This window comes from Oncorhynchus mykiss, chromosome 10, assembly GCF_013265735.2.
Source record: "Oncorhynchus mykiss isolate Arlee chromosome 10, USDA_OmykA_1.1, whole genome shotgun sequence".
Lineage (NCBI taxonomy): Eukaryota > Metazoa > Chordata > Actinopteri > Salmoniformes > Salmonidae > Oncorhynchus > Oncorhynchus mykiss.
In genome coordinates, this window is record NC_048574.1 from 54,331,718 (window position 1) to 54,475,896 (window position 144,179).

At 41.3% G+C, this 144,179-nt stretch overlaps 5 protein-coding genes and 1 long non-coding RNA gene across 11 annotated transcripts; 2 read left to right on the forward strand and 4 right to left on the reverse strand.

Annotated features, from left to right (window-relative positions):
• Positions 1 to 3,578: 3,578 nt before the first annotated feature.
• On the forward strand, positions 3,579 to 5,568 carry fabp2 (fatty acid binding protein 2, intestinal). Its single transcript, XM_021619074.2, has 4 exons — positions 3,579 to 3,729; positions 4,134 to 4,306; positions 4,843 to 4,950; positions 5,286 to 5,568. Exons 1-4 carry the CDS (start codon positions 3,663 to 3,665, stop codon positions 5,334 to 5,336), a joined length of 399 nt encoding a protein of 132 aa, XP_021474749.1. The 5' UTR covers positions 3,579 to 3,662; the 3' UTR covers positions 5,337 to 5,568.
• Positions 5,569 to 12,446: 6,878 nt separating this feature from the next.
• On the forward strand, positions 12,447 to 13,723 carry LOC118936708. The gene is made up of 3 exons (XR_005034180.1): positions 12,447 to 12,461; positions 12,998 to 13,105; positions 13,441 to 13,723. It is a non-coding gene; the product is annotated as an uncharacterized LOC118936708 (long non-coding RNA).
• Positions 13,548 to 69,360, reverse strand: usp53b (ubiquitin specific peptidase 53b). 2 transcript variants are annotated; one of them, XM_021619073.2, is made up of 19 exons: positions 68,824 to 69,360; positions 64,809 to 64,999; positions 64,372 to 64,547; positions 64,044 to 64,136; positions 63,489 to 63,623; positions 61,176 to 61,289; positions 60,496 to 60,578; positions 55,426 to 55,531; positions 49,038 to 49,184; positions 46,907 to 47,056; positions 43,691 to 43,859; positions 41,019 to 41,129; positions 40,190 to 40,312; positions 37,879 to 38,692; positions 37,461 to 37,525; positions 27,225 to 27,303; positions 26,211 to 27,094; positions 25,844 to 25,932; positions 13,548 to 17,926 (listed from the first exon to the last, which is right to left on the reverse strand). In XM_021619073.2, the coding sequence occupies exons 2-18, from the start codon at positions 64,873 to 64,875 to the stop codon at positions 25,856 to 25,858; spliced, it is 3,393 nt and encodes a 1,130-aa protein (XP_021474748.2). In that variant the 5' UTR covers positions 64,876 to 64,999; positions 68,824 to 69,360; the 3' UTR covers positions 13,548 to 17,926; positions 25,844 to 25,855. The 2 variants fall into 2 exon arrangements, with proteins under 2 accessions (XP_021474748.2, XP_021474746.2); XM_021619071.2 differs by having other exon boundaries at positions 37,461 to 37,528.
• A 1,788-nt stretch (positions 69,361 to 71,148) lies between these two features.
• On the reverse strand, positions 71,149 to 86,235 carry myoz2b (myozenin 2b). Of its 4 annotated transcripts, none has more exons than XM_021619075.2 (6): positions 86,071 to 86,235; positions 84,662 to 84,784; positions 82,649 to 82,815; positions 73,826 to 73,928; positions 72,267 to 72,450; positions 71,149 to 71,865 (listed from the first exon to the last, which is right to left on the reverse strand). In XM_021619075.2, the coding sequence occupies exons 2-6, from the start codon at positions 84,741 to 84,743 to the stop codon at positions 71,634 to 71,636; spliced, it is 768 nt and encodes a 255-aa protein (XP_021474750.1). In that variant the 5' UTR covers positions 84,744 to 84,784; positions 86,071 to 86,235; the 3' UTR covers positions 71,149 to 71,633. The 4 variants fall into 4 exon arrangements, with proteins under 4 accessions (XP_021474750.1, XP_021474751.1, XP_021474753.1 ...); XM_021619076.2 differs by having other exon boundaries at positions 86,029 to 86,211; XM_021619078.2 differs by lacking the exon at positions 84,662 to 84,784 and having other exon boundaries at positions 86,071 to 86,226.
• Positions 86,236 to 90,024: 3,789 nt separating this feature from the next.
• synpo2b (synaptopodin 2b) lies at positions 90,025 to 102,301 on the reverse strand. 2 transcript variants are annotated; one of them, XM_021619079.2, is made up of 4 exons: positions 101,541 to 102,301; positions 95,262 to 97,462; positions 92,219 to 92,263; positions 90,025 to 91,991 (listed from the first exon to the last, which is right to left on the reverse strand). In XM_021619079.2, the coding sequence occupies exons 1-4, from the start codon at positions 102,280 to 102,282 to the stop codon at positions 91,452 to 91,454; spliced, it is 3,528 nt and encodes a 1,175-aa protein (XP_021474754.2). In that variant the 5' UTR covers positions 102,283 to 102,301; the 3' UTR covers positions 90,025 to 91,451. The 2 variants fall into 2 exon arrangements, with proteins under 2 accessions (XP_021474754.2, XP_021474755.2); XM_021619080.2 differs by lacking the exon at positions 92,219 to 92,263.
• A 30,610-nt stretch (positions 102,302 to 132,911) lies between these two features.
• enam (enamelin) lies at positions 132,912 to 135,372 on the reverse strand. The gene is made up of 7 exons (XM_021619082.2): positions 135,294 to 135,372; positions 134,644 to 134,704; positions 134,468 to 134,491; positions 134,250 to 134,321; positions 134,066 to 134,089; positions 133,768 to 133,863; positions 132,912 to 133,582 (listed from the first exon to the last, which is right to left on the reverse strand). The coding sequence occupies exons 2-7, from the start codon at positions 134,695 to 134,697 to the stop codon at positions 133,214 to 133,216; spliced, it is 639 nt and encodes a 212-aa protein (XP_021474757.2). The 5' UTR covers positions 134,698 to 134,704; positions 135,294 to 135,372; the 3' UTR covers positions 132,912 to 133,213.
• Positions 135,373 to 144,179: the final 8,807 nt, after the last annotated feature.

The window sequence follows — 144,179 nt, forward strand, 5'->3', positions numbered from 1 at the left end:
CCGTCCAATAAGGAGAGATATGACGTAGGCGACACGAGCAGTGCTCCTGGAGTAAGTGTTGGGCTGGAGAGAAAACACAATATCACACTGGGTGAGGAACGAGCGGCATTCAGTGGGCTCCCCAGAGTAACACGGCGGGTTATTGATTCTGGGCTCCGGAGATTCGAAAGCCCTGGAAGTGGCCGGTGGATCGAGGCGGAGATGGTGAACCTGTTCTGTGAGGTTGGAGACTTGGGTGGCCAGGGTCTCAACGGCATGTCGAGCAGCAGACACTTCCTGCTCGTGTCTGCCTAGCATCGCTCCCTGGATCCCGACGGCTGAGTGGAGAGGATCCGAAGTCGCTGGGTCCATTCTTGGTCGGATTCTTCTGTTACGGTGCGTGAATGAGGACCCAAAAGCGAATTAACTTAAACAGAGCTTCTTTAATTACCAAACATAGGTAGGCTCAGACGGACCGGCAGATTCCGACAGGACAAGACAAGGTTACAGCAAACATGACGACAGTCTGGTTCAGGCATGAAACACAACAAACAAGAATCCGACAAGGACAGGAACAAAAACAGAGAGAGATATAGGGGACTAATCAGAGGGAAAAGGGGAACAGGTGGGAGAAGGGGTGACGAGGTAGTCAAGAGGAGACAAGGAACAGCTGGGGGAAAGCGGGGGAGAAAAGGTAACCTAACAACGACCAGCAGAGGGAGACAGGGTGAATGGAAAGGACAGAGACAAGACACAACATGACAGTACATGACAGCCGCGGTCATCCCCCTCTTCAAAGGGGGTGACACTTTAGACCCAAACTGCTATAGACCTATATCTATCCTACCCTGCCTTTCTAAGGTCTTCGAAAGCCAAGTTAACAAACAAATTACCAATCATTTAGAATCCCATCGTACCTTCTCCGCTATGCAATCTGGTTTCAGAGCTGGTCATGGGTGCACCTCAGCCACGCTCAAGGTCCTAAACGATATCATAATCGATAAGAGACATTACTGTGCAGCCGTATTCATTGACCTGGCCAAGGCTTTCGACTCTGTCAATCACCACATTCTTATCGGCAGACTCAACAGCCTTGGTTTTTCAAATGATTGCTACTCCTCCTGGTTCACCAACTACTTCTCTGATAGAGTTCAGTGTTGTCCAGACATCTGGCAGTCTCTATGGGGACAGCCAGACTGCTACTAATACATCAATGATGTCGCTCTTGCTGCTGGTGATTCTCTGTTCCACCTCTACGCAGACGACACCATTCTGTATACTTCTGGCTCTTCTTTGAACACTGTGTTAACTAACCTCCAGACGAGCCATTCCATGCCAAACAACTTTCCTTCCGTGGCCTCCAACTGCTCTTAAATGCAAGTAAAACTAAATGCATGCTATTCAACCGATCACTGCCCACACCTGCCCGCCCATCCAGCATCACTACTCTGGATGGTTCTGACTTAGAATATGTGGACTACAAATACTACAAATACCTAGGTGTCTGGTTAGACTGTAAACTCTCCTTCCAGACTCACATTAAGCATCTCCAATCCAAAATTAAATCTAGAATCGGCTTCCTATTTCGCAACAAAGCATCCTTCACTCATGCTGCCAAACATACCCTCATAAAACGGACCATCCTACCGATCCTCGACTTTGGCAATGTCATTTACAAAATAGCCTTCAACAAATTGGATGCAGTCTATCACAGTGCCATCCGTTTTGTCACCAAAGCCCCATATATTACCCACCACTGCGACCTGTACGCTCTCGTTGGCTGGCCCTCTCTTCATACTCGTTGCTAAACCCACTGGCTCCAGGTCATCTACAAGTCTCTGCTAGGTAAAGCCCCACCTTATCTCAGCTCACTGGTCACCATAACGGCACCCATCCGTAGCACGCGCTCCAGCAGGTATATCTCACTGGTCACCCCCAAAGCCAATTCTTCTTTTGGCCGCCTTTCCTTACAGTTCTGTTGCTGCCAATGACTGGAACAAACTGCAAAATTCACTGAAGCTGGTGATATCTCCCTCACTAGCTATACGCACCAGCTGTCAGAGCAACTGTACATAGCCCATCTGTAAATAGCCAATCCAACTACCACATCCCCATGCTGTATTTATTTATTTATCTTGCTCCTTTGCACCCCAGTATCTCTACTTGCACATTCATCTTCTGCACATCTACCACTTCAGTGTTTAATTGCTATATTGTAATTATTTTGCCACCATGGCCTATTTATTACCTTAACTCCCTCATCCTACCTCATTTGAACACACTCTATATATACTTTTTCTACTGTATTATTGACTCTATGTTTGTTTATTCCATGTGTAACTCTGTGTTGTTGTATGTGTCGAACTGCTTTTCTTTATCTTGGCCAGGTCGCAGTTGTAAATGAGAACTTGTTCTCAACTAGCCTACCTGGTTAAATAAAGGTTAACTAAAAAATGAAATACTACTACTGTACTACTACTACTACTACTTGTGGCCAGCAGCATACCACCCTGTATACCACTGCTGGCTTGAAGCTTAAGCAGGGTTGGTCCTGGTCAGTTCCTGGATGGGAGACCAGATGCTGCTGGAAGTGGTGTTGGAGGGCCAGTAGGAGGCACTCTTTCCTCTGGTCTAAAAACATATCCCAATGCCCCAGGGCATTGCCCTGTGTAGAGTGCGTCTTTCGGAGGGGACGTTAAACGGGTGTCCTGACTCTCTGAGGTCATTAAAAGATCCCATGGCACTTATCGTAAGAGTAGGGGTGTTAACCCCGGTGTCCTGGCTAAATTCCCAATCTGGCCCTCAAACCATCACGGTCACCTAATAATCCCCAGTTTACAATTGGCTCATTCATCCCCCTCCTCTCCCCTGTAACTATTCCCCAGGTCGTTGCTGTAAATGAGAATGTGTTCTCAGTCAACTTACCTGGTAAAATAATGGATAAATAAAATACTACTACTAATGTACTAGTACTATTACTAATACTACTACTGCTATTACTACAACTACTACTACTATTAATGCACTACTACTACTACTGCTACTACCACTGCTATTACTACTACTAACTGCTACTATCTACTACTACTACTACTACTATTACTACTACTACTTGTTTACTACTACTACTACTACAGCAACTTCTACTACTACTACTATTTACTACTACTACTACTACTATTTACTACTACTACGACTATTTACTACTACTACTACTACTACTACTACTACTACTACTACTACTTGTCTACTACTACTACAACTTGTAGTAGGAGTAGGAGCAGCAGCAATACTGCTCTACTAAATAGATGGAAAACAGTGACTCATTGTTTATAACAAAGGAACCATCCTGCACATCCGAAGCACAGCACAGATTATATGCGGCCACAAATAACTATGTGATAGTAAAGGGCAAAGGATGTCGAAACAATAACCTTGCATATTGTATGATCATTAAAGGGACAATTACCATTGTCCCAAAACACAGCTATTGGCACTACACAGTGGAAGATAATGACTTGTGTAGCCTTGAGGAAATATGAGCTTTACACACCACATCAGCATATGAGATAGGGGAGAGCGATAAGAGAGTGAGCTAACACAGGCAGTGGTTTAAAAGGCCAAGTGGTAGGCTAAGGCAGGTCACTCCTTAGAGTAGAGCCAGTCCAACCCTTCCAGCAACCATGACCTACAACGGCACTTGGAAAGTAGACCGCAGCGAGAACTATGAGAAATTCATGGAGCAGATGGGTAAGAGATCAATAGTTTTTGGAAAATTAGTTTTGGGGGAAAGACACTTCGGCACAAATGGCCTTTTGGTGGATGTTGAAAGCAAAGACAAGTAGGCCTACAAAATGTTTACAGAAACAGGCATACAAAGTGCATTTAATGCAAATAAAGTCAATTCACTTTTTGTACCACAGGCAATTCAGTGGTGTGTTTGTATAAAATCGATTTTTAATGCATTAAATGCCTTTAGATTAGAGGACTATGTATGTTTTCTGACATTTGACATAAGGCACTGTAAAATGATTGCATAATATCTAGCCAGGTGCTGCACTGTAGTACATACAAATGAAATATCTTGTATAGTCGTTTACGCATGGTTCAATTCGATTTGGAGTTGGACACATGGATTGTGTCTCTGTTCACAGGTGTCAACATGGTCAAGAGGAAGCTGGCCGCTCACGATAACCTCAAGATTACCCTTGAACAAACTGGAGACAAATTTGTCGTGAAGGAGGCCAGTTCTTTCCGCACGCTGGATATGGAATTTACCCTGGGAGTCACCTTTGAATATGCTCTTGCAGATGGGACAATGCTATCAGTAAGCAATGCATTTATACAGTATTATATAGTATTATATTCTTGCAGCCATACATACAATGGCTGTGGTAGAGCCTAGGCATAGTTTTTATGTTGATGCGTAGTGTATTCCCAGGAGAAGAAATTAGTAACAACATAATTGAATGGGTGCATACCACAATTCCAAAGATTTTATTCCTATCTGTTATTTCCAATAACAAACGTTTATTGCATTATTGTTCTGCGCTCGAAGCTATTCAATACTTGATAATGAGTTGCAAAGTACAGGGCACAGTCACATTGGCACTGTTCCAACATGTCCACACTAGGATACCAGTTAAAACACATTCACAATACATGTCTTCATTATGTACAGTTTGCTACTGTGCATTTAGGAACACAGGCCTGATGAAGTATAAAACCTTTCAGCAACTAGATGAATATGATAAGGAAATCTTTTTCGATGTGCAGCATGACTGCAAAAAAGATTACCTGGCGTGTTGCCACTTGATTCTTGGACCAGTATCATGATGAATTATTTGACCTTTCACCCCCCAGGGTACATGGGGCATGGAAGGAGACATGATGAAAGGTACATTCACCAGAAAGGACAATGGAAAGGTGCTGACAACTACCAGAGCCATTGTTGGAGAGGAACTTGTACAGGTTAGTTACCCTCTAAGGAAAATGTTATTTGCATGTGAAAAAAGTGTATATGCACCCTGTTTTACACACCCTAAATGAAAACATATTTACACTTCTGAAGAAGAAAACAGGCAGCAGACCTTGGCCAAAGTACAAATCAAATGCTTGAAAGTACCTAGCTTGATTTACCTTGGAGTTTGCAATGTTGGGACAATTCCATTGGTTTAATTATACAGGGCAAACCAAATCAAGTGCAGCATTTGACAGAAGTATTTGTCATGGATATGGATTTGAACCAGGTCTGGTTGTAGGATATTTTTGTTGTCATAATAAAATATATACTCTTCCTCCAACAGAGCTACAGCTATGATGGAGTCGAAGCCAAGAGAATTTTCAAGAGGGGTTAGAGGAAACCGATCAAACAATCCAACCACTAAGATCAAGAAGAGCTACGTTCAAAACCAGAATGATACCATTTTACAACCTTTCTGAAGCCACTGGACCACTTTAGGTCTTTGTAACGCCAACATCATTTTTAGCTGTACAAGATGCACTGTTTGTAATAGAAATGTGTAAAGCAGGTTTTATTTGCACTTCAAGTTTTGATATTTTAAGAAGTAAACACATTTTTGAATTATTTATGGACTGATTTTCTCATTTTCTCAATGTCCACAAAATGTATACAGATATTTGTGAATATTCAAGATTAGATGAGTGCAAGCACACTAGCGCAATACACTATTGCCAATGACTGTGACTCACTGTTGTCAATCATCAATGGAAATCAAGTGACTGCAAAAACCAGAGGCATACAAAAAACGTTTAGTGATTGCATAATTTTAAGTTTATTAAACAATGAATAAAAATAAATGCATAGGCATCTCCAAAAATATAAAGTGTACACAGTCAGCTATACTGTACATGTTTCTTTTCAAATGGAACATGTTAAACCTTCTCATGGAAAAAATGCAAAGGCACTCCAGATATAACAGCAGAGCAATATATACAAAATCCATACTCCCAAAAATACCCAGTGAGAAAAACAATTAAAACCTTTCCGCTGAAGCAAGACTTACATAAATAAATAATAAACTGTATATTACATGAATATATTAATGTAAAGCATTGAAATAACCAACTTTACAACAAGCGAATAAAAACACTACTAGTGAGAACTGGGAACACAGTTAGTTTCATGTTGAGCTCAAAAAGATTAAAGAGGATTCATATATCAACAGCCTAGGAACCTTAGTGGGCAAATACTATGACATCCATTGTTATTACTGTCCCGGTTTGTTGAGTCTTTATTTATTATTATTATTTGAATGTCAAAATGTCATAACAAAAAATGAAATTTACCAGACATAATGGCAAAACCATTAATTTTGAAGCAGCATGGATTTAAATAAATTACAAAAATCAAATGACGGATCACAATTGGATTACATTTTGTTTTGATAACTGAAAAAGGACAGCCAAGATGCTAAGTTTTCAATAGCTTTTTTCTCTTAAAGATTTGTGCACATAGACGCAGCACTACATTTTATGCTGATGAATGTAAAAGATTCTAATATCGGGGATATTGACTTGCATTGAATTTGTGCCATTAGATGGTAAAACGTTTGCATTTGGAGACAGTGGCCAGGTAAACAAAACCAAAGCACGGATTGCTGTCTCACCTTGTCCATAGACTGCATAGACCAACATGTAATTTTGTAATTTGGGTGAACTATCCCTTTAAATAATTTGTGTTCTTCTGAAAGTAGCAGGGTTTTGTTTTTGGTTCTGCCCAACCATGTAATTGCTTTACCTGTTCTTTGCACACATTGCAAATGGATAGAGGAACATTGCAATTAAAATAAATCATTACGTTAATGAATCTACATACGTATCCCCAGTTAGCCGCAATGAAGTTTTGCCTATTGATGACTTAAATACCATAAAACTACAATGTAGCTCTGTTGTAATTTTTTATAACAGGCAATGGAGTTGAGATATCTGGAAAGTTTTCAAGAGACATTTTCCTCTCACCAAGAAGCACTTTGCATGAGCAAACTAACCATAACATTTTAAATATGTAATGACACATGATCCAAGGCAATTTCCAAATGCTGCAAAATTGCAACATAAATCATGAGCTGCAGTGTTCAGAAATCCCCATGGATAAAGTACCATCCCACCTATATAAAATATTACGGATAGTTTCCTCAAGCAAACTGTCACCAACACAAGTGTTATACTGTGAAGTGTTAAAGGTTAAATGCAGCTGTTTTTATCTCAATATCAAATCATTTCTAGGTAACAATGAAATGCCTTACTTTGATTGTTTTCAATTAAAATTTTCAAAAATAAACAAAAATATCTTATTAGGAATAGCAAATTCTCGAGCAAGAATTTTGCTAGGACTGCCTGGGAGTGATTTGAGCAGGGGAAAACTACAAAAAAAGATTTTTTTTTGCTTTTGCTGTTAATGGTGGAGAGGTTTGGAAATCTCGTATCTTCGACCCATCTCTCAGTCTATTAACTAATTTACTGCATGTTGATGTCACCATGGAAGGCCAATATTACCTCCCACCAAAACAGGCAGAAATTTCAGACGCTCTTTTCAAACAGCTTACACTAAAATGGTTTTCATCATTATCACAATGTCACAGTATTATTCCAACCTCATAGTGTGGAAATATATATAGAACAAGATTTTGACTGCACTGGGCCTTTAAAGTTTACACATTAGCATGATCTGAATGGTTTTATGGATCACCAAAACTGAAGCCATCTCCCATTGGGTTATTTACCTAATACTTTTCTTCCTTTAACAATGTGAAATGTGAAAATGTTGTATGTAAAAAAGTTATGGTAAAAGTTATGGTTCCTGGTTTTTGACAGGGAAATTACCCCTGACCTATCCAATGAAAACAGCATGAAATTAATTTTAATGTGAATTATATTTGTTTGGCTTCATTCAGAAACATCTAGAGGGCAACTTGCTATCGGATTTACCAACATTTAAATCAATTGCACCTTAAATTGTGATACTATGGGTGTCATTGCCAAAAACGTATTGACACAATCATGCTTACATAGTGTCCAACACTTTGGCCCGGATTCAATCCGATCGTAGGTTATAGACATTGATGAAAACATATTGACACAATCATGCTAGCATAGTATCCCACACCTTGGAACACTATGCTTTTTTCAGACTTACGCTATTTTCCGATTGAGACAACATTAGCATTTACCGTAAATAGGATCTCCGTGAATGTGGAAACATTGGCTTTAAAAGCTGCAATAGCTATAACTCGCGATCATATTGAATCCCTGCCGTTATCTTCTCTCTAAATAAATACAATAAATAATAACAACTTAAAGGATTTTTTTTTGCTGTTTTCAAACATACCTCTATTTTTTCCACTTACTCTGAAAGTAGTCTATGGGGCCAAAGAAACTGTCATCCACAGGTTTGATTTGTTTAAATAGCCACTATTAACAATTGGGAGTGATAGGGGCAAGCTCACCATGTTCAAAATTGCACGACCAAATCAACTCAAATACCTTCAAATCACTGGTGCGAAGGTGTCTGGCCGGCTCTGTCTGGCCGGCTCCCCTCTCTACACTGGCTTGCTAGTGCTCTCCCATTCCGTCCCTAAGAGAGGTGCATCACGTCGTGCAAGGCTTTTTTCGCTATACTCAACGTTATCTTCCTGTCCGGTTTTGGGCTTGTGTGGTGGGGGAGATCTTTGTGGGCTATACGCCGCCTTGTCTCTGGGTAGTAAGTCGGTGGTCTGTTGATATCCTTCTAGTGGTGTGGGGGCTGTGCTTTGTCAAAGTGGGTGAGATTACATCGTGCCTGGTTTGCCCCGCCTGGGGGTATCGTCGGGCAGGGCCACAGTGTCCCCGACCCCCCGTCTCAGTCTCCAGTATCTATGCTGCAATATGGAGTTTTTCCTAGCCACCTTGCTTCTACACCTGCATTGCTTGTTTTGGGGTTTTAGGCTGGGTTTCTGTATACACACTTTGTGACATCTGCTGATGTAAAAAGGTATTTATAAAGATATTTGATTGATTGAAGTCACTTCTAATTCTAATTCTGAACATAGTGAGCTTTACCCTATCATTCCTTTCACTTTTTGGTTAGCAGTGGCTAAAGTTGGTCAAGTTAGCAGTGGTTGAAATAAATCTGATGTCTCTCCTGCCCTATAAAGTACTTGCATGGTACTGTATGTGGAAAAATTGAGGCAGGTCAAAAAAGTGTAGATATCATTTAAGTAGACCCAATAACATAAACCAATTGGAATTTGGATGTCAGTTGGATACAAATGTAAAGTATGCCATGCGCATGCTCATACTGTACACATCACTATTGTTACCTCTTTATAAGTCCTCATGCAGGTTGGCTAACATTATTACAGTTGTCTATTCAGCAGGATAACAAGTATACAAACACAATGATAGTGTTTGTATTATGAGATTGCTGAATTTGCCGCTTATATTCGGAAACAGAATTTGTGTTGGCTACACAATCAGAGATGCACATTACCTTAAACCAAAAGGTATAGAGTGTATACTCAACAGGTAATCCTTATATTTTACTGTATTATGACTTGGACTGCCCTTTCCAACTTCCAACTCATCTATCAACATAGATACATTTTTTCTCTGACAGTGGACTATCAAACTGTATCTTACTTTAAAATACATAGAAGTACTTCAGTAACCCACAGTGCATCAGTGATTTGACATTTGACACTGATTACAGTTGAAGTTCTGGGAGCAACACTTTTCCAGCCAGCAGACTCTTTGGCATCCAGTTCAATAGCTTATTTTATATGGACATCAGACCTATGAGTAAGAAGAGGACAGTAGATTATTATGACAGTAGATTATTATGATATGGATTATATGTGTACGCCATGAATACATTTTCACTGTTTACATTAAGAAATAAATGCCATTTAGCATACATACATTGTTTATGTATGGGTGGACGTGGGAATTGAAACCACTGTCCTGGTGTTGCAAGTGCCATGCTCTACCAAATGAGCAACAGAGGACCGCATTACTAATGTGTGTTATAGAGCTTGTTGCTAAAAACCTTTCTTGTCCTTACACACTTCTTGTATTGCAGACCTGGGTACAATATCTGTCAAATATTTTCAAATACATGGAGTTTCATTTCATTTGGTTGAGTACAATGAAACCAATGCAATATTACTAGAAGTGCACCACACAAACTATATATTTTTGATTAACAGATATTTTAAAGTATTTAAACTACTCAACCTATGTATTTGATCTAAGTCTTGTTTATTGGTTGTGCATTTTTCAGCTCTTGTTTTTGCTTGTTTAAGTTGACATTTTAGTAATTTAGTAGACACTTGTATTCAGAGCAGCTTAGTTAGTGCATTTGTCTTAAAGGCCCAATGCAGCTGTATATACAGTGCCTTGCGAAAGTATTCGGCCCCCTTGAACTTTGCAACCTTTTGCCACATTTCAGGCTTCAAGCATAAAGATATAAAACTGTATTTTTTTGTGAAGAATCAACAACAAGTGGGACACAATCATGAAGTGGAACGACATTTCTTGGATATTTCAAACTTTTTTAACAAATCAAAAACTGAAAAATTGGGCGTGCAAAATTATTCAGCCCCCTTAAGTTAATACTTTGTAGCGCCACCTTTTGCTGTGATTACAGCTGTAAGTCGCTTGGGGTATGTCTCTATCAGTTTTGCACATCGAGAGACTGAAATTTTTTCCCATTCCTCCTTGCAAAACAGCTCGAGCTCAGTGAGGTTGTATGGAGAGCATTTGTGAACAGCAGTTTTCAGTTCTTTCCATAGATTCTCGATTGGATTCAGGTCTGGACTTTGACTTGGCCATTCTAACACCTGGATATGTTTATTTTTGAACCATTCCATTATGTTTTGGATCATTGTCTTGTTGGAAGACTAATCTCCGTCCCAGTCTCAGATCTTTTGCAGACTCCATCAGGTTTTTTTCCAGAATGGTCCTGTATTTGGCTCCATCCATCCATCTTCCCATCAATTTTAACCATCTTCCCTGTCCCTGCTGAAGAAAAGCAGACCCAAACCATGATGCTGCCACCACCATGTTTGACAGTGGGGATGGTGTGTTCAGCTGTGTTGCTTTTACGCCAAACATAACGTTTTGCATTGTTGCCAAAAAGTTCAATTTTGGTTTCATCTGACCAGAGCACCTTCTTCCACATGTTTGGTGTGTCTCCCAGGTGGCTTGTGGCAAACTTTAAACAACACTTTTTATGGATATCTTTAAGAAATGGCTTTCTTCTTGCCACTCTTCCATAAAGGCCAGATTTGTGCAATATACGACTGATTGTTGTCCTATGGACAGAGTCTCCCACCTCAGCCGACAGAGATGGCCGCCTCGCTTCGCGTTCCTAGGAAACTATGCAGTTTTTTGTTTTTTTACGTGTTATTTCTTACATTAGTTCCCCAGGTTATCTTAGGTTTCATTACATACAGTCGAGAAGAACTACTGAATATAAGATCAGCGTCAACTCACCATCAGTACGACCAAGAATATGTTTTTCGCGACGCAGATCCTGTGTTCTGCCTTACAAACAGGACAACGGAGTGGATCCTATGCAGCGACCCAAAAAAATGACTCCGAAAGAGAGGGAAACGAGGCGGTCTTCTGGTCAGACTCCGGAGACGGGCACACCGTGCACCACTCCCTAGCATTCTTCTTGCCAACGTCCAGTCTCTTGACAACAAGGTTGATGAAATCCGAGCAAGGGTAGCATTCCAGAGGGACATCAGAGACTGTAACGTCCTTTGCTTCACTGAAACATGGCTCACTGGAGAGACTCTATCCGAAGCGGTGCAGCCAACGGGTTTCTCCACGCATCGCGCTGACAGAAACAAACATCTTTCTGGTAAGAAGAGGGGCGGGGGCGTATGCCTCATGGCCAACGTGACATGGTGTGATGAAAGAAACATACAGGAACTCAAATCCTTCTGTTCACCTGATTTAGAATTCCTCACAATCAAATGTAGACCGCATTATCTACCAAGAGAATTCTCTTCGATTATAATCACAGCCGTATATATCCCCCCCCAAGCAGACACATCGATGGCTCTGAACGAACTTTATTTAACTCTCTGCAAACTGGAAACGATTTATCCGGAGGCTGCATTCATTGTAGCTGGGGATTTTAACAAGGCTAATCTGAAAACAAGACTCCCTAAATTTGATCAGCATATCGATTGCGCAACCAGGGTTGGAAAGACCTTGGATCATTGTTACTCTAACTTCCGCGACGCATATAAGGCCCTGCCCCGCCCCCCTTTCGGAAAAGCTGACCACGACTCCATTTTGTTGATCCCTGCCTACAGACAGAAACTAAAACAAGAGGCTCCCACGCTGAGGTCTGTCCAACGCTGGTCCGACCAAGCTGACTCCACACTCCAAGACTGCTTCCATCACGTGGACTGGGAGATGTTTCGTATTGCGTCAGATAACAACATTGACGAACATTGACAATGCTATCAGTAAGCAATGCATTTATACAGTATTATATAGTATTATATTCTTGCAGCCATACATACAATGGCTGTGGTAGAGCCTAGGCATAGTTTTTATGTTGATGCGTAGTGTATTCCCAGGAGAAGAAATTAGTAACAACATAATTGAATGGGTGCATACCACAATTCCAAAGATTTTATTCCTATCTGTTATTTCCAATAACAAACGTTTATTGCATTATTGTTCTGCGCTCGAAGCTATTCAATACTTGATAATGAGTTGCAAAGTACAGGGCACAGTCACATTGGCACTGTTCCAACATGTCCACACTAGGATACCAGTTAAAACACATTCACAATACATGTCTTCATTATGTACAGTTTGCTACTGTGCATTTAGGAACACAGGCCTGATGAAGTATAAAACCTTTCAGCAACTAGATGAATATGATAAGGAAATCTTTTTCGATGTGCAGCATGACTGCAAAAAAGATTACCTGGCGTGTTGCCACTTGATTCTTGGACCAGTATCATGATGAATTATTTGACCTTTCACCCCCCAGGGTACATGGGGCATGGAAGGAGACATGATGAAAGGTACATTCACCAGAAAGGACAATGGAAAGGTGCTGACAACTACCAGAGCCATTGTTGGAGAGGAACTTGTACAGGTTAGTTACCCTCTAAGGAAAATGTTATTTGCATGTGAAAAAAGTGTATATGCACCCTGTTTTACACACCCTAAATGAAAACATATTTACACTTCTGAAGAAGAAAACAGGCAGCAGACCTTGGCCAAAGTACAAATCAAATGCTTGAAAGTACCTAGCTTGATTTACCTTGGAGTTTGCAATGTTGGGACAATTCCATTGGTTTAATTATACAGGGCAAACCAAATCAAGTGCAGCATTTGACAGAAGTATTTGTCATGGATATGGATTTGAACCAGGTCTGGTTGTAGGATATTTTTGTTGTCATAATAAAATATATACTCTTCCTCCAACAGAGCTACAGCTATGATGGAGTCGAAGCCAAGAGAATTTTCAAGAGGGGTTAGAGGAAACCGATCAAACAATCCAACCACTAAGATCAAGAAGAGCTACGTTCAAAACCAGAATGATACCATTTTACAACCTTTCTGAAGCCACTGGACCACTTTAGGTCTTTGTAACGCCAACATCATTTTTAGCTGTACAAGATGCACTGTTTGTAATAGAAATGTGTAAAGCAGGTTTTATTTGCACTTCAAGTTTTGATATTTTAAGAAGTAAACACATTTTTGAATTATTTATGGACTGATTTTCTCATTTTCTCAATGTCCACAAAATGTATACAGATATTTGTGAATATTCAAGATTAGATGAGTGCAAGCACACTAGCGCAATACACTATTGCCAATGACTGTGACTCACTGTTGTCAATCATCAATGGAAATCAAGTGACTGCAAAAACCAGAGGCATACAAAAAACGTTTAGTGATTGCATAATTTTAAGTTTATTAAACAATGAATAAAAATAAATGCATAGGCATCTCCAAAAATATAAAGTGTACACAGTCAGCTATACTGTACATGTTTCTTTTCAAATGGAACATGTTAAACCTTCTCATGGAAAAAATGCAAAGGCACTCCAGATATAACAGCAGAGCAATATATACAAAATCCATACTCCCAAAAATACCCAGTGAGAAAAACAATTAAAACCTTTCCGCTGAAGCAAGACTTACATAAATAAATAATAAACTGTATATTACATGAATATATTAATGTAAAGCATTGAAATAACCAACTTTACAACAAGCGAATAAAAACACTACTAGTGAGAACTGGGAACACAGTTAGTTTCATGTTGAGCTCAAAAAGATTAAAGAGGATTCATATATCAACAGCCTAGGAACCTTAGTGGGCAAATACTATGACATCCATTGTTATTACTGTCCCGGTTTGTTGAGTCTTTATTTATTATTATTATTTGAATGTCAAAATGTCATAACAAAAAATGAAATTTACCAGACATAATGGCAAAACCATTAATTTTGAAGCAGCATGGATTTAAATAAATTACAAAAATCAAATGACGGATCACAATTGGATTACATTTTGTTTTGATAACTGAAAAAGGACAGCCAAGATGCTAAGTTTTCAATAGCTTTTTTCTCTTAAAGATTTGTGCACATAGACGCAGCACTACATTTTATGCTGATGAATGTAAAAGATTCTAATATCGGGGATATTGACTTGCATTGAATTTGTGCCATTAGATGGTAAAACGTTTGCATTTGGAGACAGTGGCCAGGTAAACAAAACCAAAGCACGGATTGCTGTCTCACCTTGTCCATAGACTGCATAGACCAACATGTAATTTTGTAATTTGGGTGAACTATCCCTTTAAATAATTTGTGTTCTTCTGAAAGTAGCAGGGTTTTGTTTTTGGTTCTGCCCAACCATGTAATTGCTTTACCTGTTCTTTGCACACATTGCAAATGGATAGAGGAACATTGCAATTAAAATAAATCATTACGTTAATGAATCTACATACGTATCCCCAGTTAGCCGCAATGAAGTTTTGCCTATTGATGACTTAAATACCATAAAACTACAATGTAGCTCTGTTGTAATTTTTTATAACAGGCAATGGAGTTGAGATATCTGGAAAGTTTTCAAGAGACATTTTCCTCTCACCAAGAAGCACTTTGCATGAGCAAACTAACCATAACATTTTAAATATGTAATGACACATGATCCAAGGCAATTTCCAAATGCTGCAAAATTGCAACATAAATCATGAGCTGCAGTGTTCAGAAATCCCCATGGATAAAGTACCATCCCACCTATATAAAATATTACGGATAGTTTCCTCAAGCAAACTGTCACCAACACAAGTGTTATACTGTGAAGTGTTAAAGGTTAAATGCAGCTGTTTTTATCTCAATATCAAATCATTTCTAGGTAACAATGAAATGCCTTACTTTGATTGTTTTCAATTAAAATTTTCAAAAATAAACAAAAATATCTTATTAGGAATAGCAAATTCTCGAGCAAGAATTTTGCTAGGACTGCCTGGGAGTGATTTGAGCAGGGGAAAACTACAAAAAAAGATTTTTTTTTGCTTTTGCTGTTAATGGTGGAGAGGTTTGGAAATCTCGTATCTTCGACCCATCTCTCAGTCTATTAACTAATTTACTGCATGTTGATGTCACCATGGAAGGCCAATATTACCTCCCACCAAAACAGGCAGAAATTTCAGACGCTCTTTTCAAACAGCTTACACTAAAATGGTTTTCATCATTATCACAATGTCACAGTATTATTCCAACCTCATAGTGTGGAAATATATATAGAACAAGATTTTGACTGCACTGGGCCTTTAAAGTTTACACATTAGCATGATCTGAATGGTTTTATGGATCACCAAAACTGAAGCCATCTCCCATTGGGTTATTTACCTAATACTTTTCTTCCTTTAACAATGTGAAATGTGAAAATGTTGTATGTAAAAAAGTTATGGTAAAAGTTATGGTTCCTGGTTTTTGACAGGGAAATTACCCCTGACCTATCCAATGAAAACAGCATGAAATTAATTTTAATGTGAATTATATTTGTTTGGCTTCATTCAGAAACATCTAGAGGGCAACTTGCTATCGGATTTACCAACATTTAAATCAATTGCACCTTAAATTGTGATACTATGGGTGTCATTGCCAAAAACGTATTGACACAATCATGCTTACATAGTGTCCAACACTTTGGCCCGGATTCAATCCGATCGTAGGTTATAGACATTGATGAAAACATATTGACACAATCATGCTAGCATAGTATCCCACACCTTGGAACACTATGCTTTTTTCAGACTTACGCTATTTTCCGATTGAGACAACATTAGCATTTACCGTAAATAGGATCTCCGTGAATGTGGAAACATTGGCTTTAAAAGCTGCAATAGCTATAACTCGCGATCATATTGAATCCCTGCCGTTATCTTCTCTCTAAATAAATACAATAAATAATAACAACTTAAAGGATTTTTTTTTGCTGTTTTCAAACATACCTCTATTTTTTCCACTTACTCTGAAAGTAGTCTATGGGGCCAAAGAAACTGTCATCCACAGGTTTGATTTGTTTAAATAGCCACTATTAACAATTGGGAGTGATAGGGGCAAGCTCACCATGTTCAAAATTGCACGACCAAATCAACTCAAATACCTTCAAATCACTGGTGCGAAGGTGTCTGGCCGGCTCTGTCTGGCCGGCTCCCCTCTCTACACTGGCTTGCTAGTGCTCTCCCATTCCGTCCCTAAGAGAGGTGCATCACGTCGTGCAAGGCTTTTTTCGCTATACTCAACGTTATCTTCCTGTCCGGTTTTGGGCTTGTGTGGTGGGGGAGATCTTTGTGGGCTATACGCCGCCTTGTCTCTGGGTAGTAAGTCGGTGGTCTGTTGATATCCTTCTAGTGGTGTGGGGGCTGTGCTTTGTCAAAGTGGGTGAGATTACATCGTGCCTGGTTTGCCCCGCCTGGGGGTATCGTCGGGCAGGGCCACAGTGTCCCCGACCCCCCGTCTCAGTCTCCAGTATCTATGCTGCAATATGGAGTTTTTCCTAGCCACCTTGCTTCTACACCTGCATTGCTTGTTTTGGGGTTTTAGGCTGGGTTTCTGTATACACACTTTGTGACATCTGCTGATGTAAAAAGGTATTTATAAAGATATTTGATTGATTGAAGTCACTTCTAATTCTAATTCTGAACATAGTGAGCTTTACCCTATCATTCCTTTCACTTTTTGGTTAGCAGTGGCTAAAGTTGGTCAAGTTAGCAGTGGTTGAAATAAATCTGATGTCTCTCCTGCCCTATAAAGTACTTGCATGGTACTGTATGTGGAAAAATTGAGGCAGGTCAAAAAAGTGTAGATATCATTTAAGTAGACCCAATAACATAAACCAATTGGAATTTGGATGTCAGTTGGATACAAATGTAAAGTATGCCATGCGCATGCTCATACTGTACACATCACTATTGTTACCTCTTTATAAGTCCTCATGCAGGTTGGCTAACATTATTACAGTTGTCTATTCAGCAGGATAACAAGTATACAAACACAATGATAGTGTTTGTATTATGAGATTGCTGAATTTGCCGCTTATATTCGGAAACAGAATTTGTGTTGGCTACACAATCAGAGATGCACATTACCTTAAACCAAAAGGTATAGAGTGTATACTCAACAGGTAATCATTATATTTTACTGTATTATGACTTGGACTGCCCTTTCCAACTTCCAACTCATCTATCAACATAGATACATTTTTTCTCTGACAGTGGACTATCAAACTGTATCTTACTTTAAAATACATAGAAGTACTTCAGTAACCCACAGTGCATCAGTGATTTGACATTTGACACTGATTACAGTTGAAGTTCTGGGAGCAACACTTTTCCAGCCAGCAGACTCTTTGGCATCCAGTTCAATAGCTTATTTTATATGGACATCAGACCTATGAGTAAGAAGAGGACAGTAGATTATTATGACAGTAGATTATTATGATATGGATTATATGTGTACGCCATGAATACATTTTCACTGTTTACATTAAGAAATAAATGCCATTTAGCATACATACATTGTTTATGTATGGGTGGACGTGGGAATTGAAACCACTGTCCTGGTGTTGCAAGTGCCATGCTCTACCAAATGAGCAACAGAGGACCGCATTACTAATGTGTGTTATAGAGCTTGTTGCTAAAAACCTTTCTTGTCCTTACACACTTCTTGTATTGCAGACCTGGGTACAATATCTGTCAAATATTTTCAAATACATGGAGTTTCATTTCATTTGGTTGAGTACAATGAAACCAATGCAATATTACTAGAAGTGCACCACACAAACTATATATTTTTGATTAACAGATATTTTAAAGTATTTAAACTACTCAACCTATGTATTTGATCTAAGTCTTGTTTATTGGTTGTGCATTTTTCAGCTCTTGTTTTTGCTTGTTTAAGTTGACATTTTAGTAATTTAGTAGACACTTGTATTCAGAGCAGCTTAGTTAGTGCATTTGTCTTAAAGGCCCAATGCAGCTGTATATACAGTGCCTTGCGAAAGTATTCGGCCCCCTTGAACTTTGCAACCTTTTGCCACATTTCAGGCTTCAAGCATAAAGATATAAAACTGTATTTTTTTGTGAAGAATCAACAACAAGTGGGACACAATCATGAAGTGGAACGACATTTCTTGGATATTTCAAACTTTTTTAACAAATCAAAAACTGAAAAATTGGGCGTGCAAAATTATTCAGCCCCCTTAAGTTAATACTTTGTAGCGCCACCTTTTGCTGTGATTACAGCTGTAAGTCGCTTGGGGTATGTCTCTATCAGTTTTGCACATCGAGAGACTGAAATTTTTTCCCATTCCTCCTTGCAAAACAGCTCGAGCTCAGTGAGGTTGTATGGAGAGCATTTGTGAACAGCAGTTTTCAGTTCTTTCCATAGATTCTCGATTGGATTCAGGTCTGGACTTTGACTTGGCCATTCTAACACCTGGATATGTTTATTTTTGAACCATTCCATTATGTTTTGGATCATTGTCTTGTTGGAAGACTAATCTCCGTCCCAGTCTCAGATCTTTTGCAGACTCCATCAGGTTTTTTTCCAGAATGGTCCTGTATTTGGCTCCATCCATCCATCTTCCCATCAATTTTAACCATCTTCCCTGTCCCTGCTGAAGAAAAGCAGACCCAAACCATGATGCTGCCACCACCATGTTTGACAGTGGGGATGGTGTGTTCAGCTGTGTTGCTTTTACGCCAAACATAACGTTTTGCATTGTTGCCAAAAAGTTCAATTTTGGTTTCATCTGACCAGAGCACCTTCTTCCACATGTTTGGTGTGTCTCCCAGGTGGCTTGTGGCAAACTTTAAACAACACTTTTTATGGATATCTTTAAGAAATGGCTTTCTTCTTGCCACTCTTCCATAAAGGCCAGATTTGTGCAATATACGACTGATTGTTGTCCTATGGACAGAGTCTCCCACCTCAGCCGACAGAGATGGCCGCCTCGCTTCGCGTTCCTAGGAAACTATGCAGTTTTTTGTTTTTTTACGTGTTATTTCTTACATTAGTTCCCCAGGTTATCTTAGGTTTCATTACATACAGTCGAGAAGAACTACTGAATATAAGATCAGCGTCAACTCACCATCAGTACGACCAAGAATATGTTTTTCGCGACGCAGATCCTGTGTTCTGCCTTACAAACAGGACAACGGAGTGGATCCTATGCAGCGACCCAAAAAAATGACTCCGAAAGAGAGGGAAACGAGGCGGTCTTCTGGTCAGACTCCGGAGACGGGCACACCGTGCACCACTCCCTAGCATTCTTCTTGCCAACGTCCAGTCTCTTGACAACAAGGTTGATGAAATCCGAGCAAGGGTAGCATTCCAGAGGGACATCAGAGACTGTAACGTCCTTTGCTTCACTGAAACATGGCTCACTGGAGAGACTCTATCCGAAGCGGTGCAGCCAACGGGTTTCTCCACGCATCGCGCTGACAGAAACAAACATCTTTCTGGTAAGAAGAGGGGCGGGGGCGTATGCCTCATGGCCAACGTGACATGGTGTGATGAAAGAAACATACAGGAACTCAAATCCTTCTGTTCACCTGATTTAGAATTCCTCACAATCAAATGTAGACCGCATTATCTACCAAGAGAATTCTCTTCGATTATAATCACAGCCGTATATATCCCCCCCCAAGCAGACACATCGATGGCTCTGAACGAACTTTATTTAACTCTCTGCAAACTGGAAACGATTTATCCGGAGGCTGCATTCATTGTAGCTGGGGATTTTAACAAGGCTAATCTGAAAACAAGACTCCCTAAATTTGATCAGCATATCGATTGCGCAACCAGGGTTGGAAAGACCTTGGATCATTGTTACTCTAACTTCCGCGACGCATATAAGGCCCTGCCCCGCCCCCCTTTCGGAAAAGCTGACCACGACTCCATTTTGTTGATCCCTGCCTACAGACAGAAACTAAAACAAGAGGCTCCCACGCTGAGGTCTGTCCAACGCTGGTCCGACCAAGCTGACTCCACACTCCAAGACTGCTTCCATCACGTGGACTGGGAGATGTTTCGTATTGCGTCAGATAACAACATTGACGAATACGCTGATTCGGTGTGCGAGTTCATTAGAACGTGCGTTGAAGATGTCGTTCCCATAGCAACGATTAAAACATTCCCTAACCAGAAACCGTGGATTGATGGCAGCATTCGTGTGAAACTGAGAGCGCGAACCACTGCTTTTAATCAGGGCAAGGTGTCTGGTAACATGACCGAATACAAACAGTGCAGCTATTCCCTCCGCAAGGCTATCAAACAAGCTAAGCGCCAGTACAGAGACAAAGTAGAATCTCAATTCAACGGCTCAGACACAAGAGGCATGTGGCTGGGTCTACAGTCAATCACGGACTACAGGAAGAAATCCAGCCCAGTCACGGACCAGGATGTCTTGCTCCCAGGCAGACTAAATAACTTTTTTGCCCGCTTTGAGGACAATACAGTGCCACTGACACGGCCTGCAACGAAAACATGCGGTCTCTCCTTCACTGCAGCCGAGGTGAGTAAGACATTTAAACGTGTTAACCCTCGCAAGGCTGCAGGCCCAGACGGCATCCCCAGCCGCGCCCTCAGAGCATGCGCAGACCAGCTGGCCGGTGTGTTTACGGACATATTCAATCAATCCCTATACCAGTCTGCTGTTCCCACATGCTTCAAGAGGGCCACCATTGTTCCTGTTCCCAAGAAAGCTAAGGTAACTGAGCTAAACGACTACCGCCCCGTAGCACTCACATCCGTCATCATGAAGTGCTTTGAGAGACTAGTCAAGGACCATATCACCTCCACCCTACCTGACACCCTAGACCCACTCCAATTTGCTTACCGCCCAAATAGGTCCACAGACGATGCAATCTCAACCACACTGCACACTGCCCTAACCCATCTGGAATACCTATGTGAGAATGCTGTTCATCGACTACAGCTCGGCATTCAACACCATAGTACCCTCCAAGCTCGTCATCAAGCTCGAGACCCTGGGTCTCGACCCCGCCCTGTGCAACTGGGTACTGGACTTCCTGACGGGCCGCCCCCAGGTGGTGAGGGTAGGCAACAACATCTCCCCCCCGCTGATCCTCAACATTGGGGCCCCACAAGGGTGCGTTCTGAGCCCTCTCCTGTACTCCCTGTTCACCCACGACTGCGTGGCCACGCACGCCTCCAACTCAATCATCAAGTTTGCGGACGACACAACAGTGGTAGGCTTGATTACCAACAACGACGAGACGGCCTACAGGGAGGAGGTGAGGGCCCTCGGAGTGTGGTGTCAGGAAAATAACCTCACACTCAACGTCAACAAAACTAAGGACATGATTGTGGACTTCAGGAAACAGCAGAGGGAACACCCCCCTATCCACATCGATGGAACAGTAGTGGAGAGGGTAGCAAGTTTTAAGTTCCTCGGCATACACATCACAGACAAACTGAATTGGTCCACTCACACAGACAGCATCGTGAAGAAGGCGCAGCAGCGCCTCTTCAACCTCAGGAGGCTGAAGAAATTTGGCTTGTCACCAAAAGCACTCACAAACTTCTACAGATGCACAATCGAGAGCATCCTGGCGGGCTGTATCACCGCCTGGTATGGCAACTGCACCGCCCTCAACCGTAAGGCTCTCCAGAGGGTAGTGAGGTCTGCACAACGCATCACCGGGGGCAAACTACCTGCCCTCCAGGACACCTACACCACCCGATGTCACAGGAAGGCCATAAAGATCATCAAGGACATCAACCACCCGAGCCACTGCCTGTTCACCCCGCTATCATCCAGAAGGCGAGGTCAGTACAGGTGCATCAAAGCTGGGACCGAGAGACTGAAAAACAGCTTCTATCTCAAGGCCATCAGACTGTTAAACAGCCACCACTAACACTGAGTGGCTGCTGCCAACACACTGACACTGACTCAACTCCAGCCACTTTAATAATGGGAATTGATGGGAAATGATGTAAATATATCACTAGCCACTTTAAACAATGCTACCTTATATAATGTTACTTACCCTACATTATTCATCTCATATGCATACGTATATACTGTACTCTATATCATCGACTGTATCCTTATGTAATACATGTATCACTAGCCACTTTAAACTATGCCACTTTGTTTACATACTCATCTCATTTGTACATACTGTACTCGATACCATCTACTGTATCTTGCCTTTGCTGCTCTGTACCATCACTCATTCATATATCCTTATGTACATATTCCTTATCCCCTTACACTGTGTACAAGACAGTAGTTTTGGAATTGTTAGTTAGATTACTTGTTATTACTGCATTGTCGGAACTAGAAGCACAAGCATTTCGCTACACTCGCATTAACATCTGCTAACCATGTGTATGTGACAAATAAAATTTGATTTGATTTGATTTGATCTCTGCAGTTCATCCAGAGTGATCATGGGCCTCTTGGCTGCATCTCTGATCAGTCTTCTCCTTGTATGAGCTGAAAGTTTAGAGGGACGGCCAGGTCTTGGTAGATTTGCAGGGGTCTGATACTCCTTCCATTTCAATATTATCGCTTGCACAGTGCTCCTTGGGATGTTTAAAGCTTGGGAAATCTTTTTGTATCCAAATCCGACTTTAAACTTCTTCACAACAGTATCTCGGACCTGCCTGGTGTGTTCGTTGTTCTTCATGGTGCTCTCTGCGCTTTTAACGGACCTCTGAGACTATCACAGTGCAGGTGCATTTATACGGAGACTTGATTACACACAGGTGGATTGTATTTATCATCATTAGTCATTTAGGTCAACATTGGATCATTCAGAGATCCTCACTGAACTTCTGGAGAGAGTTTGCTGCACTGAAAGTAAAGGGGCTGAATAATTTTGCGCGCCCAATTTTTCAGTTTTTGATTTGTTAAAAAAGTTTGAAATATCCAATAAATATTGTTCCACTTCATGATTGTGTCCCACTTGTTGTTGATTCTTCACAAAAAAATACAGTTTTCTATCTTTATGTTTGAAGCCTGAAATGTGGCAAAAGGTCGCAAAGTTCAAGGGGGCCGAATACTTTCGCAAGGCACTGTATATAAATATTTACTCGTTTCTGGGTAACAATTAAGTACCTTACAGTAATAGATTTCCATTAAAATGGGCAAAATTAACTTTTCTCAAACTAAAATTTAGCTAGAATATTTTATTTGTCAAATGTCAATCATCATGTCACCAGAATAAGACCTTCGATATTTATTGTAAAGGAGCATCAAGAAGTTCATCATAACTTATTATATATAGCCTAAACTCTTTTGGTTTACCGAGTCGTAGTGGGAGGACCACACAGCATGTCATCGCGTGACTCCAAGTTTACTTCGATACGATGGTTATTATATCAATATATGTGTATAAAGGCTTTTCCACCGACATTTTACAGACACAAAAATTCACACTTCGAACAAACACATTATCGGTCGGCATTTATAGAATTGTATCGAAACTGCTCCCATCACAGCTGTGGATGGAAACATTGTTACTGTCAGCAAACATTTCCTCAATAAGTAGCAAAGTCAGTGCTTGTCCTGAGTAGTGGTATTAAACAGCTTCAATTCTAGTATACAGATTAATATATTTATTTATTGTATTTAACTAGGCAAGTCTTATTTACAATGATGGCCTACCAAAAGGCAAAAGGCCTCCTGCGGGAACGGGGGCCTGGGAATAAAATCAATACAATATAAATATAGGACAAAACACACATCACAACAAGATAGACCTAAGACAACAACATAGCAAGGCAGCAACACATGACACCACAGCATGGTAGCAACACAACATAACAACAACATGGTAGCAGCACAAAAGATTGTACAAACATTATTGGGCACAGTCAACAGCACAATGGTCAAGAAGGTAGAGACAACAATACATCACACAAAGCAGCCACAACTGTCATTAAGAGTGTCCATGATTGAGTCTTTGAATGAAGCGATTGAGATAAAACTGTCCAGTTTGAGTGTTTGTTGCAGTTCGTTCCAGTCGTTAGCTGCAGCGAACTCAGGGATGTGTGTGCTTTGGGGACCTTTAACAGAATGTGACTGGCAGAACGGGTGTTGTATGTGGAGGATGAGGGCTGCAGAAGATATCTCAGATAGGAGGGAGTGAGACCTAAGGGGGTTTTATAAATAATCATCAACCAGTGGGTCTTGCGACAGGTATACAGAAATGACCAGTTTACAGAGGAGTATAGACTGCAGTGATGTGTCCTATAAGGAGCTTTGGTGGCAAATCTGATGGCCGAATGGTAAAGAACATCTAGCCGCTCGAGAGCACCCTTACCTGCCGATCTATAAATTATGTCTCCGTAATCTAGCATGGGAAGGATAGTCATCTGAATCAGGGTTAGTTTGGCAGTTAGGGTGAAAGAGGAGCGATTTCGATAGAAGAAACCAAGTCTAGATTTAACTTTAGCCTTTGATATGTGCTGAGAAGGACAGTGCACCGTCTAGCCATTCTCCCAAGTACTAGTATGAGGTGACTACCTCAAGCTCTAAACCCTCAGAGGTAGTAATAACACCTGTGGGAAGAGGGGCATTCTTCTTACCAAACCACATGACCTTTGTTTTGGAGGTGTTCAGAACAAGGTTAAGGGTAGAGAAAGCTTGTTGGACACTAAGAAAGCTTTGTTGTAGAGCATTTAGCACAAAATCCGGGGAGGGGCTAGCTGAGTATAAGACTGTATCATCTGCATATAAATGGATGAGAGAGCTTCCTACTGCCTGAGCTATGTTATTGATGTAAGTTGAGAAAAGCGTGGGGCCTGGGATTGAGCCTTGGAGTACTCACTTGGTGACAGGCAGTGGCTGAGACAGCAGATCTTCTCACTTTATACACTGCACTCTTTGAGAGAGGTAGTTAGCAAACCAGGCCAAAGACCCCTCAGAGACATCAATACTCCTTCGCCAATAAAGTCAATAAAAATAGCAGCACAATGTTGCTTCGACTCAAGGGCAATGGTGACATCATTGAGGACCTTTAAGGTTGCAGTGACACATCCATAACCATATATACATTTATATATGTATACATATATGTAAATATATAGAGAGAGATTTTTTACTGCATTAAATGAATGTGTCCTCATCATCACCAGTGAAATGAAATTAATTTGTGCCTGCCCTTCTCTCACTGATTTTGACCCAGGCGAGTGCAGCATGTCATGCTGTAATGCACAAAATAAACTGCATCTGTATGCATAAAAGGATCTGGTCGCGGAGCCATCAAAAAGGTGCTGATAAGAGGAACTGTGACGCATGGCAATTCCTGAAAGGTCACAGTGTATCACTTACCAGGTAATATCGTCACAAATAGCCACGCTCATCCAGTCCTTTGGCTGTCACTGGGTTCCATTTTGCAGTGGGCTTATTGCTGTTATGGCCTGTTTTTGTGGAAAAAATAAAACAATATAGATATAGATGAACTCAATGCAAAAACACACATGAAAAAAAAATATATATATATATATATATTTTTTTTTACAGATAAACGTCAAAGCTAATTTTGGGCAGATGCCAGCATTTAAAATATTTGGATGCTTTATATTTCTAATTAGAGTTGTAAGTTTACTGTTGCGATCACTCGTTTTGGAACAGTGTACTTACTGTACATGACTGCCCGTAGGTGTTTTTACAAGCTGCTGTGACTGTCCAAGCTTACCTGCATCAGGCCGGGTTTTGGGTGGGTCTAGCATGGAGTGTGTGTTTGCGGGGTGCAGGTGGTGGCTGGGGTGTTCTCCGGGCTCCGTTGGTGCTTTGGGCATGATAGCTGAGAGTAGGAGGGGTCGCTGGTGATGGTACTTAAGTCTGTATGTGTCTGTCATGCAATTGTCCACGCTGAAGTACGTGGTGAGGGAAACCCCTTGGGCTACCGCTGACTCGGCTCCAGGTGGCCTGCAGATGGGGAGCCTCTCCTCGCTTTCGCCCGACGACGGGTTGCTCCTCTCTGGGTCCGAGCCCGACTTGGAGCTGGCACTCGACGAGGGCCTCTGCAGAGGGCCATTGGATTCCGACCTCTGGTTGGGGCTGGGGGTATGTGAGGCCGGGGTGGGCCGGACGCTGGGCCGGGGGCTGGTCTGGGAGGGCTCTTGGAGTAGCCTGGGACGGAAGCAATGGCGGCCAACATCCCCCTGGTGAGGGGAAGCTCGCTGGGCGGCTTTAGGGTGAGGCAGTGACGGCATGGAAGGCTGATGTTGAGATGAGGGTTCTTCCAGTTCGATATGGGGGGGTTGGTGGAAGGCCAGGTGGTGGGGGGGACAGGGGCAGGGAGACTCGGACAGAGGGGGCTTGATGTTGCTGGAGCGGTAGGCACTGTCCTCTGGTTCCGAGAGATTTCCAGCCAGGTCGTCAGAGCTGTTCCACTCCGAGCTACTGGTTTTACCCAAGCGCCGCACGGCGGGGCTGTCGCCATGGTGACCACCTCTGTTGTTGTTACTCATCTCTGGCGATCCCATCATGTGACTACTCCTGTTGTCTGAGGAGCTAGCGTCCCTCTCTAGACCTGCTCCTTTCTTAGAACTGCCAGAGCTGTATCTACATTTTCGCCTGTAGAATAGAATACAATAGAATAGAACACAATAGACTTTTTAAGTGCACAAAATATGGATGTACGCATTGACAATTAACAACATTAAACATATCAATAACAATAACAATATCCAAGTTGGTACATTACCTTGAACTTGGACTACTTTTCAGGAGATGTGAAACTTGATGGTCGCAGTTCTTTCCCTGAGTTGTCAGTTGATGTTTGCCTAGAAAACAAATAGACAAAGCTGACTCACTGCTTAGGACAAAATTCAAATGAAACCCCAAAATCATGCAACCACCAACATTTAATGGAGTTCTTTATTTACATTATTTATAAAGTATGGATAGTTTTCCCCCCACAATAAATCTTGATATTTTGTCCAAAAGGGAAAAGTAATACAACTTGGGGGTGATTATATTGAATAAATTCAATCAACAGTTAATCAGGTCTATTTATTCATGATTTCTAAATTAGGAATAAGTATTTGACATTTTCATTTAAACCTCCATTTTCTAGAGACAGATAGAAACTGACACCTAATCGCAGAGAAGAGAAATAACAAACAGAGAAACACACAGGAGAGACATTAGAGCGAGGGAGAAAGCGAGAGAAAGAGAGAAAAGGATGGACAGGCAGATGGACAGACAGAAACAGAGAGAGAAAGAGAGAAAGGGATGGACAGGCAGGTAGACAGACAGAAACAGAGAAAGAAAGAGAGAAAGGGATGGACAGGCAGGTAGACAGACAGAAACAGAGAGAGAAAGAGAGAAAGGGATGGACAGGCAGGTAGACAGACAGAAACAGAGAGAGAAAGAGAGAAAGGGATGGACAGGCAGGTAGACAGACAGAAACAGAGAAAGAAAGAGAGAAAGGGATGGACAGGCAGGTAGACAGACAGAAACAGAGAGAGAAAGAGAGAAAGGGATGGACAGGCAGGTAGACAGACAGAAACAGAGAAAGAAAGAGAGAAAGGGATGGACAGGCAAGTAGACAGACAGAAACAGAGAGAGAAAGAAAGAAAGGGATGGACAGGCAGGTAGACAGACAGAAACAGAGAGAGAAAGAAAGAAAGGGATGGACAGGCAGGTAGACAGACAGAAACAGAGAGAGAAAGAAAGAAAGGGATGGACAGGCAGGTAGACAGACAGAAACAGAGAGAGAAAGAGAGAAAGGGATGGACAGGCAGGTAGACAGACAGAAACAGAGAGAGAAGGAAAGAAAGGGATGGACAGGCAGGTAGACAGACAGAAACAGAGAAAGAAAGAGAGAAAGGGATGGACAGGCAGGTAGACAGACAGAAACAGAGAGAGAAAGAGAGAAAGAGCGAGAGAGAGAGAGAGAGAGAGAGAGAGAGAGAGAGAGAGAGAGAGAGAGAGAGAGAGAGAGAGAAATAGGGAATGGCCTATTTTCAGGGAGATAGCCTATTTCTCTCACAGTGCCGGTGAGTTGGGAGAGTAAAAGCATTTCTGTTTTTCTGAAGCACGGTGGCAGCACAGTGTTGATCTCCACCGCCATTGTCCCTGCCACCGGATCGACCAATCGGCAGACGGGCCAGCACAGCAGGAGGCAGTATGCATGCTAAATTCATCCACTTTAAAAATAGAAGCGTCTTTTTTCCCCCCACTAACCTAGAGGTCCATGCAAGGATAAAAGCTGTGGGAGACGGTTTGGCTCTAGATTCACACAGGCTTGACTGTAAGAAGGAAGCATTGCTATAAGCTAACCCATTCATGTAAAGGGATAAAACATGTTCAACTCTATGCTCTTGCATAAAACAATGAAAGAGTGCTTGCAGTCAACACTCGATCACATGAAAATTGAAAAAGGGGCCAGCACTCACTTGATTCAGTTACAATAAAAGCTTTCAATAGCTTAGCTTTTATATATTTTATGGGGAGCATATCCTACTAGAGCACACAGTGCTCTACACACAAGCTAACATATGACTAAAATGGAAACAGTCAAGTCCAGCTGCGGCATCTGAACAAGCATTTGGGGATTACTGTCAGATTAATGAATGTGGAGGGGCTTTGTGGGTGAACAGGTTAAATCAACAGGTGGACATTCTAGAGACATACAGACAACCAGCGCACAATCCAAAATGACATTCTGTTTTACATTTATTCACCCCATACTGTGTTTTCATTTTTTTTTTCTGTGACTAAAATGTCCTCTTTAGCCTCTGAACACACACAGGATAAAACGTAACTAAAATGCCATACTCTGGCCCCTCAATAATAAGATCAAGCTCTCAACATGACAACAACAAATTATAGTCAGGATGTTACTGCATTTTTATATTTTGCCTAGCCTCATTCTCCGTGTGGAAAATAGTTAGAAACCTACAGTACTACACAACACATATCCTACTGTACACTACACATGTCTGATATATTTTGATGTGACACTTACAGTATTGCTATTTACAGTAGCAACAGTTGGCCATTTGTTAGCTCGGCTCAAAATCTATTTCCACGCTAGGTTTATTTAGTGTTTTCTTCTCGGAAATCGTCTTGTTTTTTAAATAGCTAGTGCAGATTAGAACGTAAGAGATTTGAAGGGCATGGTCTTGCATGACTCACCAGGGCTGTGCAATCATGACAAAAATCCTTTGCGTTTAGGGCCTATGGCCCCATATTCAGTTGGCCATAATCTAGCGCCATTAAATCAGGGGATCAAAATGAAAAGTCCCTTAATCTGCTTTTCCTTCTTTTTTAAAGCCTATGTTTCCCTGAAACATTGGTATGGGGGAGGGGAAGATAATACTGATATATCTCTTTTCAAAACACTGAGGATTTTGTCTTTGCTCGGATGTAAATACAAAGTCATCTTATAATACAGTTTGAACATTTTATCAAGGGTTGAACTATGATAGTGTGATGGAAATGAAGTAAAACATTTCCATCACAATAGATAGAAGATACATTATGTATTGTATTGTCTTAGAACTATTACTATGATTTTGCAGTTATAATGCTAGATCTTTGCAAGAATAAACCTTGTTTTAAGTGTTCTGAGAGATTTGTTATGAATGCAACTCTTTAGGGACAGTTTGAAATACGAAAAAAATATTTTCACATGACCCTCCCCTTGCACTGTAAAATGTTCTGCACACAATCCACCTCATAAAATTAAATACAAAATAATTATTACCAACATAAACAACAATAACTGTAGCAACCTTGTGTTTATAAAACGTGGATATCGTCTTTAGAAGGTTGAGGGTTCGCCGACCACCACAGATAAGCTCACTCTCCCTGCCTGTATCTTAACACTACGACAAGAGCCAACTGCAGACAATGATCAGCTACTGTAGGGGGAATCATATTTTCAAAATGTTATTTATAATGATATAAAATATATGAAATGAATTTTCCACCAACAGGTTTCTATGCCAATGCACCACACAACCAATAAGCAAGAAATAACTGCATACCGATTACCAACTTCAAGCACTCATCATCATGGTTTGTGTCTTCAACACCACAACCAAGTAGAGTATGTCAGTCTCGAAAAAACAGAAAATACATCCCTCCCTAATCAATATCGAAGGCTTGGTTTGACAATCTCCAAATGTCATGACATTTTGTGTGTGTTTTGTAACAGTTGTCTCTTTACATTAATCGAATAGCAGTTAAGCAGTTTGGATAATGGAATTATATTCAAGTGGAGTGTATGAACGTGATAAGATAGCCGACGGGAGACTTTTGAAGTGGCCTAATCAGATTAAAACACTGTGACTAGTTGTGTTTATGCCACACATAAAAGGTAATACATTTAAAAAGTGAAATTACAAATATTTAGGCTATATTGAAGCGTTAGGTTCTAGGTCAAAGAATATCCGCTCGGATCGGAGGCAGAACACTTGTTATATTTTTGTGAGGACAGACACTGGGAGATGAGAAGCAAGTACAGGAAGTGATTTAATAGATACACGGACAAAAAACAAAACAAGAACAGCGTCTGGACAGGGGGGAAAAAACAACATTAATGCAGACAATGAGAATGAGGAAGTGACAGATATAGGGGAGGCAATCAATAAAGCAATAGAGTCCAGGTGATTCCCATGAAGCGCTGATGCGCGTAACGATGGTGACAGGTGTGCGTAATGGTGGGCCGAGCGCCAGAAAGGGGGAGCGTGAGCAGGCGTGACAACTTTCCTGAATAATGGGCCTGCTGGGAGCATAGGCCTATGTGGACACTATATAGGACGACTTCAGAGAATGATGATCGGCAACAGACAGCGCATTAGTATCAGAAGTAAATATACAGCCAGACTGTCCCGCTACTGTGCCTTTCTATAATCTGTCCTGAGTAGACCCACAACTGATCCTAATGGAATGAATGGAATGAAACATTCAAATAACAGGGCTTTTGCACCATTACAATTTACAGCCCAGAGTAGAATTTTACTCAATTGAATATATTTTTGTGTGGTGTGATTGATAGTTAACCTATTGCAGATCTTGACAAAATATTCACCTACCACGATTGTCACTATGGATAGAAGGCAGTATAGACAGTTGACTGGTAGACTACCCAGCTAGCACATAATGTTCTGAGAACCATATGTTTCTTAGAGCTTGGTGAGTGCGTGGTTGTCCTATGGTTATTTTGCATACAACCTTCCCAAAACATTCTGGGAATGGTGCAGGATACCCAGCTACTGTAGCACATACACTATATATAGAAAAGTATTTGGACACCCCTTCAAATGAGTGGATTTGGCTATTTCAGCAACACCCGTTACTGACAGGTGAATAAAACTGAGCACACAATCTCCATTGACAAACATTGGAAGTAGAATGGCCTTACTGAAGAACTCAGTGACTTTCAATGTGGCACTGTCATAGGCTACCACCTTTCCACCAAGTCATTTCATGACATTTCTGTCCTGCAAGAGCTTCCCCAGTCAACTGTAAGTGCTATTATTGTGAAGTGGAAATGTCTAGGAGCAACAAAGGCTCAGCCACTAAGTGGTAGGCCACACAAGCTCACAGAACGAGACCACTGAGCGCTGAAGCTGGTAGATGTCCTCGGTTGTAACACTCACTACCGAGTTCTAAACTCTACAAAAGCTGCCAGGAGCTTCATGAAATGGGTTTCCATGGCCGAGCAGCCGAACACAAGCCTAAGATCACCATGCGCAATGCCAAGCGTAGGCTGGAGTGGTGTAAAGCTTGCCGCTATTGGACTATTGGAATCTGACCCAATGCATAGTGCCAATTGTAAAGTTTGGTGGAGGTGGAATAACGGTCTGGTTCAAGCTAGACCCCTTGGTTCCAGTGAAGGGAAATCTTAACACTACCGCATACAATGACATTCTAGACGTGCCAACAGTTTGAGGAAGGCCCTTTCCAATTTTACCATGACAATGCCCCCGTGCACAAAGCGAGGTCCATACAGAAATGGTTTGTCGAGATCATGTAGAAGAACTTCACTGGCCTGCACAGAGCCCTGACCTCAACCCCATCAAACACCTTTGGGATGAATTGGGACGCCGACTGCAAGCCAGGCCTAATCGACCAACATCAGTGCTTGACCTCACTAATTCTCTTATGGGTGAATGGAAGCAAGTCCCGTAGCAATTTTTCAACATCTAGTGGAAAGCCTTACCAGAAGAGTGGAGGCTGTTATAGCAGAAAAAGGGGGACCAATTCCATATTAATGCCCATGATTTTGCAATGAGATGTTCGATGAGCAAGTGTCCACATACCTTTGGTCATGTGGTGTAACATTCTGAGAACCATATGTTTCTTAGGTGGGAATTCAGTACTTCAGCATAACGTTTCCTACAGGTTTCCCCATTGTTCTATTTATAGTAATGTTCTCAAATTGTTCCGAGACCATTAAGAAACAATGTCATTCTGTTGGAATTTCAGTACTTCAGCAGAACATTTTCTACAGGTTTCCTCATGGTCCTATTTAAAGTCATGTTCTCAGAACATTAAGAAACAACATTCCTCTGTGGGAATTTCAGTACTCCAGGATATTATTTTCTGCAGGTTTCCTGATGGTGATATATATTAAGTCACAATAAGAACACTTTCCATAAAAAACACAAAAAAACATTACTAACGTTCAAAGAACATTCTAAGAATGTCATTTAAAAATAGACAGTTCCTAGAGAAAGTATTCACACCCCTTGACTTTTTCAAAATGTTGTAGTAATTACAGCCTGAATTTAAAAATGATTAAATTGAGACTTTGTGTCACTGGCCTACACACAATAACCCAAATGTCAAAGTGGAATTATGTTTGTAAAAATGAAAAGCTTTTGTAAAAATTAAAAGCTGAAATGTCTTGACTCAATAAGTATTCAACCCCTTTATTATGGCAAGCCTAAATATGTTCAGGAGTAAACATTTTCTTAACAAGTCATAGTGTTTAACATGATTTTTGAATGACTACCTCATTTCTGTACCCCACACATACAAATATCTGTAAGGTCCTTCAGTTGAGCAGTGAATTTCTTACACAGATTCAACCACAAAGACGAGGGAGGTTTTCCAATGCCTTGGAAAGAAGGGCACCTATTGGTAGATGGGTAAAACAAAAAAAAGCAGATATCGAAAATCCCTTTGAAGATGGTGAAGTTACTAATTACACTTTGGATGGTGTATAAATATACCCAGTCACCACAATTTTCACCTAAAATGACATACCCAAATCTAACTGCCTGTAGCTCAGGACCTGAAGCAAAGATATGCATATTATTGATACCATTTGAAAGGAAACACTTTGAAGTTTGTGGAAATGGGAAATTAATGTAGGAGAATATAACACATTTGATCTGGTAAAAGATAATACAAACAAAAAAACATGTCTTCAATTTTTTTTCCATCATCTTTGAAATGCAAGAGAAAGGCCATAATATAATATTGCAGGTTAGATGATATTTCGATTTTGGCCACTAGTTAGCAGCAGTGCGTGTGTGCAAAGTTTCAGATTCAACCAGTGAAGCATTGCAATACTGCACAGTATATTGTATCAAGTCTGCCCAAATGTGCCGAATTGGTCAATTGATACATTTTCAAGTACATAACTATAGAGAACATACAAAAATGTTATGGTAATACAACATTTAAGTTTACACACTCCCAGGAATGTCATACATGACGGATCATTAGCTTATAAATCTAGATGGCCGGGCAGGGTGGGTGTGGAGCAAGAGACAGCAGGGGTTGAAACTGTAGAACCCAGTTCCTACATTTGAATATAAAAAATAATTTTATCAAACAAAACTATGCTACATTTTATCTCTGGGACCCTGAGGATGACAAATCAGAGCAAGATTACTGAACGTAAGTACACTGTTTACCTTCAGAGGTGAATGTAATCAAACCAGTTGCAGTGATAAAAGTGTTTTGTTGTTGTGCACTCTCCTCAGACAATAGCATGGTATTTTTTCACTGTAATAGCTATTGTAAATTGGACAGTGCAGTTACATTAACAAGCATTCAAGCTTTCGGCCCATATAAGACATGTCTACAGTATCTCCTGGAAAGTTTGCTCTTACTAACAACGTCATTAGCACACGTTAGCGCATGTTAGCATCAACCGTCCCGGTATAGGGACACCGATCCCGTAAAGGTTTCCTAACTCAGTTGCTGGAGAGGAAGGAAACTTCTCAGAGATTTCACCATGAGGGCAATGGTAACTTTAAAACAGTTACAGAGCTTAATGGCTGTGATCAGAGAAAACTGAGGATGGAACAACATTGTAGTTACTCCACAATAATAACCTACATGACAGAATAAAAATATTCAAAATGCATCCTGTTTAAAACAATGCACTAAAGTGAAACTGTAAAAAATGTGGCAAAGAAATTAACTTCCTGTCCTGAATTCAAAGCGTTATGTTTGGGGTAACTCCAACAGAACACATTACTGACTCTTCATATATTCTATATATGGCTGCATCATGTTATGGGTATGCTTGTCATGGGAAAGGACTAAGGAGGTTTGTAGGAAAAAAAGTAACGGAATAGAGCTAAGCATAGGCAAAAGTGGGAGACAAATGCACCTTTCTGTAGGACAATAAATTAAAACAAAAGGCCAAATATACACTGGAGTTGCTTACCAAGACTACATTGAATGTTCCTGAGTGGCCTAGTTACAGTTTTGACTTAAATTGACTTGAAAATCTATGACAAGACCTGAAAATGGCTGTCTAGCAATGATCAACAAACAACTTGACAGAGCTTGAAGATATTTAAAAATAATTATACAAATATTGTACAATCCAGGTGTGCAAAGCTCTTAAAGACTTACTCAGAAAGACTCACAGTTGTCATCATTGCCAAAGGTGATTCTAATATTGCAGGCGAAACCCTGAGGAAAATCAAACCAGAAAGTGGCTTCTATTTTGAAAACTCCATGTTCCATAGCCTGCCTTTGCTCCATTTAAAGGGATATCAACCAGATTCCTTTTCCTATCGCTTCCTCAAGGTGTCAACAGTCGTTAGACATAGTTTTGGGCTTTTATTTTGAAAAATGAGCGAGAACGATAACATCGTGTCATTGTATGGCTGGGTGCCAACAGCGTTTTGTAAGCGCAACAGAGTTTGGGCAGCCATTGTCTCTCCCTCTCCTACTGAAAAATACAGTTGCGGTTGATATATTATCGATTATATATTTTAAAAACAACCTAAGGATTGATTATATGTTACGGATACTATTTGGAATTTTCATCTGCGTTGTCGTGACCGCTCTTTCCTGTGGATTTATGAACATAACGTGCCAAACAAACTAAGGTATTTTGGATATAAAAATAATCTTTATGGAACAAAAGGAACATTTATTGTGTAACTGGGAGTCTCGTGAGTGAAAACATCCGAAGATCATCAAAGGTAAATTATTAATTTGATTGCTTTTCTGATTTTCGTGACCAAGCTACTTGATGCTAGGTGTTCATAATGTTTTGTCGAGCGATCGATAAACTTACACAAACGCTTGGATTGCTTTCGCTGTAAAGCATATTTTCAAAATCTGACACGACAGGTGGATTAACAAAAGGCTAAGCTGTGTTTTGCAATATTGCACTTGTGATTTCATGAATATAAATATTTTTTGAAATATTATTTGAATGTGGCGGAAACAGGTACAAAAGTATCTATATCCACAGTAAAACGAGTCCTACATCGATATAACCCGAAAGGCCGCTCAGCAAGGAAGAAGCCACTACTCCAAAACCACCATATAAAAGCCAGACTACGGTTTGCAACTGCACATGGCGACAAAGATCATACTTTTTGGAGAAATGTCCTCTGGTCTGATGAAACAAAAATAGAACTGTTTGGCCATAATGACCATTGATATGTTTGGAGGATAAGGGGGGAGGCTTGCAAAGCTGAAGAACAACATCCCAATCGTGAAGCATGGGGGTGGCAGCATCATGTTGTGGGGGTGCTTTGCTGCAAGAGGGACTGGTGCACTTCACAAAATAGATGGCATCATGGGGGAGGGAAATTATGTGGATATATTGAAGCAACATCTCACGACATCAGTCTGGAAGTTAAAGCTTGGTCGCAAATGGGTCTTCCAAATGGACAATGACCCCAAACATACTTCTAAAGTTGTGGCAAAATGGACAACAAAGTCAAGGTATTGGAGTGGGCATCACAAATCCCTAACCTCAATCCTATAGAAAATGTGTGGGCAGAACTGAAAAAGCGTGTGCGAGCAAGGAGGCCTACAAACATGACTCAGTTACACCAGCTCTGTCAGGAGGAATGGGCCAAAATTCACCCAACTTATTGTGGGAAGCTTGTGGAAGGCTACCTGAAACGTTTGATCCAAGTTAAACAATTTAAAGGCAATGCTACCAAATACTAATTGAATGTATGCAAACCTCTGACCCACTGGGAATGTGATGAAAGAAATAAAGGCTGAAATAAATCATGAAAACCTGCAAAATGGTGACTGTAAATCAGGGAAAAAACGTACTCCCCTGTTTTGGAGCAGCCCTCCCACCCCAGTACATTTTTTAACTGTCCCTTAGAGAGAACATGACAGTTTTTCAGTTTAAACTACAATTGATGAACCTTCACTACATACAGTACTACAGCTGTAGGATCTTAATTGGAACAGTAAAAATAATCCTGCAGCATGTTGCTTGATCGGTGGTTAGGCTATATTAGTGGTTAGGCTATTAGCCGGCCAAAATTGGGCAACATGAAAAGTGCAATACGGTTAATATAACCATGTTTTCATGTTTGCATGTTTTCAGTGAATTTATGTAAATCATGAAGCCCATCTGCCTTTCCTGCTTTGCAGAAAAATTCTCAGAAACAAAAGAGTGATAAAAATAAGATCATACATCTGTACAACAACTTCTATATTAAAAACACACTCTTGAAAGCTCAGAACATCCACTTACCTTGATGCAAAGAGGAGTGTACAGCGTCAGGTTTTGAATCACATCTGTTTGGGTGAAGTTGACCCCTGCTGAAAAAAATAAGAAGATTTCAACTCTTGAGAGTAAGATCGTTGTGATGCCCCAAGAGATGAAGCTTATGATGGACATTGTGGTGCAACTATCATTGTGTGATATTTAAAGTGTCAAATGCATTGTATTAGCGTATGGGTCCCCTGGAAAGACAAAAAATCTATGTAAACAAATATAAGGAAAGTTTATTCGGTGTCAAACTACGAACTCGATTAAACGAGACTTGCATGTAAACAAAGTCCACCTTTGTGACTGCACACCTGGCACTAACCTATGCTCCTAGGCTTTAGCTCAGCAGGCTAAAGCCCGGTCTCTAGATCTGGGTTCAAACCTAGTCTGTCACACATACCTCTGAGACTGCACCTCTGGTGTCAACCGCTGCTCCTTCCCGGCAAAGCTGTCTACCCCGGGCGAGTCAGGGTTGGTGGAGCCGCTGCTCAGCCGGTCGCTGCTCTCGTATCCCGACTCAGTCCTCTGGATTGTCCAGGTGTCGCTGCGCAACAGGGCTTTGGGCCCGCCCTTGGCCCTCCCCCCACCTCTGCTCCCACCCCCTCCACCGCCCTGGTCTCCGTGCCCACTTGCCCTGCCCTCCGATTCGAGGGAGCTGTGGCTCTCTGTCTCCTGCCGCTGCTCGTCCTCGTAAATCGTCATCAAGCACTTCTGCTGCTTGCGCTCTTCCCTTATCCTGAGACGCTCCCGTTCCCGCTCTTTATCCCTTTCCCGCTCTTTTTCCCAGTCCCGGTTGTCCCGATCGCTGCCGTGAGGCCTCTCCTGACAGGAGGGTTTAGAGAGCCGGGGGCTACCACCACCGCCGCCGTGCTGCTGCTGTTGTTGCCGTCGTTCAAGGTCATTCAAGACGCTGTCCACGTTCAGAACTTCCCGGATGGGCCTCCAGGAGGGCTTGACTTTGTTGCGGCCCGCTCCCGACCCGCCATCCTTCTCCCACGCATCCTGGCTGCCGTCCTGTTCTTGGCGACCAGGGGAGGTTTCCTGTCTCCAACTGTGTCCACCAGGGGCACCGGATTGAGAGCGTGGGTCCTGGGAAGCTCTGTTCTGGTGGGAGGATGACAACTTGTCAGCCCGGGCGCCACTCCCGCCTCGCAACCTCTGGTCGGCGTGCTGCCTCAGCCCGCCCTCAGAAGGGGATCTGGCATAGGCCATATCTAAACAGGAAGTGACATACAGATATAGGATCTTCATTTGTGCCAGTTTGCTACAGCAGGACAATAATCCTGCAGCAGCAGGAAATGTGAATAATTATAATTAATGGACATTTTTGTAGGGGTACATTAAGACAGATCAAGTCTGAAATTTCAAAGTGGAAATTACAAACTTTAGAAATTCTAAACCTCAAATACACTTCACATTTTTATTTTCCCAGATTGCAGGAAAGTTCTACTGCAACAGGGTGATCAAATTAAGATCCTACATACAGTGGGACAAAAAAGTATTTAGTCAGCCACCAATTGTGCAAGTTCTCCCACTTAAAGAGCTGAGAGAGGCCTGAGGTAAACCTCAACTATGACAGACAAAATGAGGAAAAAAAATCCAGTAAATCACATTGTAGGATTTTTAATTAATTTATTTGCAAATTATGGTGGAAAATAAGTATTTGGTCAATAACAAAAGTTTATCTAAATACTTTGTTATATACCATTTGTTGGCAATGACAGAGGTCAAACATTTTCTGTAAGTCTTCACAAGGTTTTCACATACTGTTGCTGGTATTTTGGCCCATTCCTCCATGCAGATCTCCTGTGCTGGCTGACTAAATACTTTTTTGCCCCACTGTATGTAAGAAACAGCATTTTTGTTTTAGTGTGTCAAGCGTGCATATGTAAAATGTAAAAATGCATTGTAAAATGTATTTAGGCCAACAATCTACATATAAGCTTGCACTTTTGGGACACATGTCACATGGTCTTCTGGGAAACACTGGCAAAATGCAACGCACATTGTTTAGCTTTATCAGAAAACATACCTCTGAACTGAAAATGTAAGAATAAAAGCTAGGATTAGAACTAAACAAAAAAAATGAAAGAGGTGAAGCACTCTGGAACCAATTATTTCCATCTTGCATGGTTCTGTTTGCCCTGAGCCAACTTTATCTGTGTAGGACAGATGTTATGCTCTTTTCTTGGAGATTGGCCATTGCTGCCCTTAGTTTGCCCTTTTCTTCAGGGCCACATCTAAAATCAAATGCACCAAAACATTATCCAAGTGACCCATCAGGCAATCTATTGGAGGTGCACCGCATCATCATATCACATTATAGTAAATACAATTTGTGGCTATAAACAGTGTGAAAAATCATACAACCACACATGAGGAGAAAACCGTTGCATCTTAATAATCTACATTCAGGTTAACACAGTCAAGTTTACATTGACTTTGGTTGTAGCACTGTTTGGTTGTATAGTTCACTCATCACACGCAACATTAAGTTTGTGGTAGTCAGTGACAAGTAACTGCCTCTGATTCAGTGAATAGTCATTTCTAACTGCCACTGTAAGCTAAAACTGTTTCGACAAAGAGACTATGGACACAATATACGGGTTCTTATGCATGTCATCAGCGCTCGTCATTGTTTTTCAAGGTACCCCTCAAAGTACAGTAAAACGTTACCTTGTTAGTAGAATAATCACTGTACTGCATGTTACCTTTGTGTGGATCTAGTTTTCGATGCCCTCTTTCGGCCTCTTTCTTTATCCCTTCTACCACCCTCTGGGAAGTCTCCTTGGAAGGATCCCGGAATGTGTTGGGACTAGCAGGTGGGCCTTTCACTAGGGATATTGGGATTGGGATAACACATGAGTTACAACACATGCTCTTTGGATTTGATTTGATTTATTGTACAATTTAAAAACACAATTCAACCACACAATGTGGATACAAAACATTTAAAATCATTAAGTATACCACAAAAAAGGTTTAAAAACACTGCTGTTATTTTTATTTTTTTATATATTTTTTGAAATCTTAGTTGTCTTCCTCTGCCAATTTGCCTTGGGGCCCTGACATACAGTGGGGAGAACAAGTATTTGACACACTGCCGATTTTGCAGGTTTTCCTACTTACAATGCATGTAGAGGTCTGTAATTTTTATCATAGGTACACTTCAACTGTGAGAGACGGAATCTAAAACAAAAATCTAGAAAATCACATTGTATGATTTTTAAGTAATTAATTAGCATTTTATTGCATGACATAAGTATTTGATACATCAGAAAAGCTCCCTCCAAAGATTTCCCATTGGGTTCAGGTCTGGAGACTGGCTAGTAAGTAGGAAACCCTGCAAAATTCGCAGTGTATCAAATACTTGTTCTCCCCACTGTATTTCATCTAAGGCCAAAGGGGCCTGGGTCATGTTCTTCAGGGCACCCGGAAGTACAACGATTTTAAAAGTTTTGAAATGTAATCGAAAATTAGGTTCAATACGCTTCAAAGCCTTTACTGTTCTGTGCCTACTGGCCTTGACCCGGATCTTACCTCTTTTGTAGCCTGAGGTGGAGGGTGGAGGTAGCATCTGCTTATAGGGCCCCTGGTTGGAGCGGAGTGGGCCTGCTTTCTCCCGGACGGCATCCAGCTTCTTCATCCCTGCTGCAGAAGCAGAACATCAGACAAGCATTCTGTGAGATGAGGTGAGAGCTATTGGCCATGTTCCAGGCTGACTACATTTCAGATGCATGCCAGATCTCAGAACGCTTGGATGGGTGTTTAACATGTCAGCTATCCACATCATATGATATAGAAATCTGATGCTTAACTGCGCAGTCAGTGACGTGGCACACAACCAATGCAACATCTGCAATGCAGTTGGTCTGGAAAGCAACCTATGTGTATGAAGGCCTTTGCTCTAGCCTGACACTAACCCAGCTGATTGAGTTTCCCAACGGTTAGCAGAATAAACTTGTTAAAGAAGGGCTAGAATAACATCCTGCAGTGGTGGCCAACTGCACAGGAGGAGAGTTGGCCACCGCTGCTGTAAGCTAAAATGCAACATTGGACAATGCATTTTAAAAAACGTTATAATAATGTTGCACATTTTCCACAAATGATGTCTGCTCCATTGGTGTTTTTTACGACACATGACATGACCTAGCCCCAGTAGTTTGCCTGTCACAAACCTGTGTGTCTATCCTTGCCAAGGTGTTCCGCCTCACGAAAACAGCAACTGGCCCAGTCTGGCATTCGTTCACTCCATTTTTGGTAGCATCTAGCCAGCCCATGTTGCGTCCCAATTCTCTACCCTGCTGCCTTGTGTTCAGTTGCCTTCACGGATTTAAAAGGAAAAGACTGTGGCAAAGAATACGGTGGAAACTCCCTTTAACCCAGGGGTCTCAAACCCATGGGAGCTATATCAGGCCCATAAAATGCTTTCTTGTGGGGTCCAGACTGATATCTGATTCCGATTGGAATTAGGCCCTCAAAGGATTTTCTTGCTTTTGGAATCAACCCACATGCGCAATTAGGTAAATGATTTAATATACTTTTTCGATCATGCTTTTAAATGCATTAGGGAAGAGCATCCAATTTGGCAGTGCACACTTTGGAAGAAAGGTAGAGAATTTGGACGTCTAACTAGTGTTACAGCATACCAGCTACTCTTCATCCAAATCAGTAGTCATGTGTATACAGTATATAGAACAACCAGTGAGGAGTATTTGCCAGTTAACCAGGCTTCAATTAGATAATGGAAAGGCATGCAAAGTCCAAAATAAAGTACTTTTATCTGTCGGCACGTTGATTAGTAGTCCACTGTTTGATTGTCCCCCCGAATTTGTTTTCGCTTTACAGGTGTATCGATATCAAATAAAAAATGCACTCTTTGTTTACTTTATATAATTAGCCCAATATTGTATGGTCACAGTGTATTTATATTTGATTGGATTTCAACATAAAATAAGTATTTATGCTCTGAGTAGTCTGTGGCGAGCCCACGAGTTACACAATCTCCAATTCGGGAAAAGGTTATTCTCAGACAAGAGCACTGCTAAGGCAGGTTAACAATGCCTAAAAAAACCTATCAACAGCATTGATAATCCAGCCAATACTGCCCAAAAGCAGTATAACAAATATACGTCCTTATATAAACCAATAATCTAACTCAAACAATAACGAAACACAACACTTTAATTACTTACTCTTATCCACATAATAATGCAAATCAAATCCCATTCCAAAAGAGGTGACCGGATACGACGCCCAGGCTAAACGGTCCATTTCAAAGAGCAGGACACCATTTCCGAAAGCAAGTGCATATTAGAATGGGAACAAACGCGGCATGGGAGATCACTGGAGGGAGTGAAAGCTACCAAGCGCACTTGACCCGGGGAGCAGGGATTGCAGGGAAAGCAGGGATTAGGCAGGGAGGCAGGCGTGGGCAGTAATCTGCACGCCAGAGACATCCTCATATCAAGTTCAACTCTGCACACGACAAGGGAGGACAATCCCAATCCCCAACTGGGGAGCGGTTTTAAAAACAATGCCAGGCGCCATCACATTGAAAGGATGTTTTTTTCTCAAAGCGACGGCAGAGTTAGTTGTGTACTGTAGGACTCTGTATTACGCATGTAGTGGAAGCAGGATAGTACATATTCTCTTTCCACAGCTACGTTATTTGAGGGGAAATGTATTGTTGCTGGGTTGTGGGTGGTGGATATGTGATTAATTTTCTTGTGTATGGGCAAGAAAATTGTGGAAAGACAGTGAGGACGACTGTGAAACAAAGTCTACTTAAGGCATTTAGGTAAAATGCATTCCACTTAAATGCCTTAAGTAAAGTGTTACCAACATTTTTGCACCAGGTAGGTGGTAGTGACCGAAAAAGTTAAGTAAACGTTTAACGAGCATAACCTAACCTGCCCCACACCTCCCATTAAAGGTCTGCTACACTGGACACTTAATTTTTGCTGAGCGTGAGACGCTCTCATTCATTTCAATATAACCAAGAACCTACAAAACTTTGCATAAAATTATGCTCTGGTTCTATTTTCAAGAATTTGAAGTGTAGCACACGGCCAAAAACTCTTCATAAAGTGGCTCCCGCTCTGCTCACGATGGCAAAAGTAACGAATCCAGTGTAGCAGGTAAAAACCAACTGTTTTTGTGACGACTCATTGTGACACACATGTAAACCCACCGTTAATGTTTCGTCTTACCTGGCACTTCCCCGTTGATGTTGGCTTTAAAGCGGGGACACATGGTTGTTTGTCTGGGTGCGTCCTCGCTGGAGACTGGGGTTCCCTCCAGGTTAGTGTAGAACAGGAGCAGTGGCTGGAAATGTCCCCGGATGCATTTAGAGGCCACGTCTTTCCACTTGGATCCGATCTAAGAAGAACATAAAAATAATGGAAAAGTGAAAATTATGTTTTGATGTGTAACTGACATGTTTGAGACTAAACGCTAAAGAATAGCAACTACTATGTTGACATACATGACGTTTTTATTTTCTTCATATAATGTGAAGTACAGAGAATTTTCAGTGTATTTCTACAGTACCAACCAGTCAAAAGTTTGGACACACCTATTCAAAAGTTTTTCTTTATTTCTACTATTTTCTACATTGTAGAATAACAGTGAACACATCAAAACTATGAAATAACACATATGGGATCATGTAGTAACCAAAAAAGTGTTAAACACATCAAAAGATATTTAATATTCTTCAAAGCAGCCCCCCCAGCCTTGATGACAACTTTGCACCCTCTTGGCATTCTCTCAACCAGCTTCATGAGAAATGCTTTTCCAACAGTCTTGAAGGAGTTCCCACATATGCTGAGCACTTATTAGCTGCTTTTCCTTCACTCTGCGGTCCAACTTATACCAAACCATCTGAATTTTGTAGTGGTCAGATGATTGTGGAGGCCAGGTCATCTGATGCAGAACTCCATCACTCTCCTTCTTGGTCAAATAGCTTTTACACAGCCTGGAGGTGTGTTGGGTCATTGTCCTGTTAAAAAACAAATGATAGTCCCACTAAGCGCAAACCAGATGGAATGGCGTATCGCTGCAGAATGCTGTGGTAGCCATGCTGATTAAGTGTGCCTTGAATTCTAAAAAAATCGCTGACAGTGTCACCAGCAAAGCACCCCCACACCATCACACCTCCTCCTCCATGGTAACCACACATGTGGAGATCATCCGTTCACCTACACTGCATCTCACAAAGACACGGCAGTTGGAACCAAAAATCGCAAATTTGGACTCATCAGACCAAAGGACAGATTTCCACCGGTCTAATGTCCATTGCTGCTGTTTCTTGGCCCAAGCCAGTCTCTTCTTCTTATTGGTGTCCTTCAGTAGTGGCTTCTTTGCATCAATTCGATCATGAAGGCCTGATTCACGCAGTCTCCTCTGAACAGTTGATGTTGAGATGTGTCTGTTACCTGAACTCTGTGATGCATTTATTTGGGCCACAATCTGAGGTGCAGTTAACTCTAATGAACTTATCCTCTGCAGCAGAGGTAACTCTGGGTCTGTCACGCCCTGGCCTTAGTTACCTTTGTTTTCTTTATTATTTTGGTTAAGCCAGGGTGTGATATGGGTGATTTATGTGTTTTGTCTTGTCTAGGTTTTTTTTTTGTAGATTTATGGGGTTGTGTTCAGTTTAGGTGTCTAGGTAAGCCTATGGTTGCCTAGATTGGTTCTCAATCAGAGGCAGGTGTTTATTGTTGTCTCTGATTGGGAACCATATTTAGGCAGCCATATTTTTGGGGTATTTTGTGGGTGATTGTTTCCTGTCTTTGTGTTTTATGCACCAGTTAGGACTGTTACGGTTTTCATGTTTATTGTTTTGTAGTTTGTTCATGTTTGAGTTTTCTTATTAAAGAACCATGAACTATAACCACGCTGCGTTTTGGTCCGCCTCTCCTTCCCAGGAAGAAAGCCGTGACAGGGTCCTCCTTTCCTGTGAGAGGTAGTTTTGTGACTGCACTTGAAGAAACTTTCAAAGTTCTTGAAATGTTCCAGGCTGACTGACCTTCATATCTTAAAGTAATGATGGACTGTCATTTCTCTTTGCTTATTTGAGCTGTTCTTGCAATAATATGGACTTAGCCCTATTTGGTAAAAGACCATCTTCTGTATGCCACCCCTACCTTGTCACAACACAACTGATTGTCTCAAAGGCATTAAGAAGGAAATTCCACAAATTAACAAGGAACACCTGTTAATTGAAATGCATTCCAGGTGACTACCTCATGAAGCTGCTTGAGAGAATGCCAAGAATGTGGAAAGCTGTCATCAAGGCAAAGGGTGGCTACTTTGAAGAATCTCAAATATAAAATATATTTTGATTTGTTTAACACTTTTTTGGTTACAACATGATTCCATGTGTGTTATTTCATAGTTTTGATGTCTTTCACTATTATTCTACAATGTAGAAAACAGTAAAAATAAAGAAAAACCCTTGAATGAGTAGGTGTCCAAACTTTTGACTGGTACTGTACGTGTGTGGTGATTCCAAATGAAACAAGGTCTAGTGTCGTGTTTTTGTTGGTGAGTCATAGACCTTGTATAACTATCAGCTTAACGATGGATAGTTTGAGTAAGATGTTAAAATGGCTTCCATCTTTTGTGAACCTGTCCATTTTGCCTTCACATTTCATCATTACAATTTGGCAGAGCTCTTGTGAGAGCCTTTAGTTGATTGCTAAGCTTTTTTAAATTTTTAAATTAAAAAAATGTTTAACTAGGCAAGTCAGTTAAGAACAAATTCTTATTTACAATGACAGCCTACCCTCCCTAACCCAGACAATGCTGGGCCAATTGTGCGCCACCCTATGGGACTGCGATACAGCCCGGGATGGAACCTGGGTCTGTAGTGACACCTCTAGCATTGCCGCTGCGCGACTAAGGATCACAAGGATACCTCAAAGGATAGCCCAGCTGTTAAAAGGAAAGCATTGCTTTTATGGCTCTTGTCAAAAAAATATATTTAGTATCAATAACCTACTTTCTTTCATTCATTAAACACAGATGATGTTTGCCGTTGGCTATGTTAAAGTGACATTACACTCCAAAATCAACATTTGCAAGATGTTTTTAGACCTCAAATGTAGTCTTAACATCAAGATGAATCCACATTGGATTGTGTCAATGTAACTGTATGCCAACACCAAATGAATGGAAAAGATAAGCACCTAATAAGATCTGGAAATGATTTGGTCCTTAACGTTCTGATTTATTTGATGTAGCTGGATCGGCTGAATTGATGGCCTGGGACTTATCTCAACATAAGAGCACTTTTGAGGTTGTTTTCAATGTTTTGACATGACTTCTGCAACATCTGCACAAATAGATCATCTATGAGATATTAGAAGCATTTTTCTCAATTCATTTGAAACAGACCCCAACACATTCATTTAAACACTCACCTCTTTCACGGTGGCGTCATCAAAGAAGACCCATTTTGAGGACTTGGTGTGATAAGCGAACGCAGAGTAATGTTTGCTGGAGAAACAAATCATTCCCACGAGACGTAACTCACTCCTTTTGGCGTTCTCATCAGTGACCCGGTTGAACAGCTGAAATAAGACATACATGAAAGATGGCATACACGAACAATGGATACATATTATCAATTAGGATAGGAATCTTCAACCAACTTTGACACTTAGTTAACACTCAAGCAAACCCTAATACAGCTATCCATTCTGGCTACTTTACAGACGCCCTCCAGATCTCACAGCACCTGGATAGGATTTAGTCAGACTGGAATGTGAACTTAAACAGTGGACAATCATGTCTCTTTGTGTGTGAGCTATTTCACATTTGGAGCGTGTTCATACTTTTGTTCTTGGATCATACTTCACAATATGTGCCCCTAATAACTTTGCATTTAAATGGTAGGCTACAAAGGCAGATACAGTGTAATTACAATGACATATTTCTACATACTACTAACAATTGTTATACCTGATTGTGGCATGAATAAATTCTACCTACATACTGTAGGCAGGTGCAGTCAGTGTAATTATAGTGTAGGCACACATTGTAACATATAACCTACATCTGTTATACCTGTTATAGCACTACATCTAAAGTTCCCCTATACATGTAGTTACACAGTAATAACTGTAGTAACACCATTGTAATGATGTCAGCTTTTCCTGATTTGTTTATCTGTTGTTATTATATTTTGAAAACAAGCAATTGAGTAATATCTCACATATTTGCAAATATTTGATTTAGTGTTTCTTGTTTTCTTTCATGAAAAGATCTTCATTTTTAAGTTGTATTCTTAAAAATGGAGGCGTAGTTACTTTATTTTAGCAGATACAATGAGACCACTGGAAATTGTACAGATTGAACTTTTAAGGATAATACTGTATGCTGAAGATTTTCCTCTGGGGGTGCTTTTGAAACCAAAAGGGCCCACGAAATGGAATAAAATATTGTGCAGAAATTACATAATTAGACACCCATGTAGGAGTTAAAAATATTCAAAAATTAAGGACTATGTTGTTGAATGGGATTGGGGTGCAGTGTGGGTCAGTTGGTAGATCATGGTGCTTGCAATGCCCAGGATTGTGGGTTCGAATGGCACTGGGGCCACCCAAACAAAAATTACTAAGTTGCTTTGGATAAAAGTCTGCTAAATGTATACACTAACGTTCAAAAGTGCGGGGTCACATTTAGAAATTTCCTTGGATCCTAATAACATATCAAAACACCAAATACTTAGAAATTTCCTTGTTTTTGAAAGAAAGTCATTTTTTTTGTCCACTAAAATAACATCAAATTGATCAGAAATACAGTGTAGACATTGTTAATGTTGTAAATGACTATTGTAGCTGGAAAGGGCAGGTTTTTTATGGAATATCTACATAGGAGTACAGAGGCCCATTACCTGCAACCATCACTCCTGTGTTCCAATGGCACGTTGTGTTAGCTAATCCAAGTTTATCATTTGAAAATCTTTTTGCAATTATGTTAGCACAGATGAAAACTGTTGTCCTGATTAAAGAAGCAATGAAACTGGCCTTCTTTAGACTAGCTGAGTATTTGTGGGTTCGATTACAGGCTCAAAACGGCCAGAAACAAAGACCTTTCTTCTGAAACTCATCCGTCTATTCTTGTTCTGAGAAATGAAGGCTATTCCATGCGTGAAATTGCCAAGAAACTGAAGATTTCGTACAACGCTGTGTAGTTCTCCCTTCACAGAACAGCGCAAACTGGCACTAACCAGAATATAAAGAGGAGTGGGAGGCCCCGGTGCACAACTGAGCAAGAGGACAAGTACATTAGAGTGTCTAGTTTGAGAAACAGACGCCTAACAATATGCTTTTCTGACATTTCTAAGTGACCCCAAACTTTTGAACGGTCGTGTATATTGTTTTATGAATTATTATTGTCATCTTATTCTGTATTATTATCATTGCTATTATTAAAATTAATTTATTAATATTCAATAATCTTGTATATGAACCATTCAGTCAACCGTCAAGCCAAATTTGATGTAAACAAGTAGCGACTAAACTTCCATTGTGTATTTTTAACTCTTACCCCCGAGAGGTTGAGATGTGGACCCAGTGACCTAATCACATCCTCTGTAAGGTCAGACTGCTCTGCGTCCCACACAAAGCCAATGGTGACGATCTCTGGGCAGTTCAGGAGAACCCGACGGATCTTGATGCTCTGGCCACAGTTGCTCTGCAAAGAAGATGAGAAACTATGATCCATGAGAGGTAATTAAAAGCAGAAATCTATTTATAAATCTATGTATTTTATTCCAGAAACCTTGTCAACTTTGCCATGAAACATGTTGCATCATATTGGAATCATAAACTATAATATATACAGAACTATGGTAGCACTTTATAATAACTCCACGTAAATAAAGCATTCATAAGGGATTAGTAAATACGTTTCATAATTTATTATTCACAACTCCCACATTTGTAAATGTTAGTAACCTAGTAACCATTTATAAACAACTTCTAAATGATTTAATAATGATGTATGAGATGTTTAATAAACCATTTCCTAATCGTTAGTTAAGTCTTTTTGTGTGGCCTCATCTAAAGTGTGGGCTATATATACTTTATAAATGCTTTGAGCGACCAGTGTCACAAGATATGCTATTGGTAGATATTCCAGCAGTCTCAAAATGGCCCCTAGAATTTATCAATGGTTAAACAATAAGCACACAACACAGAGGATCTTTAAGAAAATATATTGAAAATGATATTCCAAAACAGTCACACTGCTGTAATAGTGTGATGTGTACCTTTATACAAATGCTGAGGAAAATAACGAAAATGCTAATATATGCACACACAGTGTTTTCGGAAAGTATTCATACCCCTTGACTTTTTCCACATTTTGTTACGTTACAGCCTTACTCTAAAATGGATTAAATAACAAAAAAATCCTCAGCAATCTATACACAATACCTCACAATGATAAAGCAAAAACAGTTTCTTAGTAATGTTTGCAAATGTATTTAAAAAAAACGTATATACCTTATTTACACAAGCATATATTAATGAGATTCGAAATTGAGCTCAGGTGCATCCTGTTTCCATTGATCATCCTTGAGATGATTCCACAACTTAATTGTCCACCTGTGGTAAATTCAATTGATTGGAAATAATTTTTAAAGGCACACACCTGTCTATATAAGGTCCAACAGTTGACAGTGCATGTCTGAGCGAAAACCAAGCCATGAAGTTGAAGGAAAGATCTGAGACAGGATTGTGTCAATTCATAGGTCTGGGGAAGGGTACCAAAAAATGTATGCAGGATTGAAGGTCCCCAAGAACACTGTGGCATCCATCATTCTTCAATGGAATAAGTTTGGAACCACCTAGGCTCTTCCTCTTCCAGGCCAAACTGAGCAATCTGGGGAGAAGGGCCTTGGTCAGGGAGGTGACGAAGAACCCAATTGTCACTCTGACAAAACTCTAGAGTTCCTCTGTGGAGATTGAAGAACCTTCCAGAAGGACAACCATCTCTGCAGCACTCCACCAATCAGTCCTTTATGGTAGACTGGGCAGATGAAAACACCTACTCAGTAAAAGGCACATGACAGCCCACTTGGAGTTTGCCAAAAGGCACCTAAATGACTCTCAGACCATGGGAAACAAAATTCTCTGGTCTGATGAAACCAAGACTGAACTCTTTAGGCTGAATGCCAAGTGTCATATCTGGAGGAAACCTGGCACCATCCCTACAGTGAAGCATTGTGGTGGCAGCATCATGCTGTGGGGCTGTTTTTCAGCGGCAGGGACTGGGGGCAAAGTACAGAGAGATCCTTGATGAAAACCTGCTCCAGATGGCTCAGGAATTCAGACTGGGGCGAAGGTTCACCTTCCAACAGGACAACAACCCTAAGCACACAGCCAAGACCATGCAGGAGTGGCCTCGAGACAAGTCTCTGAATGTCCTTGAGTGGCCCAGCCAGAGCCCGGCTTGAACCCGATTGAACTTCTCTGGAGAGACCTTGAAAATAGCTGTGCAGCAACATCTGATCTGCAGAGAAGAATGGGAGAAACTCCCCAAATACAGGTGTGCCAAGTTTGTAATGTCATACCCAAGAAGACTTGATGCTGTAGTCGGTGCCAAAGGTGCTTAAACAAAGTACTGAGTAAAGGGGTCTGAATACTTATGTAAATGTAATATTTCTGTTTTTACTTTTTATGAAATTAGCAAAAATGTCTAAAAACCTGTTTTTGCTTTGTCATTATGCGGTATTGTGTGTAAATTGATGATAAGAACAAAACAATTTAATACATTTTAGAATAAAGCTGTAACGTAAGAAAATGTGAAAAAAGTCAAGAGGTCTGAATACTTCCCGAAGGCACTGTCCGTGTTTTTTTTGGCAGTGACTTTTCTACCAAACCAAAGTGTGGATTGCAGTCACTCCTTTAGACAGTCGAATCTCAGTTAACCCAGAACTAAAACCTTGCGTGTTTGTGTTTGCGAAGTCTATCCTCGCAAAAGGAAACTCTCCGCCAAAGCAAAAGGAAACTCTCCGCCAAAGCAAAAGGAAACTCTCCGCCAAAGCAAAAGGAAACTCTCCGCCAAAGCAAAAGGAAACTCCGCCAAAGCAAAAGGAAACTATCCACCAAAGCAAAAGGAAACTATCCACCAAAGCAAAAGGAAACTCTCCACCAAAGCAAAAGGAAACTCTCCGCCAAAGCAAAAGGAAACTCTCCGCCAAAGGAAACTCTCCGCCAAAGCCCCTGGCCTCCTTCCGGTAATTTCGCCACACGCACGAAGCGGTCAACGTTTAAGCACTACATTCACCCATTCCTGGTACATCCAAATAATCAGTGACGAAAACCCAAACACTGAAACTACTCCTGCGAACAGATTATTTGGTTTACGCACAGAATTTATCCTCATGAAAAGGTCTACTTAGTGAAATGTCTCTGCCGCATTTAATCAAACCCCTCTGAATCAGAGAGATGGGGAGGGTTGCATTAATGAATCAACATCCTCGGCGCCCAGGGAACAATGGGTTAACGGTGTTGCTCAGGGGCAGAATGACAGATTTTTACCTTGTCAGCTCGGGGATTCGATCCAGCAACCTTCGGTAACTGGCCGAATGCTCCAACCCGCCAGGCTATCTACTGCCCAGAACAGTCCATATACTGCTTACGAGGTAAGGAAGCACATATCTGAATACATTATTCCGCTGAACTATCCCATTACGTTTAAAACCTTACTGCCTTTAAAAGACATGTAAAGTTGCTGCCAAACAAAGCCATGTGTGAATTTAGTCAGCGGTTAAAAGACTGAGGCACTGCAGGCATTTGAAGTTTATACATGTAACATTTCTAACTGCAAATCATACATGTAACATTTATACCTCAATCATATATCAGTAGTATTGAATAAATAAAAATCCACTAGTGAAAAATTGCTGTTGTGTGTAGGCTACATCTCCCTGTTTTATTTTTTTATTTTTTTTTTATTTTACCTTTATTTAACCAGGCAAGTCAGTTAAGAACAAATTCTTATTTTCAATGACGGCCTGGGAACAGTGGGTTAACTGCCTGTTCAGGGGCAGAACGACAGATTTGTACCTTGTCAGCTCGGGGGTTTGAACTCGCAACCTTCCGGTTACTAGTCCAACGCTCTAACCACTAGGCTACCCTGCCGCCCCATGATGATTATGATTATGATTATTTTGCGTTGGCGAGGTTGACAACATAAGCAGAACATTCCATTACAACGCTTCCTCAAGTCCTGACATCAGATGTTTGACTATATACACTGCTCAAAAAAAATAAAGGGAACACTTAAACAACACAATGTAACTCCAAGTCAATCACACTTCTGTGAAATCAAACTGTCCACTTAGGAAGCAACACTGATTGACAATAAATTTCACATGCTGTTGTGCAAATGGAATAGACAACAGGTGGAAATTATAGGCAATTAGCAAGACACCCCCAATAAAGGAGTGGTTCTGCAGGTGGGGACCACAGACCACTTCTCAGTTCCTATGCTTCCTGGCTGATGTTTTGGTCACTTTTGAATGCTGGCGGTGCTTTCACTCTAGTGGTAGCATGAGACGGAGTCTACAACCCACACAAGTGGCTCAGGTAGTGCAACTCATCCAGGATGGCACATCAATGCGAGCTGTGGCAAGAAGGTTTGCTGTGTCTGTCAGCGTAGTGTCCAGAGCATGGAGGCGCTACCAGGAGACGGGCCAGTACATCAGGAGACGTGGAGGAGGCCGTAGGATGGCAATAACCCAGCAGCAGGACCGCTACCTCCGCCTTTGTGCAAGGAGGAGCACTGCCAGAGCCATGCAAAATGACCTCCAGCAGGCCACAAATGTGCATGTGTCTGCTCAAACGGTCAGAAACAGACTCCATGAGGGTGGTATGAGGGCCCGATGTCCACAGGTGGGGTTTGTGCTTACAGCCCAACACCGTGCAGGACGTTTGGCATTTGCCAGAGAACACCAAGATTGGCAAATTCGCCACTGGCGCCCTGTGCTCTTCACAGATGAAAGCAGGTTCACACTGAGCACGTGACAGACTTGAGTCTGGAGACGCCGTGGAGAACGTTCTGCTGCCTGCAACATCCTACAGCATGACCGGTTTGGCGGTGGGTCAGTCATGGTGTGGGGTGGCATTTCTTTGTGGGGCCGCACAGCCCTCCATGTGCTCGCCAGAGGTAGCCTGACTGCCATTAGGTACCGAGATGAGATCCTCAGACCCCTTGTGAGACCATATGCTGGTGCGGTTGGCCCTGGGTTCCTCCTAATGAAAGACAATGCTAGACCTCATGTGGCTGGAGTGTGTCAGCAGTTCCTGCAAGAGGAAGGCATTGATGCTATGGACTGGCCCGCCCGTTCCCCAGACCTGAATCCAATTGAGCACATCTGGGACATCATGTCTCGCTCCATCCACCAACGCCACGTTGCACCACAGACTGTCCAGGAGTTGGCGGATGCTTTAGTCCAGGTCTGGGAGGAGATCCCTCAGGAGACCATCCGCCACCTCATCAGGAGCATGCCCAGGCGTTGTAGGGAGGCCACACACACTACTGAGCCTCATTTTGACTTGTTTTAAGGACATTACATCAAAGTTGGATCAGCCTGTAGTGTGGTTTTCCACTTAAATTTTGAGTGTGACTCCAAATCCAGACCTCCATGGGTTGATACATTTCATTTCCATTGATAATTTTTGTGTGATTTTGCTGTCAGCACATTCAACTATGTAAAGAAACATTTATTTAATAAGAATATTTCATTCATTCAGATCTAGGATGTGTTATTTTAGTGTTCCCTTTACTTTTTTGAGCAGTGTATTTTCTTAAAGACCCTCTGTATTGTGTGCTTATTGTTTAACCATTGATATGTTCTAGGGGCCATTTTGAGACCTTCAGGAGCATCAGGTACTGCTGGAATGTCTACCAATGGCCAACTTTTTGTGAGAAATTACACTGGTATCTCAAAATATTTATTAAGTATTTTTAAGATATAAATAGCTCACACTACTAGACGAGGCCATGCAAAAATACTTAACTAAGGAATAGAAATACATTAAACATATTTTAAACGGAGTAATGATTAATAAATGATGAATAAACTATTTACTAATCCTTTATAATTATTATTTACATGTTGTTAATTATTCTTAATGTTGTTAATATGAAAAATGTAAAACAACTTTCATTACAGAAAATACAAAAATAGCTTTAATATCTAACTTTAAGAATCCTGTGTGATATGATTTTATTTTTCCCAGGCACAGTAGAAAGGGTTAATGGAACATAGCACTTTCACCAGGGCTGACGCACATTGAAGTGGTAGACCAGTGCTAGCCAATCGAGATGAGAGAGCAACAGTGGATAAGCCTTAACTGCTATTTATATCCCTAGCACTAGTCTGGCAGCCTTTCCTTCAGGCCTGTTCCCATCATAATGTCACACAGCAGAATACAGACAGTAGAAATCAGCTCGATGCGGGTTTGAATGAAATAATGTCTGGATCTGCATTCACTTGCTTTGGGATACTGCAGGTACAGTAGCTATAATATATTGTTCTGATGGTCATACTTTAAGGGTTCAGTTCAATAAAACAGTATTGTAGTATTTAAAGAGTAGCGTTGACTGTGAAGAAGTTTCCCATTGTATTTTATATCACAGAATGTTTTTGATACTGATAGAATAGCTGGTAGAATCCATTCATACTGAACATTGCTTCAGTAAGGGACTCACACAGTTCAGAAAGCATAAAAAAATCCATTGGAGTCATGTACTGCTCGAAGCTGGGATGACTTCCTCTAAATGACACATTGCAGTCACATTGTTCAGCACCAACTTTATGGCTGCATAGATAACAACATGGCCACATGTCAAAAACAAATATATCACATTGGATATTCGACTTCAAACTATGTTTCACAATGAAAATGAGCTAGCAACATACTGGACAGTTCCGTAGGTCACCGATGGTGTTTGCCGCCTGCAGCAATTCCCCGAACATGTCCGACCGAAGCCTGTCGTTCTTCCCCAGGACGTGGCCCACCTGTTGGCTGGGACACAGAGGAGGCGGGATAATAGGGGTGTCTTTCTGCACTGTAAATCACATAAGCCTTATCCAAAACTAACAGCAAGTGGAAGAGGAACAATGTATGCAGTGACCCTTAGCAGGCTAGTACGGTCACACTTTACATTAGTGCCTTACAGCCCTTATTACTGTGTAATTATTTCTGTAAGTACAGTACAGTCACTGTGTAGTTACTACACTGTACTGACACACTGTACTTACCACACACAAGTTAAACAGTTATAATAACATTGTAGTGTAAAGTCTTACCTACCACTAGCACATTATGCAGTTGGAGTACTTTGGAACTAATAGTTTAGTTGGACGACCAACTAGAGCAGTAGGTCTATTCTATAACTAGCTGTGCTTACACACCTAGTACAAGGCATTCGCATAGGTTATTGCCTTAATAGTTATCGTAGAATGATGCCTATGCACTGTCAAATCAAATGTTGTCAAATCAAATGTTATTTGTCGCATGCTTCATAAAACAACAGGTGAAATGCTTACGTACAGGTTTTTCCCAACAATGCAGAGAGAAAAATATAGAAAAAATAATAACACAAGGAATACATACACAATGAGTAATGATAACTTGCTTAGACACTAAGTGTACACAACATTAGGAACACCTGCTCTTTTCATGACATAGACTGACCAGGTGAACCCAGGTGAAAGCTATGATCCCTTATTGCTATCACCTGTTAAATCCACTTCAATCAGTATAGATGAAGGGGGGAGACAGGTTAAATAATTATTTTAAGCCATAAGACAATTGAGACATGGATTGTATATGTGTGCCATTCAGAGGGTGAATGGGCAAGACAATATATTTAAGTGCCTTTGAAAGTGGTATGGTAGTAGTTGCCAGGCATATCCGTTTGAGTGTGTCAAGAACTGCAACGTTGCTGGGTTTTTCACACTCAATAGTTTCCCTTCTGTATCAAGAATGGTTCACCACCCAAAGGATATCCAGGCCAGCATCCCTGTGGAACGCATTCGGCACCTTGTAGTCCATGCCCTGACAAATTGAGGTTATCGATGTGCAGGGGTACGAGGTAATTGAAGTAGATACATTATTTATACAAAAGTATGTGAACACCCCTTCAAATTACTGTATTCTGCTATTTCAGTCACACCTGTGCACACAGCCATGCAATCTCCATAGACAAACATTGGCAGTAGAATGGCCTTACAGAAGAGCTCAGTGACTTTCAACATGGCACCGTCATAGGATGTCACCTTTCCAACAAGTCAATTTGTCAAATTTCTGCCCTGCTAGAGATGCCGCGGTCAACTGTAGGTGCTGTTATTGTGAAGTAAAAACGTCTAGGAGCAACAACAGCTCAGCAGCAAATTGTTAGGTCACAAGCTCAAAGAACGGGAATGCCCCCGAATGCTGAAGTGCCCAGCGCGTAAAAATCGTCTGTCCTCGGTTGCAACACTCACTACATACAATAACTGTTCGTAGGGAGCTTCATGAAATAGGTTTCCATGGCCGAGCAGCCGCACACAAGCCTAAGATCACCATGCACAATGTCAAGCGTCAGCTGGAATGGTGTAAGCGCGCCGTCATTGGACTCTGGAGCATTGGAAATGTGTTCTTTGGAGTGATGAATCATGCTTCACCATCTGGAAGTCCGAATGACAAATTTGGGTTTGGCGGACGCCAGGAGAATGCGACCTGCCCCAATGCATGGTGCCGATTGTAAAGTTTGGTAGAGGAGGAATAATGGGGCTGTTTTTATGATTTGGGCTAGGCCCCTTTGTTACAGTGAAGGGAAATCTTAATGCTACAGCATACAATGACATTAATCTAGACGATTCTGTGCTTCCAACTTTTTGGCAAGAGTTTGGGGAAGGCCCTTTCCTGTTTCAGCATGACAATACCCCCGTGCAAAAGTGAGGTCCATACAGAAATGGTTTGTCGAGGTCGGTGAGGAAGAACTTGACAGGCCTGCACTGACCCTGACCTCAACTCCATCAAACACATTTGGGATGAATTGGAATGCAGACTGCGAGTAAGGCCTAATCGCCCAACATCAGTGCCCGCAGCAGTACCCGCAGCAATGTTCCAACATCTAGTGGAAAGCCTTCACAGAAGAGTGGAGGCTGTTATAGCAGCAAAGGGACCAACTCCATATTAATGCCCATGATTATGGAATGAGATGTTCGACGAGCAGGTGTCCACATACTTTTGGCCATGTATTGTATGTACATATAGGTAGGGGTAAAGTGACTAGGCATCAGGATATATTATAAACAGTAGCAGCAGTGTATGTGATGAGTCAAAATAGTTAGAAGAGCTAGTGCAAAGAGGGTCAATGCAGATAGTCCGGGTAGCTATTTGTTGAACTATTTAGTAGTCTTATGGCTTGTGGGTAGTTTACGGTCCTGTTGGTTACAGACTGGGTGCATCGGGACCACTTGCCGTGCGGTAGCAGAGAGTAAAGTCTATGACTTGGGTGGTTGGAATTTTTGTTAATTTATAAGGCCTTCTTCTGACATCGCCTGGTATAGGCGTCCTGGATGGCAATGCCATGCGTAGCACCTTGCGGTCGGATGCCAAGCAGTTGCCATACAAAGTGGTGATGCAGCCAGTCAAGATGCTCTCAATGGTGCAGCTGTAGAACTTTTTGAGGATCTGAAGGCCCCTGCCAAATCTTTTCAGCCTCCTGAGGGGGAGGACTGTGTTGGTGTGTAACTTGAAGCTCTTGAAGCTCTCAAACGAGCTGATCATGTAGTTCATGATCAGCTCGTTTGTCTTGCTGATGTTGAGGGAGAGGTTGTTTTCCTGGCACCACACTACCAGGTCACAGACCTCCTCTCTATAGGCGGCAGGGTAGCCTAGTGGTTAGAGCCGGAAGGTTGCAAGTTCAAACCCCCGAGCTAACAAGGTACAAATCTGTCGTTCTGCCCCTGAACAGGCAGTTAACCTACTGTTCCTAGGCCGTCATTGAAAACTCGGGGGTTTGAACTTGCAACCTTCTGGTTACTAGTCCAACGCTCTAACCACTAGGTCCAGAGTGCCTGGGATGATGGTGTTGATGTGAGCCATGACCAGACTTTCAAAGCATTTCATGGCTACAGATGTGTGAGTGCTACGTGCTACGGCGGGATAGCCATTTAGACAAGTTACCTTGGCATTCTTGGGCACAGGGAATATGGGGGTCTGCTTGAAACATGCATTTATTACAGACTGGGTCAGGGAGAGGTTGATATCAGTGAAAACACCAGACAGCTGGTCAGAACATGCTCTGACTAAGCATCCTCTGACTAAGCATCCTGGTAATCCATCTGGCCCCGCGGCCTTGTAAATGTTAACCTGTTTAAAGGTTTGACTCACATTGGCTGCGGAGAGCGAGATCACACAGTTGTCCAGAACTACTTCTGCACTCATGCATGGTTCAGTGTTGCTTGCCTCGAAGCATGCATAGACGGCATTTAGCTTGTCTGCTAGGCTTGTGTCACTGGGCAGCTCGAGGCTGGGTTTCACTTTGTAATCTGTGATAATGTGCAAGCATTGCTACATCCGACGAGTGTCAGAGCCGGCGTAGTAGGATTCGATACTAGTCTTGTATTGACGTTTTGCCTTTTTGATGGCTCCTAGAAGGTCTGTGGGATTTCTTATAAGCGTCCGGATCAGTATCTTGGTCCCTGAAAGCAGCAGCTCTTGCCTTTAGCTCAGTGAGGATGTTGCCCTTAATCCATGGCTTCTGGTTGGGATATGTACACTGTGGGGACGATGTCTTCGAGGCAATAATTAATAAAGCCAGTGACTGATGTGGCAAACTCCTCAACATTATCAGATGAATCCCGGAACATATTCCAGTCTGTGCTAGCAAAACAGTTCTGTAGCTTAGCATTCACTTCATCAGACCACTTCCGTATTGAGTGCATCACTGGTACTTCCTGTTTGAGTTTTTCTTGTAAGCAGGAATCAGGAGGATAGAGTTATGGTCAGATTTGCCAAAGGGAAGGTGAGGGAAACGCCTTGTACGGATTTCTGTGTGTGGAGTAAAGGTGATCTAGAGTTGTGTTGCCTCTAGTTGCACAGGTGACATGATGGTAAAATTAGTTAAAACAAAAAGTGCCCCCCCTGGAAAAACACCCCCTCTGGATGAGAATTTTCTTGTTTGCTTATGGCCCTATACACCTTGTTGAGTGTGGTCATAGTGCCAGCATCAGTTTGTGGTGGTAAATAGACAGCTATCAAAAATCTAGATGATAACACTCTTGGTAAATAGTATGGTGTGCAGCTTATTATGAGGTATTCTAACTCAGGTGAGCAAAAATCTGCCACTTTCTTAACATTAGAGATTGATCACCAGCCGTTGTTAATAAAGAGACACACCCCTCCCCCCCTCTCATCTTACCCGAAGCTGCTGTCTGATCTTGATTGTGCATGGAAAAGCCAGTGAGGTGTATATTATCCAAGTTTGTTCAGTCACGACTTCGAGAAACATAGGATATTATGGTTCTTCAGGTTCCATTGATAGGATAGTCTCGAACGGAGCTCGTCCAGTTTGTTATGTAGTGATTGTACATTCGCCTACAAAACAGAGGGCAATGACGTTCTAGATGCTCGCTGACATAGCTTAATCATGACTCTGCCTCGCTTGCCTCTCTTTCTCCGCCTGTTCCTCTTTCGAATCCCGGCGATCCGGGCCTGGTCCGGGGTAAGCATAATGTCCAGAGTTGCCGACTCATTGTAGTAGAAATGTTTTTCCAAATCGAGGTTAGTGATCGCTGTTCTGATGTCCAGAAGCTGTTTTCGGTCACAGGAAATGATGGTGGAAATAAGTTAAGATCAGCGTAAAAAAACACAAAATATTAGGAGCCCGTAAGACGGCAGCTATCCACTGCAGCGCCATCTCACCAGAGAATCCAATTTTGGCTTAGGGCAAAGATTCAGTTCAGTTTGACAAGTTTCTTAGAGGAAGTACTTACCACAGGGCTGTGGTGGAAACATAATGCACTAGCTCTGTGAAAGGAAGGGGGTCCGAGGAGGCGCCACAACTACGACATACAAACTGTAGGTGGAGAAAAACAAGGTTCATGTCAAATTAAAATAACAGAATAACTATAGAGAAAGTTGAAATTGGAAATCCGACGATATGTGTATAGGCCTAATCAGATTGGCCTTCGGGTCATCTATATACAGTATATTTGACAAAATCTCATTTATGCTTTAAAAAAAAAAACATCTTCCCTTAGCTGTGTATGTTTGCTGTGTGTATGCTTTTATTTATGCATGTATATGTCTTTCTTAAGTGGTGTAAGAATTCCCCATCGGGGACAATAAAGATCTATTGAATTGACTTGGTTTAATAATATTTTTGTTGTTAGTGAGTATCTCACTATTGGGTAACACTTTACTTAAGGCATACAGTATTATTACTTGTTACAAGAATGTATAAGTCCTTATAACTGTTTTATAAAGGAACTTATTAAATGCTACATCTTTTTATGTGGAAATGTATCAACTGAAAATGGCTGAAAATAGCAGTTTCATTATAAGATGAAAACACATTATAAACACTTCATAAATACTGATTGTTATCCAATAGTCTGTATGTCTCTCCTTTTCCCTCTTCCCAATCAACAGTGGAATAAATACATCACATTACCTGTTCATAAAGTGTCATGGCAAACTTCTGGTGGGTAATGCAGGACTTGGATGTGCAGGTCTCAGTCGCTGTGTCAGAAACTATGTGCAGGTGAATCCTCTCCAGAATGTTCTCCTTGTGCACCAAGAATGAAACAAAATGAGGTCAGACATCTGAAGTCAGTTACTGTTAAGAGTTTTCCATTACATCCTTAGCATATGAAGTCCAAACTATCCTGATACACATATTTGTGAGTAAAAACATAACAGTGTACACTGAGTGTACAAAACATTAAGAACACCTTCCTAATATTGAGTTGCACTTGTAGTCCATGCCTCAATTCGTCAGACCATGGACTATAAGGTGTCGAAAGCATTCCACAGGGATGATGGTCCATGTTGACTCCAATTCTTCCCACAGTTATGTGGCTTTAAGTTAAGTTTGCTGGATGTCCTTTGGGTGGTGGACAATTCTCGATACACACGGCAAACTGTTGAGCGTGAAAAACCTAGCAGTGATGCAGTTATTGACACACTCAAACCGGTGCGCCTGGCACCTACTACCACACACCGTTCAAAGGCACTTCAATCTTTTGTCTTGGCCATTCACCCTCTGAATGGGACACATCTGTCCATAATGAAGCGAGGCTCTGCCTTCTTAACAATACTATCCACAAGACAGGTCCTACAGGCCATAGTTTTGTCGCACCTGGACTACTGTTCAGTCGTGTGGTCAGGTGCCACAAAGAGGGACTTAGGAAAATTACAATTGGCTCAGAACAGGGCAGCACGGCTGGCCCTTAAATGTACACGGGCAGCTAACATTAATGATATGCATGTCAATCTCTCATGGTTCAAAGTGGAGGAGAGATTGACTTCATCACTACTTGTTTTTGTAAGAGGTGTTGACAAGCTGAATGCACCGAGCTGTTTAAACTACTCCAGTAGTACAAAGCTCGGAGACCCATGCATACCTCGCAAGAGATGTCTTCACAATCCCCAAGTCCAGAACAGACTATGGGAGGTGCACAGTACTACATAGAGCCATGACTACATTGAACTATATTCCACATCAGGTAACTGATGCAAGCAGTAGAATCAGATTTTTTTTTAAGATAAAAAAACATCTTATGGAACAGCGGGGAGTGTAAAGAGACACACACACACACACACAGGTACAGACACACGCATACGCACACAGGCACTAGCACACGCACTCCCCACACACGTACATTGTAATATTGTTGTATGGTGGTATTATACATTTTGTATTGTAGATATGTAGTGGTGGTACAGTATAATGTTATAGGATGTACTGTTTTATCTATGTGTAATGTAAGTGCCGTAATGTGCTTGGACCCCAGGAAGACCCCTTTGCAGCAGATAATGGGGATCCCTAATAAATACAAATACATACACAATCCATGTCCCAATTGTCTCAAAGCTTCTTTAACCTGTCTCCTCCCCTTTATCTACACTGATTGAAGTGGTGACATCAATAAGGGATCATAGATTCCATCTGTTCAGTCTATGTCATGGAAAGAGCAGGTTTTCCTAATGTTTGGTACACTCAGTGTATATTAAATCATTTATCTCGCACTATCCGTTTAAAATGACTGTTCACTGATATATTATGTTGAATTTTAATGACTATCAATGGCCATGCTAATGTTAGCCGAAAATGCTAACATGCAAAGTAAGCATACAGAAATATTAAACAAGTACTTCAATCCTGATTCAGTGGTGAACTATTAATATACTGTGCAAAAATTCACATTTCAACTATGTAATCAATGAAACAATGTTAACAGAGTTGACCAAAAAGAAACTCAACTGCTCAAAATTTGAAATGTATTTTTTTTGCAGCATAGGAGAAATGTCATCTTGTCTTACCCCTGGCGTCTTCCTGGGTTGTTATGGTCTTCAGCTAAGATGGTACCATTGGACAGCTCTGGGAGAATCCCCAAATATCTCAGTTGGAGCTATAACCTTGTCTGTGCTAAGCAGAAAATACCCTCTGACCTCCTAGCTTCTGTTCTTTTAGCTCAGTGTTTCCCAAACCTCTCCTTAAAGTACCCCTAGCCGTTTGCCCTTATTTGATTTATTCCAGAACTATCACAGCTGACTTAACTGGTTAAGTGACTAGTTGAATCAGGTGTATTTGTACTGGAATACATAGAGTAGGCTGGGTTAGGGTTGCAAAATTACTTTTGGGAAAGTTACTGGAATTTAGCTAATTTAAGGGGTACCAAAGAAGAGTTTTGGGAAACTACTTTAGTTCAATAAAAAAGGCATTGCGACCGCTAAAAAAGAAAGCGCTACAGTTCTGACTTACAAAGCACTCTGCAGCGTCATCCATGTGGCCTAGTTGGAAGCGTTGCTCGTCCTTAAAGGTTTCGGCAAGGGCGTGGCGCAGGCTATCTGAAGGCAACGCTCGCTCTCGGCTCTCCTGGAACTGGCTGAAAATACTCTGCAGGGGGAAAATGCATCGTAGAGAATTACTTAGTACTGTAAGTTGCCTTACTTATCAAGTCACTAAGGGCCGGTTTCCTGGACCCAGAAAGAATGTTCAATGCAGTCCAGGATTAGTCTTAATTCTAGATGTGGAACACTGCCGACTAGGCACAGACGTCAATTTTACATCTATTTCATGTTGGATCAACGTTATTTTATTGAAATGAAGTGGAAAAAATATTGATTCAACCAGTGTGTTCCCAGTGGGTGGGTTTAAAATATCTATAATATCAATGGCTATTTTTGTTTAAATAGAAACATAATAACTATTCTACATTTAATGAGTGGTATGGTGAACTTGGACATCTTGTGATCTCTTGAATAAGTCATCAAACTAGGTGGAAGATGTATTGTGATGATGATATTATATACAAACCTTTAAAGCGCAGAAAATGCAGGCATCCCCTAGACAAAAATGACCAGGAAGCTGTCTCAAACTCCTCCTGAAAATGTCCAACTGCCATAGCACCTGTTCCGGTGAAATGACAGACAGGTCACATTTATATGTGTATTAATCGAACAAAATCTGTAACATAAAATGTTATTACTGTTTTAGTCCTACATGAAGTTATACATGAAACGTAGACCTAGGTCCTACTTAGAACATGGATACATCTTAATTCAGTAGTAATCTTGCCCCTTAGCCTTCCATAGGAAATAAGCTATGTTTAAACTATTGCATATTGACAAGGTTTAGCACTCACCTGTACGGCACTGTTGAGGAAGCAGCTATTCTGGCCTGGTTCGTTCAGCAGGCCTTTGGTGAGAGCCAGAGACAACATGCTCCCAGGCTGATAGGACTTCCCCAGACCCCCACCACCACCAACACCTCCAGGCTTTTTGAAGAGTTTGACCCATGCCAGAGAGTTAGAGCCTGACCCTGGAGGGAGAGTAGTCACCAGTTGTTTTTATGTTCTAATAGCAATGGGATATACAAATGTGGCTCTTGGACCAGGAGTTTAAGACCCCTGTTATGAGATATATCCATAGAAAACACTTTAATCATACAATACATCCTGAGGGGTAAGTCCTTATGTGTCCATGTAAATCTTAGAGAGGAAATAGCACTTGGCCACTGGTTATGATCATACATTGGGTTTGGTAGGATTTAGTGACTTGTGTGATGGGAGCTGTTGTTTACCTTCTCCGGAGAGTGGGGGAGGTTTGCCACAGCTGGACATACTGGGAAGAGGGAGCTGGCAGGCCATGGGACCAATCCATTACATCCCTGCCTCGCACTTCCAAAGAGATCCATTGAAGTCATTCCCAGGCTCATCCATAGGGAAGCTTTGGAATAGCACTATTGTACATTGAATGACAATGGGACCAAGTCTAAAGAGAGATGGGACAAATCGTTGGCTTTAAAAAAAAAACGTTGGGCAATGACGGCACAAACAGCACAAAGCATCATTCTGTTACCAAACTTTGCATCTGCTCTGTTCTACAAGTAAATGTGCTTTTGTAAAAAAAAAAATGCAGGAATTGTTAAAAGTAGTAGCCATTGGTTTTTGTTTGAAATACATTTTAAAGTGAAAAATCTGGTTCTCAATGTCACTCTGTTACCGTTGCATTGCCCTAATATTTAATAGCAGTGAGTTACCACTTAAGTTCTCATGTATCTAACTTGAATATTTTCCCTGTGTTCATTTTCAAATAGATTTTTTGAACAGATTAGGGAGATACAAATTAACAGTTGAAACAGTTTTTCAGTAAAATGCATCATAGTTTAAGCCAATTGTCAATGCTATTTGTGATACAATTTCCTGGTTTCCCATAGCCACCCCTTACTGGTGCTTGGTCCCCGCTCTGGCCCCCCATTAAAATACTGCTTAGAATCGCCCCTGCTATTATGTTGCGTTACTGCCATTGTTTTATCCTATGCCTTAATACATTGTTTATGACATTCTCAAAGTGTTAAGATTTTATTTTACATACACCTAAATAGAATCATGATGATGATAGTTATATAAGTGACTATAGATACTAGATACTAGTGACCACAGAGACTAGGCCTACAGTTGCAATGGCTTCTCTGTGTTGTGATTGACATGAGCTGGGTGGACAATGTTGGAACTGTATAGCTTACTTGGACACTGAATCAACAGTCAGTTCACAGGCCGTAGCTGCATTTTCAAGTCACGGGTTGTCACAGCACTGAAAAATACAGTTCACCCTGGCATTTCATCAAATTATTTAATCACTTTAGGACTGTGTGAAGGTCCGGATACTCCCCATACCAAAACAGCACATATAGTTTGCTAACTAGGCCAATGAGGCTCCCTGCAGGGTTGGGGTCAATATGAATGGAAGTCAGTCGATTCTGGAAGTAAACTGACATTCCAAGCGAATAATTGAAAAAAGGGCATCTATTTACAATGACTTCTCAATTAACTGAAAAGTAGAAGATACACTACATGACCAAAAGTATGTGGACACCTGCTCGTCGAACATCTCATTCCAAAATCATGGGCATCAATATGGAGTTGGTCCCCTCTTTCCTGCTATAACAGCCTCCACTCTTCTGGAAAGGCTTTCAACTAGATGTTGAAACATTGCTGCGGGGACTTGATTCCATTCAGCCACAAGAGCATTAGTGAGGTTGGGCGAATCTGACGGATTCATCCATCAGACTGTCAGATGGTGAAGCGTTATTCATCACTCCAGAGAACACGTTTCCACTGCTCCAGAGTTCAATGGCTTTACACCACTCATGTGCAATAGTGCTCTTAGGCTTGTGTGCAGCTGCTCGGCCATGGAAATCCATTTCATGAAGCTCCTGACGAACAGTTATTCTGCTGACGTTGCTTCCAGAGGCAGTTTGGAACTCTGTAGTGAGAATTGCAACGGAGGACAGATGATTTTAACATGCTTCAGCACTCGGAGGTCCCATTCTTTGAGCTTGTGTGGCTACCACTTTGCTGCTGAGACGTTGTTGCTCCTAGATGTTTCCACTTCATAATAACAACACTTACAGTTGACCAGGGCAGCTCTAGCATGAAAGAAATTTGACCAACCGACTTGTTGGAAAGGTGGCATCCTATGACGGTGCCACGTTGAAACTCATGGAGCTCTTCAGTAAGGCCATTTATTTTTTATTTTTTTATTTAACCTTAATTTAACTAGGCAAGCCAGTTAAGAACAAATTCGGGGACGGGGGCTGGGATTAATAATAAAATTAATTAAATAAAATATAGGACAAAACACACATCACGACAAGAAATTCTTCTGCCAATGTTTGTCTATGGAGATTGCATTCCTGTCTGCTCGATGTTATACATCTGTCAGCAACGGGTGTGGACGAAATAGCCGAATCCACTAATTTGAAGGGGTGTCCACACACTTTTGTATATATAGTGTATTAAAAAAAAAAAAAATTAAATCATTGTTTTTATTTTTATTTTATTTAAATCACTTCCTGAATTGACTGCCTTCGATTCAAATTTACCCAAACATTACAGACAGGACAGGTTGTTGATCTTGTTGCTGAGCTGTGATGCTGCCGAGTCTTGATGTTTTCCAGGAATCCACAGAATTAATTCCATATGAAGTAGGATTAGGCCTCGGCCAAGTAATAAGCCTAATAGCCTACAGGTAGGTAACCCAGAAGCACATTACAAAACCTTTGCTCCCAGGTTGCTCTTATAGGAGTGTAATAACACTGTAATTGCACTTTATTCTACATTGAACTCCATCTCTATCACTATGTGATTGTAAAGCATTACTAAAATAATATGTTATTACAATGTTGTTATTGTAGTAATTACAGTGTTAATACACAGGTATAAGAGCAAAAATAATGGAAATGTTACCGGTAAAGCATCTCATCCTCTTCTCTAAGAGTTGGCTATGGACTATCACTTTAATGTTTCTAATCCATAAAGACACTGCTATATAACACATAATATTTTATATTCTATAATATTTTCTGGGTCCAACCAGCCACATTTTTCTTGGAAGATGGTTATCCTCCTTCTGTCTGACAATGTAGTCAGATGTGCCATGGAAACAATGAGCAGGATGAATTATACCTCCCATTAATACTGTATCTGTGTCCCAAATGGCACCCTATTCCCTTTGAAGTTCTCTACTTTTGACCAGGACCCATACGGAACTATATGGGGAATAGGGTGCCATTTGGGATGCATCCAATAGCTCCTACTAATAGCCATGTATTAAACAAGAAGCCCTGTATTAAGACATATAAATCCCAACCCAAAGTACTCTACAAACCTACTTCAGGGATCATACAAGAGCTAGAGGCAATAGCACCAGCATTCCATCTGATATTGTTTCATAACTACCTAGATGTAGGGGCTAGAGGATGTTTGCTTCTGGAGAGGGCTGCAGCTTGGTTTGAAAAAGCTATAAGCCCTGTCCAGAAACAACCTGTTAGCCACTAATGCAGATCTGAAAGGTTTGGATAAGAATAAGCAACATGACAGAACATCCCACCTATCGATACATTACTTTAGGTATGCATGAAATTAGATGTGTTTTTTTGTGAACTATCCTTTCACATTATGTTTGCCATCACTGACTTAAGCATAATATCTAACTGCATCTGTAGTTGACCCATGTTTCTCCTTATTTTTGCTATTTGCAAATAATATGTTTTTGCTTGTAAGAATCAAATATTTACAAAATGTGCAAGATGTTTACTGGATACACTAGATACACTGCCTTCAATTCGAATTGAGCCCAACCCTGGTGTCCAGGCTAGTTATCCAGCCCATGTTGTGACCAAAAAGTGGTACAGTATACATATGAACCTGAATAATCACAAGCAAATAGACGTGAACAAATATTATTCAATGTGTTTATCTGCACATGTGGTGTATTCTTCAAATAGAAAAATGATGCTTATCAAAGCCCTATAATTATAACCTAAACCTTCATATGATTTAATTTAGCCGAAAATTCTCCATCCTTGCATGCACTGTATTAATCGAAATAGCGAGGGGTTTACACGAACATGAGGGACTTTTCTACCACGCATAGGGCTACTTCAGATGCCATTACATATCGTGCAATTTACACCTGTTAGGACGCATGCGTGTTATGGGGGAACCGCTTTATTTACCGCAACTCGCATCACTGCATCACAGAAAAACATACCCGTTCGATACAAAATGTCATAGCACACATGCAATACTCACCGTATCTCGTCGATGATATTTGGCCGATATAATAGATCTCCCAAAGCAGCTTAGTTGTCAACATTAGATTGCCACAAGTTTTGTCCCGTAAAAATCCTATAAGCAAAAATGACTGCAATAGACTACACAGACACGCTCGTGGATGTCAGGTAGTACTGGTGGATGGAATCTGTGGGCAAATGCAGTATTAAGGCCTGCATAGCTACAATAAATTCCTACGTTAGTGCAGTGATACAATTCCAACCCGCATTTTAACCGTCATACCCGAATACTTTTTAGCTCTTGTCTTATTCTAGCCTGACAATTTTCTTGCTGTTTTGACGTTTTCGGTTCAACAGCGGAATTCATTTCGGGAAATAAATCCAGCAGCGGTCTATGCCTGAATGTCATCCGCAGATTAGTGATGTTTTGAGAGTTGCGAGGTCAAAATCCGCCCCTAGTGTACAGTAGCCTAATGCAATTCCAAAAGAGAAATTTCGGCCGCATGGGCGCATTTGATAGCAAATTGCTTGTCTCGCAGAGCAGACAAGCATTCGGCGTTTGGTTTGTCCCATTTGAGGTGAGACTAGAAATCACATGACTCAAAAAACTGTTTCACAATAATGCTGACTGCAGCATGTAACGTGGCAATATTCTAGGTTTACTATATTAAGCTATGTTTTGACGTTTGCAATTATAAAATGCAATTATCTGAAGACCATGTTCATTGTCATCCAAGTAAAGTCATATCTTATTAAAAAAAAATCATGACAGCTTTGACAGAAACAGGAAGTGTCGTTGTAATTTTATAAATGCCAACATAAGACATGGGATTTTTTTGTGTAGGTAAAATTAATTATGCGGGAAATGGTGGTGGAAATGCCTTTATAGATAACTATTGATAGAATTCCGTTCATATATGAAAGTAAATATGGAGTCATGATGATGTGGTGTGTGGTCCTCACACTACGAATAGGGAAACCACACAGTTTATTAGGCTACAGATGAAATCAATTATGATGAACTTCACAGGGTGGTGAAAGTGCACAGAGGGTCTTATTCTGGTGACATGATGATGCTTGACTGCCATTTGACAAATCAAAATATTCTCGCTCTTATCCATAATAATCTGATCATGTAGACTAGCCAACCCGCACAGCCTACCTGCACTGTATATGCGAGCTGTTGGGTAGAGCGCAGGCGCCAAGACCAGATTTGGCACATTTGCTCTTTAACACAACAGTTTTTGTGACAAAACTATTGGTAGAGTTGAAAATGCAATGGAAACAAATTGAACTTTAGATTTTTATTTGGTACATGAAAAATTAAGCAAAAAAGCTAATTCTGTGTGCACTACCTCATCACACACTGATTTTTATCTGCAACAAGTCCGTTTGATGGAAACATACTGTACCACTGGTGGGAAAATGAACATATATTCCGTGTATTCTGGAATATCCGAATGAAAATCTGTCCCCAATTGGATACAAACCTTGCTACTGTCAAGACACTATTATTGTTATAATGTTAAAACAGCATACTTGTTTAAAATGAATGTACTTTCAAATATTACAAAATTACACATAGGCCTACAGTGCTATGTTCAGACTGCTCAGACTACAGAGAATTGTTTCACACTGATGGTTCGATCCATGTTTTCTACTATAATTCGTTTGCCAGCCATTGTGGCTAATGAGCAGGTCACATTCTGCAGTTAAACTAACAACATTGCTATGGATAAAGCTATAGGCTAATTTAACCCAACTGTTTAACATAATGACTTACAATAATGACATTGGTTCTAGGTATTTTCCTCTCCTTTGAATTTGTGATTTTGGTAGTAAAAAAAGTGAAATGATTTCTGGAAGTTCTTTTGAGGTGGAGTACATCTGCTGCAAAGCTATTTTTACCTTCTTTAAATGTGGTCTGTCAACGAACCCTAGCAGATAATTTACAGTGTGTGTGTGTGTGTGCGTGTGTTCGTGCGTGTGTGTGTGTGTGTGTGTGTGTGTGTGTGTGTGTGTGTGTGTGTGGTGTGTGTGTGTGTGTGTGTGTGTGTGTGTGTGTGTGTGTGTGTGTGTGTGTGTGTGTGTGTGTGTGTGTGTGTGTGTGTGTGTGTGTGTGTGTGTGTGCGTGTGTGTGTGTGTGTGTGTAAATGGATCAACCATCATCAACTGTTGTTGGTGTATGATTGTTGGTCTGAGGTTGGTCATACAGTTCCTGGGTAGTAGCCAACTTACTTTTCTTTTCATTTGCAGAATTGTGTGTTTCAAGTCTGTACAGGTTCATTTGTTCCACATATCCAAACCACACATTGATTTACATAAGCCAATTCATTATACAATGTCATGACAAAGAGATAGATCTTTTTTATTTGCACATCGATAAGCCCATTCTAAAAGATTAATAGGCAACATGTCTACATAATTAAAAGACAAAGATAATTTTGGATCTGATATCCAATATAAGCCAACAGATGCATTGAAGTTTCAATGTATTGCTCATGTTTTTTTTCCTCTTAGACATTTCAATAACATTTCAGCCATGTGTGCTGTTTATTTACATGTTGTTCTCTGAATACACAATGCAAAACTAACCATCAGTATCATTACTCAGGCAAATGGCACAGAATTGAAACAGGGCAGCATGGAGGCCCCATTTTAAACCATCAGTTTGTCGTCGGTTGCACATAATCAGAAATTATGATTTAGGCTTCAGCTCCAACCCCTACATCGCAGATCAGGCAGTATGGTTAGAGGTGACAGCAGTGGATTTTGTCAGACTAGTGCTCTCTTGTGTTTCCAGGATATTATGGGTCATCTAAAGGTCATCTAGAGGTCATCGGACTCAGGGATGGGCATAGGTTCCAGAGGCACGGTGGGCAGGATCAGTGGGATGCCGTCGGATATCCATCCCTGGGCGACCCTGTTGAAGGTGGGTCTTTTCACCCCTGGGTCTTGGAGCTCAGAGTAGTTGTGGAGGTTTAGGTCGATCTCGGGCAGCTTGAACGTGATCCCGCTGCTCCGGGGGGCTTTGTCGAAACCACCAAATGGTGTGGCCACCCTGTAAATCAGATGTGGCGATACAAGGGTGAATGCAAAATCAAAATGAAGATCTCTAAAGATGTGACGGTTGCGTAGAATATAGAAAGCTGGCTTTTTATAGGGTGTTATAGTAGTGCATCCATGTAACAGTGAATCTGAACTGTGTTATAAGAAAACCATTTCATTCCATGGAAATGTTTGCAATATCAATGTCATTATATGTACTGATGATCATTTCTACTGAGAGTATTATCCCAGACTTCAGATTTGCATACTTAACTCAAAATCTGCCATGAGAGAAGTGCATGACTGATGCACTATGTTCAAGTAACACGCAAATCGTTGGCTTAAATTTTGAGCTGTTGAATAGCAGTTGTCTGAAAACTCTCCTCAGAACACCTGTTTTCACATTAGCCTCACCTGTTAAAGCTCTTGTAGTCAGGAGCCTCTGGTCTGGGCTCAGGGACAGGCATCCTGATATTGAGGGTCGCGGCCAGGTTGGGGTCGTTAATGATAGCTTGCTCCCAAGGGGAATGGTAGGACTTGGGTATAGCTGTAGAGTTGAACGTCTCTGCAGGGACATCCTTCAAGGGGCCTCCATATCCTGAGACACATACCAAGAAGACAGGATCATAAGACCAACAGTGCAGCGTACAGACACTCACTTATCCTATCAACACATTAGCAGATCTGTGGGGTTGGACTTAAGTGGGATACATGATTACTGGCAATGTCTTGCTTGTTGTCCTTTCACAAGAAATATAAAGAAGTACTAGGGCATTGAGAATGTATCTTGTTTTTTTTGTGTTGAATTTTCATTGTTGGACATAAAAGACTGTAAAAACAACAGGTAATCAGCTCCAACTGATTTTAATTTAAGAAATCTGTTCCCAAGTATTCTCAAGCATTATAGAGAAACACGGGATTGTATACAAACGTAAGCAAGGTTTGAATTATTATGTTTTAGTCCAACATTATATCTGTTTGAGCTTCATGCAGTCAATTTGCAGTCTACAAATTATTTGTAATTATGTTCCGCCCCCCGACCATCCGCTCCAGAAAAAACTGGCTTGCGGCTGAATCTAGTTTATGATCCCTGGTGTAGACTGAACAAGGTAGCAAAGACAACAAATTAGTCCCTCAGTTGTTACCACCTTTTCATCCATGCTAATTTCATCAAGACATAACAAAAAAAAATAAAAAATTTGGTTTAGTATTATCTGTTTTTATTGTTTGGGAAACAAAATAGGTGTCAACATGACTGTGGCAGTGTTGTTTTATCAATATCCACTGTCATTAAATAACAGTATTGACTAGAGCAGTGGAAAAAGTGATGAAGACTCAACACAATTTGTCGATCTTTATCATCTCAAGTCTTAAAATAGTGCACACCGTAAGTGTGCTTTCATCCTTTGGTGTGAAAAGCGGGTTGGTCCATTTGACATGGGTTGACACCATGCTTGGTCATATCAGATTCTACAAGAGTGTTCTGTTGGGATCCCCTGCTGACAATTTAACAGAGAGCAAGGCACCGCAGGGAAAGGAAATGCTTCTCATGTATCCTGCTTAAAGGCCAGAGGTCTGCTGAGTCGCTATGGGGAATAAGACTTGTCCTTAGAGGTAACAAGAGCATCTACATAGGCCTTAAAAATACATTCACAACCCATTCATAAGCAGTACATAAGCAGTTCATGAATGCTAAAGTCAACAATTGCAAGACATAGCGTACATATCAATTTGTAGTTGTTGAAAAATACCATTTACTTATGAATGCGGTATGTATGAGTTATGATTGTGTTATGAAGTCCTTATGTAGTATCCCTTCAAGTGAAGCATTGCTCATGTATAACACTACGTAATAATGACAAAGATATTTCAATAAGGCCTTATTCTCCCCTTAAACTGTATTATTCTGCCTAATAAGCATTCATAAATTTTGAAAATAACAGAAGGTATGTTTTGATGTGGTAGCTACATACCTGGTGCAATGCTTTCTGGGTTTCCTGGGGTGGGGGTGTAAGGAAGTGTTTTCGATCCCTCTTTGTTTTCGGCACTGTCTGCATTCTCAGCTAGAAGATCGCTCTGGAAAAAAATATAACGTATTTTGTCATTAGCTAAGCTTTCCCCTTTTGTGCAGTTCTGAACCTATCTAATTTATTCATTTAGGGATTAGCTGTACCAAATTGTTAACTTTGCATAAATGAGGCCCACTAGGTAAATGGGTAGGGCGCTCACAGGTTTTACAAGCATGTTAGCTTACAACACTGAGCTAAAGCTTGGGCATAACGTCAAAGCAAGATCAGCTACCGCCAAAATGTCCATCAAAAGACTTGAAATAGCAACTAGTTCATGTTTGTTTGCAATGTTGAGAATTTATGTGCAATGTTGCTCCATTAGAACAGTTGCCAAAAGTAAAAACAGTCATTTGCAACCAGACACCCCCCCACCCCCCAGATACCCCCTGTGGACTGGCATCTAACCAATGCACACATGAACATATAATGCCTTCAGAAAGTATTCATACCCCTGAACTTATTTCACATTTTTCACAGCCTGAATTCAAAATTGATTAAATATATATTCTTCTCACACACAATACCCTATAACAACAAAGTGATAATATGTTTGTAGACATTGTTGCATATTTATTGTAAACAAAATTCAGAAATATCTCATTTTAAGTATTCACACCTCTGTCAATACATGATGAAATCACCTTTGGCAGCAATTACAACTGTGTGTCTTTCTGGGTAAGTCTCTAAGAGCTTTGCACACCTGGATTGTATAATATTTGCACATTATTCTTTTAAAAATTCTTCAAGCTCTGTCAAGTTGGTTTTTGATCATTGCTTGACAACCATTTTCAAGTCTTGCCATAGATGTTCAAGCTAATTAAAGTCAAACGGTAACTAGGCCAATCAGGAATATTCAATGTCGTCTTGGTAAGCAACTCCAGTGTATATTTGGCCTTGTGTTTTCGGTTATTGTCTCCCAGCATCTGTTGGAAAGCAGACTGAACCAGGTCTTCCTCTAAGATTTTTCGTGTGCTTCCGTTTTTATTTTATCCTGTCCATGCCTATGACAAACATACACATGACATGATGCAGCCACCACCATGCTTGAACATATGAACAGTGGTAGTCAGTGATGTGTTAGATTTGCCACCAAACATACAATAATGCATTGTACTCAGGACATAGGTAAAACTGCAAAATAATTGACTGAGAAATGTACTTTAAGTGCCTTATTGCAAACAGAATGTCATGTATTGTCATGTTGTGTCTTGTTTCTGTCCTTTCCCTTCACCCTGTCTCCCTCTGCTGGTCGTTATTAGGTTACCTTTTCTCCCCCTCTTTCCCCCAGCTGTTCCTTGTCTCCTCCTAACTACCTCGTCACCCCTTTTCCCACCTGTTCCCTTTTTCCCTCTGATTAGTCCTCTATATCTCTCTCTGTTTTTGTTCCTGTCTTTGTCGGATTCTTGTTTGTGTTTTTCATGCCTGAACCAGACTATCGTCATGTTTGCTGCAACCTTGTCCTGTCCTGTCGGAATCTGCCGGTCCATCTGAGCCTACCTATGTTTTGTTATTAAAGAAGTTCTGTTTACGTTAATTCGCTTTTGGGTCCTCATTCACGCACCGTAACAGAAGAATCCGACCAAGAATGGACCCAGCGACTTCGGATCCTCTCCACTCAGCCGTCGAGATCCAGGGAGCGATGCTAGGCAGACACGAGCAGGAATTGTCTGCTGCTCGACATGCCGTTGAGACCCTGGCCACCCAAGTCTCCAACCTCACAGAACAGGTTCACCATCTCCGCCTCGATCCACCGGCCACTTCCAGGGCTTTCGAATCTCCGGAGCCCAGAATCAATAACCCGCCGTGTTACTCTGGGGAGCCCACTGAATGCCGCTCGTTCCTCACCCAGTGTGATATTGTGTTTTCTCTCCAGCCCAACACTTACTCCAGGAGCACTGCTCGTGTCGCCTACGTCATATCTCTCCTTACTGGACGGGCTCGTGAGTGGGGCACGGCAATCTGGGAGGCAAGGGCTGAGTGTACTAACCAGTATCAGGACTTTAAGGAGGAGATGATACGGGTTTTTGATCGATCTGTTTTTGGGGAGGAGGCTTCCAGGGCCCTGTCTTCCCTATGTCAAGGTAATCGATCCATAACAGACTACTCTATTGAGTTTCGCACTCTTGCTGCCTCCAGTGGCTGGAACGAGCCGGCTTTGCTCGCTCGTTTTCTGGAGGGTCTCCGCGCAGAGGTAAAGGATGAGATTCTCTCCCGGGAGGTTCCTTCCAGCGTGGATTCCTTGATTGAACTCGCTATTCGCATTGAGCGACGGGTTGATCTTCGTCACCGAGCTCGTGGAAAGGAGCTCGCGTTCTCCTTTGCCCCCCTCTCCGCATCACTACCATCTTCCTCTGCCGGCTCGGGTGCTGAGCCTATGCAGCTGGGAGGTATCCGCATCTCGACTAAGGAGAGGGAACGGAGAATCACCAACCGCCTCTGTCTCTATTGCGGTTCTGCTGGTCATTTTGTCACTTCATGTCCAGTAAAAGCCAGAGCTCATCAGTAAGCGGAGGGCTACTGGTGAGCGCTACTACTCCTGTCTCTCCTTCAAGATCCTGCACTACCTTGTCGGTCCATCTACGCTGGACCGGTTCGTCAGCTTCCTGCAGTGCCTTAATAGACTCTGGGGCGGAGGGCTGTTTTATGGACGAGACCTGGGCTCGGGAACATGACATTCCTCTCAGACAGTTAAGGGAGTCCACGGCCTTGTTCGCCCTGGATGGTAGTCCTCTCCCCAGGATTCAGCGTGAGACGCTACCTTTAACCCTCACTGTTTCTGGTAATCATAGCGAAACCATTTCTTTTTTAATTTTTCGTTCACCTTTTACACCTGTTGTTTTGGGCCATCCCTGGCTAGTTTGTCATAATCCTTCCATTAATTGGTCTAGTAATTCTATCCTCTCCTGGAACGTCTCTTGTCATGTGAAATGTTTAATGTCTGCTATCCCTCCTGTTTCCTCTGTCTCTTCTTCACAGGAGGAGCCTGTTGATTTGACAGGGGTGCCGGAGGAATATCACGATCTGCGCACGGTGTTCAGTCGGTCCAGGGCCACCTCTCTTCCCCCACACCGGTCGTATGATTGTAGTATTGATCTCCTTCCGGGAACCACTCCCCCCCGGGGTAGACTATACTCTCTGTCGGCTCCCGAACGTAAGGCTCTCGAAGATTATTTGTCTGTAGCTCTTGCCGCCGGTACCATAGTCCCCTCCTCCTCTCCCACCGGAGCGGGGTTTTTTTTTGTTAAGAAGAAGGACGGGTCCCTGCGCCCCTGCATAGATTATCGAGGGCTGAATGACATAACAGTGAAGAATCGTTATCCGCTTCCTCTTATGTCTTCAGCCTTCGAGATCCTGCAGGGAGCCAGGTTTTTCACTAAGTTGGACCTTCGTAACGCTTACCATCTCGTGCGCATCAGGGAGGGGGACGAGTGGAAGACGGCGTTTAACACTCCGTTAGGGCACTTTGAATACCGGGTTCTTCCTTTCGGTCTCGCTAACGCTCCAGCTGTCTTTCAGGCATTAGTCAATGATGTCCTGAGAGACATGCTGAACATCTTTGTTTTCGTTTACCTTGACGATATCCTGATTTTTTCACCGTCACTCCAGATTCATGTTCAGCACGTTCGACGTGTCCTCCAGCGCCTTTTAGAGAATTGTCTTTTTGTGAAGGCTGAGAAGTGCTCTTTTCATGCCTCCTCCGTCACATTTCTCGGTTCTGTTATTTCCGCTGAAGGCATTAAGATGGATCCCGCTAAGGTCCAAGCTGTCATTGATTGGCCCGTTCCTAAGTCACACGTCGAGCTGCAGCGCTTTCTCGGCTTCGCGAACTTCTATCGTCGTTTCATCCGTAATTTCGGTCAGGTGGCAGCTCCTCTCACAGCCCTTACTTCTGTCAAGACGTGCTTTAAGTGGTCCGTTTCCGCCCAGGGAGCTTTTGATCTCCTCAAGAATCGTTTTACATCCGCACCTATCCTTGTTACACCTGACGTCACTAGACAGTTCGTTGTCGAGGTTGACGCGTCAGAGGTGGGCGTGGGAGCCATTCTTTCTCAGCGCTCCCTCTCTGACGACAAGGTCCACCCTTGCGCGTATTTTTCTCATCGCCTGTCGCCGTCGGAACGTAACTATGATGTGGGAAACCGCGAACTGCTCGCCATCCGCTTAGCCCTAGGCGAATGGCGACAGTGGTTGGAGGGGGCGACCGTTCCTTTTGTCGTTTGGACTGACCATAGGAACCTTGAGTACATCCGTTCTGCCAAACGACTTAATGCGCGTCAGGCGCGCTGGGCGCTGTTTTTCGCTCGTTTCGAGTTCGTGATTTCTTATCGTCCGGGCTCTAAGAACACCAAGCCTGATGCTTTATCTCGTCTCTTCAGTTCTTCAGTAGCCTCCACTGACCCCGAGGGGATTCTCCCTGAGGGGCGTGTTGTCGGGTTGACTGTCTGGGGAATTGAGAGGCAGGTAAAGCAAGCACTCACTCAAACTCCGTCGCCGCGCGCTTGTCCTAGGAACCTTCTTTTCGTTCCCGTTCCTACTCGTCTGGCCGTTCTTCAGTGGGCTCACTCTGCCAAGTTAGCCGGCCATCCTGGCGTTCGGGGTACGCTTGCTTCCATTCGCCAGCGTTTTTGGTGGCCCACCCGGGAGCATGACACGCGTCGCTTCGTGGCTGCTTGTTCGGTCTGCGCGCAGACTAAGTCCGGTAACTCCCCTCCTGCCGGCCGTCTCAGGCCGCTTCCCATTCCCTCTCGACCGTGGTCTCACATCGCCTTAGATTTTGTCACCGGACTGCCTTCGTCAGCGGGGAAGACTGTTATTCTTACGGTTGTCGACAGGTTCTCTAAGGCGGCTCATTTTATTCCCCTTGCTAAGCTTCCTTCTGCTAAAGGCACAAATCATCATCGAGAATGTTTTCAGAATTCATGGCCTTCCGTCAGACGTCGTTTCGGACAGAGGTCCGCAATTCACGTCTCAATTTTGGAGGGAGTTTTGCCGTTTGATTGGGGCTTCCGTCAGTCTCTCTTCCGGCTTTCACCCCCAGTCTAACGGTCAAGCAGAACGGGCCAATCAGACTATTGGTCGCATCTTACGCAGTCTTTCTTTTCGCAACCCTGCGTCTTGGTCAGAACAGCTCCCCTGGGCAGAATACGCCCACAACTCGCTTCCTTCGTCTGCGACCGGGCTATCTCCTTTTCAGAGTAGCCTTGGGTACCAGCCTCCGCTGTTCTCATCTCAGTTCGCCGAGTCCAGCGTCCCCTCCGCTCAGGCTTTTGTCCAACGTTGCGAGCGCACCTGGAAGAGGGTCAGGTCTGCACTTTGCCGTTATAGGGCGCAGACTGTGAGAGCTGCTAATAAGCGTAGAACTAAGAGTCCTAGATATTGTCGCGGTCAGAGAGTTTGGCTCTCCACTCAGAACCTTCCCCTTAAGACCGCTTCTCGCAAGTTGACCCCGCGGTTCATTGGTCCGTTCCGTATTTCTCGGATCATTAATCCTGTCGCAGTGCGACTTCTTCTTCCGCGATATCTTCGTCGCGTCCACCCGGTCTTCCATGTCTCCTGTGTCAAGCCCGTTCTTCGCGCCCCCGCTCATCTTCCCCCCCCCCCATCCTTGTCGAGGGCGCACCCATCTACAGGGTCCGTAGGATTTTGGACATGCGTCCTCGGGGCCGTGGTCATCAGTACCGTGGTCATCAGTACCTAGTAGATTGGGAGGGGTACGGTCCTGAGGAGAAGAGTTGGGTTCCCTCTCGGGACGTGCTGGACCGTGCGCTGATCGATGATTTCCTCCGTTGCCGCAAGGCTTCCTCCTCGAGTGCGCCAGGAGGCGCTCGGTGAGTGGGGGGGTACTGTCATGTATTGTCATGTTGTGTCTTGTTTCTGTCCTTTCCCTTCACCCTGTCTCCCTCTGCTGGTCGTTATTAGGTTACCTTTTCTCCCCCTCTTTCCCCCAGCTGTTCCTTGTCTCCTCCTAACTACCTCGTCACCCCTTTTCCCACCTGTTCCCTTTTTCCCTCTGATTAGTCCTCTATATCTCTCTCTGTTTTTGTTCCTGTCTTTGTCGGATTCTTGTTTGTGTTTTTCATGCCTGAACCAGACTATCGTCATGTTTGCTGCAACCTTGTCCTGTCCTGTCGGAATCTGCCGGTCCATCTGAGCCTACCTATGTTTTGTTATTAAAGAAGTTCTGTTTACGTTAATTCGCTTTTGGGTCCTCATTCACGCACCGTAACACAGAATGCATGTTTTGGAATATTTTTATTTTGTATAGGCTTCCTTCTTTTCATTATGTCATTTAGGTTAGTATTGTGGAGTAAATACAATATTGTTGATCCATCCAGTCTCCTATCACAGCCATTAAACTCTGTAAATGTTTTAAAGTCACCATTGGCTCATGAGCAGTTTCCTTCCTCTCTGCAACTGAGTTAGGAAGGACACCTGTATCTTCGTACTGACTGGGTGTATTGCTACACCATCCAAAGTGAAATTAGTAACTTTACCATGCAAAAAGGGATAGTCATTTTTTGAAAAACTTCCCTGGTCTTTGTGGTTGAATCTGTGTTTGAAATTCACTGCTCGAATGTGGGACCTTACAGATAATTGTATGTGTGGGGTACAGAGATGAGGTAGTCATTCAAAAGTAATGTTAAACACTATTATTGCACACAGAGTGAGTCCATGCAACTTATTATGTGACTTGTTAAGCAAAATGTTACTCCTGAACTTATTTAGGCTTGCCATAATGAAGGAGTTGAAATCTTATTGACTCAAGACATTTCACCCTTTCATGTTTAAATAATGTGTAAAAATTTAAAAAAACAAAATTCCACTTTGACATTATGTGATATTGTGTGTAGGCCAGTGACAAAAAATATCTGCATTTAATCAATTTCAAATGCAGGCTATAAGCTATAACACAACAAAATGCGGAAAAAGTAAAAGGGTGTGAATACTTTCTGAAGTAACACACACACACACACACACACACACAAAATCAGCAAGCAACTGATAAGCAGCATAGATACTCTTGAGCAAAGTGCTCCAGGAGCCTCTGGCCAGAATAGGTGCAGGGAAAGGGCACCAGGCACATGTTTCACCATATCTCCCATGTGTTCTAACACTTTTGTCGGGGTGCACACATCCTTAATGCAACCATTAGACACACAGAAACATTTTTAAAATCCAGTTATCTGGTTGCAAAAAAGCACTTTTGGATCCAAGTAAACAATGAAACAATGTTACTGTACCGTAAATGAAAAGAATCGCAAATACTTTTTAAATCCGTAAGTCCAGAGATCCAATAATGTGATCCCAGGATTTGGACCCTCAACCCATAATGTCCAAGATACAATAATAACTGTGTGTCTGATATAATTAGGCCCGGCATTAGGGGGTGGCAGAACCGGGAATGTGTAAATAGGATTTTGGTTATAAAGTCAGTTTTATGAGACTGATCGTGACTGCATTACAACGTAAATTAAGTTTGGGTTTGTTTCAATCCTGCGCACATGCCAACAGCTGACAGCACAATTAATCATCAATTGGGAGTGCAGCTGCACGTGACCCGATTGTAATGGCTGTGGTAAATGTGGGTTGACTCTGGATATCCCTTTGGATATTAGGGACTATCGGTAAATGGCACAATTTACATGGGACAATACCTTAAAATTCCAATAGCTCCAAATTTAAATGACTTAAAAATCTCAGACCAATAATACATTGTACGAATGAATATACAAATATTGAAAGCATTTAATGAGAAAAAGGTGTGGAACATGAACATATTTTCTCATTTACATGTATTGCCGGTCCCTAACTACCCCCTTAATAGGCTATCCAAAATCAAACTAATTAGGCAAAGGTTGAAAACAACCCGGCTGAAGCTAATTGGCAAAATAACTTGTCTTACTCTTCCCACTTGCGAACACACACGAGACACCGATATCAAACCACACCATGAAACCAACTCACGTTTTAATTCTGTCATGGTCGTTAGCAATTCTTAATGAACCAAGTCTAAAACGAGGCAAAATCAGGAACTGCAGTCGTCCTTTAATAAGATGTATTTTTTTCAATTCTATATAGACACAACAAAAAAAATATGGGCTGCGTGTGACTGTATGTGAGAATTTTAAAAGTTGCCTTTTTGTTATAAAAAAACATGCGCCATTGCACTCCCTTCCGTGCCTCATAGTACAATTTATACTGTCTTAACATCTACTATTACATACTGTATGTGAAATTATTTTTGATAGGCTATGGTTTAGGTGTAGCCTATGTCTACATTTTGAAAACACTTGTATGTTGTAGTGGGACCAATATCTACCTTGTGTTATAAAGGGCTATAATGTAATACAAGTTGTGACCTTCATTCATTTCAGGTGCACCCCCATGGATTTCGTCCTAGTGCCGGTCCTGGAGTTGAGTGTAAGTCCAAAATGAAGCTGTCTTCTGAAACTCTACAAACAAGACCCTGCCTGTCACAGCTCTTTCTGCCCCAGCCTCACAGCGGTGGAACAAGCGTCCTGCAGCACTATCCATCTGACCCGTCTATCAAAGATGGCTGCTGTGGCGTCACCCAGATGTATGATATTGGTAGTGAATGTGAGTTGTGAGGTGTGTTTTATATTGTGGTTGTTTAAGTCTCCATAGTTGCATCCACTTATTGTTGGTATTTGTGATAGGAGTGTCTAGATTACTAAATTACACAAATGTAAATGTAAAAGTCCTTACACTCAGCTGCACGTTTGCCTCATTTTGGATACTTTCAAACGTGTATTTCTCCGATCTTCGCTGGCGCATTTTGAAAAGACGAGAGCCTCTGTTGGATTGCAGTGACAGCTCCTCCAGCATGATGTCTTTGGGAGTGCTAACCTTTATCCCCAGGTCCATGGTGTCCCCTGGGAAAAGAACCAAAACAAGTTTCAGTAGATGCCTTTGACTGACTTTCCATTAAAGGTAGACTCAGCAATGTGATTTCATCTAACACGGTTGAACAGCTTCCTGTTTACAGACATAAATAACAACAGAATTTAAATCTGTCAAAATCTGCCACTATTGGTTCTTTGCAATTTGTACCCACTTTTGAGATATGTCCATATTAGGATGAGCTAATAGTGCAGTATTGGCAGTCAGATTTTGTTATTGAGCATTGTAAACAGGAGGTCTTCCAGCTATATAATGATTTCATATATGGTGATGTCATGAGTCTACTGCTCCAAATGTAAAGCAACTGTAACAAAAATGTAATCGTCAAGATTCCCTCAAGACTTTATTAGTATGTCTTAGTTGCTCAAAATATATAGTTTCCCTAAAGATATACAGTATATATTTTGTTCTGACACTCTCCCTAAGACATACTGTACATAGCATGCATTTTTAACCATTTATGATTACAGCGAGACCTTTATCAAAGGAGAAGTTAATTAACATTATTATTCTGATATCATCTGAAGGGATAATATCAACGACATTCCTTCAAAATGCCTTTCTGCTGACAATTAGCATGCCTAAATCCAATGAATGTAGCTTCAAAACAAGATGTATAGTAAGCATCACAATATGATAAAAGGTTGCATGTATATAATAATAATTGGTTGCCAGTATACTGCAGTATACAGTATACTGCAATAGAGCCCTAGGACCATGCCTCAGGACTACCTGGCATGATGACTCCTTGCTGTCCCCAGTCCAGCTGGCCATGCTGCTGCTCCAGTTTCAACTGTTCTGCCTGCGGCTATGGAACCCTGACCTGTTCACCGGACGTGCTATCTGTCCCAGACCTGCTGTTTTCAACTCTCTAGACAGCAGGAGCGGTAGAAATACTCTTAATGATCGGCTATGATAAGTCAACTGACATTTACTCCTGAGGTGCTGACCTGTTGCACCCTCGACAACTACTGTGATGATTATTATTTGAACATGCTGGTCATTTATGAACATTTGAACATCTTGGCCATGTTCTGTTATAATCTCTAGCCACCGTGCTTCTACACCTGCATTGCTTGCTGTTTGGGGTTTTAGGCTGGGTTTCTGTACAGCACTTTGAGACATCAGCTGATGTAAGAAGGGATTTATAAATAAATGTGATTTGATTGATTTGATCTGAATGGTTTAGCAATCATTTGGTTTCTCAGTAATTCTGCATTGTATGTTTATTAAACAACATTGTGCGTTGAGTTGGTTTAGGCATGCTCTTTGGACAATGCACCTACAGCCTAGTGAATTTCCATTGATTTGCACTCAACAGTGCTAATGCTACTTGCTATTTGCAAGTTCTAGAAAGTCTAGGTGAATTATGATTGTACTCTTCAAATCTGATTGAGACAAATGCAGTCTTACAATTTTGTATGTATTATTTCTTATTGAATTCAATTTTTATTATGTTATTGTTCTTTTTACTTATCGAATGCTGAACATGATGCTGCTTTGATGAGCTATACCCAGACAGAATGTACTTCAGCTGTCGCAAACACTCACGGTCCCCTAAATGGCTACACACAGTTGTCCTACCCTGCCCTCCACAACTCCCCACCTCACCCGCCCCAAAATAGCACTTTCAAAAGGACAACGACAGAAGGATTTGTCGCCATAGGTAGTAAAAAATCTTCATTAGCTTATTTATGGCAACTGCTAGAGAAATGGCCCTGACATGTTCAACCCGGATCTGAATAACTGCCCTCCACCAGAATAAGTTTGATTCTCTTTGCTGTTGAGGCTGTCTTTGAGCCCGGGCCCAGATCATACCATTGGCACCGTGGACCTCTCGAGAAATAGCCGCTGCATGCATCTTCCTCTCTCCAGCTGGCATTGTACAGAATTGCGACATTGTGGCTTTGGGAAGGGTGGCACACGATTTGCCCCTGGGTACTGGAAACACATAAAGGACACAGGATGTACTTTCTGTTCTACCCCAGCAGAAAATGTTTTCCCTGTTATAGTGTTGATAAGGACTGAACATTAGAGAGCCAACATACTGTACTGCTATAAATAAAATAAGATTACTGTTAGTGAGGGTTTGTGGTAAAGAGTTATTGCTCACATGGCACGTGCAGTACTGGTTGACCTATCGGATAACTACTGCATGTTGTTTAGACCACATTATGATATGCCATTAATGTCCTGTGAGTTAACGGTCATAAAATATTATGATGGGCCTCATGTCTGGTTTATGTGAGCATTAGGTAAGCATTATGACATTTACTTCAAGGACAGGGTTTCTGTCAATCCCAAACCAAAACATTTACATGGCAGGTGGCAGGTGTCATTCATTGTTTGCGCTTGAAGAGCAAAGTCAACACTTACTTTAAAATAACCTTGTAAAGAATACTAGTTGATGCGCATTAAGGTGTCACATGGCATTCAGCATTGTGAATCATCAGTGTTGGGTGAGGGCTGAACATTGTGTCCCAGGGTAGTATGTGACACTGGAAATCCCTAACGTGATCTTGACAAAATAATTATTTTTACTTTGGCACAATGGCGTTTAGAGAAAAAAAGATACATTTCCGTGACAAATATAATAGCCTAGTTACCCTAAATCTAATTGCAGCAGTCCTAAAAAACTGAAGTTACCGTGCTAAAATGTAGATGTTTTTGCCTTGCAAACAAATGAAACGAAACAACAATGCCCTTTGTATTTACATCACAACTTTCACTAAACTCTCAATGTTACCCCATCATGTTCATATCCTCTCCTATTTGCATTATGTTTCAGACATGCTGTACAAAATCTTTATTCTCAATGTTATGACTAAAATGTAGATCATTTATAGTGCTTTAAATATTTACAAGAATAAATTACGTATCGAACATGAGAAATATAATTAGAACATAGAGATGTTATTGAACACAATGTTCATAATCAGTTCTTCACACAACATAAACATAGAAACATTATTTCAGAGTGATTACAGTAGAACCTAACAATTGTATTTTGTTTGTAGCTTCTTGTTTTGTCTTCACAAAATAATAAAGAGGTTTGTTAGTAAGGGATGTGAGATATTGATTAATACAAAGGTTATATGACTGAATACAACAGAAAATAGCATAATCAGAGTTAGTTGTTGTGAATGGTCAAAGCACAACACATTGACACTAGTATTTTGCCATACCTCGGAATCACAACTGCACACCTTGATGGGACTAGTCCATACCTGTGTGTGTGTGTCCTGTCTGTCTTTTAAACGACCTGTATCCTTGACTGGAAGGCAAGGAGGCTCAGGGGTCGACCTAGGTAGTTTTGATCCACCCTGATCTTCACACTCCCGGCCACTGAAGCCAAACTGTTGGGGGTGTCTCTGTGTCTGTTGTCAATGGAATGTAGCTTACATCAATAGGCTAAATTTAGCAGGCCAAACACTCAAAACCACTCACAAAAGCAATGGGGACGTGGGGAGGCTATCAGAGAGAGGGAGAGGATGGGGCACCTGACCTATGCCACCGGAACCACACCGAAGGAGGGCTCTCCCCTTAAGAGTGCTTGTGTTTCCTGGACCCTAGGTATGTATAGGGAAGACATGACACTGAAAGTAGTGTTGGAGGGGCGGTAGGAGGCACTCTTTCCTCTGGTCTAAAAAAAAAAATTAAATACCAGTCAAAAGTTTGGATTTTTCTTTATTTTTTATATGTTCTACATTGTAGAATAATAGTGAAGACATCAAAACTATGAAATAACACATATGGAATCATGTAGTAACCATAAAAGTGTTATTTGAAGTTGCCATCCTTTGCCTTGCAAAGCTTTGCATACTCTTGGCATTCTCTCAACCAGCTTCGTGAGGAATGCAGTTCCAACAGTCTTGAAGGAGTTCCCACATATACGGAGCACTTGTTGGTTGATTTTCCTTCACCCTGCAGTCTAACTCATCTCAAACCATCTCAATTGGGTTGAGTTTGGGTGATTGTGGAGTACTAGTCATCTGATGCAGAACTCCATCACTCTCCTTCTTGGTCAGCCTAGAGGTGTGTTGGGTCATTGTCCTGTTGAAAAACAAATTATAGTCCCACTAAGCGCAAACCAGATGTGATGGAGTATTGATGCAGAATGCTATGGTAGCCATGCTGATTAAGTGTGCCTGGAATTCTAAATAAATCACAGACAGTGTCACCAGCAAAGCACCCCCACACCATCACACCTTCTCCTCCATGCTTCACGTTGCAAACCATACATGCGGAGATCATCCGTTCACCTACTCTGCGTCTCACAAAGACACAGTGGTTGGAACCAAAAATCTGAAACTTGGACACCAGAACAAAGGACATATTTCCACCGGTCTAATGTCCATTGCTTGTGTTTCTTGGCCCAAGCAAGGTGTGTGTGGTCCAAGTCTGTGTTTAAGGGTCTCTTTTCCAATCTTAAAAGGATAAATATTCAATACCATGGGCCAGAAAAGGTTGAATACATTGGCCATGCTGTCAATCCAGCATGACTTCTGAAGCGTTCAAAACAACTGGAAAGTCAAAACTGGGAAATCTTAGACTTCAGTGAGTTCAAGACAACTGGAAACTGGAAGAAAAAAAAGAGCTCCGACTGGGAAAAAAACGTTTTGAACAGTCATCCAACTCGGAATTCCAAGTTGGGAATTTGGGCCTCTTTCTAAAGCTCTGACCTGGAGATCACTGACATCATGATTCAACCTTGTTTTTTTCAGAGTTTCCGGTTATCTTGAAAGCAACATAAATTCAGAGAATGCCAAAATTTGCCCACCGCCGCGCCACCTCCCTGTTCAAAAGATTACAGCACAACAAGGTGAGTCCAAAAATGCATTGTATGCTGCTGCATAAATGGTGTAATATGCCAGGGAGATATGTATACTGTAGCTAAGAAAGTAATACTATGTGTATGTTGTGTCGTAAGCTGTTAGTGGCCCATGTGCATCATCCTAACTATTTAGTCCCTATCCCCCGCATAACTTAGCTTACTGTTCTGACTTGCTGGTGCACATGTAGCCTATACTGTTTTAGAGAAATGTAATCATTGAATATTGTACGAGTTTTTATTGTCTGCTTGTATGCCCCCTTTACGTATCCTACGGTTCTGACTTGTTGTACAGGGAGAATACTGTAAGAACGGTCCATATTCTGAATTCTGTCGCTGTACATTTCAAAAGTGCTGAACAAATAGTTTATTGACTAAGTCCATCCTAGCTCGTAGTTGAAATTACGGATTGCCTCTTATTCACTCATCATCTCCTTATGCCATAGTTTTTACATCTCAATTGTCAGTAGAAACCACATTTGTTTAAGCAAGTCAGCCATATCAGCTATGTTTTTTAAAAAGTCAGTAAATGAGGCTGAACTGTTTCACTGCCAGACAAGGCTCCGGTGATAGCCAGGTGTAGCAGTGGTAACGATTCACTCTAAGGTGTTGAAAAGAAAGCTCTGCTGTTGGGACAGCTTTATGTAGGCACTAACAGTTTGTGGGCACTGTTTATCACCGTTATAGTGCAATCAATGTATTGTTTAGTGTTGTGTTGCGGCTTTGCTGGCATGCATCTAAAAAAAGTGGGGAGTTTTCCCCACCAAGATTTACATGCTAAAATTGCCACTGCATAGATAGAACTGATTTTTTACACTGTGTTGTAGCAATCAAGCAAACAACTTTGCAGGGGTAATGTTATAGAAATAGCTGTATGTTCATGGGACTTCTAAGATAAGTGCTGTCAAGATACTAAATCATTTATCTTCACAGTGCTGCCAAGAAACAAGCTTACTGCCTTGAATTGTCTAACTACTTCTGAAGTGACTGGTTCTTCTCATTTTCTTCTCACACCCTAATACAAAGACTTGTTGGAGGATTTGTGTCAATACATTTGAATATTAAAACATTCAGAGTAAAAATGAAACTACAAAAGTACACTGAACAAAAATATAAACGCAACATGTAAAGTGTTGGTCCCATGTTTCATGAAATGAAATGAAATGAAAGATTCCAGAAATGTTCAATACGTACAAAAATCAAAAATGTTGTGCACTAATTTGTTTACATCCCCGTTAGTGAGCATTTTATCCTTTGTCAAGATAATCCAACCACTTCACAGGTGTGGCATATCAAAAAACTGATTAAACAGCATGATCATTACACATGAACCTTGTACACATGCCACAGACGTCTCAAGTTGAGGGATCGTGCAATTGGCTTGCTGACTGCAGGAATGTCCACCAGAGCTTTTGCCAGATAATTGAATGTTCACTTCTCTACCATAAGCAGCCTACAACGTCGTTTTAGGGAATTTGGCAGCACGTCCAACCAGTCTTACAACAGCAGACCGAGTAACCACGCCTGCCGAGGACCTCCACGTCCGGCTTCTTCACCTGCGGGATTGTCAGTGGGGGACGGGGGGTGCTGAGGAGTATTTCTGGTTGTAATAAAGGCTTTTTGTAGGGCAAAACTCATTCTGATTGGCTGGGCATATGCCCTCCCAGGCCCACCCATGGCTGCGCCCCTGCCCAGTCATGTGAAATCCATAGATTAGGGCCTAATGAATTAATTTAAATTGACACATTTCCTTATATGAGCTGTGACTGAAAAATCTTTGAAATTGTTGCATGTTGTGTTTATATTTTTGTTCACAATAGATTTAAATGGTTGGGGTGTCATGTGGCTCTCTTCACAACAACAAAAATGTTTGGCAATGAGATGAGTGAGATTCATTTTTAGTTGTTTTTCTCATACTTAACATTTTAACTTTCTCTTTTCAACTTCCTGTGTAAAGTCTCCCACCAGTCGTCTCCCAATAGCTCAGTCTGTGATTATGTAACCATCTCTTTGGTTACTAGTCCCTGGATGGACTTGTGGAGATGCTTTGTGACGGATGTCTGAGCAATAACCTGACATGTTAGCAAAACAAACACTGGCTGCAGTGGAGTGTAACTTTAGAAAAGTACTTTCTCTACTTACCTAACTCCACATTCCACTCCATTTATATACATGTATCTAATATATTACTACGTGTTTTATTGGTATTTCAGCAATTGTTTGTTTCTCAATGAATTCAGCATACCACACATTTTGAATAGGTAAACCAACAATTTCCAAAGTGTAAAAAACATTTGACAAATCCTACATATCTTACATGTTAATGAAATAAAACATCAGAGGCACGGTGTACTCAACAACCTTTTATTGGAAGAGTACAATATCTATCTTCAGTGCTGCAACAAATGAACAACACGATCAAGTGATAAAAGTGACAATATCTTCAACACATTCACAAGTGTGGCACATTTCGTATGCCTTTCATGGAAGTGCCAAACCAATCGCAGAAACTTCAACCTGTATTCAATGACGTGGTCTAGAATATAGTGTGTGCCTATGTTTTGCAAACTGACAATGGTATGAACAAAAACGTTGTTAATGTTCTATATTTCAGCAATGAAATCTGACATTTGATTGATTATTTTAAGAAATGTAAGACATTTGTACATTTCCTTAATTTTCATAGTAACAGAAAGTGAACATGAATATTGGTTGTTTTCATCAGTATGTGCACTTGGTACTTACTATCTAACCTGCTACACATGCTATCGCACATATTACACAAACCATCAAGGAACCCTAGCAGTACATTTGAAATCCGCTTTACTGTATTTATATTTTAGATGTTACCGCGTACATCACATAACAATACTCAATCCATGTTTCTATTTCATTTTCATATTATGTGGAAAATAAAACAAGTTATAGGTTCAACACATCTAACTTTCATTTCCCTTCCATCTGTCATTTTCTCACTCATCACCTTGCAAACCTCATACTTTTATGCACATGCAAATAAATAATAGGCCTATCATGTATCCATTTATCAAAATTCACAAAACATGTTTAGAATTGAAACCTTTCAGGTACAGAACATTCAATGGAACATGCAGTACATACTATAGATGTGTGTGAATGCACTTCACTGATCAGAATTATAGTGGAGAACGAGAAACCACTTCTTTGCCCCCTGTGGCCACAGGACAAAATGCACAAATGCACAAATCCATGCTCAAACCAAAATACTGTACATGCACACACATATAGAAAAACAAACTCAATTTTAAACCAAATACCATTAACATCAGTACTTTTTTTCCCCCATAAATGAAAACCTTTAAAGCTAGACTCCATAATGGTGAAACAAAGTTACTAAAAACAACTAACACTGTTTTTTTCCCCTCTGACATCATTGCACGCATGATAGAACAGCAGAATTAATACTACAAATATTTTTTTTCAGGCTGTGAAACGCTCCTCACCTCAAAACAAAAACAATAACAATGGTGATGGGGCAAACAGTGGCGCTGTTTCCCTGCAGAATCCATCTTCAAACGTGTAATTCACCTTAGCATGCTGCTGTAGACCGTTATCACTATCTGGGTCAGTATTTCCTCATTGATTCCAAACATTTGCCTTAAAAAATTAACACTACCTTGATCAAATTGTTAATTATAATATGCTGGCCCTATTGTTTACATCTGTACATCCAATTCTATTTTCTACGTTTGTTCTTACAAGTGCACTGTTTCTATGTTTGAATTCTAGCTGAGGAGATTACCTTCTCATAGCTGTGCGTGGCAAGGTAGCGTAGAGGGTCTGACTCGGGTGGCCCGGGCCTCGACCCATATGTCCAGCGCTAGCACTCTCCGCTGACCACAGAGGCTGGGCCTGTCTGAAGGGAGGCCCATAGACAGGGGCAGAGGTCATGCTCATAGACCTAGTATGCATGGATGGGGGTGGAGCATGATAGTAACCATCACTGACACTGGGGGCGTCCAATGACACCTTGCGCTTCCATTCGTCCGGAGGTTCTGGCAGAGATCGTCGGTTGGCGGCGGAGTTGACGTTAGTGGCGATGGACTGAGGGAAGTTCTGGAATCGGAAGGCATCGTCCACCAGGCCCAGAGGGCTCCGGGAGGCAGCCTCCCAAGGGCTGGGGGGCTTGAGGGCAGCTTTTTCCTGCCAGGAGGTCTGTCTCCCGAGAGATGGATGGAACACAGGGGTGGTCACAGGGGACATAGATGACTGCGAGGGCATGTAGGACATGGAGCACATCCGTCTGGGTAGGGACAGAGAGTAGCTTCTGCCAAGTCCCTGGAAGAAAAGGACATTGTACTAGATTGATGTGATTCTGGTAATATTAAGCATACTGTACACACTGGGGCTCAGGGTCAAAATATAAAATACCAAATGTACTGTAATGCACATGTATTTATGAGGCATTACATACATGTGTTCATGACATTGTAATCCTCTGTTCCCAACAAATAATTTGGGGTAGAATACACAGAATACACAGAAAAACAGTAGTTCTCCACAACCTGGTTTGGCCTGGATTGAGCCGAGAAGGGGAGAAGATTCTCATCCTGGAGTAAGGTGATTCATTTTGCGGTCCAATAAAACACACACAGAAACACACACAGTGTCAGAGAGCATTGCCTCCCGTGAAAGGGCAGGCTATCCCCTTTCAAACTCTTCAAAATGGACACAGGCCAATTCTACTCAACTGTGTGTTCATCACTGTCCATTACATTTCCCCATGATTATTGCTATTTTTTCACAACATAGAAGTCATATCACTCTCTCATACAGTGTCATTGTTGCCTGGAGATTAACACCTATAAATAATCACAGTAGTGAACGGCCCTCAAACCTAATGATGCAACATTACTGCACATTTTGTTCAGTGTTCATGTTCCAAACATATCTGGGTGACGTAATGGGGTCATTTCTCCCTAAAATACATGAGTCCCCATGGCCAATTAAGACCAACGGATGGGAAAAGAGTTAGTTTTCAGCACTTATCGGGTCTCTGCTTAGCAGAGCTAACTTTTCGAAAGGGATAGCAGGTTTTAAAGATGGTGAGTCTGAGCTATATTTGGAAACAGATGAGCTCTTTGCTCATAGCAGGTCTCCATGCAAACATTGCGTTTCAACAAAGACCTGTTTAGAGGACGTAACACATTGCCTTGTGGTTTATTGAAAACTTAAACCTACCAAAGCGTCTGATACAGGTGGAAAGGACTCAAATATAGTTTCATTTGCTGTAAAGTAGAAGATGTGATCTAACCTGCATGATGCACGGTGAGGCAATCATTGTTGTATCATTACTGTTTTTAACCAGATATTGCTTAAGGTACTAAAAATTGGCAACATTAATGAATACATGAGCAACATTAAAATAGAAGAGGTATTACAAATGAATAAAGAGTGTGGTACAATAATTAAAGCGTGATGCATTCATAAAAGAAAACGTTGCAAGAGTCCATGCAGTAGTAATGAAATATGAAAACTTACACAGGGAAAGTTAAAGGGAGATATTTAATAGCAAGATTGTGCCGAGTACAAGAAGTGCAATATACAATGGAACACATAAAAGAGGAAAAATAAATGTAACAAAGGACAGGAAAGGTAAAGTCAGCAATCTGGTTGGAAATTAAAGAAGGATTATTTGTAATTTAAATATATATATATCAATTGCGTTTAACCTGAAAATAAATCATGTTTGATGAACAACTAAGTAACTGGCCATAATAGACAATAAAATACAAAATTCCACATTGTCAACAACACAAAGATGTAGAGGGGACTTTAAAAACACAATTAGCAAAAGCTTTGAGCTGTATCACACTATTAAATATAGTTTGGAATGAGACTGAAGGGATTTTAAGAGGTCTGCATCCAAATATAGTGCCTATTATTATTATTCTATTATTATATCTCTTCCAATCATCGTCATCATAAAAGTATGAACAAACCCCCCTGTTTTTATGTTATGCACTCTCATTGCTATCATATTGCATACATTGCAAACATGATTTTGACTAGCATCCAACCTACCTACACTGTTTTACATTTCCTATGGGTATGAACATTACTGTTCCAATAATGGTAATGTTGCATGTGGTCATGAGACCACTGGTGAATACAGGCTACCCTAAACATAAATTAATTTACAAAAAAAAAGGCGAGGCAAGGCACCATAGACAAACTAGAAATGTTTCCTCTTTTCAGCTGCACACACAACTGATCTTATTTTCCTGAAATTACTCAACACGATGTATCCCTAGTGGGACCAAAGCTTCAGCCAAGGAGGGGACTTTTTTGTTGAATTCTGCCTCTTATGCCTAATGTGTATATCACTTTCCCCTGCTAGTATCTGTATCCTCATGAATGACCTAGCCCTGCAGAAAACAATATAACAGCTACCTAACGGATTGACGTGCTAAACTGTGTATCAATAGCTAGCAAAATTAGCTAACTAGCTTCATTGGCAAACATTACCTTCATTGGTATTAGCAGAAGCTAACATTAGCTTCATTCACGTCTTCATTAACAACACCTACAATAGTCTCTCATTCTCAATAGTTTTTCAATCAGCTGAGAAACACTCACGTACAGCTACAATAGCCTCTAATTTCATTGTTTTACAAGCTATAAGGCAAACAGACAGCATTATCAAGTTGAAGTGGGGCGTTAACTCAAGCAAAGGAGGTAGATCGAGGAGGGGTGGCCAATTAATGATAACAACCATATGAAGTGATATCTATTGAAATATTCTGTCTGTATAAAATCACTGGTATAAGCCAGATAGTTGGTCTGGGAAATGACTTCAGTGAGACAGAGGCATTTGTTTTCTTATGTTAATTCCCTATAAATGTAAATGTTCTGCTATTTCTTTCAACATTTTGGTAAAGCATTGTTTTCCCTTGTTGACCTGTCATGCATATTGCACATTCTTTAAAGATTGAATTCATTGTTTAGTGTTGTTGTTCTAAGTTGTAATTTAATATGTTTTGTGCTAGGTTTCCATACAATGTACAGCAGAAAGTAAGAAGATATAGGGTGACATTTTGACACTGCAACAATGCAAAGATATTACCAAAAACAAGTCAATTAAAAAAAAATACTTGGCAGGACACGTCTAATTATATATATATTTTTTTAAATAAATGGTTCTTTAGAAAAGGTAAGAAATAGTGTATAATCTCTGCATTTATTGCAACATCAAAATGGGGCAGTGGGTTGGAACTAGTGTTGGAGTACGACATGCCTCCACTGTTTGGTTGCTACCGCTTGTTTTTTGGCAGAAAATGTAGGCCGAGGAGCCATTTGAATGGTACCTCTAGAGAGGACATCAGCATCAAAGGGTATAGAAGACAAAGATGCTGAGTTGACACTGAGAGATAGCTGACAGGGAGTGCTTGTGGGTATAGGGCAGTGGGTGCTTGGAGCTTGGGGAGCTTTGTTGGCGCTATCATGCACAGCAGGTGAAGCATTATGCTTCCAATCCAGTTGCTTGCTAACTGGGAGTGGTTCACTTGACTGTGTAGGTTGACAGTCAAAAGGGTATGGGACACTCACCGATCTAGTAGACTTAGCAGGAGCTATGGGCTTGCTTTGTTGTTTTGCTGGGGGAAGGTCATGGCCAGGGTAAGAGTAATGAGAAATGGTAAAGGCAGGTCTAGGGCTGACAACAGGGGCAGGTTTAGGGCTCAACGTTGGATTTGACTCAGGGGTTGGGATGGGGGCCGTTTTGAGGCTAGGGCTAAGGCCTTCAGCCTCAGTGCCTACGTTATATCTAAAGAGTGATGAGTCCAGCTGATAGGGCTGATGTTTCATGACATCTAGGGCATCCAGGTGCTTGGAGGGTTGTGGTTTGGTTTTCACAGTGGTCTTTGGTTTGATTTTTGGACTTGTTGAATAGGGCTGTTTAGCTGCTGCAGGGGGGTAGAAAGGAGCATGAAGGGGATTGTATGACAAAGGAGGTGGGGCTCGGATGTTGGAAGAGTATCTCCAAGCACCTGGAAGGGAGGCGGTGGGGGAAGGACACTTTGCTTTGTTGGCCTGAACTGTTTCGGCATCCACCACAAACTTCTCCATACGGGTCTGCCTCTTGGCAAAGAGTTCGGCACCTCTTCCCCTCAGAGTTGGACCATTTATGGCTGGACTAACATGGCCCTCAGAGATGTGACCCATTGAAGAAGTAGGTGGTGCCTTGGCTGCGTGGCTGTAAGAGCTCCCTCGTTGGGGTGGGCAAGATGCCACCGAAGGATTTGGGGACTTATTCTTTGAGACTGTGGGTTGGCGAGGTGCCGTGTGAGTTGAGTTCGGGGCCTGAATACTCACTGGGGACCGCGGTGGCTGTGGACTCCAGCTATTCATGGTTGGATGAAGTTGAGAGGGTGATGTTGAGTTGACTGGTGCCCCGGTGTTCATGGGTGGCTGTGGTCGTGACTGAGTTTGGGGTGGTTCCCGGGGGTTCGCCGTTTGCTGAGGCGAAAGCCAGTCTTGTTGTTTGAAGTATTGCTGAGGAGGAGACCCCACTGGATTTGGGAAAGATGCCGGGATTGGACTCCTTGCCAGGTGAAGTAGCACATTCGAGGGACTCTCCTTCAACCATGGTGGACAGACTGGGTTAATGCTAGGCTTTGGGGCAACAGGTGGGGGATTCTTGTGCTTGACTGTTCGGGGTTGCATAAAGTTGCATGCCTCAGCACCAAGACTAAAGTAGTCTTCCTCTTCGCCTGACTCAATATATGATCTTCTTTCCCCTCTGTTTTGAATATAGGCGTTGGAGGGTTGATCAGAGGCCGCTCTATTAGCACCTCTTCTTTTTGAGTCTGGTAGGATGCCCGTCTTTATCGCTGGTACAGATATGCGTTCGTCACGCGAAGCTATGAAGTCCCCAGTTGGGGACCAGACCTGTGGAACTGTGTGTATAGGGACTGATACCTTGAATTTGAGTTCATGATGCTTCACTGGGCTAGTGACACCACTAAGAGGAGAAAATGGGACAGGCACTCTGTTTTGGGATCCCAAGAAAGGCTTAGCTGTTCTGTTGGGCACAAGAGGCTTTGGTATGGCACTAGCTAGGAGGTTGGGCATACTGTTCATCATGTGAGCATATTGTTGCATCTCCTGTTGGTTTTCTTTGTACTGCAGATGTTGATTGCCATGACCATCCATGTAGATCTGATCAGCATGCCTTTCACTGTATTGAATTTGATTGGATTGCACATAAGTTTCATCTGTTTTGTAAGACTTGTACATTTCTGTGTCTTCAAGCTCTACGATACCTTTGACGGGTAAGCCTTTGCGCCTCATTTCCTCGTGCTCTAAGGCAATCTCATCCATCCTCTGGCGGCGCTGCACAAACATTGCCACGCCCTTGCCTTTTGTCTCTGGCAGTTGCTCCATCTCTTCCAGGTGGTGAAATATGTTGGCTATTCCAAGGTTCTCCCAGTTTAAATTGACGTCTCGGTCTCGTACATTCACTGGGTAGTCTTCATCAAGTTCTGAATAATCATTCGTGGCCAAAGTAAACCTGACCGTTTTGCCGTATTCACTTTCTTCGTCTTTGCCGCTTTGGTCGTCAAACTGGTGCTGACCTGTCCCGTAGCTGACAAGTGTATACTTCTTAACCCTTTGCCGACGCTTCTTGAACATTAACACCCCTCTGTTTCTGGGATTTGGTGCATCGGTCAACAGCAAAGCAATGCGTTTACATTTAGACTTGGCTTCCTTCACCTGCCTGTCTGACTGGCTCTCACTCTGTCTGGGCCCTGTGAGGGAGAGATGAGGAGAGAGGAGAGATAAAAATAAAATTATAATTGTTTGCTACCTCAGAATGATGCATATGTAATGTGAGGAGGTATCACATAAAAGTAGCCCACATACAGTACATTACAAGAGAACTGTCTACCCATTTCAAATTATCTGTGTCTTGAGAATGTCATCAACCGATTCATTTTAGGGTGTAGCTTTCTCAATTGCTATTTAAGTTAAAGTGCATTCGGAAAGTATTCAGAGCCATTCACCTTTTCCACATTTTGTTACGTAACAGCCTTATTCTAAAAGGCAATACATCATTTTTATCTCCTCATCAATTTACACACAGTACCCCATAATGACAAAGCAAAAACAGGTTTTTAGATTTTTTCGCAAATGTATAAAAAAACTCCCTGAAATATCACATTTACATAAGTATTCAGACCCTTTACGCAACACTTTGTTGAAGCATCTTTGGCAGCCTTGAGTCTTCTTGGCTATGATACTACAAGCTTGGCATACCTGTATTTGGAGAGTTTCTCAATTTGTTCTCTGCAGATTCTCTCAAGCTCTTTCAGGCGGGCGGCGGAAACGTCACATCTTGGCACATCTTTTATCAGGTCTCTCCAGAGATGTTTGATTCAAGTCCGTGCTATGGCTGGGCCACACAAGAACATTCAGAAACTTGCCCCGAAGCCACTCCTGCGTTGTTTTGGTTGTGTGCTTAGGGTCATTGTCCTGTTGGAAGGTGAACCTTCGCCCCAGTCTGAGGCCTTGAGCACCCTGGAGTTTTCATCAAGGATCGCTCTGTACTTTGCTCTGTTCATCTTTCCTTCAATCCTCACCAGTCTCCCAGTCCCTGCCGCTGAAAAACATCCCCACAGCATGATGCTGCCACCACCATTCTTCACCGTAGGGATGGTATTGGCCAGGTGATGAGCGGTGCCTGGTTTTCTCCAGATGTGACGCTTGGCCAAGAGTTCAATCTTGAATCTTGTTTCTCATGGCCTGAGAGTCCTTTAGGTGCCAAACTTCAAGCAGGCTATCATGTGCCTTGCTTTTGAAAGGCCTTGATTGGTGATGTGCTGCAGAGATGGTGGACCTTCAGGAAGGTTCTCCCATCTCCACAGAGGAGCTCTGTCAGAGTGACCATTGGGTTCTTAGTCACCTGCCTGACCAAGGCCCTTCTCAGTTTGGCTGGGCGGCCAGCTCTAGGAAGAGTCTTGGTGGTTACAAACTTCTTCCACTTAAGAATGATGGAGGTCACTGTTTTCTTGGGGACCTTCAATGCTGCAGACATCTTTTGATACCCTTCCCCCGATCCAATCCTCCAACACAATCCTGTCTCGGAGCTCTATAGACAGTTCCTTCGAACTCATGGCTTGGTTTTTGCTCTGACATGCACTGTCAAATGTGGGACCTTACATAGACAGGTGTGTGCCTTTCCAAATTATGTCCAATCAATTTGATTTACCACGTGGTCTCCAATCAAGTTGTAGAAACATCTCAAGGATGATCAATGGAAACAGCAAACGGTCTGAATACTTATGTAAATAAGTTATTTCTGTTTTTTTTGTTATACATATACATTTGCAAAACTTATGGGGTATTGTGTGAAGATTGATGAGGAAAAATGTGAATTTAATCAATTTTAGAATAAGGCTGTAAATTAACAAAGTGAAGGGGTCTGAATACTTTCCGAATGCATTGTACATGGTGATAGCTGTAGAATATAATGGATATGGAATAGAAATATCTGATTAATACTATACAATGTCAAATGGTTAATATTTTGACATTGTTCAACTTAGTTGCTTGTGACTTATTGATCTCAGCACCTATGGTAAATCTAGCCTTTCTTAGTCTGGAATATAATCTAATATAATCACATCTAATCCTTTGCCCTTCTGCAAAACAGTTAGTGTTTATGAATGTACAGTGCTAATATCATGACATGATTCATGAGGAAAATAATTTATCACGTACAGTACCTTAGTTTACTACATTATAAATAGAAGTCTTGGAGGCAGACAATTTTGGAAACAACAAGCTCTATTATTTCATAATGTATTACAAATCATTCAAACATTAATGGCCAATATTTTAGAGTAACCTTTCTCTTCATAACATTTAGACACCTCCAAAATAAAAGGAACAAATAGAGAGCTAGAGATTTGAAATGTAATTCCAGACCTTCTATTTACTATCTTGTCACGATGACTCCTGACAAATGTATTTCCTATCATATTGTATTATAGCAAACACTTCACTTTACTTGAAGCTTCCACCCTAAGGTCTACGGAACACTGTCATCTATTGACGTGATGGATGTCATATAAACTGACTGCACAGTTTTAGCTAAACCCATTATAGTTACCTAGCCAATTACCTGTAGCTTATATAAAGACCCTGTGCAGTCGAATTATACTTTTAAATAGTTATATTATAAGTTACAAACGAATACAAATAATAGAAATATGATACTTTTTAAGATTTTAGTCAGTTGACATTTTGAATTTATTTTTATTTTATCCTAGAGCTATAAAGTTTTTATAGTGCTCACTAGAGGATGATAATATATGTATTTTTGCTGATGATACATCCAATTTGCATACTAGGATTTGTAACATTAGACAACAGACACAACCTGTCAATATTACAACTTTCCTCTTTACGTTAAAATAATACGTTAACTACTATACTCCGACATTGTTGCCAAATTAACACTTTAAATCTTAAAAGGGATGTTCAGCATTATACTATACAGAAGCAACAAATCTATGGAAGTAATGCAGTGCCTTTTTAAATGTTCATGGCCAAATCAACTTAAATCAACTAAGTTATTTTGTTTAAAGTTACTTGAAGGTGATCCAGCTTTTTTAAACAGGCACCACATGCCACCATCACTCCCATTGTTTTTAGCTAGTGGTGGCTAAATTTAGCTGAAGTTGAAAGAAAACCATCTAAAATGACATTTTAAAATACTCAACTTCTCCTTAAACACTTGAAATAAGTTATTGCGAAATGTCTTGAAGCACCAGTTTATGTTCGGTCAACCTGATTCATCCATGTTTTTCTGTTATTGTCCATCTGCCAGTGTTGTAGACTGAATGAACGCAAATGATTCATTGCATTTGATATAGTTGAGACTTTAAAAAATAATAACAATGTATAAACACATAATGACACTTCGTGTTAATTGAAATAATATTTATCAAAACATCTGTGGCCCCATTGAAAACGTCGCATTTAATGGAAAAAAAACTAAATCGACTACTTAATAAATATATTGTTTGCATGGTGTTTGCAACAACGTTTTTTGCCATGTGCATAGAGCAAGCAGACAGCAAATCCAAAGAGGGTAAACATTCAGCAACGTTGGACTGCTACTTTTAATGTGCTTTCAGTATCACCTGGACCTGCCGACTCTGCAACTGTGTCCTTTTATTTTTAGGTCCACATTGCAAGATGCAATAAAAACACTAGTGTCATTTCAGAGCTAACTTAGGGGGGGGGGGGGGGGGGGGGGGGGGGTCTATGAGGCAAGAAAATTGAGGAGCTAACTTTCCATTACACAGTCAAAGCTAACGGTTTGAAAGGGCTCGGGTGTCAAGCCAGGATGACACATGTTGGTGTCTGTCAAATTAACATCTGCCAGCCTCATCAGAGGCATGGTCGTATTTTATTCTTATCCACTCAGACTATTAAATGCACAGGAGAGTCAGCCTATATGCCCAGTTCAAATAAAACACACATCCCAGCAGTCATGCCCTTTAGTCCAAATTCAAACATTGCATCATTATCTATTTTGCTTTATAAACGTCACTGGACTTTGTAGCAGCAATAACAGCAGTTAATTTACATTACAAAGAACAGGATTTTAGTGACAACAAGCCAGTTACATTTTGACATGCCTTTTCTTTTCAAATTATTGCATTAAAATAACATTTCTAACATTGTTTTATTTCATTATAAGCCGAATGCGACACAGAGAAAGTTACCACATAGTTTTGAGTTGCACAGACTTACATTGGTACACGATCTACAGTAAATGAATGAGGGGATGGGGGGAGGAGGAGGGTGGCTACTTACGTGCGTGCCTCACCCTGTGTCTGCTGGGACTGGGGAGATCTCTCTCAGACGCAGAGTTCCACTGCTCTGCCTGCTCAGCACCCTGCGCTGAAATTCCAAAGGATAGATGAGCAGGAGGTGCTTCGCTGTGCCCTCCTTCCTCCAGAGACTCAACACTCCCATTCCCCCTGGCCCCGGTCCCAGAGCCCAGCCTCCTACCGTCCCCCCTGGGTTGCCCATGGGTCAGTGTTAGGGTCATCTCACTCCGGCCAACGGAGGAAGAGGAGGTGGACCGTTGCCTTGAAATTTGACACAAGTTGGGGTTCGGGGTGGGGGCTTGTGGGGACTTTGGGGGAGTCGGTGAAGGGGTGCTTGGGTAGGATTCGGCATCGGAGCTCACAGATTCCCCAGGGTAGACACTACATGGCCCCTGTGATAAGGTGTCTATCTCCTGGCTTCTGCTGGGGCTCAGTCCCCTTACCAGGCTACGTTCTTCCGGGCTGTAGTTCGATGGTGGTCTCTGATGTTCCACCATGGCTTTCTTGGTGTATGGTTCAGGGGACTCCACAGAATGGGGGGACTCGGCCTGTCTAATGTGGGTGTGCTGCGGATCTATGGGGAGCTCTGTATCACTCTTCCTTTCTTCATAGAAGGATCCATCCCGGGACTCTGAGATGTAAAGGTCGTCAGAGGAGTGGCCGTACTCAGAGACTGACCAAGAGTCCATGACAGTGCTCTCCTGGTCCTCTGTTTCTGGCTCCATGTCTAGTATGTTACAGACACAGACAGGGTCCTGGATGTGACAAGTGCAACATTTAGAACAAGACAAGAGACAAGAGAGCATGATAAATAAGAAGACCTTCCACTAAGAAATTGATCACGTATACAGTATTAAGTATTCATTATCAATGTCAACAATATCTCCTTGCAGCTGTAAACACAAAGCAGCAAAGCAATGTGATACGATTTGAACACGCACACAGACACATGCACACATGCGCATGCATCATGAGCATGCATGCATGTACATGCAAACACGCACATAACACACACACACCACCATCATTGCCAATTCTGATGAGAGAAAACTGCCTGTATTTCTTTAACTATCTCAAGCAGTCAAGTTAATATTTGATGTTTCAATTAAATTAGCTGATGACACCAAATAAGAGCAACTACAGTTCTAACTTGTGCAGCTGGTTTAGCCACATGTTTCACAAGAAATTGAGATTGCAATTCAGCTACTGTGTGATCAATGCATTCTTTATTCCTAATAGGAGGCGCAGTGGCTTGCGTCAGCAATTTCTTCAGCACTGCCACCACTCTAAATGGAATGGTATGCAATATCACACTGGAAACAGCATTCACATCCAAGGCGCTTTTCCAAGCTATGATTTATACAAAGAGAGTTTTTTTCCACTCCTCCATACAAACATATCACTCGGCTGAGCGGATTTGGATTGCAGGCATTTCCATTTAAGAACTAAATCCTAGATGTGTTTGATAAAGTGTTGCCAAAAAGAAGTCTCAAAGTTAAATAGCAACAAAGCCACTGCTACTTAATTACAGTTAAGGGTAGCACTTTATATGATAGTACTGTTGCTAAGGAAGTTCTTTATTTTTTATGTTTTATTAAGGGAGCTCTTTCTTTCATATTTTGGCACAGTAAAATGGCACAGTAAAAGTGTAATATGTAAGAAATGCATGCGCAAATAACACTTTTAATTTTCCCATAACCAAAATCTCCAAAAAATTCCCTAACAGTTGTACTACAAACTACCCCAAAACAACCCCTACCCCAGACTACTTCAAACATCCCAAAAATACCAGACTACCCCAAACAGCTACTCCAAGCTGAGTTTTTGTTTTTGCATAGTTTTGTAGTAGTTTCTTGTAAGGGGTTGTTTGTAGTTATCTGTGGTAATATGGGGTAAATAGTAGGACCTGTGTTTCAGTAAATCTTGAGTGAAGTAATTCTTACAGGAGGGAGGGAATTTGATTTGATTGGTTAAGTGAACATGTGAATTGAGTTGTGAGTTGAGTTACCCTGTGAGGAGGCTAGGTAGAGCACACGATGCTATCAGTGGTGTAAAGTACTCAAGTAAAAATACTTTAAGTAATTTTTGGGGGGTATCTGTACTTTACTATTTATATTTTTGAAAACTTTTACTTTTACTTCACCACATTCCTATTGAAAATAATGTACTTTCTACTCTATACAAATCTCTGACACCCAATAATACTTGTTACATTTTGAATGCTTAGCAGGACAGGAAAATAATGTTACCGAAGGAGATGGCCGCCGATTTTACGATCCCGTAACCAATTGTGTTATTGTGTATGTTTTTTCGCATTATTTGTAACTTATTTTGTACATAATGTTATTGTCCACCATGTCTTATGACCGAAAAAAATAGCTTCTTGATATCAGGGCAGCGAAAAACCATTCTGGAGGAATTCTTCTTCTTCAACGAGTCGGACGGGAAGGATTTACTCCAGACACCCAACCCTTATCCCCGTCCATTTTCAGGAGGAAAAGACGGAGATACAGTTGAAGTCAGAAGTTTACATACACCTTAGCCAAATACATTTAAACTCAGTTTTTCACAATTCCTGACATTTAATCCTAGTATAGTCCCTGTCTTAGGTCAGTTAGGATCACCACTTTATTTTAAGAATGTGAAATGTCAGAATAACAGTAGAGAGAATGATTTATTTCAGATTTTATTTCTTTCATCACATTCCCAGTGGGTCAGAAGTTTATATACACTCAATTAGTATTTGGTAGCATTGGATTAAAATTGTTTAACATGGGTCAAACGTTTCAGGTAGCCTTCCACAAGCCTTCCACAATAAGGGTGAATTTTGGCCCAGTCCTCCTGACAGAGCTGGATTACTTGAGTCAGGTTTGTAGGCCTCCTTGCTCGCACATGCTTTTTCAGTTCTGCCCACATATTTTCTATAAGATTGAGGTCAGGGCTTTGTGATGGCCACTCCAATACCTTGACTTTGTTGTCCTTATGCCATGTTGCCACAACTTTGGAAGTACAGTGGGGCAAAAAAGTATTTAGTCAGCCACCAATTGTGCAAGTTCTCCCACTTAAATTTTATTTTCATCATAGGTACACTTCAACTATGACAGACAAAATGAGGAAAAAAAATCCAGAAAATCACATTGTAGGATTTTTAATGAATTTATTTGCAAATTATGGTGGAAAATAAGTATTTGGTCACCTACAAACAAGCAAGATTTCTGGCTCTCACAGACCTGTGACTTCTTCTTTAAGAGGCTCCTCTGTCCTCCACTCGTTACCTGTATTAATGGCACCTAGTTGAACTTGTTATCAGTATAAAAGACAGCTGTCCACAACCTCAAACAGTCACACTCCAAACTCCACTATGGCCAAGACCAAAGAGCTGTCAAAGGACACACACCAGAAACAAAATTGTAGACCTGCACCAGGCTGGGAAGACTGAATCTGCAATAGGTAAGCAGCTTGGTTTGAAGAAATCAACTGTGGGAGCAATTATTAGGAAATGGAAGACATACAAGACAACTGATAATCTCCCTCGATCTGGGGCTCCACGCAAGATCTCACCCCGTGGGGTCAAAATGATCACAAGAACGGTGAGCAAAAATCCCAGAATCACACGGGGGGACCTAGTGAATGACCTGCAGAGAGCTGGGACCAAAGTAACAAAGTCTACCATCAGTAACACACTACGCCGCCAGGGACTCAAATCCTGCAGTGCCAGACGTGTCCCCCTGCTTAAGCCAGTACATGTCCAGGCCCGTCTGAAGTTTGCTAGAGAGCAGAATGATCCAGAAGAAGATTGGGAGAATGTCATATGGTCAGATGAAACCAAAATATAACTTTTTGGTAAAAACTCAACTCGTCGTGTTTGGAGGATAAAGAATGCTGAGTTGCATCCAAAGAACACCATACCTACTGTGAAGCATGGGGTGGAAACATCATGCTTTGGGGCTGTTTTTCTGCAAAGGGACCAGGACGACTGATCCGTGTAAAGGAAAGAATGAATGGGGCTATATATTGTGAGATTTTGAGTGAAAACCTCCTTCCATCAGCAAGGGCATTGAAGATGAAACGTGGCTGGGTCTTTCAGCATGACAATGATCCCAAACACACCACCCGGGCAACGAAGGAGTGGCTTCGTAAGAAGCATTTTGAGGTCCTGGAGTGGCCTAGCCAGTCTCCAGATCTCAACCCCATAGAAAATCTTTGGAGGGAGTTGAAAGTCTGTGTTGCCCAGCAACAGCCCCAAAACATCACTGCTCTAGAGGAGATCTGCATGGAGGAATGGGCCAAAATACCAGCAACAGTGTGTGAAAACCTTGTGAAGACTTACAGAAAATGTTTGACCTCTGTCATTGCCAACAAAGGCTATATAACAAAGTATTGAGATAAACTTTTGTTATTGACCAAATACTTATTTTCCACCATAATTTGCAAATACATTCATTAAAAATCCTGCAATGTGATTTTCTGGAATTTTTTTTCTCATTTTGTCTGCCATAGTTGAATTGTACGTATGATGACAATTACAGGCCTCTCTCATCTTTTTATGTGGGAGAACTTGCACAATTGGTGGCTGACTAAATACTTTTTTTGCCCCACTGTATGCATGGGGTCATTGTCCATTTGGAAGTCCCACTTGCGACCAAGTTTTAACTTCTTGTCTTGAGATGTTGCTTCAATATATCCACATAATTTTCCTGCCTCATTATGCTATATATTTTGTGAAGTGTACCAGTCCCTCCTGCAGCAAAGCACCCCCACAACATGATGCTGCCACCCCCGTGCCTCACGGTTTGGATGGTGTTCTTCGGCTTGCAAGTCTCCCCATTTTTTCCTCCAAACATAATGATGGTCATTATGGCCAAACAATTCTATTTTTGTTTCATCAGACCAGAGGACATTTCTCCAAAAGTACGATCTTTGTTCCCATGTGCAGTTGCAAACCATAGTCTGGCTTTTCTTATGGCGGTTTTGGAGTACTGGCTTCTTCCTTGTGAGCGGCCTTTCAGGTTATGTCAATATAGGATTCATTTTACTGTAGATATAGATACTTTTGTACCTGTTTCCTCCAGCATCTTCACAAGGTCCTTTGCTGTTGTTCTGGGATTGATTTGCACTTTTCACACCAAAGTACGTTCATCTCTAGTAGACAGAGCGCGTCTCCAGTCTGAGTGGTATGATGGCTGCGGGGTCCCATGGTGTTTATACTTGCATACTTTATTGTTTTTACAGATGAACGTGGTACCTTCAGGCGTTTGGAAATTGCTTCCAAGGATGAACCAGACTTGTGGAGGTCTACAATTTTCTGAGGTCTTGGATGATTTATTTTGAAAGGCACTGAGTTTGAAGGTAGGCCTTGAAATAGATCCATAGGAACACCGTCAATTGACTCAAATTATGTCAATTAGCCTATCAGAAGATTCTAAAGCCATGACATCCTTTTCTGGAATTTTCCAAGCTGTTTAAAGGTACAGTCAACTTAGTGTATGTTAACTTTTGACCCACTGGAATTGTGATACAGTGAATTATAAGTGAAATAATCTGTTTGTAAACAATTGTTGGAAAAATTACTTGTGTCATCCACAAAGTAGATGTCCTAACCGACTTGCCAAAACAATAGTTTGTTATCAGGAAATTTGTGGAGTGGTTGAAAAACTAGTTTTAATGACACCAACCTCAGTGTATGTAAACTTCCGACTTCAACTGAATTGTGGAGGTCCGTGTGCCTTGTAAGGATCCGTAGCCGAGAGGGTAATCTACCTTTATTATCAGTCCTATTAGCCAATGTGCATAGACGAAATACGAGTACGTATATCCTACCAACGGGACATTAAAAACTGTAATAAAACTGTAATTAAAAACTGTAATGTTTCACTGAGTCGTGGCTGAACGACGACATGATGAACATACTGCTGGCGGGTATTAAGCTTTTCGGCAGGATAGAACAGCGGCCTCCGGTAAGATGAGAGGCGACGCCTATGCATATTTGTAAACAACAGCAGGTGCACGAAATCTAAGGAAGGCTCAAGGGTTTGCTCGGCTGAGGTAGAGTATCTCATGATAAGTTGTAGACCGCCCTATTTACCAGGAGTTTACATCTATATTTTTCTGTCTATATACTACCGCAGACCAATGCTGGCACTAAGACCGCACTCAATGAGCTGTATAAGCCATAAGCAAAAAGGAAAAAGCTCATCCAGAGGTGGCGCTCCTAGTGGCCGGGGACATTAATGCAGGGAAACTCAAATCAGTTTTACCTAAATTTCTATCAGCATGTTAAATGTGCAACCAGAAGAAAAAATCTCTAGACCACCTTTACTCCACACACAAAGACACATACAAAGCTCTCCCTCGCCCTCCATTTGGCTAATCTGACCATAATTATATCCTCCTGATTCCTGCTTACAAGCAAAAACTAAAGCAGGAAGCACCAGTGACTCAGTCAATAAGAAAGTGTTCAGATGAAGCAGATGCTAAGCTACAGGAATGTTTTGCTAGCACAGACTGGAATATGTCCTGGGATTCTTCCGATGGCATTGAGCAGTACACCACGTCAGTCACTGGCTTTGTCGATAAGTGCATCAATGACGTCATCCCCACAGTGACCGTACGTACATACCCCAACCAGAAGCCATGGATTACAGGCAACATCCTCACTGAGCTCAAGGCTTCTCAACAGTTTCTACCCCCAAGCCATAAGACTCCTGAACAGCTAATCAGACCCCTCTTTTACACTGCTGCTACTCTCTGTTTATAATCTATACATAGTCACTTTAACTCTACCTGCATGCACATATCACCTCAATCCTCGACTAACCACTGCCCCCGCACATTGACTCTGCACTGGTAACCCCTGTATATAGCCTCACTTGTTATTTTGCTGCTGCTGTTGAATTATTTGTTATTTTTATTTTCTATTTTTTCTTTATATATATTTTACTTAACACTTATTTTTTTAAACATTTTTCATTAACTTCTTAATGCATTGTTGGTTAAGGGCTTGTAAGTAAGCATTTCACTGTAAGGTTGTACCTGTTGCATTCGGAGCATGTGACAAATAACATTTGATTTGATTTGAAATGGTCCATCACATGCTTATCAAGAGAACATACCTGGTCATCCCTACTGCCTCTGATCTGGCAGACTCACTAAACATATATACTTTGTTTGGAAATGATGTCTGAGTGTTGGAGTGTGCCCCTGGCTATCCATACTTTTAGAACTATACTCAAGTAGTATTTTACTGGGCAAGTTTCACTTTCACCTGAGTCATTTTCTATTAAAGTATCTTCACTTTTACTCAAGTATGACAATTGGGTACTTTTTCCACCAGGTTGCTATAGATTCTGATGCAACTACACATTGTGTGAGCTCTCTTTCTAGAGCATGAAAGGCAGTTCTTATTCAGGATTTAAAGGGAAATTATGCTCCAAAGTCTAATTTAGTCAAATGTTTTCAGCACTTTAAAGTAGTCTAATGTCAAAATGAGTCCATGTCCAGTTATATGTCAAATAGCAAATATGTCATTTACCAGAATTACCATGTCATTTCCAAATGTGCTTATCTTTTCCATAAATTTTAGGTTGAGACATAATATGGATCTGCACGACATATGGCCAGAGACATGGACTCTTCTTGACAAAATACTTCTCTGGAGGTCTGAAAACATCTGCAAAACTTCTATCTTTTTAATTTTTTAATTTACTTAACTCATTGAGCCCACCTTGTGGAATGGTCCGCAATTGCCGTAGTGGTGCAACAATAGCTACACATTTTACCATGGTAAGGGACCTTTAAGCCTAAAGTTGATGGCATCAACCTTGATTTACAGTGAAACCATTGCGCCAACCGTGTAAGATATACTGCACTATCAGCATTAACTAGGACTAACATACAGTAGACTACATTTAAGGGTCTCCAATGCTAGTATGTCACCTCTTATCTCGGTTACCCAGAAGTCAAATTTGCGCTAGATTAGTCACCCCTCAGAGCTGGTACTTTGAGATAAAGCATATTTTCGTATTTCCTAAGAAGTGCTTACTCTTCACTGCCATACTTTGATATTTAAGTCCTCAAGCCGCGACGGTGCAGCCACCTCTTGGCCGCTGAGATGTCTGTGACATGAGCTAGTAGCATATTTCTAATATGATCTATGACAATGTTTCTCAGAAGTAGGTCAAGATACCCATCTTTCTTTTCCATGGAGTTGAGAGTTGTTTTGCAAGGGATCCATGTTCAAATAGGGATGAACAAGGGCACGTTCAGCAAGACGCAACTTTTTGGAACATTCAGATAGAAATATGCCATGTTGCAAAAACATGCGTCTCTGACATGTAGAATAAGAATCATTGTATTTCTATTTGCAACATTTGACAACATTTGGCTACTGAACAGGACCATGGAACTAATTAGGGGCACATGGCTACAGTCCAAGACCACAACAGTGAAAGAAAGAAGGCAGCTCAATGGATTACTAAGCACTTTTCATGCATACTGCTTTTGTGCTATGAAGATGACACAAAATGCTTGCAGGCACACTAATTATCCAATAATTCAAAATTATGGCATTATGGCATATAGCACATTAATTTACTTTCAACAATAAGGCCTACACATTAATTTACTTTCAACAATAAGGCCTAGACACAGTACACAGTGTCATTACTACAACAATGTCAAAACATATTTGAATAACATTAATTTCAGCTGTTGACCTGATGATAATTGTTTTCCTTTTTTTTATCAGTAATTTGTCCTCACATGGGTTGATAAAAAAAGTATGTTTTGTTGTCTGTGTATTGTTATTGTCTCATTGTTGTTTTGATTAGTTATGTTTCGCAACAGTAAATGGGGATCCGAATACACAAATAAATTATACTATTATTATGATATTATGATATTATACTGTAACACACCATGTTATACCTTGTAAAGCTACAGGTTTTTTATGACAATTTGTATCTATTATGTGTGATACGAATTTACTGACTGCTTTACATTTTTCATAACATTGTACATTTGCTCCCTCTAGCGGCCATCTAAAGTGACATAAATCATGCTTCCCTTTGTCAAATCAAACCAAATTTTATTTGTCACATACACATGGTTAGCAGATGTTAATGGTTAGCAGATGTTAATGCGAGTGTAGCGAAATGCTTGTGCTTCTAGTTACAACCACGCAGTAATATCTAACAAGTAATCTAACAATTTCACAACAACTACCTTATACACACAAGTGTAAAGGAATAAATAAGAATATATACATAAAAATATATATGGATGAGCGATGGCCGAACGGCATAGGCAAGATGCAGTAGATGGTTTGGAGTACAGTATATACATACGAGATAAGTAATGTAGGGTATGTAACATTATATAAAGTGGCATAGTTTAAAGGGACTAGTGATACAATTATTACATCCAATTATGAATTATTAAAGTGGCTATAGATAGAGTCAGTATGTTGGCAGCAGCCACTCAATGTTAGTGGTGGCTGTTTAACAGTCTGATGGCCTTGAGATAGAAGCTGTTTTTCAGTCTCTCGGTCCCAGCTTTGATGCACCTGTACTGACCTCACCTTCTGGATGATAGCCGGGTGAACAGGCAGTGGCTTGGGTGGTTGTTGTCCTTGATGATTTTTTTGGCCATGCTTAGATACATTCGGGAACATACACTACCGGTAAAAAGTTTTAGAAGACCTACTCATTCAAGGGATTTTCTTTACATTGTAGAATAATAGTGAAGACATAACAACTATGAAATAACACATATGGAATCATATAGTAACCAAAAAAGTGTTAAATAAATCAAAATATATTTTATATTTGAGATTTTTCAAATAGCCATCCATTGTCTTGATGACAGCTTTGCACACTCTTGGCATTCTCTCAACCAGCTTCATGAGGTAGTCATGTAACCTGTAATGCATTTCAATGAACAGGTGTGCCATGTTAAAAGTTCATTTGTGTAATTTCTTTCCTTCTTTATGCGTTTGAGCCAATCAGTTGTGTTGTGACAAGGTAGAGGGAGGTATACAGAAGATAGCCCTATTTGGTAAAAGACCAAGTCCATATTCTGGCGAGAACAGCTCAAATAAGCATTGAGAAACGACAGTCCATCATTATATTAAGAGATTATATCAATACGGAAAATTTCAAGAACCTTTAAAGTTTCTTCAAGTGCAGTCGCAAAAACCATCAAGAGCTATGAGGAAACTGGTTCTCATGAGGACCGCCAAAAGAATGGAACACCCAGAGTTACCTCTGCTGCAGAGGATAAGTTCATTAGAGTTACCAGCCTCGGAAATTGCAGCCCAAATAAATGCTTCACAGAGTTCAAGGAACAGACACATCTCAACAGCAACTGTGTGAATCAGGTCTTCATGGCTGAATTACTGAAAAAAATGTTTTACTAAAGGACACCAATAAGAAGGAGAGACCTGCTTGGGCCAAGAAACACGATCAATGAACATTAGACCGGTGAAAATGTGTTCTTTGGTCTAAAGTTCAAGTTGGAGATTTTTGGTTCCAACCACCGTGTCTCTTGTGAGACGCGGTGTGGGTGAATGGATGATCTCCGCATTTGTATTTCCCACCGTAAAGCATGGAGGAGGAGGTGTTATGGTGTGGGGGTGCTTTGCTGGTGACATGGTCTGTGATTTATTTAGAATTCAAGGCACACTTAATCAGCATGGCACCCACAGCATTCTGCAGTGATACGCCATGGTTTGGGCTTAGTGGGACAATCATTTGTTCTTCAACAGGACAATGACACAACACACCTCCAGGCTGTGTAAGGGCTATTTTACCAAGAAGGAGAGTGATGGAGTGCTGCATCAGATGACCTGGCCTCCACAATCCCCCAACCTCAACCAAATTGAGATGGTTTGGAATGAGTCAGACGACAGAGTGAAAGAAAAGCAGCCAGCAAGAGCTCAGCATATGTGGGAACTCCTTCAAGACTGTTGGAAAAGCATTCCAGGCGAAGCTAGTTGAGAGAATGCCAAGAGTGTGTAAAGATGTCCTCAAAGCAAAGGGTGGTTATTTAAAGAACACTTTTGTGGTTACTACATGATTCCATATGTGTTATTTCATAGTTTTGATGTCTTCACTATTATTCTACAATGTAGAAAATAGTAAAAACAAAGAAAAACCCTTGATTTAGTAGGTGTGTCCAAACTTTTAACTGGTACTGTACATGTCCGTGAGAGTCTCACCTGGTCATATTAATGTGTAGGCCAAACTCTTCGGACGCTACAGACAGAAATTGGCAGATCGGAAGCAAGTCCCCGTAACTATGTTCCAACATCTAGTGGAAAGCCTTCCCATGATTTTGGAGTTAGATCTTCAAAGTAGTGGCCTGAGGGCACACACTTAATGTGTGTTATGAAATGCAATGTCATGTAATATTTTGTCATGTAATATTTTTTATTGTATATAACTGCATTAATGTTGCTGGACCCCAGGTAGAGTAGCTGCTAGCTTTGGCAGCAACTAATGGGGATCCTTAATAAATACAAATACAACATCTCTAGAGAACACCACTTTGGAGGTCTGAGATAATCTGTCAAGCATAGTTTTTGGACTGGAATGTCCCTTCAAGCACATTCTACAGTAATTAATGCGATACCACTTAACTGTCATGATCCACAGTCAAGGTTGGTGCACTCCTTCCTTACATCAGTAAGAAGACTTCAATTTTGACCTAGTAAGGCAATGCCCTCAGTATTATGACTCGTCCTGCCAGGGAAAAGTGAAATAAGCATCCGTGACCAGTGGAGACCCCGTGATGACCCCATAATCTGGTGTTTGACCCCTAGAGGGGGGTTGTGCTTGGAGTCAGGGGATTAGCTATTTCCATGGTCTCATCAGCCAATTAGACCACTTCATGTCACCCACTAATGAGAACCATACAATATTTTTGTCAGGTCCTCAACAAATCTCAAATGTCATAGTTGTTAAGACACTTGTGGATATTTAACAATTACAGTATGATTCTAAAGATCAATCAATCAAATGTATTTATAAAGCCCTTTTTACATCAACCGATGTCACAAAGTGCTATACAGAAACCCAGCCTAAAACTCCAAACCACAAGCAATGCAGGTGTAGAAGCACAGTGGCTTGGAAAAGCTCCCTAGAAAGGCAGGAACCTAGGAAGAAACCTAGAGAGGAACCAGGCTCAGAGGGGTGGCCAGTCCTCTTCTGGCTGTGCCAGAAGAGATTATAACAGTACATGGCTAAGATGTCCAAACGTTCAGATAAAATTAAGGGGTGAGAATGGATTTGTTATGTTTATATTACATTCAAATATAATTTATTATAGCAGCAATGGATAGTATATTACGCAAAACTTTTAAAAATCATGTCTCATTATCTTCATTACATAATATAATATTTTATTTAAAACCCAGTGTGGGGTCCAAATGAATGTGAAATGCAAAACAAACACAAGTAACATGCTGAAAACTCTTATGATTCAGTTTATAGTGTAAAGTTAATTGTAGACATATTTCCTTGTTTAAGTCTCTGACGATGTTATACATATTGTATTTGAGGTATATACCAAATACTCTATAGGCTCTGCACACACTTTGCTTGCACGGACCATGCATATAACTAATCTTTACATTTACATTTCCAACGGTAAAATTACTTTATAATATCTGCCCTGAGCTGAACAGTTCTGAATTCCATAGCAACCTTGAATGAAAACCCAAATAAATAAATAGACAAATAGAATATCACACTGCTACTGTAAAACTAAAAACTTCACTACTAGCACTATTACCTCTCCCCTGCTCCAAGTATTGTCACTCCAGCCCTGTTATTTCTGATAATATCAACACAAAACAATTTTCACACTTACAACAACTCTTTTCAACTAGAAGTATCCATTATTATTTATTTAATATGACCTACCTTAGGTACCTGGAAATATCAATGAAGAATTCCTGTAGGGAAAAACCCTAAAACAGCAACCAGTGCACTGTTGTGCTGATTTAAGTGATCAAACAGTTGAAGTTACTCAGGGATGTGTACCGGGACCCCGCATGGTTCTAATCTGCAGTATGAATTGGGTGATGGTCAGTTGTGAGGCTGTCCAAGAATTCAATCCAGTCCTCTTAGAACACAGAAAGTTGTGCTGTGTCACACTATAGGCTACACCCACTTAGCTTTGTTAAGTTTTGGAAGCGGTGAGCTGAATAATTATAGCTGGCTAATTAGCATGAATATCTGAAAAAGGCGGGGCACTGCCAAGAGCAAAAAAAAAAAAAAAAAAATGGTGTTGGCACTGAAACATGGATTAACATTTGAGACATACAGTGCATTTGGAAAGTATTCAGACCTCTTGACATTTTCCACATTCCGTTACCTTACAGCCTTATTCTAAAATGGATTCAATTGTTATTTTTCCTCATTAATCTACACACAATTCCCCATAATGACAAAGCAAAACCTTTTTTTTTAAATACATTTTAGCAAATGTATAAAAAAAACTGGAAATATCACAATTACATAAGTATTCAGACCCTTTACTAAGTACTTTGTTGAAGCACCTTTGTCAGTGATTACAGGCACAACACTTCTTGGGTATGACGCTATAAGCTTGGCACACCTGTATTTGGGGAGTTTCTCTCATTCTTCTCTGCAGATCCTCTCAAGCTCTGTCAGGTTGGATAGGGAGAGTCGCTGCACAGCTATTTTCAGGTCTCCCCGGTGACGTTCGATCAGTCCTGGCTCTGGCTGGGCCACCAAAGGACAATCACAGACTTGTCCCAAAGCCATTCCTGCCTTGTCTTGGCTGTGTGCTTAGGGCTGTTGTCCTGTTGGAAGGTGAACCTTCACCCCAGTCTGAGCGCTCTGGAGCAGTTTTTCCTCAAGGATCTCTCTGTACTTTCATATTTCCCACAATCCTGACTAGTCTCCCAGTCCCTGCCGCTGAAAAACACCCCCACAGCATGATGTTGCCACCATCATGCTTCACCTATAGGGATGGTGTCACGTTTCCTCCATAATTAGCAAATAAATTCATTAAAAATCCTACAATGTGATTTTCTGGATTTTTTTTCTCATTTTGTCTGTCATAATTGAAGTGTACCTATGATGAAAATTACAGGCCTCTCTCATCTTTTTAAGTGGGAGAACTTGCACAATTGGTGGCTGACTAAATACTTTTTTGCCCCACTGTAGCTTTGCGTTATTTTTCGGGTATGGGGACAATGACCAATGCAGCCTATTGGTTGTGCTCTGAGGCAACGCTGAAATTGGCAGTGCATCTAACATTATCTTTCCATGGTTCTGAATCAATGGTTAAGTGTGTGCTGTTTAAATGATCGGATCTTGGGCTACCAGTCCTCGTGGGGATTTTCTTCAAAAACAATGTGTGCAAAATGACAGTTGTTGTGTATATGGCTTCATTTCAGAGAAGCTTACATTTTTGTAGATTTTGTATGTGGGACCAATACCATGTGTAGCCTGCTGAAAGTAGGCAAACTTTCACTTTGTATTCATTCATTTGCATTACACAGTCAATGTGTGATAGGCTACAATAAATGTGATGTCAATCCTAAACGACACACAGACTACTTTTTCGCCCCCTCCCTGTTCTCTTGCTATAGTGTGTATACGTGTGCTGCTCTCGTAAAGGGCATTTTCTCTTATTCATGGCAGATTCAAATTAGCTACTGATATTTAGGACATTTCACATCAACTATAACTATAGAATATGCACTCAGTTTGATTTAGTTTGCTTTTCTGAAGCTCTCCCACACAGAAAATATTGAACACCTGGAGAAGTGGCGGCAGCCTCTGGTAAAGACACGGAGTGGGGGCCTACGCATTTATGTAAACAACAGCTGGTGCACGAAATCTAAGGAAGTCTTGAGGTTTTGCTCGCCTGAGTTAGAGTAGCCTGAGGTATAGTATCTCATGATAAGTTGTAGACCACACTATCTACCTAGAGAGTTCTCATCTGTATTTTTTATAGCTGTCTTACATACCACCACAGACCGATCCTGGCACTAAAACTCAATGAGCTGTATACCGCCATAAGCAAACAGGAAAACGCTCATACAGAGGAGGTGCTTCAAGGGGCCCGGAACTTTAATTCAGGGAAACTTAATTCAGATTTACCTCATTTCTATCAGCATGTTAAATGTGCAACCAGAGGGAAAAAAAATCCTATACCCACTCCAATTTGCAAACTGCACCAACAGATCCACAGATGATGCAATCTCCATTGCACTCCACACTGCCCTTTCACACCTGGACAAAAGGAACACCTATGTGAGAATGATATTCATTGACTACAGCTCAGCGTTCAACACCATAGTGCCCTCAAAGCTCATCACTAAGCTAAGGACCCTGGGACTAAACACCTCCCTCTGCAACTCGATCCTGGACTTCCTGACGGGCCGCCCCCAGGGGGTGAGGGTAGGTAACAACACATGCTGATCCTCAACACCGGGGCCCCTCAGGGGTGCGTGCTCAGTCCCTTCCTGTACTCCCTGTTCACTCATGACTACACGACTCCAACACCATCATTAGGTTTGTTGATGACACAACAGTGTCAACAGCCTGATCACTGACAATGGTGAGACAGTCTATAGGTCAGAGACCTGGCCATGTGGTGCAAGGACAACAACCTCTCCCTCAACGTGATCAAGACAAAGGAGATGATTGTGGAGTACAGGAAAAGGAGGACCGAGCACGCCCCCATTCTCGACGGGGCTGTAGTGGAGCAGGTTGAGAGCTTCAAGTCCCTTGGCGTCCACATCACCAACAAACTAACATGGACCAAGTACACCATGACAGTCATGAAGAGGGCACGACACAACCTATTCCCCCTCAGTAGACTGAAAAGGTTTGGCATGGGTCCTCAGATCCTCAAAAGGTTTTACAGCTTCACCATCGAGAGTATCCTGAGTGTTTGCATCACTGCCTGGTATGGCAACTTTTCGGCCTCCGATAGCAAGGCACTACAGAGGGTTGTGCGTACGGCCCAGTACATCACCGGTGCCAAGCTTCCTGCCAACCAGGACCTCTCTACTTGCCGGTGTCAGAGGAAGGCCCTAAAAATTGTCAAAGACTCCAGCCACCCTAGTCATAGACTGTTCTCTCTGCTACCACACAGCAAGCGGTACCGGAGCGCCAGGTCAAGGTCCAAGAGGCTACTAAATAGCTTCTACCCCCAAGCCATAAGACTTCTGAACAGCTAATCAAATGGCTACCCAGACTATTTGCATTGTCCCCCCCTCTCTCCACCTTAGGTATTTTAATAATTCTGCATTGTTGGTTAAGGGCTTGTAAGTAAGCATTTCACTGTAAGGTCTACTACACCTGTTGTATTCGGCGCATGTTACAAATAACATTTGATTTGATTTGATTGAACTGAATTTGCAACCAGCATTCTATGGCTTGTTTTAAAAATAGGGATATTTTGGAGATTGTTTCATTTAAAAAAACAAAAGCGAGGGGTTCTAATCTGAATGAATGACTAGTCTGCTCGAGAACCAGCTCGGATTTACATATAGTTTTTGCATGACTAAACCCTTAAGAGACAGGTATAAAGTTTTAATATTTAATCATTTCTGCCTTGTCTGGCTTGCCGTTCCAAATTAAGTGGAATATTTTTTTGTCATTAGGTGTAGGCAGGGGCATAAGTAAATAGGTAAACTGGGATATGACTAAAGAATGAATTAATGGGATTTCTACACAAAAAACAATACCTTATCTAATTTGGCTAAGTTTCTATTAAAATGTATTGCAGTGAGATGATTCATTTATTTTGGGACATGAATACAGAGCATGTCCACTTCACCGTCAGACCACTGTATTGGTAAACTAAACGGTAATGTAAAAGTTGTATTTTGGCATCAAAACACTGAAGTGTAAGTGGTCTCCAGTTTTTTAGGTGGACTGGATCTTTATATTTACCACCTGGGTCCTGCTTCAATAACAGTGAAAGCAGACCTTCTTGCTGATTATCTGATCATTTACATGTTTTATAGGAAAGGTTAAAACATGTTTATAATGGACCTTTGAGTACATTGAAAATTGCCATCCAGACCTGGAGTTTTCCTGGACTTTAATTGTATCTAGAAGTTCCTCCTCTGTAATTAAGCTTTCACATGAGTCTTTCTGTACAATTTTACACTATTAATATAAAAAAATCTTTACAATTAACTTCAGTTACTGGAGACTGCAATGAAAACACATGTTTAAAGAACTTTTCTTCCTCTTTCAAAATATTGTTTGGTGAATCATGGATGACTCTTATCATTTGTAACACGTTTATGTAATTTATTTTTGGTAGAATTTCAATGTTGAAGATTTAAAAAATATTGAGTGCATTTTTCCCTATATTCTATGCAGTTCGCTACATTTTTGTAATATATTTCACTTGATCATTCTTGAATAAGTTCCTCCATTTATTTTTTAGTTTTCCTCTAACTTATTCTGTGCCTCTATGTTACAGTTTTTTTTATTGCTATCTGTCTGTACTGTTAGTTCCTCTATTTCCTTTGTTAAGATTAACTCTTTTGACCTAAATTGTTTTTGTTTTAAAGATGAGTATTGAATTGCATGACCTCTTAAGGCACATATAAAGTGTCCCATACAATAAGGGAATCTGCTGTACCTACAGTATGTTATGTAGGAAAAAGTATATAAATTCTTCTGTCTTGGTTAAAAATAAGTTGTCATCCTCTAGGCTTTTTAAAATATCCAATATATTTGCCCTCGTGGAAAATCTGTAAGAGTAATGTGTATTTCAATTATATGATGGTCCGACCGTATTCTGTCCCCTTTCAACACTCTTTTAACTTTTGGTGCCAGCGAAAATGACATAAGAAAGTACTCAAGATGACTAGTTTGACTGAGCCTCTGCTATGTATATGTCACTAGGTCAGGATATTTAAGCCTCCATATATTCACTAGTTCCAAGATATCCATAACATTCGTGATTTTCTTAAGTGCATGAGGGTGATAGTTTGTAGTGTGATTTCCTTTACGGTCCATTTAGTTACTTAAAACCGTATTATAATCTCATAATAATTGAGGAGTCATGGATTGCCTGTAAACTGGATAAATTATTATATATATTTTCAAAGAAGCATGGATCATCATTATTTGGACGATATAGATTAATGTGCCAAATCTGTTTATGGTCCAATATCATATATAAAAGGATCCACCTTTTAGATCCACCTTTTAGATCCACCTTTTAGATCCATCTTTTAGATCCACCTTATAGATCCACCTTTTAGATCCACCTTTTAGATCCACCTTTTAGATCCACCTTTTAGATCCACTGTGCTGGATCAAAATTATTGTTAATTAATATCATCACCCCTTTTTAGTTGAATTGCCCATGGGAGAAATATATTTCGCCCCCCATTCCTTTTTCCTTACAATTTTGACTAAAGGTGTAGAATGAGTTATATTCCTTCTTTTTTAGCCAGGTAAAAACGGATTGTCTTTTGTTATTATCTGCAAAGCCATTACAATCATAACTAGCTATACCTATTTCTCCACTTACCATAATGAGATACACATTTTGATTATAGTTACTATAATATATGTTTGTAAATTTAAAACCTAAAACATCCCCCCATTCCATGTTGGGTTGCCGTCCCCGTGACTGGCTGACCACCCCTGTACACATGGATCCTAGGACCTTTGAGAGACAGGGGCCCACATCCTTTAAAAAGAGCACATGGTGCCACCTACAGTACAGAACCAGTTTTGCAGCCAAAAGCATTTATAATACATTCACCTAGGTTGTACTGCACCTATTTATTAAAACAACTTCTTCATATATCTTCATATATTCCAACAATTGACGAATAATATGCATAATAATACAAGCACTTCTACAAATGATTGTTAACTATAACAATGACTGGCAGTAGAAAATCTACATTGTTGTCAACAGAGGTGGAAACATAAACTCACTCACCCCAGTACTCCCACGCACATGCACTCTCACACAACCAGAAACTCAAATGTTCAACAGTTGTTCCATCCCCAAGCCCAATTCAAGAGAAGACTTGATGTGTGAATGTCATTCAAGTTTGGCTGTTTAAGAAGACGTGCCAAATTGAGCAGGAATGGGAAGATTTGATTAACCAATATCTAGTCCTAGTTGATGGAGCTTGAATACCTCCCTTTCCCCCAGCACACACGCTTGTCTCCCGTTGTAACCCATCTTCCGAAGCACCTCTGTGCAGTCAAACCTGTTGATTATTCTGTGTCGCCAGGGCCACAATAATATGCCCCCTCTCTGAATGGCTAGTGTGACTCCCACCCATGTGTTACTGCAGCCAGTGTTGACAGCACTGCCACTACCTGGGTGGTGGTACTCCAATGGAATTCCCATCAGCTAGGTACGAGGTTATCAAGGTTCTCATTAGTAGCTTTGAGAAATTACTTGTATATTATGCTCACCCATCCGGGGGATTTGGCTTTTGGACCAACCCTGCCAGGCAGGCTCAGACTCTTGAGGCAGTGCTGCATTAGTGGGTCTCTGACCGCGTTCACCTTTCTGTCTTGTCTGCTTAGGCTACTTGCAGTAAGCCTAGGAAATGGACAAGGACTTCTCCTTAGTGGGTGGATTGCTCAGGTGGCTGTCTAGGATATAGGTTTGGCATCATTCCATCATTATAGGACAAAAGATAAAACCATATATTTGTCATTTTAGGCTGCCCGTGTTTACAGATCTAGGGTTGTACGTGGTAGGTTCCTTGATCATTTGTGTGAGATTGAGGGCATCTAACTTAGATTGTAGGATGGCCCGGATTGTTAAGCATATCCCAGTTTAGGTCACTTAACAGTACAAACTCTGAAGATAAATGGGGGGCAATCCATTCACATATGGGGTCCAGGGCACAGCTGGGAGCTGAGGGGGGCCTATAACAAGTGGCAACAGTGAGAGACTTATTTCTGGAAAGGTGGATTTTTAAAAGTAGAAGCTCCAACTGTTTTGGGCACAGACCTGGACAGCATAACATAACTCTGCAGACTAACTCCACCCCCTTTGGCAGTTCTATCTTGGTGGAAAGTGTTATAGTTAGCAATGGAGATTTCAAGGTTTTTGGTGGTTTTCCTACGCCAGGATTCAGACATGGCTAAGACATCCGGGTTAGCAGAGTGTGCTAAAGCAGTGAGTAAATCAAACTTAGGGAGTAGGCTTCTAATGTTAACATACATGAAACCAAGGTATTTACGGTTACAGAAGTCAACAAATGAGAGCACCTGGGGAGTGGGAGTGGAGCTAGGCACTGCAGGGCCTGGATTAACCTCTACCTCACCAGAGGAACAGAGGAGAAGTAGGATAAGGGTACGGCTAAAGGCTATATGAACTGGCCGTCTAGCACGTTCAGAACAGAGAGTAAAAGGAGCAGGTTTCTGGGCACGATAGCATAGATTCAAGGCATAGTTTAAGGACAAAGGTAAGGTAGGATGTGAGTACATTGGAGGTAAACCTAGGCATTGAGTAATGATGAGAGAGATATAGTCTCTAGAGACGTCTAAACAAGGTGATGTCATCGCATATGTAGGAGGTGGGATAACATGGTTGGTTAAGGCATATTGAGCAGGGTGTCACGGATATCGTCCTCTTCGTCTGAAGAGGAGTAGCAAGGATCGGACCAATATGCAGTGTGGTAAGTGTCCATGTTTAAATAGTATAAATGAACATGACAGAATACAAAATGAATATAAACGTAACAGTCCCGTGTGGCGCAAACACTGACACAGGAAACAATCACCCACAAAATACCCAAAGCATATGGCTGCCTAAATATGGTTCCCAATCAGAGGCAACGATAAACAGCTGCCTCGAATTGAGAACCAATCTAGGCAACCATAGACATACAAAAACCCCTAGACTGGTACCCACCCCATAAACATACAAAACCCCTAGACAGGACCTAAACATATAATCACCCATGTCACACCCTGACCTAACCAAAAATGTAAAGAAAACAAAGATAACTAAGGTCAGGGCGTGACACAGGGCTAGAGTGAAATAAGACAGTAATCACTAACCAGGACAGTAATGGACGTGGCATATTGATATTAGAGAGACGCATGCGTAGCCAAGTGAACATATGGGTCCACGGCGATTCAGACAGTTAGCAGGCCGATGCTAAACAAGCTAGCAGTTAGCAAATCAACATCAGCTGATATCTCAAATTGCTGTACAGAAACCCAACCTAAAACCCCAAACAGCAAGCAATGCAGGCGTTGAAGCACGTTAGCTAGGAAAAACTCCTTAGAAAGGCCAAAACCTAAGAAGAAACCTAGAGAGGACCCAGGCTATGAGGGTTGGTCAGTCCTCTTCTGGCTGTGCCGGGTGGTGATTAAAACAGAACATGGCCAAGATGTTCAAATGTTCACAAATGACCAGCATGGTCAAATAATATGTCTAGGACAGGTAGCACGTCCGGTGAACAGGTCAGGATTCCATAGCCGCAGGCAGAACAGTTGAAACTGGAGCAGCAGCATGGCCAGGTGGACTGGGGACAGCAAGGAGTCATCATGCCAGGTAGTCCTGAGGCATGGTCCTACGGATCAGGTCCTCCGAGAGAGAGAGAGAAAGAAAGAGAGAAAGAGAGAATTAGAGAGAGCATACTTAAATTCACACAGGACACCGGATAAGACAGGAGAAGTACTCCAGATATAACAAATTGTCCCTAGCCCCCCGACACATAAACTATTGCAGCATAAATACTGGAGGCTGAGACAGGAGGGGTCAGAAGACACTGGGGCCCCATCCGATGATACCCCCGGACAGGGCCAAACAGGAAGGATATAACCCCACCCACTTTGCCAAAGCACAGCCCCCACACCACTAGAGGGATATCTTCAACCACCAACTTACCATCCTGAGACAAGGCCGAGTATAGCCCACAAAGATCTCCGCCACGGCACAACCCAAGGGGGGGGGGGGCGCCAACCCAGACAGGAAGATCACATCAGTGACTCAACCCACTCAAGTGACGCACCCCTCCTAGGGACGGCATGAAAGAGCACCAGTAAGCCAGTGACTTAGCCCCTGTAATAGGGATAGAGGCAGAGAATCCCAGTGGAAAGAGGGGAACCGGCCAGGCAGAGACAGCAAGGGCGGTTTGTTGCTCCAGAGCCTTTCCGTTCACCTTCACACTCCTGGGCCAGACTACACTCAATCATATGACCCACTGAAGAGATGAGTCTTCAGTAAAGACTTAAAGGTTGAGACCGAGTTTGCGTCTCTCACATGGGTAAGGCAGACCATTCCATGAAAATTGAGCTCTATAGGAGAAAACCCTGCCTCCAGCTGTTTGCTTAGAAATTCTAGGGACAATTAGGAGGCCTGCGTCTTGTGACCGTAGCATACGTATGGCAGGACCAAATCAGAGAGATAGGTAGGAGCAAGCCCATGTAATGCTTTGTAGGTTAGCAGTAAAACCTTGAAATCACCCTTGCCTTGACAGGAAGCCAGTGTAGGGAGGCTAGCACTGGAGTAATATGTTCAAATTCCTTGGTTCTAGTCAGGATTCTAGCAGCTGTATTTAGCACTAACTGAAGTTTATTTAGTGCTTTATCCGGGTAGCCGGAAAGTAGAGCATTGCAGTAGTCTAACCTAGAAGTGACAAAAGCATGGATTAATTTTTCTGCATCATTTTTGGACAGAAAGTTTCTGATTTTTGCAATGTTAGGTAGATGGAAAAAAGCTGCCCTTGAAATGGTCTTGATATGTTCTTCAAAAGAGAGATCAGGGTCTAGAGTAACGCCGAGGTCCTTCACCGTTTTATTTGAGACGACTGTACAACCACTAAGATTAATTGTCAGATTCAACAGAAGATCTCTTTGTTTCTTGGGACCTAGAACAAGCATCTCTGTTTTGTCCGAGTTTAAAAGTAGAACGTTTGCAGCCATCCACTTCCTTATGTCTGAAACACATGCTTCTAGTGAGGGAAATTTTGGGGCTTCACCATGTTTCATTGAAATGTACAGCTGTGTGTCATCCGCATAGCAGTGAAAGTTAACATTATGTTTTCGAATGACATCCCCAAGAGGTAAAATATATAGTGAAAACAATAGTGGTCCTAAAACGGAACCTTGAGAAACACCGAAATTTACAGTTGATTTGTAAGAGGACAAACCATTCACAGAGACAAACTGATATCTTTCCGACAGATAAGATCTAAACCAGGCCAGAACTTGTCCGTGTAGACCAATTTGGGTTTCCAATCTCTCCAAAAGAATGTGGTGATCGATGGTATCAAAAGCAGCACTGAGGTCTAGGAGCACGAGGACAGATGCAGAGCCTCGGTCTGATGCCATTAAAAGGTCATTTACCACCTTCACAAGTGCAGTCTCAGTGCTATGATGGGGTCTAAAACCAGACTGAAGCATTTCGTATACGTTGTTTGTCTTCAGGAAGGCAGTGAATCGGGAGTTACAGACCGAACTGGCCTGCAGAGGAGATTTAACCAATACATCCGGATGTCGATATCCATTGGCAACCTACTGGTTGACCGCAGACCTATACAGTCGCCCATGGCCTGCGTGTCTTCCATGCCCTTCTCTCGTTCCCCATGGTCTAATAGCCCCGAACCCATGCAACTCGGCTGCACCCCCCTCACGCCTGCCGAGAGACATCGGAGGTTATGTGAATACCTGTGCATTTATTGTGGAGAGAGTAACCACCTACTCAATAGCTGTCCGATTCACCCCCCCCCCCCCCCCCCCACAAAGGGATGACCACAACACCTCCACTTCTGCCCGGGTAAGCACCTCTACGTTTTTGAATATTACCAAAAGGTAGTTCGGTATCCCGGCTCTTCTACTAATGGGGTCACTCAGTTTGTGGAGGGACTAGTGGACTCGGGGGGCCACAGGTAATTTCATTGATGAACAATTGGCACAACAGTTAACCTCTTTGGGCTAGGGGGCAGTATTTTGACATCCTGATGAAAAGCATGCCCAAAGTAAACTGCCTGCTACTCAGGCCCAGAAGCTAGGATATGCATATAATTGGTAGATTTAGATAGAAAACACTCTAAAGTGTCTAAAACAGTTTGAATAATGTCTGTGAGTATAACAGAACTGATATGGCAGGCGAAAACCTGAGAAAAATCCATCCAGAAAAGAAAAATTGAGGTCACTCTTTTCAATGGGGTTTCTATGGGGATCTAGATTTCTAAGGCACTTGCTTGAAGTTCCTATCACTTACACTAGATGTCAAAAGTCTTTAGAAATTGGTTGATTTTTTTCCTTTGAGAAATGAAGAAGTAGGGCTGTTCAGAACGAGGGTTGAGTCTAGTGTACTCTGAAAGCTCGCTCCACTTTGTTTTCATCTGGTATTGAACACAGTTTATCCCGTCTTAAATTGTATCGATTATTTATGTTAAAAAATAGCTAAAGTGGTATTAGGAAAGTTTTTTGAAATACGTTTACAGGTAACTTATTAGATATTTATTAGTCATGGGATTAAAAAAAAAATCAGAATGACACAAATTCCCCGATATCAGGGTACTCATGTCAACATGTTTGCTTTCAGAGCATATTTGATCCCAAATTCCGAGTTAATGCGAGTTGGAACCGGTGTTTTTCTGGATCAAACGCACCAAATAAATAGACATTTTGGAGATATAACGACGGAATTTATTGAACAAAAAGACTGTTTGTGATGTTTATGGGACATATTAGAGTTTCAACAAAAGAAGATCTTCAAAGGTAATGCATTAATTATATCGTTAGTTCTGCATTTTGTGTCGCGTCTGGCGGGTTGAAATATGAATGTCATGTGTTTGTTTGGTGGGGTGCTATCCTCAGATAATCGCATGGTTTGCTTTCGCCATAAAGCCTTTTTGAAATCTGACACGTTGGCTGGATTAACAACAAGTGTAGCTTTAATTTGGTGTATTGCATATGTGATTTCATGAAAGTTTAATATTTCATTTGAATTTGGTGCTCTGCCATTTCACCGGATGTTGTCGAGGGGTTCCGCTAGCAGAACGTCTAGCCGTAACAGGTTTTAACACCTGCTGCGCCCTGCGCTTGAAACCAGCTCTCTGTCTCCCGTCGTGTTCATTACAGGCATACAGTGCTTTCGGGAAAGTATTCAGATCCCTTGGCTTTTCTATATTTTGTTACGTCTATACACAATATCACATTTTTTAAATGTATTTATAAAGCCTGTGCCGACTTGCAAGCCCTTAACCAGCAATCCAGTTAAAAAAATACCTAAAAAAAAACAAAGAGCAGCAGTAAAATAACAATAGTGGGGCTATATACAGAGGGTACCGGTACAAAGTCAATGTGCAGGGGCACCGGTGTCGAGGTAATATGTATGTAGATATTTTTAAAGTGGCTATGCATAGTGGCTATGCATAGAGTAGCAGCAGCGTAGAAGGGGGGACCATTGCAAATATTCTGGGTAGCCATTTGATTAGATGTTCAGGAGTCTTATGGCTTGGGGGTAGAAGTGGTTTTGAAGCCTCTTGGATCTAGACTTCGCACTCTGGTACCGCTTTCCGTGCGGTACTACAGGAACAAGATCATCCACATGTATTGATAACATTTTTACTAATACTGCAGAACTTTGTTCTAAAGCTGAATCTGTACCCATTGGATGCAGTGATCACAATATAATGGCTATATTCAGGAAAGCCAAAGTTCCAAAATCTGGGCCTAAAATAGTGGATAAGAGATCTTACAAAATATTTTGCTGTGACTCTTACGTGGATGATGTTAAAAATGTGTTGGTCTGATGTGATTAAGAAAGATCCCGATGCTGCACTTGAATTCATGAAATTGATTCTTCTAATTATTGATAAACATGCACCTGTTATGAAAATGACTTTTAGAACTGTTGAGGCTCCATGGATTGATAAGGATTTGAAAAACTGTATGGTTGAAAGAGATGGGGCATAAAAGTGGATGATTTACTGCAAATTGAGAAATTATGTGACCAAACTCAACAAAAAGAAGAATAAACTATGAAGCCAAGATCAATGATGTAAAGAACAATGAAAAAAAACTTTTGAGAACTTTAAATGAAATGATGGGCATGAAGACAGATTCAACTCCATCATTTATCGAATCAGATGGCTTATTCATCACAAAACCATTTGATGTTGTCAATTATTTTAATGATTACTGATTAATCACTGATGATTAGCTGAGAGAAATGTATGATAAATTATTGTGGGGGCTGTCTTGTTAGACTTCAGTGCAGCTTTTGACGTTATCGATCATAGTCTGCTGCTGGAAAATCTCATGTGTTATGGCTTTACACCCCCTGCTATAATGTGAATAAAGAGTTACTTGTCTAACAGAACTCAGAGGCTGTTCTTTAATGGAAGTCTGTCAAACATAATCCTGGTAAAAGCAGGAATTCCCCAGGGTAGCTGTTTAGGCCCCTTGCTTTTTTCAATCTTTACTAATGATATGCCACTGGCTTTGAGTAAGGCCAGTGTGTCTATGTATGTGGATGACTCAACACTTCTGTATACATTTCAGCTACTACAGCGACTGAAATGACTTCAACACTTAACAAAGAGCTGCAGTTAGTTTCAGAATGGGTAGCAAGGAATGTTAGTCCTAAATATCTCCAAAACTAAAAGCACTGTATTTTGGACAAATCATTCACTAAACCCTAAACCTCAACTACATCTCGTAATGAATAATGTGGAAATTGAGCAAGTTGAGGTGATTAAACTGCTTGAAGTTACCCTGGATTGTAAACTGTCATGATCAAAACATATTGATACAAAAGTAGCTAAAATGGGGAGAAGTCTGTCCATAATAATGCGTGGCTCTGCATTCTTAACAACACAATCAACAAGGCAAGTCCTACAGGCCCTGGTTGTGTCTCCTGTTCAGTAGTGTGGTCAGGTGCCACAAAGAGGGACTTGGGAAAATTGCAGTTTGCTCAGAACAGGGCAGCACCGCTGGCCCTTAAAACTACACGGAGAGCTAACATTTATGACATGCATGTCAATCTCTCATGGCTCATAGTGGAAGAGAGATTGACATCATCATTTATTGTTTTCGTAAGAGGTGTTGACAAGTTGAAGGTACTAAGATGTCTGTTTAAAATACACCCATGCCTACCCCACAAGACATGCCACCAGAGATCTATTCACAGTCCCCAAGTACAGAACAGACTATGGGAGGTGCACAGTACTACATAGAGCCATAACTACATGGAACTCTATTCCACATCAGGTAACTGATGCAAGCTGTAGAATCAGATTTAGAAAGCAGGTAAAAATACATGTTATGGAACAGCAGGGACTGTGAAGTAACACAAACATAGGCACAGACACATGCATGAACACACATGATAACATACGCATTATACATACAGGTACATGTGGATTTTGTGTTGTAGATATGTGGTAGTGTTGTATGGGCCTGAGGGCACGCACCTAGTGTGTTGTGAATTATGTAGTGAATGTATTGTAATGTTTTAAAAATTGCATAACTGCCTTAATTCTGCTGGACCCCAGGAAGAGTAGATAATGGGGATCCATAATCAATAAAAATGCAAATACGTAATTGACAAAATGGGCAAACTTAGGCTCATGTTTAAAAAAATGAATAATGAAAGAAAAGCATTGCAAGTTTGAGGTGGAAACGTTATTGTCAAACTAATCAAATCAACAACAGGCTTATAGAGAAGGACACTCAACATGTACTGCACTGACACAAATGACTGATGATTGGTTGACAGAAATTGATAATAAGAAGATTGTGAGAGCTGTTATATTTCAGTGTAGCCTTTGAAAAAAAAAATACATGCAATATAAATATAGGACACAAAATACGTCACAACAAGAAAGACAACACAACACCACATAAAGAGAGACCTAAGACAACAACATAGCAAGACAGCAACACATGACAACACAGCATTGTAGCAACACAACATGGCAACAGCACAACATGGTAGCAGCTCAAAACAGGGTAAACATTATTGGGCAGAAACAACAGCACAAAGGGCAAGAAGATAGAGAACAATGCATCACGCAAAGCAGCCACAACTGTCAGAGTGTCCATGATTTGAGTCTTTGAATGAAGAGAATGAGACAAAACTGCCCAGTTTGGGTGTTTTTTTCAGCTCGTTCCAGTCGCTAGCTGCAGCGAACTGAAAAGATGTCTGTGCATTGGGGACCTGTAACAGAATGTGACTGGCGGAACGGGGAGGATGATGGCTGCAGTAGATATCTCAGAAATGGGAGAGTGGGGCCTAAAAGGGTTTTATAAATTAGCATCAACCAGTGGGTCTTGTGACAGGTATACAGCGATGATCCAGTTACAGAGTATAGAGTGCAGTGATGTGTCCTATAAAGAGCTCTGGTGGCAAATCTGGTGTTTCTATGTCAATCGGTGTTGTTATGTTTGTCTTCTGTGATGTATATAAAGTGTAATATTGGGATGCAAACTCAAAATGTAATACTTTTCAACTCTATATCTGACATGGTACACGTCTTCTTTTTCTTTTGCCCATAACCATGTGAGTGAGGTGTATACTTTTGTTTCAAAGTAGATTTGTTTAAGACTACCAAGAAACACTGTGTGACCCTGATTTAGTAAAAGGTTAAACACCACTACAAAGTACCCTACAAAGTATGTATAAAAACACACACTGTTGGAGGTGACCGGAAAACCCAAGGCAGAGGTTCTGCCAGGAGCACCACAGAGTTTTAGAGGTGTTCTGCAGAACAGACCAGACACTTATCTGCAGACTGTGCCTAGTAACAAAGCACAATGAACATGATACTGTCTATGATGAGATAAAACAAGCTGGAAGACAGGTTTGTTTTTTACTATTTATTAACTGGATGACCTATGCTCCTCACAGACTGAGGGTTTAAAGTGATAGTTCACCCAAAATACAAAATTAGATATCAGTGTTCTTACCATGTAGTTTACAGAAAGTGTAAGATAGTAATCCATGCGTTGTTTACGTTCATCTGGCTATTGTCTGCAAATGCTAGTCAATATCCCCAATATTAGCATATTTTGTCCAAATCATCTTATCTTGTTACCTTCCCTTGTATTTTCTGTGAACTATCACTTTAAGTAAGATATGGATATGTACTAATTGACCCATTGTCAAGCCCCACCCCAGAATTTGATGCATTTAATTACCTCGCATTTAATTGACTGGCTGAGTCAATCGCAGTGTCGTTAATCAAGTTCAAAGTCAAGGCCAAAATATATTTTCAAATGCATTCAATCCAGATGTTTTGTTTTCTATAGATCATCGGAAGGAGCAAAATCTAAAGTTTCTAACACCTACATTTTGACACAACTTCCACCTAAGTCGGCTCCTTTCCTTGTTCGGGCGGCGTCCGCTGATCAACGTCACCAGCTTTCTAGCCATCACCGCTCAATTTTTCATATATCCATTTGTCTTGTCTTGTTTCCATACACACATGGTCTTCATCTCCCAAATCAATCTACTTGTATTTAACCCTCTGTTTCCTATCATGTTTTGTGTGTAATTGTTTCATGTTATGTGGTGTTAGTTTACGCGCTTTACTTTTCTGTTCCGTTTTTTGAGCGCGTTTGATTTATGTCGTGCTCTCGTTTTTGGAACTTTAATAAAAGTGTGCCTATTCATTATACTCTGCTCTCCTGCACCTGACTTCCCCTCCAATACACCATTGACACATTTTCCAAAACAACATTTGCCAAACAAATCTTTGGTATTTTTCCTATTTTGTTGCCATACAACCTGGAAATAAAATGTATTTTTGGGGGTTTTGTATCATTTGATTTAAACAACATGCCTACCAGTTTGAAGATGCAAAATATTTTTATTTGTGAAACAAACAGGAAATAAGACAACAACAAAAAACACTTGAGCCTGCATAACTATTTCCCCCCTCCAGCAGTACAGCAATCTTTATGTCATCCCACAGATTCTCAATTGGATTGAGGTCTGGGCTTTGACTAGGCCATACCAAGACATGTAAATGTTTCCCCTTAAATCACGCGAGTGTTGCTTTAGCAGTATGCTTAGGGTCATTCTCCTGCTGAAAGGTGAACCTCCGTCCCAGTCTCAAATCTCTGGAAGACTGAAACAGGTTTCCCTCAAGAATTGCCCTGTATTGAGCACCATCCATCATTCCTTCAATTCTGACCAGTTTCCCAGTCCCTGCTGATGAAAAACATCTCCACAGCATGATGCTGCTACCACCATGCTTCACTGTGGGGATGGTACTCTCGGGGTGATGAGAGGTGTTGGGTTTGCGGCAGACATAGCGTTTTCCTTGATGGCCATATAGCTCAATTTTAGTCTCATCTGACCAGAGTACCTTCTTCTATGTGGTTGGGGAGTCTCCCACATGCCTTTTGGGGAACACCAAATGCGTTTGCTTATTTCTATCTTCAAGCAATGGCTTTTTTCTGGCTACTTTTCTGTAAAGCTCAGCTCTGTAGAGTGTACGACTTAAAGTGTTCCTATGGACAGATACTCCAATCTCCGCCATGAGTTTTGGTGGGCAGCCCTCTCTTGGCAGGTTTGTTGTGGTGCCATATTCTTTCCTTTTTTAAATAGTGGATTTAATGGTGCTCCTTGGGATGTTCAAAGTTTCCGATATTCTTTTATAACCCACCCTGATCTGTACTTCTCCACAACATTGTCCCTGACCTGTTTGGAGAGCTCCTTGGTCTTCATGGTGCCGCTTGGTGGTGCCCCTTGCTTATTGGTGTTGCAGACTCTGGGGCCTTTCAGAACAGAACAGGTGTATATATATATATATATATATATTGAGATCATGTGACAGATCATGTGACACTTAAATGAAGTCCACCTGTGTGCAATCTAACTAATTATGTGACTTATGAAGGTAATTGGTTGCACAATATCTTATTTAGGGGCTTCATAGCAAAGTGGGTGAATACATATGTACGCACCACTTTTCATTTCTTAAATTTTGTTTAAATTTTTATTTCACTTCCCTAATTTGTGCATGTCCATTACATGAAATTTAAATTTAAATTACATCAATTTAATTCCAGGTTGTAATGCAACAAAATAGGATAAATGCCAAGGGGGATGAATACTTTTGCACGGCACTGCATGTTCTTTTGAAATACTTTATTTTAGTATGATAATGTTTTTTAAAGACCTCCCTGAATGAAATAATGAATTTCTCTGTGATGGTCTATACTAAACTGGATTTATTAGACTGCAAAAAAAATATTATCTAAGGAGTACGTGGCTTGACAGTGGGACAATTGAAATGGGGTAAATGGAGTACACATCTTGTCTCTTGTTCCAAAGTAATGTGAGGTATCACATCATAAAACATAAATTCTTCTGCTGATAAAAAAAGAGCATCAAGTGCAGTATCTCAACAGGCATTTTTATTTAATGAATGAAAAAAGCACAAAGAGAAAAGACTGAATCATCATATTTTTTTGTGACTGCACAATGACAGTACAGGCTCATTCACACATAGAGGTTCACAGAGATTTGCCAAATTCCATTTCAGTCCCTATTCAAGTAGCCATAACATAGACCTCGCCGCTCCTACCCTGCCTTTTTCCCATCAATGTTGGTTCTGCCTTTGTGTTACTATGACTATGACAGGGAATGTCTCCCTGGCTCAACACAAGAGCAAGCTGGCAACCATTGCTGTGGTGCCTACATAACAGGGAGGGTAGGGTCTAAAGGCCCAGCCACCACGATGGTGTCGATTGGCGCTATGAGAGCAGGATCGACGACAATGATGTCAGTGGCAACGGTGGCAGGGATGTCGACGGCAGCGGGTATAACAACATCGATAGGTACATCCATGGCTGGGTCGACAGGGGCTGCATCAGCTGGGTCTACTGGGGCGGCGGTATCCACAACTGCAGGTTCCTCAGCTGCGTGGTCCACTGCTGGCTCAGCCTCGGCTTCAGTGGCAGCCTCGTCCTCTCCAACCTCGTCAGAGTTCAGAGGGACGGCAGGGGCAGCAGGGGCAGCCAGGCCAGGATAGGGATAATATCTGCCATAGCCGCCATAGCGGGGCTGAAAGAGGGATAATGAGCATGAGAAGGGGTTGAACACACGCTCACATCACAATGAACACATTTGTAAGCATTATATTACAGTAATTCTTATCTCTTCTCTTAGAGAGATGGAGAGGAACCCACTGATGCTTTTTAACAATTTAGCAGATTAATTCAAACTGATTTAAAGGACCATGAGCTCACCACTGGGGCCTCTTCATCTGAGTTCATTGGTGATGGTGGGTAGAAGAATTTGGGGTCTTGAGCTGGGGCAGCAGGGGCTGCAGCAGGTGCATTCAACTGTTCACACCACAAATGGTTCAGTCCATAAGAGTTTTCAGACAACATTATGGTGTCACTATCAGCTCTAAAACAGGGTATTGAGTCTTGAGTCTCGCAAGGAGTGATAGAAGTGTTAGAAAAGCTAGGGATGTTTATGAGAAGAATCTTTCTACAGCATGCATCTACAGTTTTTTAAAGAGTTTCTAAAAGCAACATTTACCATTGGGGGCTGAGCTGGTGCAGCCTTCGGAGGAAAGAAAATAATTAAATTGATTAGATGATCACTGATATGGTTGATATACAGAGCTAATTAATCCATTATCTTCCTTTTATTCCATTGAAAGTTGTTATATGTCTAACATGTTGTGCAAGTTAAATCCGAAACATAATGGCTGCCCTCTAACCAGTTGTCCGAGGGAACCATACATTCTGTAGAGCTCCATCCATCTCAGGGCCTCGTTGGCATGTGCTGCAACCTGCTGGGAAATACCAGATGTGGAAGCAAACATGTCATTAAGGTAGTAGTTAAGGTAATTGAAACCCCTTTCCCATGTCCATGACATGACGTGACATGATGATTGCATGATGTTGTTAAGAGATGTCGAAACTGAAATCCACCTACCTCATCGCTTCCACTATCAGGAGTCTGCAAGGCACAACACAGCATTTTGATAATCATCATCCAGTCAACACACAGACTTATATCAACATCAAGAGAACACCAGCGTACAATTGAAGTTCAAGCATAAAACGATTCAATTAGAATGTAAACAACATGGTCTGGGTTTGGAGACTTACTGGAGCAGCCAGGGAGAAGCCCAGCAGGCACATCAATAGCACCACAGATATCATCTTGATCCTTAAACAGAGAAAGAGGATATACGGTCAGGTCCAAAATGATTGGCACCCTTGATAAAAATGAGCAGAAAATACTGTATAAAATTAATACAAATATCATATGCTCCAAAACCAAAAAAATGGGAAATTATATTCTTTCATACTAATACAATTGCTCAGAGTAGTATTGTTTTATTGTTTTCTCGCAAAAAAGTAGCCCCATAATTAAGTGGTAATGCCCTCGAAGCCGGTGCAACAAAGTTGAGGGGAAATTAATGATCAGGAAAGATTCTGTATGGAGAAATTGTAAAAAGATCCCTACCAATGTGTTCTCCAATCTCAAAAAAACATTTTAGAAAAATGCGCCCTCATCCTCACAAGGTGAGGCATTGAAAGGTATTGAAACAAGGGTGCATTTTATTTTGAGAAAAATATTACTTGCAGAACAACATTCATTTTCAGCAGCAGTTTCTTAAATATATGCTTAAAAGTATTCAATAATGTAATGTAAGTAGTCTGTGATATAATAATACAGCAAAACAAAAGCTTTCTCCCAAACTGTAAACGGTATACTTTTCTGTATACTGTGAAATGGAAATCTAGAATCTCACCTTTGTCTTGGTATCAGGAGCAAGTGAAGCAGTGGTCTTGATGTGGGAAAGAATGAACTACATAATTTCTCACTCAAAGTCAATTTATACTCTGGAACCACCTGCGACAACCAATCAGGTCTTTGCACCCCGACAAATGTGCATGCCACTGTTGTTTGATAAAATCTCCTTTCTCTTCAAAACTCAAGTAAGACGTGGAGTCTTAATGCCCCTATTATCTTTAATTACACACCGTGCAATTATGCTTACCACACCACACACACACCCCCCCCCCCTCCCAAGTAAACCCCAAACTTGAAAAGATTCTCAAACTAAAGTAAGAGGGTATCAATCGAGTGTATCTCTCATGGTTACATTAATAAAATATCTCTTTTAGGACTTAAAAGTTCTCACAGCCTGTTAGAAATAGGGCAATTATCTCCATAAAGGCAGAAGGGATAGTGCCAAGTCAATCAAACTCAGAACAAACGCCTTGATAGATATTGGAGCTCAAAAGTGTACATTCCTTTAACATTTTTAATGAACAGTCTGTCAACACACTGACTCGAACACACTGATGGTGCAGAGAGATATTAAACATCAATCCTTCTCTTTTGTCGTTGTTGTGAACACAGTGATATTTTGAACAGGTTTTCCCTCTTCATTGGTTAGGGCATGTCTGATTCATATCACAGATGCACAAGGGTATTTTGAATGTTGGATGTAAAGGTTAGGTCAGCCGTGATGGTGGTGTGGACCAAATCAGATAAGAGGAGTTGCATCAATGTGTGATAATCAGGTACAGTATTCTAAACATTCCACAATCCATAACATACACACATGCCACTTAAGAATATGCTGAGCTGTGAGACTTCATGGAGATATGATAAGAATCTTGGCAACTTGTTGCTTTCTGCTTTGTCTAGAGCTGAAAAATACTATTGTGCTGAAGGAAGAGGGAGGTTGTGAAAGTGGGTGCCTTGTAGTCAAATTAAGAGGACTGCCACAGCATGTCTATGACTTTGTACCTTACTAAACATAACAGTTCTCTTCCACTTCACTGTATTTTCACACCTGGTCACAATACTCTATTTGTAGTAGGTTTTATTGGTTTCTTGCAGTCAGAGACTGAATTGTACACCAATTTACAATCATATCATTAATCATAAATAATTATCAAATAGTAAAATCCTAAAATAGCAAAACACTTATAATATAATACAGCTTTAAAATACGTAATATATATAACAAATACTACAAAGACAAGGTTTGGGGTGGCAGCTTTAGAAAATACATTGTTGAAGTTCTTACATAGACATTTCTAAGGCCCCTGGGCTATAGAGTATGGGGTGTGCATTGATCAGTTTTGTGAAGCACCAGTAAGCCAGTGACTCAGCCCCCGTAATAAGGTTAGAGGCAGAGAATCCCGGTGGAGAGAGGGGAACCAGCCAGGCAGAGAGAGCAAGGGTGGTTCGTCGCTCCAGTGCATTTCCATTCACCTTCACACCCCTGGGCCAGACTACACTCAATCATAGGAACGACTGAAGAGATGATTCTTCAATAAAGTTGAACTTGAAATTCTAGAGACAATAAGGAAGCCTGCATCTTGGGACCGTAATTGTGTGTATGGCAGGACCAAATCGGAGAGATAGGTAGGAGCAAGCCCATGTAATGCTTTGTAGGTTAGCAGAAAAACCTTGCAATCAGCCCTAGCCTTAACAGGGGGACACCATTGATGAAGAAGGATGGTGCAGGGAGTGGGGTTTTAGAGTTGACATGCATCACTACACATTTCTTCTCCTTGAGGAGCATGTCATTGGAAGCGGCCCAGGTAATGTGCTCATCCAGTGCATTTGCATTGATGCTGGTTTCCTGGTTTCAAGAAGATTCATGTCATCAAGATATTTCCACACATTGGCAGCATTATTGATGAGGGCAAGGAAAAGGATTGGGCCAAGGATGATCCCATGTGCTACCCCACATGTGAGGGACTCTCATTCAGATAGGGCAGCACGATTGCGCACCTGTTGTCTCCTATCAGATAAAGTCACAAATCCATGGGGCTATTTCAGGCCTCACCCCCATTGACAGGATCTTTTTTGATGACAATAGTGTGGTTAACCCTGTCAAATCAAATCAAATCAAAGTTTATTTGTCACGTGCGCCAAAAAAGATATTAGGGGAACAATAGGTAGGTAAAGAAATAAAACAACAGTAAAAAGACAGGCTATATACAGTAGCGAGGCTCTAACAGTAGCTAGGCTACATACAGACACTGGTTAGGCAGGCTGATTGATGTAGTATGTACAGTACATGTGGATATGTTTAAACTGTGTGACTATGCATATATGATGAACAGAGAGTAGCAGTAGCGTAAAAGAGGGGATTGGCAGGTGGTGGGTGAGACACAATGCAGATAGCCCGGTTAGCCAATGTGCGGGAGCACTGGTTGGTTGGCCCAATTGAGTGAGTATGTACATGAATGTATAGTTAAAGTGACTATGCATATATGATAAACATAGAGTAGCAGCAGTGTAAAAAAGAGTGGTTGGGAGGAGGCACACAATGCAAGTAGGCATTTGATTAAATGCTTTGCTGTCAAATGCTTTGCTGAAATCTGTGGTTATCAATAAGCAGGGCATGGGTGGTTGACTTAGGGCTAGGGTCCTTTTTTCTCAATTTCTGCCTGACTGACATGCCCAAAGTATAATGTCTGTTGCTCAGGCCTTGAAGCCAGGATATGCATATAATTGATACCATTGGTGCGAAAACACTTTGAAGTTCGTAGAAATGTTAAAATAGTGTAGGAGCCTATAACACAATAGATATGGTAGGAGAAAATCCAAAGAAAAACCAAACAGAATTTTTTTATTTTGAGAGCCCATGCTCTTACAATGGAAAGTGTAGGGAAATAATGTAATCTGGCTCCCAGTATGCAATTCCTATCGCTTCCACAGGGTGTCTGCACTCTATGTTCAAGGTTTCAGGCTTGTTTCTTCCAAAACGAATGAGAAAGAACAGTTTTAGTACAAGGACACAGTCTTGGAAATTCGTGTTTGGGAGCGCGATTGAGACAAGATGCACCTGCTAATATCGGTTTCCTATTGAACATACTTCTTTCTGTACGAAATATTATAGTTTGATTACATTTTAGGGTGTCTGAGGAGTCAATCGAAACATATTTTGACTTGTTTTAACAAAGTTTAGCGGTAAATTCTTGGATTCCTTTCTATGCATGTTGAACGAGTGGATTACTCAAATCGATGGCGCCAACTAAACAGACTTTTTGGGATATAAAGAAGGGTTTTATCTAACAAAATGACACTACATGTTATAGCTGGGACCCTTTGGATGACAAATCAGAGGAAGATTTTTTTTTTTAAGTAGGTGAATATTTAATCACTATTTGTGAATTTATAAAACCTGTGCCGGTGGAAAAATATTTGAATGTGGGGTGCCATCCTCAAACAATCGCATGGCATGCTTTCGCTGTAATGGCTACTGTAAATCGGACAGTGCAGTTAGATTAATACGAATTTAAGATTTCAACTGATATAAGACACTTGTATCTACCTAAATGTTTAATATCCATAATTTTTATGATTTTTTATTTGAATTGCGCGCCCTCCAGCTTCACCGGAAGTTGTCCCATTAGCGGGACGCATAGCCCTAAGATTAAGACTTCCAAACTGTCTGTGGTCAATGTCGTTGAGTATCAGATGTCGTTGAGTATCCATTGGAGAGCACTACTTCTTTCCAATGCTTACGAACTAGGCCCTCCTTGAAGAGGAGTTGAGAATGTGACATAGGGGAGCACTTATCTCGCAGGCAAAATGTTAAAACAGTTTCTGGGGGTATTAGGTCTGGGCTGGGTGCTTTGCAGACCTTGATTGCTTGGAGACTTTTGTAGATATCTCACCATAATTTGCAAATACATTTATTAAAAATCCTACAATGTGATTTTCTGGATTTTTTTCTCATTTTGTCTGACATAGTTGAAGTGTACCTACGATGAAAATTACAGGCCTCTCTCATCTTTTTAAGTTGGAGAACTTAAAGAATACTTTTTTGCCCCACTTTAAACACTTTGCAGATAATAAGATGCTATGTATCGCATAACATTTTTATATAAAAGTTGATAGAAGCATATTCTCTGAACATTATAATTAATCGAAATCAAACCTTTGATTTGTCAATCGTGATGATCACTATAAAACTGTTGTACAAAAATGCAGTTGTATTATTCATTTTGCTGGCTCATCAAAACCTGCTGTTGACACCCGTCTGTTTCTAGGGTGAATAAATATGATACATTCCATACTCCATCAACACATTCAGTTAACATTTTCAGATAACTACTTGCATCTTCCCTAACAGATATGTTGTTCCACAGTTGAGCGAATTACTTAGCTAGTTTGGTGCTCAACTTGTAAACACATTTTTGAGAAATGTCAGTGTCTTGGTGTTGAGTTTTTTGTTTCGTGTTGTGTAAAATAAAATAATTATACAATTATAAAATATTTTCCATCTTAGAGTACAATAAAATGATTATATTTAAGACAGTGCTTGGAGATTTGAATTATTCAACAAATTGGAGTCCTCAACAAGTAAAAAATAGGAGAATTTAAAACTTTTTGGGGATAGGGGGCAGTATTCAGAAGTTTGGATGACTGAGGTGCCCAAAGTAAACTGCCTGTTACTCAGGCCCAGAAGCTAGGATTTGCATATAATTGGTAGAGTTGGATAGAAAACACTCTAGAGTTTCCAAAACTGTTAACATTTTACTGTGAGTATAACAGAACTGATATGGCAATTGAAAACCTGAGGAAAATCCATCCAGGAAGTGGGTTGAATGCCTATACATTTCAATTGAATGCCTATACAGTATGTAATGGGTTAGGACCCAGATTGCAGTTCCTATGGCTTCCACAAGAAGTCAACAGTCTTTAGACATTGCTTCATGCTTGTTTTCTGAAAAATTAGGAAGAATGAGACCATTTTGTCAGTGGACTGTAGAATGAAGCAGAGCTATATTCCGGTTGAAATATTATCGATTATTTAGACAATAGACAACCTGAGGATTAATTATAAACATCGTTTGACCGGTTTCGACAAACTTTACCGGTACTATTAGGATGTATTCATCTGCATGTTGTGACCGCCTTTCAGCCAGTGGATTACTGAACAAAGCGCGCCAACAACAGTTTTTGGGATATAAAGAGGGACTTTATCGAACAAAACAAACATGTATTGTGTAACAGGGACTCTTGTGACTGCAACCAGATGAAGATCATCAAAGGTAAGTGATTAATTTTATCGCTATTTCTGACTTTCGTGACTCCTCTACTTGGCTTGAAAATGTTTGTATGCTTTTGTAAGCGGGGCGCTGTCCTCAGATAATCGCATGTTATGCTTTCGCCGTGAAGCCGTTTGAAATCTGACACAGCGACTGGATTAACAAGAAGTTAATCTTTGAGCCGATGTATAACACTTGTATCTTTATCGAATGTTTATTATGAGTATTTCTGTATTTTGAATTTGGCGCTCAGCAATTTCACCGGATGTTGTCGAGGTGGGTCAGAACCATACCTGTGCCTGAGGTACAATCAGAGCCAGAGATTTTGACTGTTTATTGTTGACTGCCCTTTCGACGGAACTATGATGTTCCGTCGATGTTCAGTTACAATGAAGATTTCTATTGCTGTCCTTTATGCAAGTGTCATCGGCACAGTGCCTCTGTGCGCCTGTAAGTACAATACCTTATTTATATGTTCTTATGTACAAATTGAGACTCAGGCTGATGTTTATGTGAATTGAATTGTATTGTAATGCTGAAAGTGTGATTCCACTTCCGTCGTAGGCAGTGCAGTTAATTGAGTATGAGGCACCTCAGGCACAGGTGAGAACTTCTGAAAGAACCAACTTTCACTCATGCACCATTAATTTGATTCAAAAAGCCACACAGAGTAGCAAGAGAGACACATGTTTGATGTTCATTGTTTAATGCATGTTTAATGTTTGTTCATGAGGAGGAACACTTGAGGAGCTTACGCTATCCATTCATTATGATGATGCAATCTCTATTGCGCTCCACACTGCCCTTTCACACCTGGACAAAAGAAACACATATGCGAGAATGCTATTCATTGACTACAGCTCAGCGTTCGTTCAACACCATAGTGCCCTCAAAGTTTATCATTAAGCTAAGGATCCTGGAACTAAACCCCCCCCCCCCCCCCCCCCCTGCAACTGGATCCTAGACTTCCTGACGGTCCGCCCCCAGGTGGTAAGGTTAGGAAAACAAAACATCTGCCAATCTGATCCTCAACACAGGGGACCCTCAGGTGTGCGAGCTCAGTCCCCTCCTGTACTCCCTGTTTACTCATGTCTGCATGGCCAGGCACAACTCCAACACCATCATTAAGTTTGCAGATGACACAACAGTGGTAGGCCTGATCACCAACAACAACGAGACAGCCTATAGGGAGAAGGTCAGAGATCTGGCCGTGTGGTGCCATGACAACAACCTCTCCCTCAACGTGATCAAGACAAAGAGATGATTGTGGACTACAGGAAAAGGAGGACCGAGCACGCCCCCATTCTCATCGACGGGGCTGTAGTGGAGCAGGTTGAGAGCTTCAAGTTCCTTGGTGTCCACATCCCCAACAAACTAACATGTTTCAAGCACACTAAGACAGTTGTGAAAAGGGCACGACTCAACCTATTCCCCCTCAGGAGAAATTTGGCATGGGTCCTCAGATCCTCTAAAGGTTCTACAGCAGCACCATCAAGAGAATCCTGACTGGCTGCATTACTGCCTGGTATGGCAACTGCTCAGCCTCCGGCCACAAGGCACTACAGAGGGTAGTGTGTACGGCCCAGTACGTCACTGGGGCCAAGCTTCCTGCCATCCAGGACCTCTATAGCAGGCGGTATCAGAGGAAGAACCTAAAAATTGTCAAAGACTCCAGCCACCCTAGTCATAGACTGTTCTCTCTGCTGACGCACTGCAAGTGGTACCGGAGCGCCAAGTCTAGGTTCGAGAGGCTTCTATAAACAGCTTCTACCCCCAAGCCTCAAGACTCCTGAACATCTAATCAAATGGCTACCCAGTTTATTTGCATTGCACCCAAACCCCACCTCTTTTACGCCGCTGCTATTCTCTGTTATAATCTATGCATTGTCACTTTAATAACTCTAACTACATGTACATATTACCTCAATTACCTTGACTAACCGGTACCCCCTTTAACTACTTGTTACTTTTATTTCTTATTCTTATTTTTTAAACTGCATTGTTCGTTAGGGGCTTGTAAGTAAGGTCTACATGCATGTGACTAATAAAATTGGATTTGATTTGATTAGACTCAATTTCCCCACAGAGAAGAGAGAGAGAACCCTAGCGAGGCATGTCTCTCTTTAATTAAGTTAGTTACCTTGACGCTGTTCTTCCTTGGGTTTCAGAAAATCCCTCTAGGAGCCCAGCAGAAGCCTGGAATGTTAAGTTGTTTTATTCAGAAATCTTATTCAGTTAATTAAGGAAAACGTTTAATAGTGATGTCATTGAGACACATTTTATCATTTTCAGTCAACATCACTTACCATCGTCTAGTAAGTAGCCAGGCAGTGCCAGCCAACTGTAAGTAGCATATGTTGAATGCTACATAATGCAATAGTTTAAACCTACAGTGGGAAAAAGGGGACCTGTGGATATTATGGACGTTTAGAACGTGGTCTCAGCTGCGGAACACCAGCCTCTGTTATGTTTACTCTATCTACATACTGTATGAGCAATTCTACACACATTAACAAAGTCTCAATAGATATAATGGAATGTAAAGATTGATGTGTTCCTGTTCTGTCCCACAGCTCTTCCCACCTTAAGGCTTCACAAAGCGTGACATCCCTCAGGGTCCCGGTAAAGCTAGTCTCAAGGTGGTGAGTTAACACTGAACTCTGACCCTTCTCGGAACATACTGTATCAACCTTTGCCTTCTCCATGAGTAGGTTTTCCTCAGAAGGGATGGAAATAGAGATGGGCTTACCTAAACATTACCTTCTGTCTTGTCCTCCAGTTCTACCCATTCAGTTTTGAACAGGCATCCCCTGCCGCAAGTCCGATAAGATACCATGTGATAAAAATGGTAAAACTAGGCTTATCTGTTTTTTGGTACATAGAGGGCAGAATTGTAGAACCTGTAGACACACTGGACATGCTGTTTCTTTAACTGCTTGAGCATTCAATGAATTATGGCTGATTTTTATCAGTTTGTGATAGTATCGAGTTGGTATGTAGGGAGTTTTTACCATTCATTGTGAATGGTAGGCTGAACAGTTGGTGGCCTGCCTGAAAGAAAGTTAAGTGATTGTAGTATAGTGGGTGCTGTAAACAATCCAAGACTGTAGGCAACGACTTGTGAGGTGAACAGCCATAAAGGAGTTCAAAAGATGGTGCCTGTCTCTCCTTCTATTTTGAGGAGTGGAGTGTGTTCTCACAATATACCTGTTCTTACTTGTAGGCCCCTGGAGGGGAGGATGAGGAGAAGGATGACTAGACCAGATAGACAATAATTATTTGTCTGCTGAGGGAAGGGAAATCTTAACGCTACAGCATACAAGGACATTCTAGACGATTCTGTGCTTCCAACTTTGTGACAACTGTTTGTGGAAGGCCCTTTCCTGTTTCAGCATGACAATCTCCTTGTGCAGAAAGCGAGGTCCAGAAGAGCAGGTGTCCATATACTTTTGGTCATGTAGTGGATTTGTTGGTAATGTTTCTCTTATTTGTTTATTTTGTACGATCTGATTGAACATGGCTGGTAGGACCCAGAATACCTACTTATAGTTTGCTTTTCTTACTCTACAATACACCATACATTTCTGTTGATTTGGAGGACTATGCAGTGA

Coding starts and splice junctions, on each gene's coding strand:
- synpo2b (XM_021619079.2), bottom strand. CDS start 102,282: ATGGAGCCAGAAACAGAGGACCAGGAGAGCACTGTCATGGACTCTTGG. Junction 92,264..95,261: donor CTGCTAAGTCTACTAGATCG/GTGAGTGTCCCA, acceptor ACCTTACTCCAG/GATGAGAATCTTCTCCCCTT. Junction 91,992..92,218: donor CTCAATCCAGGCCAAACCAG/GTTGTGGAGAAC, acceptor CTTTTCTTCCAG/GGACTTGGCAGAAGCTACTC.
- fabp2 (XM_021619074.2), top strand. CDS start 3,663: ATGACCTACAACGGCACTTGGAAAGTAGACCGCAGCGAGAACTATGAG. Junction 3,730..4,133: donor GAAATTCATGGAGCAGATGG/GTAAGAGATCAA, acceptor CTCTGTTCACAG/GTGTCAACATGGTCAAGAGG. Junction 4,951..5,285: donor TTGGAGAGGAACTTGTACAG/GTTAGTTACCCT, acceptor TTCCTCCAACAG/AGCTACAGCTATGATGGAGT.
- usp53b (XM_021619071.2), bottom strand. CDS start 64,875: ATGGCCTGCCAGCTCCCTCTTCCCAGTATGTCCAGCTGTGGCAAACCT. Junction 64,548..64,808: donor TCCCCCACTCTCCGGAGAAG/GTAAACAACAGC, acceptor CTCTCCCTCCAG/GGTCAGGCTCTAACTCTCTG. Junction 37,529..37,878: donor CCAGAGGTGCAGTCTCAGAG/GTATGTGTGACA, acceptor TATTTTTTTCAG/CAGGGGTCAACTTCACCCAA.
- myoz2b (XM_021619075.2), bottom strand. CDS start 84,743: ATGTCGCAATTCTGTACAATGCCAGCTGGAGAGAGGAAGATGCATGCA. Junction 82,816..84,661: donor AGAGGTCCACGGTGCCAATG/GTATGATCTGGG, acceptor TTCTTTTCCCAG/GGGACACCATGGACCTGGGG. Junction 71,866..72,266: donor GACTACAAGAGCTTTAACAG/GTGAGGCTAATG, acceptor TCTGATTTACAG/GGTGGCCACACCATTTGGTG.
- enam (XM_021619082.2), bottom strand. CDS start 134,697: ATGATATCTGTGGTGCTATTGATGTGCCTGCTGGGCTTCTCCCTGGCT. Junction 134,322..134,467: donor CTGATAGTGGAAGCGATGAG/GTAGGTGGATTT, acceptor ATTTCCCAGCAG/GTTGCAGCACATGCCAACGA. Junction 133,864..134,065: donor CACCAGCTCAGCCCCCAATG/GTAAATGTTGCT, acceptor TGGTGTGAACAG/TTGAATGCACCTGCTGCAGC.